The 120,398-nt window shown below is 39.6% G+C and overlaps 12 protein-coding genes and 2 long non-coding RNA genes across 42 annotated transcripts; 10 read left to right on the top strand and 4 right to left on the bottom strand.

Annotated features, from left to right (window-relative positions):
* The first annotated feature begins 832 nt into the window (after positions 1 to 832).
* On the top strand, positions 833 to 4,486 carry LOC309708835 (ecto-ADP-ribosyltransferase 5-like). Of its 4 annotated transcripts, XM_082537149.1 has the most exons (9): positions 833 to 970; positions 1,760 to 1,836; positions 1,930 to 2,648; positions 2,926 to 2,973; positions 3,056 to 3,103; positions 3,186 to 3,233; positions 3,334 to 3,381; positions 3,470 to 3,517; positions 3,634 to 4,486. In XM_082537149.1, the coding sequence occupies exons 2-9, from the start codon at positions 1,777 to 1,779 to the stop codon at positions 3,710 to 3,712; spliced, it is 1,098 nt and encodes a 365-aa protein (XP_082393275.1). In that variant the 5' UTR covers positions 833 to 970; positions 1,760 to 1,776; the 3' UTR covers positions 3,713 to 4,486. The 4 variants fall into 4 exon arrangements, with proteins under 4 accessions (XP_082393275.1, XP_082393277.1, XP_082393276.1 ...); XM_082537151.1 differs by lacking the exon at positions 3,186 to 3,233; XM_082537150.1 differs by lacking the exon at positions 3,334 to 3,381.
* Positions 4,487 to 7,297: 2,811 nt separating this feature from the next.
* LOC309708838 (ecto-ADP-ribosyltransferase 5-like) lies at positions 7,298 to 12,314 on the top strand. Of its 2 annotated transcripts, none has more exons than XM_082537159.1 (4): positions 7,298 to 7,436; positions 10,412 to 10,497; positions 10,591 to 11,315; positions 11,597 to 12,314. In XM_082537159.1, the coding sequence occupies exons 1-4, from the start codon at positions 7,337 to 7,339 to the stop codon at positions 11,676 to 11,678; spliced, it is 993 nt and encodes a 330-aa protein (XP_082393285.1). In that variant the 5' UTR covers positions 7,298 to 7,336; the 3' UTR covers positions 11,679 to 12,314. The 2 variants fall into 2 exon arrangements, with proteins under 2 accessions (XP_082393285.1, XP_082393286.1); XM_082537160.1 differs by having other exon boundaries at positions 7,328 to 7,436; positions 10,399 to 10,497.
* An 89-nt stretch (positions 12,315 to 12,403) lies between these two features.
* LOC309708843 (ecto-ADP-ribosyltransferase 5-like) lies at positions 12,404 to 17,373 on the top strand. Its single transcript, XM_082537164.1, has 5 exons — positions 12,404 to 14,758; positions 14,922 to 15,007; positions 15,102 to 15,820; positions 16,371 to 16,418; positions 16,534 to 17,373. The coding sequence occupies exons 2-5, from the start codon at positions 14,948 to 14,950 to the stop codon at positions 16,610 to 16,612; spliced, it is 906 nt and encodes a 301-aa protein (XP_082393290.1). The 5' UTR covers positions 12,404 to 14,758; positions 14,922 to 14,947; the 3' UTR covers positions 16,613 to 17,373.
* A 475-nt stretch (positions 17,374 to 17,848) lies between these two features.
* On the top strand, positions 17,849 to 19,518 carry LOC309708841 (ecto-ADP-ribosyltransferase 5-like). The gene is made up of 4 exons (XM_082537162.1): positions 17,849 to 17,926; positions 18,029 to 18,124; positions 18,213 to 18,931; positions 19,169 to 19,518. The coding sequence occupies exons 1-4, from the start codon at positions 17,897 to 17,899 to the stop codon at positions 19,236 to 19,238; spliced, it is 915 nt and encodes a 304-aa protein (XP_082393288.1). The 5' UTR covers positions 17,849 to 17,896; the 3' UTR covers positions 19,239 to 19,518.
* A 2,244-nt stretch (positions 19,519 to 21,762) lies between these two features.
* cldnd1b (claudin domain containing 1b) lies at positions 21,763 to 26,416 on the top strand. The gene is made up of 5 exons (XM_082537168.1): positions 21,763 to 21,886; positions 22,204 to 22,658; positions 22,971 to 23,072; positions 23,298 to 23,435; positions 25,027 to 26,416. Exons 2-5 carry the CDS (start codon positions 22,433 to 22,435, stop codon positions 25,245 to 25,247), a joined length of 687 nt encoding a protein of 228 aa, XP_082393294.1. The 5' UTR covers positions 21,763 to 21,886; positions 22,204 to 22,432; the 3' UTR covers positions 25,248 to 26,416.
* An 89-nt stretch (positions 26,417 to 26,505) lies between these two features.
* Positions 26,506 to 37,716, bottom strand: LOC309708836 (N-acyl-aromatic-L-amino acid amidohydrolase (carboxylate-forming) B-like). 5 transcript variants are annotated; one of them, XM_082537156.1, is made up of 10 exons: positions 37,463 to 37,716; positions 32,864 to 33,653; positions 32,336 to 32,478; positions 32,101 to 32,202; positions 31,239 to 31,465; positions 30,894 to 31,086; positions 29,665 to 29,758; positions 29,479 to 29,586; positions 28,550 to 28,662; positions 26,506 to 28,174 (listed from the first exon to the last, which is right to left on the bottom strand). In XM_082537156.1, exons 5-10 carry the CDS (start codon positions 31,463 to 31,465, stop codon positions 27,983 to 27,985), a joined length of 927 nt encoding a protein of 308 aa, XP_082393282.1. In that variant the 5' UTR covers positions 32,101 to 32,202; positions 32,336 to 32,478; positions 32,864 to 33,653; positions 37,463 to 37,716; the 3' UTR covers positions 26,506 to 27,982. The 5 variants fall into 5 exon arrangements, with proteins under 5 accessions (XP_082393282.1, XP_082393281.1, XP_082393283.1 ...); XM_082537155.1 differs by having other exon boundaries at positions 32,101 to 32,478; XM_082537157.1 differs by lacking the exon at positions 32,101 to 32,202 and having other exon boundaries at positions 32,276 to 32,478.
* Positions 36,792 to 42,905, top strand: LOC309708849 (inositol polyphosphate-4-phosphatase type I A-like). Of its 3 annotated transcripts, none has more exons than XR_014277337.1 (3): positions 36,792 to 37,202; positions 39,529 to 39,988; positions 41,046 to 42,905. XR_014277337.1 is itself a non-coding variant. In XM_082537171.1 (3 exons), exons 1-2 carry the CDS (start codon positions 39,500 to 39,502, stop codon positions 39,829 to 39,831), a joined length of 267 nt encoding a protein of 88 aa, XP_082393297.1. In that variant the 5' UTR covers positions 38,079 to 39,499; the 3' UTR covers positions 39,832 to 39,988; positions 41,046 to 42,905. The 3 variants fall into 3 exon arrangements, 1 of the variants encoding a protein (XP_082393297.1); XR_014277338.1 differs by lacking the exon at positions 36,792 to 37,202 and adding an exon at positions 38,079 to 39,177; XM_082537171.1 differs by lacking the exon at positions 36,792 to 37,202 and having other exon boundaries at positions 38,079 to 39,712; positions 39,778 to 39,988.
* Positions 42,906 to 44,101: 1,196 nt separating this feature from the next.
* Positions 44,102 to 60,383, top strand: LOC309708631 (uncharacterized protein). 13 transcript variants are annotated; one of them, XR_014277300.1, is made up of 9 exons: positions 44,102 to 45,624; positions 46,832 to 46,931; positions 48,031 to 48,075; positions 53,811 to 53,900; positions 54,121 to 54,347; positions 56,041 to 56,136; positions 56,393 to 56,488; positions 56,565 to 56,593; positions 59,094 to 60,383. XR_014277300.1 is itself a non-coding variant. In XM_082536846.1 (9 exons), the coding sequence occupies exons 5-9, from the start codon at positions 54,287 to 54,289 to the stop codon at positions 60,141 to 60,143; spliced, it is 357 nt and encodes a 118-aa protein (XP_082392972.1). In that variant the 5' UTR covers positions 45,635 to 46,112; positions 46,832 to 46,931; positions 48,031 to 48,075; positions 53,811 to 53,900; positions 54,121 to 54,286; the 3' UTR covers positions 60,144 to 60,383. The 13 variants fall into 13 exon arrangements, 6 of the variants coding, with proteins under 6 accessions (XP_082392972.1, XP_082392970.1, XP_082392974.1 ...); XM_082536846.1 differs by lacking the exon at positions 44,102 to 45,624 and adding an exon at positions 45,635 to 46,112 and having other exon boundaries at positions 60,069 to 60,383; XM_082536847.1 differs by lacking the exon at positions 44,102 to 45,624 and adding an exon at positions 46,603 to 46,709 and having other exon boundaries at positions 60,069 to 60,383.
* A 2,505-nt stretch (positions 60,384 to 62,888) lies between these two features.
* LOC309709328 lies at positions 62,889 to 65,055 on the top strand. Of its 2 annotated transcripts, none has more exons than XR_014277474.1 (4): positions 62,889 to 62,990; positions 63,184 to 63,489; positions 64,344 to 64,616; positions 64,779 to 65,055. It is a non-coding gene; the product is annotated as an uncharacterized lncRNA (long non-coding RNA). The 2 variants fall into 2 exon arrangements; XR_014277475.1 differs by having other exon boundaries at positions 64,344 to 64,628.
* A 2,566-nt stretch (positions 65,056 to 67,621) lies between these two features.
* Positions 67,622 to 69,718, top strand: LOC309708909 (uncharacterized protein; the record flags this gene model as incomplete). Its single annotated transcript, XM_082537260.1, has 3 exons — positions 67,622 to 67,650; positions 68,121 to 68,175; positions 68,943 to 69,718. The coding sequence occupies exons 2-3, from the start codon at positions 68,133 to 68,135 to the stop codon at positions 69,716 to 69,718; spliced, it is 819 nt and encodes a 272-aa protein (XP_082393386.1). The 5' UTR covers positions 67,622 to 67,650; positions 68,121 to 68,132.
* A 10,119-nt stretch (positions 69,719 to 79,837) lies between these two features.
* On the bottom strand, positions 79,838 to 83,028 carry LOC309709121. Its single transcript, XR_014277433.1, has 4 exons — positions 82,551 to 83,028; positions 81,734 to 81,833; positions 80,592 to 80,636; positions 79,838 to 80,033 (listed from the first exon to the last, which is right to left on the bottom strand). It is a non-coding gene; the product is annotated as an uncharacterized lncRNA (long non-coding RNA).
* Positions 83,029 to 85,982: 2,954 nt separating this feature from the next.
* Positions 85,983 to 90,048, bottom strand: LOC309708233 (inositol polyphosphate-4-phosphatase type I A-like). Of its 2 annotated transcripts, none has more exons than XR_014277216.1 (3): positions 89,795 to 90,048; positions 88,984 to 89,443; positions 85,983 to 87,931 (listed from the first exon to the last, which is right to left on the bottom strand). XR_014277216.1 is itself a non-coding variant. In XM_082536052.1 (3 exons), the coding sequence occupies exons 1-2, from the start codon at positions 89,470 to 89,472 to the stop codon at positions 89,141 to 89,143; spliced, it is 267 nt and encodes an 88-aa protein (XP_082392178.1). In that variant the 5' UTR covers positions 89,473 to 90,048; the 3' UTR covers positions 85,983 to 87,931; positions 88,984 to 89,140. The 2 variants fall into 2 exon arrangements, 1 of the variants encoding a protein (XP_082392178.1); XM_082536052.1 differs by having other exon boundaries at positions 88,984 to 89,194; positions 89,260 to 90,048.
* An 11,896-nt stretch (positions 90,049 to 101,944) lies between these two features.
* Positions 101,945 to 107,854, top strand: LOC309708757 (neuromedin-K receptor-like). Its single transcript, XM_082537047.1, has 5 exons — positions 101,945 to 102,375; positions 102,844 to 103,032; positions 103,212 to 103,362; positions 106,615 to 106,811; positions 106,887 to 107,854. Exons 1-5 carry the CDS (start codon positions 102,026 to 102,028, stop codon positions 107,083 to 107,085), a joined length of 1,086 nt encoding a protein of 361 aa, XP_082393173.1. The 5' UTR covers positions 101,945 to 102,025; the 3' UTR covers positions 107,086 to 107,854.
* A 7,908-nt stretch (positions 107,855 to 115,762) lies between these two features.
* Positions 115,763 to 118,818, bottom strand: LOC309709222 (ecto-ADP-ribosyltransferase 4-like). 5 transcript variants are annotated; one of them, XM_082537780.1, is made up of 6 exons: positions 118,622 to 118,818; positions 118,274 to 118,329; positions 117,939 to 118,002; positions 117,747 to 117,824; positions 116,938 to 117,656; positions 115,763 to 116,639 (listed from the first exon to the last, which is right to left on the bottom strand). In XM_082537780.1, the coding sequence occupies exons 4-6, from the start codon at positions 117,804 to 117,806 to the stop codon at positions 116,561 to 116,563; spliced, it is 858 nt and encodes a 285-aa protein (XP_082393906.1). In that variant the 5' UTR covers positions 117,807 to 117,824; positions 117,939 to 118,002; positions 118,274 to 118,329; positions 118,622 to 118,818; the 3' UTR covers positions 115,763 to 116,560. The 5 variants fall into 5 exon arrangements, with proteins under 5 accessions (XP_082393906.1, XP_082393904.1, XP_082393905.1 ...); XM_082537778.1 differs by having other exon boundaries at positions 117,747 to 117,837; positions 118,622 to 118,816; XM_082537779.1 differs by lacking the exon at positions 118,274 to 118,329.
* Positions 118,819 to 120,398: the final 1,580 nt, after the last annotated feature.

Genomic DNA, 120,398 nt, shown 5'->3' with positions numbered 1-120,398 from the left:
TTTTTTACGAATGCCTTGAATCTGCCCAGTAGTACCCACTTCCTCATACTCAAGCTGAAAAGTTTTGAAATAAAAAGTACCGTCACACAAGTTCACTGGAAACCTACGTTAGGAGGCACGTTTCCTCCAAGCTGAATCAGGGCATGATTCAACATTTCCAAGTTTCCCAAAAATGAGAACTTCAAAAGTGGATAGATCATGACATCTCTCAATATGAAAGTGTTGTCAGCTGAGTTAATTTGTTACTGCCTAGTGTGGTGAACTGTTCTGTGAGACCAGATTATTCACATTGTTTGGTGACTTTTCATTCCTTAAATTTTAAGATACCCAGATTTTCCAACTACGATGCGTCCGGTTAACTTTAGTAAAGAGAAGCACTGAGGTATTTGAAATGGTAAATGGCCTATATTTGTATAGCGCTTTTACTAGTCCCCCCTAGAGACCCCAAAGCGCTTTACACATCTAGTCATCCACCCATTCACACACACATTCACACACTGGTGGAGGCAGCTACAGTTGTAGCCAGAGCTGCCCTGGGGCAGACTGACAGAAGCGAGGCTGCCATATCGCACCATCGGCCCTTCTGGCCAACACCAGGCGGTAGGTGAAGTGTCTTGCCAAGGACACAACGACTGATACTGTCCAAGCTGGGGCTCGAACCGGCAACCTTCTGACTCCCAACTCTTGAGCCACGATCATACTAAATAAATACATGCATAAATCATGTTAGAACAGAGATACAAGGATAAGTTATCTCTGGGCTGGGCTTAAAATGGGCTTAATGATGTAAGTATTACTCATCATTGTGCAACAAATCTGAGCAAGCTTTCGAGAACTAGACTAAGACTAAGGAGTTCATTGTAAAATATCTTGTTTCACTTCCCAGAGACTGTTGTTCTCATTGCTTCCCAGCAGTTTAATCGACTCTTTTCGCTAAGTTGTTAATACAAGTTCAATCTCCTTGCTTCAGGTATGTACCTTTTGGTCTTTTCAACATTTAAATTTTTTAACTTGCCAAATTCCAAGAAGTAGAAAAGATAATTGTTATTTTAAATCTTGCCAGATTCAAATTTCAATGTCAATGTTAATTTTAATGTTATTTATATGGCATATTTCTATAGCAAAATCAATAAAGACAATACAATATATTATATATGCAAACAATTACAATATTATGTGACTAAAAACAAACTGAAATAAAGAGACCACAACATAAAAAACCCTTGATAAGACTCAACATGAACTTAGATTCAAAGCCAAGGTAAAAAAATGTGGTTTTAAGACAGGATTTAAAGACTACATAGACTCTGCAGTAGGAATATCAAATGACCTGTTATATGAGAGTCTAGTGGATTCAACTCTCTATGCTTAAATCGAGATCTCGGCTGCACTAAAACATCTGGGCAGATGATCTTGGTGCTCTTCTCGGATCATGTAAGTTTAGCAGTTTGGTTTAAAAGTTGGCACCATAACATTTGAAGATTTGAAAGCAAGTAAAAGAATCTTCAAATCAATATAAAAATGGACAAGCATCCAATGTAAACTTGCTAAAAACTGGAGTGACGTAATCGTCCCTTTAATATCGGTTAAATGACTTGCAGCAACATTTTGAATTTTGAATGCAATGGAGAGATGAGTGTTCAAGACCCAAATACAGAGAACTGTAGTATCCAGTCCAGACTTAGTGTATGTCCTTCGTATGTAAAATGTCACAGAGCTGTTTTTTGACTACATTTGATTCTGCACTGCTTTCTTTCAGCCTGTAGAAGACAAAAAATGGAGTGCAGAAGAAAAGTCCTTCTTGTTGCAATAATTTTCACAGTTGCCTGCAACAAAGTAAGAATTAAGTTTTGTACAAACAAATATTAGAAGGTTAAAACATTCTTCACTTAAAAATGTGTTTTTAAATGTGATAAATCTCAATTAAAGGTGACCGCACAGGAAACAAGGCTACTGGATTTTCTAAATAGCACAGATGTTGTAGATGACCAGTACAAAGGATGCCGTGAAGAGGCCATGAAGACGTTCATCGAGTCAGACTTGTTAAAACAAGAACTAAGCAGCAATGAAGGATTTCAGAAAGCGTGGAATAAAAGCATCGAGTGTTCAAAGAAGATTCCTGGAGGAAGAAAAGAGCATAGTGCTGCACTTTCAGCCTATTTTAGAGGAGACCGGCCTTTCATACTAACACTGAACAAAGCAATAGAGACAATGGGTGGAAATGTTAGCATCTATGAAAACCGCTTCAACTTCAAGTCTCTTCATTTCCTGCTGATGGACTCCATGAGGCTGCTGAAGCCAAAGGAGTGCAAGAACTTTTATGTTTTTCAAGATGGTCAAAACCAACCACAGAAAGGCTCCACAGTGAGATTTACAAGTTTCACTTTAGCTTATTCAGACTATGAAGAGCTAAAGAGTCTTGAAGATGTCAATGAGAATACTATTTTAAATCTCACTTCTTGCTTCTTTGTCAACCTGAAAGACTATGTGTGCGGTCAAGAACAGGATGAAATACTCTTATCTCCAGCAGAAGTTTTCACTGTGGAACAAGTGGAAACAAAAACTACATCGGATGGTGACGAATACCTTGAGATAGATTTAAGCCACTCAGGACTGAACAGCTCACACAACTGTTACATCTTTCCACGGTAAGATTCATATTGTCTCAATTAAAGTGAAATTTTTTTTTATCTTACAAATATTAAACTTGAAACTGCAAAGTTAACTTTCAATGTAATGTTAAATATATAAATATGTTTTTTATGTTGGTTTTTATGGAGTAAGTACACAGTAATAACTGGGGGAAAAGTGGCAAAAACAGGGACGATACTTCTCCAGTGGAGTTGGGTGTGGTTTGAATAGTTTGGCCTGATAATGTGTCAGCACATTTTACTTAAAGTATTTTCTTCTGCTTATCCAATTCAGGAGGTCAGGAGGGCAAGAGACTACCACAGCTGTCACAGAGCAATTCAGGTAAACTACTATTATTATTGTTGTTGTTATTATTATGATTGCTGTTATTATCCGTTGATTTATTTCTTCTTTTCCAATGTAGTCTTCCAGGAGGGCAGAAAACTACCACAACTGTCACACAGCAAGTCAGGTAAATTATTATTATTATTATTATTATTATTATTATTATTATTATTATCATCAGTTGATTTATTTCGTCTTTTCTAATTCAGTGTTCCAGGAGTGCATGAGACTACCACAGTTGCCACAGACCAAAACAGGTAAATTATTATTATTATTATTATTATTATTATTATTATTATTATTATTATTATTATTATTATCATCATCAGTTGATTTATTTCGTCTTTTCTAATTCAGTGTTCCAGGAGTGCATGAGACTACCACAGTTGCCACAGACCAAAACAGGTAAATTATTATTATTATTATTATTATTATTATTATTATTATTATTATCATCATCATCAGTTGATTTATTTCGTCTTTTCTAATTCAGTGTTCCAGGAGTGCATGAGACTACCACAGTTGTCACAGACCAAAACAGGTAAATTATTATTATTATTATTATTATTATTATTATTATTATTATTATTATTATTACAACAAACAACAACAACAGTAATCTCTTCCTGTCTCTCTGCGTTGTTTCCATGTCTTCAGGTCTCCTCCAGCTGTTGTCTCCACCCTGTGGCTTGTATCAGTGCTTGCGGCCTTATCTTTGTTTTCTTTAGCTGTTTAGCAAAAACAGTTTTCATTCAGAGTTTCAGAGTTTTATCATCTACAATATTGCTGTGATTCTTCATACAATTGTTTTACATGTTATCTGACACACTGTGTTGAATTAGTTGTCTTAGCAGCAATTTTCTGCTTCTGTCATATGTTATGAATTATAGACTCCATGACTTCAGAATATTTGATAAAGATTTTAAAGGGATGCAGAATGTTAGTAAATGGCCTGTATTTGTATAGCGCTTTTTCTAGTCCCTAAGGACCCCAAAGCGCTTTACACGTTTAGTAATCCACCCATCCACACAAACATTCACACACTGGTGATGGCAAGCTACATTGTAGCCAAAGCCGCCCTGCGCCCTGGGGCGCACTGACAGAGGCGAGGCTGCCGAACACTGGCGCCACCGGGCCCTCTGACCACCACCAGTAGGCAACGGGTGAAGTGTCTTGCCCACGGACACAACGACCGAGACTGTCCGAGCTGGTTAGTGTGAAATACACTGCGTTTCAGGCTCACGTGCAGCTACAGTCTTTAGTGTACAATTCAAAAACGAAAATACTATAGAAAAGTATTTTTTACTATATATGGTTTTTATTTTGCCTGTTTTTTTTTTACTATATATGTTGCTACAGTAAACTACACTTGACTGACAGTTTGACTGATTTGAAGGACCTACAACAGCGCTCTGTCCTAAACAGTCGCTGATGCTCTTCCTGCCAAACTGCTTCTGTTTCCCTGTCAAATAAACAACATGCAAAATATAAAAGGCTTTGCAATGAATTTAATCTGATCACACAAACATTTTACCCACAAATATGTTTTTTTTTTTCCTTTTTCTAATGTTACATTTAAAAATTCCAACAGATTCTCCAAACTAAATAACAGAATACATCACTGGTCCCGTAGCAGGGCGATAATTACTAACACTCATCACTAGACTTCACATTATTGGTATTAAAGATGATCTCACACACACACACACACACACACGCACACACACACACACACACACACACACACACACACACACACACACACACAACATTCACTGTAAAGGCTAAATGACATTTGTATTTGTCTGCGAGACAGCAACAAATTTTTTAAATATAATACCTAAATACTGTTAATACACAAATATACAGAAAAAAAATCACACAGTTCACACGGTACATGCAGCTAACAGTAACTACATCAGCAAGCACACTTGAATTTACATGTACAAACATGAAACACAGGTAACATATTAACACCTTCAACAACAGTGTCACTAAAATGTCATTTAAAGACATTAAAATCAGTAAATTACTTTTGACACTGAAGTTAATCACAGCCCCTGAGAAACAGTGAACCTCACTACATATAGAGCGTGTTTGTGTGAGTAAACAAAGACATGAACATTTTAGTCCTGTCAATAGATTAAAAGAATAACTAATTAATCGCACAATTTTCTGTAATTAATTTTGATTAATCACAATTACTTGATCAATATCCTGGTTGCAATTACTTTTTTTTTCAACTTTATATTTAAGCTTGTAACTGACATTCATGCAATATAATGGAGTAAATGCAGAATAAACACAAAGAATGTATGCTTACATTCAAAGAGAATTTGAATAGTTTTCTTCAGTCTTTTAACACAGGTTCTTTCCAGTGAAATAAAACATAAAAAAACCTATATACTAATAGGTAAGTATATCATATATATTAGTGCTGTCAAACAATTAAAGTGTTTAATCAGGTTCATCACAGGGTTACTGTGGATTAATTTTGATTAATCACGATTAAATACCATTAATTTCTATTCTACATTAATCGCATTTCATTTTGCATGAGCAAACAGACTCGAGAAAAAGGGAAAATATACACACTTAACATGTTTATTGAACATCTTGAACATTCATGTTAACAAAAAAACTGAAACATTTATCGACTCTCTCTCTGTCATTCTTGGGGAGGCACTTCAAGTCCTTGAAAAGAGGAACCAAAGCTGCGTCAAGCGCGTGTTCTCAACGATATTAATAGCATTGCAGTTTGTTGCAATCCACTTGACAATTGTGTCAGTCAACGTGTTGCAGCATCCCCGACTAACGTATGCTTCGCGGCAATGTGATATTTTCAGCTGAAAGTGCTTCAGTGAAAAGGAAAATCCTTCTTGCACAATGTGCATAATACTTTGTCTGTCGACTGTTCCGCCTTGTTATTGTTTTTAACACACAAATTTCCCATCAAGAGGGCCAATGTGCGTTTATCATCTTCCATATTGAGTTGATTTGTTCAGCTGCCCGTCACTACCAGATCAACTGCCCATTTGCGCATGTGCGAAGGTAACTCTACTTGGACAAACTGCCCGAAATGCGTTGAAAGAGAAATTTCAGGGATTTTGAGTCATTCTTCACTCCAGATGCGTTAATTGCGTTAAAAATCTTAATCGCGTTTACTGCGATGGTGGCTTAATTTGCGTTAACGCATTCATTTTGACAGCACTACAAAATTTACAAGTAGAGCCAGAATAAACTGATGAAATTTAATATCCCTGATGCTTTGTGCAAGAGCTGCCTGTTTACTTTATTCAATACTGCAAATATGTGTATAATCTTTTATATACAATTCTGAAAAATCTATTGTACTCACAACAGTTGGGAAAAGACAGTCTTCACAAAACAACTGCTTTCTTTTTACTACCAAGATGGGAGAGAGCACAGGAGATTAATAGTGCAGACTAGAATTAAGAGTGAGACACCAAACATGAGGAAAGATGAAGGACAGGTGAGCATCCAAAAGACAAAAACACAGTTTATTACAGTTTAAAAAGAAGCTACGAGTCCACAGTTCGAAAAGTTTAACAGTAGAGCTAAATGCTGTCAGCATACGATCTTGCATATGACTTCAAGGTTTTATTCCTTATGGTTAAAGTAAAAATAATAATGAATGTTTATAGGATACTTTTGTGACAGACAGACACACCTGACAATGTGCAACAATTCTCCTATAAAATACAGTAAACACCTTTTAAAACATTTATGCAAAGACATTTTTTCCATTAGACTGTGACTATTGTAATGAAGTCTTTAACAAAGTCCCATTTTAAAGCACCATATATGCTGCGTAATAAAAGCCCACTACCTATGTGTTACTAAAAAAAGACAACTTATAACGCTTGCACAATTTCTTACAAATATTCAGACTTATGACCAGAAACATCCTTATCTTGATCTAATGATAAACAAATAAAACTCTACAAAATAGCATTTAATGTCTAAATATAAAGTATCAAATGTCTTCAAATGTGTTGGTAAGGCTGTAGGATAGACTGGTTTGTAACTGAGCCAGCAGATGATGATATTGCCAACAACAGCACTGTCGGGGAAGTCTTCTTATTGATTTATTGTTTGTTTGTTTTTTGTATTGCATGAGTTCATCTTTAACTGTTGTGAATTTTATTGGATGCTTTCATTGCAAATTTGTTGATTTTTTAGTGCTCACACCTGTGTGAGCTCATGGCCTTGAAGGACACTGGCATCAACCAATCAGGACAGACGTCTATCAGCCAGAGGACTAAAAAGGGTTTAGTGGGCGGGATGAGAGACACTGGGAGACACCGGAGAGTGAGTGGAGAGGCAGAGTAGGATTTGAATGTGTACCAGCCTTTGTAATGCTACAGACAGAAGTGTGAAACAACTGGTAGTTCCAGAAAATCAGCTGCAATCGGAGTATAGACCTCTGCTGGATGTCTGTGAGTTAGTGATGGCCAAATGAAGCTTTCCGAAGCACTGAAGCTTGTATTGAAAAATGGTTCATTACTCGAAGCTTTTCAACACAGTCCTCTCCGGTGACATCTGGTGGCGAATATTTTGAAGAGCAGCTTGAATCTGCAAAATAAAACGGACTGCTCAATCATCACTGCTCACTCAAGAGTGGAGTTCTCTCTGATATTGGGCCACCGTTCCGTTGCTTGTAATGCGTATTTGCGTAATACCTTTCGATCAATAAACTTTCCCTATTTAAACATGCACTATGGTGTGGCCTTTCTTTGCTCATAACTCCTTTATGTTGGTAAATACAATAAGTGAGCAATATATACAATATACATATGATAACGCACAGCACATTATGGAGTATGCCCCTGCTGTCCTGCCTCCATCTACTTGTCATTTAATCACTGGACAGCTGGACAGGTTCATACAAAATATTAGATAAGGCCAATTGTCCTATACATATTTTTGACCTAGGGGTAGGATTGATTGTGAACTGGAAAGGGAAAATGCTTAGGGGGCTGAGTACGGCTGCATCGTCACTGATTTGTAGAATCATTTTGATTCGATACAGGATCCGATTCAATTTGATTGGAATCTTGAAAGTTTTGCCTCAGTCGGAAATATTACAATTCTGGTCATGTATCAGTATATATCCATAATTTCGTATATATTAAAAGAAAGCTGACACATGTGAGACTTAATTAGAGATGTAAACAGAGAGTTATGAAACCTGCAGCTGCAGAAGCCAGCGGAAAAAAAGAGGCAAACACAGCGCGGACCCGACGACACATCAAAATCTGACTCTGACGCGTCGGGTCCGCGCTCTGTGTTCACGTTTGTATGCAGAATCCGTAAACCTGCTCCCAGTTACTGTTTTAGCTGCATGGTGTTTGACGACATGTTGTGAGGTTTAAGCTGAGATGCTGGCGTTTCAGGCATAATGACGTTAATTTACAAATCGACACAGGATTGTAATGAATCAATATCACTTCATTCAATTTAGCATGGATTGTAATCAGAAAAGCGATAATCAAAACCCACCCCTAATCAAGAACTTGCAAAGTAAAAACATGCTCTATGTCAGGTAGCCCTTTTGTTATTTACAGTTAAAAAGAGGATTAGTGTTACTGTGCGCTGGCTGAGTCTGTTTCTTTTCTTAGAAATAGTTTCTCCTGCCTTGGAGAAAATCCACTTGCATGGAACAGAAGAGGCTGTGGAGTGCAGGAACTACACTGCAAGCTGGTAGATATGCAGGTATTCCTGGGTCCTGCAGACTATCACCTAAAAACAATAAACAAAATGATTTTCTAAACTGTAGCAATGTAATGTACGTATAGTGTCAAATACATTTTTGTAGTCTTCATTAGCTTTAATTCACATGGAAGTGTTCCTAAAGTCATATGCTGTAATGATATTTACATTATGAAAACATGATTTTGGACATTTCAGGTTTTTCACTTCGGCAGATAAAATGAATTGAGCAAAATCAACTCAAAATATTCCCACACGCCAGAACGTCCTCTCTTCCTCGCTGGCTCCATATCTGTCAGTGGAATGATCACCTCCTCGCTCTCTGTCACCATCAACACACTCCACGAATCCCGTGGATGATTCACTTCCTTATATCTGTTTGAATCAGGTACCGAAGCAGTTACGTGCGTAATGAAGCTTCGGACGTCACTGGTCACGTGACCTTTGCCAAACGAAGCAAGCCTCGACACAGTGCTTCTGAACCAGTGTGTTGTTTTTTTCGACACACGCTCCGGAGCGTCAGCTTCAAGCGGGCCATCACTACTGTGAGTACTCTCCACTAAAGAAATTAAATCAAGATTTGGTGCTTGACTGTCAGTCATTTTTCAAGGTCAGGGTGGAGCAGGGTGAAATATAAAGTGCACTGAAAAAGTGTCAGTGGGCATGTTTCATCCAAGCTGAATCAGGGCATGTTTCAACATTTCCAAGTTTCTAGTTTAGCTCTTCAGGTGGGCAAAACAGAAAAATGTAGAAGTGGACAGATATTTCAACATCAGAGTGTTTTCAGTTAAGTTAATTTGTTACTGCCCAGTGGGGTGAACAGTTCTGTGAGACCAGATTATTCACATTGTTTGGTGCATTTTCATTCCTTCAATTTCAAGATACTCAGATTTTCCAACTATGATTGCTGGTGCCTCCTGTTTACTTTAGGCAAAAACTGCACTGAAGAAGCACTGAGGTATTTAAAATCATGTTAGAACAGAGATACAAAGATATGCTATCACTGGGCTGGGCTTAAAGTGGCTAAATTATCTAAGTGTTACTCTGGTTATAAATCATTGTGCAACAAATCTGAACAAGCTTTTGGGAACTAGACTGAGACTAAGGAATTCATTGTAAAATAACTTGTCTCACTTCCCAGGCTGTTGTTCTTATTGGTTCCCAGCAGTTGCTAATATGAGTTCAATCTCCTTGCTTCAAGTATGTACCCAGTCTTTTCAACATTTAAATTTTTTAACTTGCTGAATTCCAGGAGGTAGAAAAGAAATTGCTAATTTAAATCTTGCCAGATTCAAATTTACTGGACTGTGTCAATGTCAATTTTAATATTATTTGGATGGCACATTTCAATAGTAAAACCAATAAAATGAAGACAATGAATTAAAACTCAAAACAAAGTAAAACTAAGGCATCACAACATAAAATAACCCCCGATGGGACTCAAACTGAACTTAAAAGCCAAGGTAAAAAATTAAGCTATGTAATCAAGACTACGTACATGAGTGACGTAATCGTCCCTTTAATACCTGTTAAATGACTTGCAGCAACATTTTGAATTTTGAATGCAATGGAGAGATGAGTGTTCAAGACCCAAATACAGAGAACTGTAGTATCCAGTCCAGACTTGGTGTATGTCCTTCGTATGTAAAATGTCACAGAGCTGTTTTTTGACCACATTTGATCCTGCAGTGCTTTCTTTCAGTTGGTAGAAGAACAAGAAGACAAAAAATGGAGAACAGAAGAAAAGTGCTTGTTGTTGCAATAATTTTCACAGTTGCCTGCAACAAAGTAAGAATTAAGTTTTGTACAAACAAATATTAGAAGGTTAAAACATTCTTCACTTAAAGATGTGTTTTTAAATGTGATAAATCTCAATTAAAGGTGACCGCACAGGAAACAAGGCTACTGGATTTTCTAAATAGCACAGATGTTGTAGATGACCAGTACAAAGGATGTGGTGAAGAGGCCATGAAGAGGTTCATCGAGGCAGATGTGTTAAAACGAGAGCTAAATAACAGTGAAGGATTTCAGAAAGCGTGGAATAAAAGTAACGAGTGTTCAAAGAGGATTCCTGGAGGAAGAAAAGAGCATAGTGCTGCACTTTCACTCTATGTTAATGGGGATCACAATTTATTACAAAGACTGAACAAAGCAATAGAGACAATGGGTGGAAATGTTAGCATCTATGAAAACCACTTCCACTTCAAGTCTCTTCATTTCCTGCTGATGGACTCCATGAGGCTGCTGAAGCCAAAGGAGTGCAAGAACTTTTATGTTCTGCTAAGTGGTCAAAACCAACCACAGAAAGGCTCCACAGTGAGATTTCCAAGTTTCACCTCAGCTTATTCAGATTATGAAGAGCTAAAAAGTGAAACTGATCTGTATGAGGAGGTCGTTTTAAATCTCACTTCTTGCTTCTTTGTCAACCTGAAAGACTATGTGTGCGGTCTAGAACAGGATGAAATACTCTTATCTCCAGCAGAAGTTTTCACTGTGGAGGACATAAATAGCAAAGTTGTGGAGGCAGATGATGATTCTCAATATGTAGAAATTGTTTTGAAACATTCGGGGCTTAAAAGCTCTCACAACTGCTACATCTTTTCACGGTAAGAGTCACAGTCTCTCAATTAAAGTGGAAAAAGTTTGACAATTTCCATGTTAGTTTTACAAATGTTTAGTATCGAAATGCAAAGTCAAACTTCAAAATATTTTTAAAGATATGAATATTTTTTAAAAAAAATTAATTTTAGATGTAAGTGCATATAATAAAATGTTTGTCGCATCTGTTATAACTTGTGCTTGTAATATTCATACATACACACAGAAAATGTGTGCATGTATGAATATTACAATAATTCCCCTCTCTGCTTTGTTTCCATGTCCTTAGGTCTCCTCCGGCTGTTGTCTCCACCCTGTGGCTTGTATCAGTGCTTTTGGCCTTATCTTTGTTTTGTTTTTTAGCTGTTTAGCAAAAACAGTTATCATTCAGAGTTTTCTGGGTTTTATCATCTATAATATTGCTGCAATTATTCATACAATGTCAAAATGATTCACGTCATACTTATCTGAAAGATCTTTTACTGTTTGTATGACTCAAGTGATCCAAATCAACAGTTTTGTTTTGTGGGGTGCCTCAGGGATCTGTCCTGGGTCCAATTCTCTTTTTGCTTTATATCTATTCCACCTAGGCCAAATTAAATTGGAGCTGCAATAATATGTCCTATCATCTCTACGCAGATTACATTCAGTTATACTGTTCTTTTAAAGTCTCTGAGCTTTATAATTTGTCTAGTTTAAGTAATTGCCTGACAGAAATCAAGCAATGGTTAAACGACAACTTACTCCGGCTAAACTGTGATAAAACAAACTTTAATTATTGCTCCAAACAATATGATTTCAGAAATTAGGCAGCATATCAGCTTAGAGCCTTCTGCTAAATTGAGCCTTAGAAACCTTGGTGCCATATTTGACAGCTCCATTTCCCTTGAGCAACATTCCAAACAGCGGGTCCAGAACTGTTTTTATCATCCAAGGAATGTTTCAAAACTCAGACTAATGGTGTCAAAGGCTGAACTTGAGATGATTATTCATGCTTTTTTTCCCCTTCCCATGGGAAGGGGAAAAAAAGCATGAAAAGACCACTGCAATAATAAAAAAAACCCAAAAGACCACTGCAATAATCCAAATGCATTTGGATTATTGCAGTGGTCTTTTTACTTGTTTTAAGAAATCAGCTTTAAATAGTCTTCAGACTGTGAAGAATGCTGCAGGAAGACTCTTAACAGGCACCAACAAAAGATCTCATATTACTCCAGTTTTAGCCTCCCTTCACTGATTGCCTGTAAGGTTTACATTTCTTTTAAAAATTTTAGTTCTAACCTTTAGGGCCCTACATGTTCAAGAGCCCCAGTACATATTTGACCTGCTGAAACCACATTCCGGTTCCCGATCTCTAAGGTCATCAGGTCAGAGACTGGATGTGGAGGTCCTGGGCTGGTGTGGTTACACGAGGTCTGCGGTTGTGAGGCCGGTTGGATGTGCTGCCATATTCTCTGAAACGCCTGTGGAGACGGCTTATGGTTGAGAAATGAACATTCAATGCACGGGCGACAGATCTGGTTGACATTCCTGCTGTCAGCATGCCAATTGCACGCTCCCTCATTGCTTGTGGCATTTTGCTGTGAGACAAAACTGCACATTCCAGGGTGGCCTTTTGTTGTGGGCAGTCTGAGGTACATCTGTGCACTACTCATGATGTCAGATCAGCATCCTGATGTGGCACACCTGTGAGGTGGGATGGATTATCTCAATATAGCAGATGTGCCCACTACCACACATTTGGACTGATTTGTGACCACTGTTTGGGAGGGATGGTTATATTGTGTATCTGGAATGAATTTTAGGTCTCTACGTCCATCCCATGGGGAATGGGAGCAGTAACAAAGGTGTTGCGTTTATATTTTTGTTGAGTGTATTTACAATTCTACTTTGATTATTCATATAATTGTTTGGCACTTTATTTGCCAAATTGTGGTATGTGCCAAATATGGTGTTACAACAGGCTGCCAAAGTATTGTGCAATTTTGTTTTTTGCTTCTATCATATGTTATGAATTATAGACTCAATTTACATCTTGTTTTTATGCATGTTAGAAAAATATATTGCAAACTTTATTTCTTGTCAAGTATTGTGCGCCTTTAAAAGGATGATAAGAAATGAGAGATGGGAATAACTTGCAGCAAATGTTCCTGCTTCTAAAGACACCAGGAATTTCTGTTTCCCGGTCAAATAAACAACATGGAAAATTGAAATAGCTTTGCAATTAATATAATCTGATCACACAAATAGACAAATACATTTGTTTTTCCTTGTGTTACATTTACAAAGTCCAACAGGTTTGTAGCAGGGCAGTAATGACTGCCTAAATGTAACACTTATAATTAAGTGATACAAAAGCCTCTCTCTCACAGACACACAACACACACAGACAGACACAGGTTTCCACCTCATGCGGGGAGCAACTGTTTGATTATCACTTGTTGGGACCTTTTTAAAAGCTCTGGAGGCATGTTAAATCGAGTACACCAAACATGTCTTTGTTTGCTTATTCACAACTTTAAACATCTGAATTGAAGTCCTGTCTGGACCACCAATCCTGAAATCACTTTACTTTGTTTTATTATAGCTATAGAAACAGCTTTTTTTTTTTTTTAATTTTTTTTTTTTAGCTTTAGTCTAATTTTAGTTTACTAAGATTACAGTAGGTTTAGTCAGCTGAACCTCCCTCCCCACCCTGGGTGGATCAAAATGTTTTTGTCTAAATTTACTACACAAGGACTTCCAAACTCATCCTGCCTTTCTACACAACTTCATTAGTTATAATAGGATCTTATCTCTCCAGAACAATTTTATTTAATTTTTAAGTGTCATTACATTTCATCATAGTTTTTGTCCTCGTGAATTAGTTTTAATTTAGTTATCATCTTTTCATCATTACTAATACTATTATTCAACAAAATTACCATTCACTGACTGTCTTCTAAACCTGACATTGCGTGAATCTACCTAATAGTAGCCCAAATTGTAGAGTTTAGTAATAAAAAGTGCTGTCAAAGTGCTCTGCCAACCTGAGCTTTAGCTTTAGCAAACAGTAACAAATGCAATTTTGTAGTTAACCCCTTTCTTTGGGAAAAAGTACAAAATTTAAAAGTGGGCATGGAACTGCTTGAGTTTTTTTTTTTCAATTTTAGAAAAAGTCTACATTGAAGAAGTACTGTGGGACTTGGCCTCACCAGTTATGCCAAAAAAAAAAGAAAAAAAAAAAAAAGGAGCTTACAGGAACTCAGTATCTGAGGCAGAGCCAATAAGGGGACACCATTTCCCACAGTGACAAGTTACAATCTTCTACAGGAAAAACTGTAGAGCTGCATTGTAGGATAACTTATTTTACTCCCCAGAGTGTGTTGTGCTCATCGCTGCTCAGAAATTGGATAGACTCTTTTCTGTGAGTTGCTAAGACAAGTTTTTTTTTATTTGGTTCTTGCTCCAGGTATGTGATTTTCTGTCTTTTCAACATTTACATTTTTAAGTTGACATATTCCAAGAAAACCAAACAAATATTAGATTATTTACATCTTTCCAAATCCAAGTTGACTGTGAAAAGTGTTGAACTCTTTTCTACCCACATTTCATCCTGCAATGCTTTCTTTTAGTCTCTAGAAAAAGAAGTGGATAAAAAATGGAGTACAGAAGAAAAGTGCTTCTTGCTACAATAATTTTCAGAGCTGTCTGCTACAAAGTAAGAAATGTGTTTCATACAAATTTTTTTTTAGAAGGTTAGAAAAATTATTCACTAAATAATGAGTTTTTAATGTGATACACCTCAATTAAAGGTGACCGCACAGGATACAAGAGTACTGGATGTCCAAAAGACCATAGATGTTGTGGATGACCAGTACAAAGGATGCCGTGATGAGGCCATGAAGAAGTTCATTGAGTCAGATGTGTTAAAACAAGAACTAAACAACAGTGAAGGATTTCAGAAAGCGTGGAATAAAAGTATTGAGTGTTCAAAACCGATTCCAGGAGGAAGAAAAGAGCATAGTGCTGCACTTTCAGTCTATCTTAAAGGAGATCGGCCTTTCATAAACACACTGAACAAAGCAATAGAGACAATGGGTGGAAATGTTAGCATCTATGAAAACCACTTCAACTTCAAGTCTCTTCATTTCCTGCTGATGGACTCCATGAGGCTGCTGAAGCCAAAGGAGTGCAAGAACTTTTATGTTCTGCTAAGTGGTCAAAACCAACCACAGAAAGGCTCCACAGTGAGATTTCCAAGTTTCACCTTAGCTCATTCAAACTATGAAGAGCCAAACAATTATTATGATCTGTTTGAGGACATCATTTTAAATATCAAATCTTGTTTCTTTGTCAGTCTGGAAGAACACACTTGCACTAAAGCAGGGGATACATTTCTCTTATCTCCAGCAGAGGTTTTCACTGTGGATGGTGTAAATAGCAAAACTGTGGAGGATGGTGAAGAATATGTTGAGATTGTTTTGAAACATTCAGGACTGAAAAGCTCACACAACTGTTTTATCTTTCCGAGGTAAGACACATATTATCTCAATTAAAGTGAAATATTTTGTAGGTTCATTTCCCAAACATTAAACTTTGAAGCGCTTAAATAATTTTCATTGTGGTGTTAAACACACAAAGGAGATACAAACATTTAACTTGTCCAAAGTACATATAAGAAAAATACTTCACAAGACACACAAGAAAATTGTAAAATATACCTATTTGTCTCAATAGGTATTTAATTTTTTTTTTTTTAAATGTAGCTGAACACTTCTAACAAGCGGGGAAAATAATTGGTGTTGTATAAAACAGCCTGTTGCTCCGTTACAGGATGTAACAAATGCTGGAAATACAAAGAAATGACTGGATTATACTCGAGGTTTTGATAAACTTAAAGATTTCCCAGCTGGAAAGCATGAGGTGACATAAAAAGTGAAAAAACCCAAACAGGATTATGAAACCCTGGTAGGGTTTTGGATGTGGTTTGAATAGTTTGGCCTGATAATGCTGACAGCATTAGTAAACGAACGCACACATCAGCACATCGCTTAAAGTATTATATTCTGCTTATAATTCAGGGTCTCAGGAGAACTGGAACCTTTCATAACTGTCACAGAGAGAGATAGGTAAATTATTATTATTACAGTTTTATTTCCATATCTACAGGCCGGACAAGTGGCAGAAAATGGATGGATGGCTGTTACAATAATCTCTTTCTCTACTTTGTTTCCATGTCTTCAGGTCTCCTCCAGCTGTTGTCTCCACCCTGTGGCTTGCGTCAGTGCTTGCGGCCTTATCTTTGTTTTCTTTAACTGTTTAGCAAAAACAGTTATCATTCAGAATTTTATCATCTACAATGCTGCTTGGTTTATTCTTCCAGTTTGTTGGTACTTTGTCTGGCAGATTGTGCTATCTGCCAAATAAGGTGTTGCATTAGGCTACCAAAATATAATCAAATATTGTTTTCTTTTTCTGTCATATGTTAAAATTATAGGCTGAATTCATGGATAATATGCGTTATAATTTCAATGATTCTTGTTAAGCATTGTGTGCCTTTAAAAGGATGATAAGAAACGAGAGATGGGAATAACTTGCAGCTTTTCCCAGCTGGATTCAGACTGGGTATTCTGGAGTTTATGGTGGCACCTTTAACTCCCACAGCCGGAGTGTTTCCAGGATTTTGTCAATGGGCTGGCACTAGAAGACCAAGAACAAGGCAGAGTGGCACATAGAAAATCAGAACGTTTATTAAAAATTTATAAAGGGGTGCAGAAAATTGGCATAAAATACACTGGGTTCAATTTTCAGGCTCCTGAGCATAGCCAATGCCGCCTATCAATGAACTGTGACTGTGATAGAAAAACTGAAATTTTCTATCCATAAAACTAAATTCAACATCAATTTCTTTATTGAACTTTCTCTCAACATTAGTGAACTTCTTCACTTTTTACATTTTCCTCAGTGACGATTTTTCAGGGAGCGGATTTTTACGATAAACATGCCGTCAGTGTGTTTCCTGAGTTAGTGATTATCTTCCTGCTTCTAAAGAAACCACACCTTGATGTATCTTTCAATTTCTCTGACAAATAAAGAGCATATAAAATGTAAAATGCTTTGCAATGAATTTAATCTTATCACACAGACATTTCAGACATCAGTAAGTTTTTTTTCTTATGTTACATTTGAAAACATATTACATCGCTGGTCCAGCAGCAGGGCGATAACTACTGTCTAAATGTAAGACTCATCATTAAGCTACACATCAATGAAATAAAAGCTGATTGCGTACACACACACACATTCGCTGTAAAGGCTAAATGTTATTTATATTCATCTGTGAGGCTCCAGTTCATTTTTTATAAAGTCTGCATTGAAGAGGTACTGAGGTATTTGCCCCCATGAGCTATACTGAAGCCATGCTAGATCAGAGCTATAAAGGTAATTTATGGTCGAGCTTAAAGGGGCTAAACCTGAACCAGCTTACAGGAACACAGTAATGTTCCTCACTAAAGTTACTTTCTTACACAGGAAAGACTAAAGGGCTGCGCTGTATGATAACTTGTTCCATTTCCTCAAACCCTCGCTTTCGCTTTCCTGCAGTTTGATGGGCCCCTTGCTGTTCTCCCTGCTTCAGGTAAGTTTTTAGTCTTTTCAGTCTTTTAGATTTTGTCACTTCCAAGTTTCTGGACCATGTAAAGTGTTACCGAACTTTCTCTATCCATATTTGATGTTTCAGGGCTTTCTTGCACTCTGTAGAAGACAAAGAGGCCAAAAAATGGAGAACAGAAGAAAAGTGCTTGCTGCAATAATTTTCACAGCTGCCTGCAGCAAAGTAAGAATCATGATTCAAACAAATATTAGAAAGTAAGAAAAATTATAAATTTAAAAATGGGTTTTTAAATGTGATATATCAATTAAAGGTGGCCGCAAAGGATACAAGATTACTGGATGTCCAAGAGACCACAGATGTTGTAGATGATCAGTACAAAGGATGTCGTGAAGAGGCCATGAAGAAGTTCATCGAGTCAGACGTGTTAAAACAAGAACTAAGCAACAGTGAAGGATTTCAGAAAGCGTGGAATAAAAGTAACGAGTGTTCAAAGCAGATCCCTGGAGGAAGAAAAGAGCATAGTGCTGCACTTTCAGTCTATCTTAAAGGAGACCAGCCTTTCATACTAACACTGAACAAAGCAATAGAGACAATGGGTGGAAATGTTAGCATCTATGAAAACCGCTTCCACTTCAAGTCTCTTCATTTCCTGCTGATGGACTCCATGAGGCTGCTGAAGCCAAAGGAGTGCAAGAACTTTTATGTTTTTCAAGATGGTAAAAACAAACCACAGAAAGGCTCCACAGTGAGATTTCCAAGTTTCACTTTAGCTTATTCAGACTATGAAGAGCTAAAGAGACTTGAAGATGTCAATGAGAATACTATTTTACATCTCACTTCTTGTTTCTTTGTCAACCTGAAAGACTATGTGTGCGGTCAAGAACAGGATGAAATACTCTTATCTCCAGCAGAAGTTTTCACTGTGCAACGAGTAGAGACAAAAACTACATGGGATGATGACGAATACCTTGAGATTGTTTTAAACCACTCAGGACTGAACAGCTCACACAACTGTTACATGTTTTCACGGTAAGATTCATATTCTCTCAATTAAAGTGAGTTTTTTTGTATATTCATTCTTCAAATATTAAGCTTAGAACTGCTAGTTCAACTAGTATTTAAATATTTAAAGGAGATACAAACATGTCACATGTGCCAATTCGATATAATAAAAATATAATAAAAATACTTCACACACAAAAAAGTAAATTATTATTATTAGTAGTAGTAATAATCTGTCTCTCTGCTTTGCTTCCATGTCTTCAGGTCTCCTCAAGCTGTTGTCTCCACCTTGTGGCTTGTATTAGTGTTTGCAGCCTTATCCTTATCTGTTTAGTAAAAACAGTTATTGTTTTCTACAATACTGCTTTGCTTATTTGTGTAATTGTTTTGCATAGTTTATATGGCAGAATGTGGTATCTGTGAAATATAATCAAATATTGTTTCCTGGTTCTGTTGTATTATGAAGTCATGTGATTGTATGTCAACAATGGTGATTGGATGTCTAAAGATAAAAGTGAAAGAGGGGAGATGCAAATGGGTAAATGAGTATGAAAAGCGAGCTTTTCTCCTGTTAAATTGCTCTAATAAAATATCCAGCATTCAAAAAGTCTAAATTGTGGACATTCTTTTTTTTTTTTTTTAAAAAAGTAAAGATAAGTAAAGTAGGATACCGGACCTGCAAGGCTACCTAGCGCCAGATACTTTATCAGGTGAATACTTTCACCCTTTGGCTCCATCCTAGCTCTGCACTGCCTTCTGGGTAGTATCGATGGGATCAGAGACTAGACTTTTTAAACAGAGAGCCAGTCCAGATTTTAAGTACTGGGTTCCACAGATCAACACAATGATGTGACAGACAGATAACATCATACAGAAAATAATTACTTCAAGTTATTACTGCTAAAGGTGGCTTATTTGTTTTTGCATGTAATTGTGCCCAAATATCAGTAAAATAAATACCATTGGTAAAGTTCCACATATACTGAGTATTAAAGAATCTGCTCTCACTGGTTAGTTGAAATAATTTTTAGTTCAAACCTCTCACAGGATCACATCGTTTTTTTGTTTACACAAATAAGCGCACTAGTTTCAAGTTACTAAACAAAACAACTAGGATATAAACTTTGTACAATTTGTTGCAAATATTCAGACTTTTGGTGTTTTAAGAAAACATTTAAAACTCTCAGAAAGCATTAATGTAAAAATATAATGTGTTAGATATAACCCGATAAAAAATGATGCCTTTTATTGGGTCTCTGTGCAGCTTGATGTGAAGGGTCACGTTTAATCTTTAGGAGAAGGCATTATGCGTCATTCCTGTTAGAAGTTCATAAAGACACCACCACTACATGTTAGAGTGCAAACTTAATCTTCAACCAGGTAACTTAAAGCAGTTTGGTAAAGCAGGAAAAATATCTCCCATGAGGCTCCTTGCTTGTTATCAGGCCGCTTGTCCCAGGCTGCACGCATGTGTTTTGATGTAGCCTGTTTTAAATGATAGCCCTCCTTGAGACAAGCACCTTGGACTTTTTGACTGATTTTACCTCTTTTGCCACCAGGGATCTGGAGTCCCATGAAAAATATATCACTTTCGACCCCGCCACTTTAATACTGCAAACATGGATCAATTTTCTGTTTAGAAAGAAGATGAGAAGATGTTTAGAAGATTGATGAGATATGTGTTATCCATTTATAGTGTTATTAGATTTTCTTTTTACATTGACTGGTACATATGTGTATACTTTTTGGTAAGTAAATTTAAATTCTCATCTATTAAATGGTGTAAAAGAAAAGAAAAACTTGTATTTTTATATAAAGTATTGGTAAATATAACTTAAATAATCATTTGGATATTAATTTTCTAACAAAGTCTAGCAAAATAAAATATGTTTCTGATTTGAGACCTAGTGAAGCTCAAATAGCTTTTAAACTGATTTAGCTTACTGAAAGATCTCACCACCTGCAACAGTCACAGTGTGCAAAATATATGCAGTTGCACTTACACTGCTCTTTTTATGTGGCTTATAATGACAATGTATTATTATTACAAAAGACAACTCCCCTACTTTAGGTATCAGTGGGGCTGGCTCATGTCAGGACTATGGGATTAGGAACAGCTAAGACTGAGCCAGTGGTTTGGTCTGGCAGCAGGTCAGATGATGGAGGAAAAAGTGATTTACTATTCATATGTACAAAGGGTCTGCCAGCACCAGTTACATGTTGGGTTAAATAACACACAAACACACTATTTTCTGTTCAGCATGTTGAAGCAAGACTAGAAAAGGTTTTGTGTGTGTGTTAAAGTTTTTTAGGAGTAAAATTGAGGTTTTACCAACTGCATACATATCTGTGACTATTCCTGAACCTAAACAGTTTGTGTCAAGGCAGTGTTGGTTGGGAGCACCTTGAGATGACTGTTCTTGTGACTTGGTGCCATACAAATCACATTTAATTGAACTAAGCATAAATTGAATAATGTCTGGTCTCCTATATGTGATGCAATATCTACCATAACCACGACAATTAAAAGATTACATTTATAAATAAGTGTAGTTTCAAATGTATTATGTAATATTTATAATTGTTATAGTTTGTAGGCACTTCGCTTGGTTATGGTTTCTACATTCAGTTTCCAACGCTCTATCTTGCGTTAGTCAGATTCATTCATAATTAAAACATATTTTATACTATGAATTATGATTTTTTTTTAAATTATGACGGAATCTGGCTGATTACTATTAAAGCGTCACCCTTTCCACAGATATCGCGACAATACTGTTATTGCGAACTCTCTTACCTGGGATTATCATCAGATTTCGCGACACCTCTCCTCCGAAGCAGAAGGTGGCCATAATGCACAAACTCATTCCATCAAACGAAGAAGAAAAAACAGGCGAAGAAGAAGGCGGTGGTCAGCTACAAATTGATAGAGCAGAGAAGATAAGATAAGGCTATAACTGGAAGGTTTTGGCCAATAATGAGGTAAAAAAAAAAAAAAAAAAAAAAAGAGCTCGAGTGAAATCTGTAACGTTCAGGTGTCTGTTAAATAACTCGATAATGTCGCACTCTGCTGCAAGAAGCTATGTTTAGCGTTAGCTGGCAAGTAGGATGCTAACTTCCTGACAATAACACTTTGTTATTGTTAGCAATGTGAAGCAGAGTTAACGTTAATAACATTAATTATGGGTACAAAGCAGTTATGATCACTAATTACTGGCTAATTAAGCTACAAACGACGCTAACCACCTCGTATTGCGTACTTGTTGCTTATGTATTTTTTATGTTGGATTCCTCGGCAGGCTGTGAACGCTTCTGTGGACCTAATCGAAACTGCAGCAAACATGCAGCTTAACTGAAGAAAGCACAATGCTCGGATACTGTGACACTTCCAGTGCCTACTGACCACATGCCGTGGAGCCAAAGCAACAAGCCGACAACTAATTGTTAGCCTTCCATCTCAGGAAGCCAAACCTCATTTGACACTGCAGACTGTGTTTGTTCTCCTAAGGAGCTGTCTTCTTCTGTACCATGGTGGATAACCGGTACGCCACAGCTCTGGTTATCGGCTCCGTGCTGAGCCTGCTGGCCACAGTGTACCTCTCCGTGGCTGTGGGGACTCAGCACTGGTATGAGTACAATACCCCAGAAGTTAATAATACAACGCACAGCGAACCCGTATACCCCAACGGCACTCGGGCACTATGGTGGAGGTGTATCCTGGTAGCCAGCCCCTCATACTGGTTCAAATCTCCAGGTATTACTCACAGTGGCACACCTGTTCAGCGTCCTCACTGACCAATACTTTGTTTGATGATAGTGCTGCCTTCTAAATTTAAGAAGAAAATCTGGAACAAGATTTGTCTGTTAAACTCTATTTTTAACTTTAAGGAATTTTATTTAGATTAATTCTGCACATTGATTTACGTCACTGACTGTTCTGCACTCAGCATTGGTTTAACCAGTGCACTTGATTGTTATAATGCCCAGTCCCATGTTAAATGCTTTACATTGTTAATTAATGAGAAGACTTAGTTGGATTTGTGTTCTCTGACTTTTTTGGCTTTAGATCGGAAGATGGAAACCCGCTGTTCAAGCTTTAGTCTTTCTGATCAGTTAGGTACAAAGTATAAACCTGGAAATGAGGAAGAAGAAGACCTGCTAAGAACATGTGAGTGTATCCTTACTCTCCCTCAATCTATCCAGGGAGACCTGTAGTTCATAAAATATGTTTTGTTTTGTTTTTGTTTTTTCATTTTACTAAACGATTCTTACATTTTTTTTAACCCATCTTGGTCACATCTGCTCCCTTCACTGTCTTTACTCGCACATCATTTGTTAAACATTAGAAATTATTGACAGAGTTTGAGTTTAACCTGCAATGATTGTTGTGCAGACTTGTGGAGGTGCCAGTTTCTGCTGCCCTTGGTGTCTCTGGCACTGGTGTTCCTCAGTGTCCTCGTTGGGGTCTGTGCCTGCTTGTGCCGCAGCTTTACCCCGACCTTCTGTGTGGGAGTGCTCCATCTTCTTGCAGGTGAAAGAAACACACACATTTATGAGCATAAAAACTATAATATCTTGCATTTTTCTGAACTGACAGTTTAATTTCTTACTATTTTTACTGCATGAGTAATGTTGACAAAAACGAGTGGCACAATCAGTTCTAGGTCAAGCAGACTGAATGGTTGGTCCTTATCTGCTGCTGAATGTCATTTACACAGCTGGACTTGCAGCTACTGGCATGCAGTTTTGAACTTACAAGTTACAGGTGCATTCAATACAATTAGTGTCTCTTTGATCAGGCAACAAAAAGTGATTAAAAGGTGATTTCCAAATGCCCTTTATACACATGACTCCACATGACTTTGAGACAGTGTTTTAACTGACCATAGTGAGAAACCTTTAATGTTTCACTGCATCCAGTTTAAAGTTTTAGAGTTGGAGCTATAAGGTAGAAATAAACACAGAGCAGCAAGTGTTAATATCCTCTTTTCCCCACCATATTGTTACATTTACGTCCCTGTTATCCGTTTCTCTGATAACATCTCCGATTGATTCAGCCAATCCATTTTGAAGAGGAGTCCAATGATGTGTCAAATGACCTTTTTTATGTGAGAACCTGAAGCACAAAGCCCGGTTGAACAAAGATGGTCAATGCCCACCAGTGTGATACCTATTATCTCTGAGTGGACCTTTAACTTTTGTGAAGCTAGCTTACACAAAGTAATCCTGGCTATGAACATACTTGGTAGTACACCCCTCTGTAGTGACTTTCGGCTTCAGCTGTGCATGGCTTACTAGGGCTATAGATACCCAGAACCCTATAAAATCCTACACCATAACGTACAGCTTAACCTGATGTGCACCTTCCTAGAAATGTAACTACACGCCTGGTTCACACAGCCTGCAACCACTGTGATTGTCCTGTTTAGTGCCATCGATTCCTCCTGTGAATTTCCAGCTACTTATTTACTTAATTTATCAGTGAGAGAAAACAATCATAGCATCGGTATGATTGTCACCAAGTTCCTGGAGGGAGTTTGTTGAAACTATTGGAATTGACATGAGGGGAGAAGTGGAAAAAGTTGAGGGACAAATATGTTTGCCCCATAAAAAACTGACCATAACAACGAGTGGGGACCCAGGAGGGGAAAAAAAGTCTCAGAATTCTGTTTGTTTTGATCTTGGCTGGCAGTGCGTGTAAAACCCTCGGACACGACCACACGGCAATTAACAAATAATGCACTTGCCCCGAGATAAATGTCAGCACCAATGTCAGCCAGGTTACATCGCAGTCTCTACAAAGATTCACAACAGAAGTCAAAATGTATGCAAATCATCCAAAACCAGCGGTGCTTATTCCTGAGGCTTTGAGACTGACGACCTTTGAGGGTCCCCAGAACCCACTTTGAAAACCACTGCACAGAACATTTGTTCAACAAAAAACTTCCCTCTGCTTTCATTCATTTACTTTGGTCTTAGCCAGAGTACAACGAAGGTGGAGTTCATCTGCTAGATTTGTTTCTGCTTTGCATTAGAAGCTTAGTCCTTTTTCCAAATGACCACAAACATAAACGTTTACATGATCTCATCCCGTTCCTTCATCACTGCTTTTGACTCCTCAGGTCTGTGTTCTCTGGGCACCGTCTGCTGTTTCCTGGCCGGGGTGGATTTGGTCCACCAGAATTTCCCTCTGCCTGATGGGGTGGAGGGCACTTTGGGCTGGTCTCTTTACCTTGCCCTCATATCCTTCCCTCTGCAGATGATGGCAGCTGCTCTGTTCCTGTGGGCGGCCAAAAGTCACCGCAAAAATTACACTCGCATGACCGCTTACAGGGTAGCGTAAAAGAGAGACTGACAATCATACAGTTTAAGACAGCTTACGGGTTTCATTACATCCTCAGAAAATGGTTTCCTGTTAGGAGAGGATGTAACTAGGATAAAGGGTGCTTTTCACTTCATCTGTAACAGAATTTTCATACTTAAAAAAAGGAAAAAAAAAATTTACAGTATCTCAGACCTGTAGAAAGGAGTGTTGGTTTAATACCATTTGAGTTATTTAACCAGTGCTTTTTCTTGCATTTCTAACCTGTGTTTTACCCAAAGCATGTTCTTAATGGTTTTAATCTTTAAGGGTTGCAGATCACTTACTATTTCTGGTGTAAACCATGTTTTTTTGTGCATTATTTTATTGCCTTCTTTTTGGTTGCCATTTTCTTCTGAAGCTGCTCACCACATTGCCCTTAACTTCACACCTGGAGTTATCCAGGACATGGTAGCTTTCTCTGTGCATGAAAAAATATTAAACAAGAGTTTATTTTATTTTATTTGTTTTACTTTTTTTTTTTTTCTGCAGTTCTGTTTTTACATAATTTAAAATATCCAGCCTGTGCATGCCTTTTCATCATCGTCTGTGGTGATTGTTCATTTCAGCCTGTGGTATTTTCTAAGTGTCATCACAAATGTGACCACTCATCTGTCGCCTGTGTTTGTAGATGTATTAATTTAGTTAGTTTGAATATTTAAAAAGACAAACAAAAAAGCTAAAGTGATGCCACACAAACCTGTGACCTTAAGCCCCAAATGATCTGCTATACTGCCATTTTACACAGGGTTTGCTGCTCAACACCACCTAAATGTTTGCAGGCTGGAGTTTAAGTCGGTTCTCCCATCCTTTCAAACAGTTACTTGTCTGACGGCTTTGGTAAGCTTTCAGATGTTTACTGTTGATACAGTATGTCAGCGTTTCAGTGTGACTTTTTAAAATAACAATCAAATTTTCCAAAAAGTTCAAATCCTCTTGAATCTGTGACCACTTACACATTTTTGTGTGTACAAAAGTCCAAAATGAGTAATATGTCAGCACTGAACAAAACAAACTGTAATGTTTTGTGTCAGAATGATTTGTTACATGTCTGACGTGTATACACTCTGGCTTTTTGTAAATGTTTTTATGTATCCAGAAGCACACTGTACTGATTATGTCTTAATAAATTTGGCATTTGCTGACTTTTATCTTTGTTTCATGTAATCCCTTTTAACCTCCTAGGACCTGGCGTTCACATATGTGGTCATCACATTTTGGGTTGTCTAGACCAAAATACTAAATTTTGCTCTACAAGGGCCTGATATCCACTTACGAGGACATACTGCCACTGTTCTATCGAAATTTAAAATGAATGACCTCTTATGTGGATCTAATTTTTCTCAAACAAAAATCAGGTAAAAGAAAAAAAAAAAAGATCAGGTAATTCTGTTTTTACATTCATCAGATCCCAATCAGCAAACAGAAATTAAAAATGCATGCCATGAAAGAGTTTGGGTCTTAGGAAGTTAAAGGAGACGAGTAAAGATGATGAGTTCTTACTTACAAGCTTACAATGTCTTGTCTTGTCTTACACATCTTCAGGAAGAACAATGGCAATTTGATATATTTTGTGAAAACAACAAAAGAAAATTTGAAAAAGAAAAATGCACTCCTATAGAGTGTGAAAAAGAAGGGTTTTTCAAGATCCAATTGATCTCAGGTCAGCAGGCAGCTTGCTCCAAAGAACAGGACCTACAGCTAATCCTGCAGTGTCAGATTTTAGTGTAAGTAGTTAAAAAAGTGTTTGCACATTTGGAACTGATTGTAGAAATATTTAAGATATTGCTGATGATCTGAGAGGTGTCGGTCATCTGTTTCGTCCACAGTTGACAAGAATCACTTCTCATCCCAGAGTTTTAGTCAGATTTCACTCAAAGTTGTACACCGTGACCACTTAATGGGTCTTCATCTGAACTGTGCTCAAGGTCAAAGTAAAATTCTTTGTTTTATGGGCTTTTTTGATCATTACTTTAAAACAAAGGCTTCTCAATTGCAGCTGTGCACTGTGTTAAGAACCACTTACTACATGCTTGTATTATACAATTAACTTTATTTATAACAAATTTTCATTAACACAGTTATAAAGTGTCTGTTGAAAGATTTAAAAACGTGTGTAAGGTATACAGAGACAACTGAAATCATCAAAGTCTTTTTTAAGCACAGTAGATAAATATGATAGATTTCTTTTGCATCTTTCATTGATCATTTCATCACTCACAGTGTAACGTTAGGACAAACCAATGTTGTAAAGTGTACTTGATAAACACACTGGAGCATGTAGTTGCTCTGACCGATGAGCATATTCCTGCTGATAATTGAGCTGATCCATTTATTTTATGTAAACCCAAATCAAATACACAATGCTAAGAAGATTATAGTTAAAATTCATTCATGTTCATTTATTCAGTCATTCATTCAAAAAGGATTTCTGCACGTTAAATTTAGCTTTAAAAAACATAAAATGCGTGGACTCCAACTCTAGAGCCTGTGCAACACACCACTCAGATAAAGCTCGAATAAGCTTCATTTTACATATTAACAGAGGGACTAGCAGAGCTCCTGTACTGCACTGGAGGATGGAGTTATGTTTTAGACACCTTATATTTGTCAGTCATGACATCACGTTTGTTCATTTGCATATTTCAAATGATCAGAATAATTCTCATTTCCTACTTTATTATAATTTAAAATTGGGATATTTAAATTTAGCACTCTCAGCCTGTCACTTTTATGGGTGGGAGTGTCAACTTTATCTTTCGAGCTAAATGAAAAGCGATCTTCTTCTCGTAGTAGGCGCACTCATTGACAAAGAAAGGGTAGAGGTCCTCGCCATCATACTTCACTGTCTCCCCGGAAAATGACATGAATATCGGATTGCCCCGCTGCAGAAGCTTGAAGTCATTATCCTGGAGAAAGACATGCAAATACGACATTTACTGCTTGACAGTCTTTGAATTCATGAATGTAAATGTTCAGATGAAACCAGGTTAGGAAGGCTTGTTTAAGGCCAAACCTTTAGACAACCTCTCAAGGATACTTGAGGGTGTGAGGGATTCTGCCAAAGGACTCAGTATTTATTTTGTGGACACTGGACATGTCTAATGGGCAGGAGACCCGAGGATAAGGATAAGCTAGACGGATAGACTGGAGAGGTTTTAAGTCTCTCAGCTAGCTTGGAAGCACCTAGGTGCTTCTAAAACTGCTGCAACTGTGACCTAGACTCAGATAATGAAAAGTGTGAAAGCTTAGACTATAAAACGTGCACCGATCTTGTACTGTACCTGTAACTGGGAGTGTATGGCAGCAGTGATTTCCCCAGTAACTGGATTCCTCGGGTAATCTATGCTTTTCACCAAGGTGTATGCTTCCACTTCACCCCCTTCAAATGTGCTTCCTGATGAGGATAAAAGTTGCAGAGTTAATGGAGTCATTTCACAAAGAGCTATGGTTTGATTTTGCCACTGTAGGTCCACCTGATGTTGTTGTTTGCCATTGCATAATTGTTCACGGTTAACCCCACTGTCTGATTTACTGATTTGTGATGACTTAAAGCTTCTCCAGTGAAGCTACCCCTCTGAAAATGAGGGAACTGTGTTGAAAAACGACTGTAATACCTCAAAAGTTAATGCAATGCTTTTGATAAACTTCTTCAATAAAAGTAAAAAGTCTGCACTTTATTCATGTGATGACTGTTTGAACCAACTGTTGTAGCATACAGCAGCAAAATGACAAAAAACATGTGCCATTAACCAAATATTTATATATAGCAAATTGCAGAGGCCACTTTAGGCCCTGCTCCCATTGAAACATCAGGTGAGGTGAAGCTCCAGCCACAGGATGTATTCTATAATTAATTGGTTAATTACACAGTACATTACACATGTGGGGAAGCATATGCATCCGATATGTTTCACCTTGTTATTTTGTTTGTTTGTGTAATGGGAAACATTCTTGTTTATTCTCATATTTAGATTTGTGACCTGGTGTAGCCTGCTCAACTATGTTATCTGCTGACTATATGAATCTCTGTGTGATACGTGATAGCTCTCCTGCATGCAGCAATTAAAAGCTTGGCCACAGCTGAAGATATTGCCATGGCAATTGTAAAAAAATGCAGCTAACTGAACAACTGCAGACTACAAAATTATTTAAATAAATATTTCAACCAAAGCTTATAAGAAGGGGCATTTTAAAAGCGGTAGCATCTTACCAGAATTAAATTCCTGAAGCCAACTGAATATATGATCCACTGCCTCTTTCACCATGTTATGGATATCTGCTCTGACCACACCATTGGGCTGTGGGCCGGCCTCTATTGCTGCAAAGAACAAGGGGAACAATCATCTAAATATTTAATAAGCTCAGCTTTGCAAAAGATGCACACAGACACACTTACCAAAGCCATGCTTGCCGACCGATTCTAAAGAATAAGCCTCAGCGATCGGTATGTCCAGCTGGATTGCTCTAACTTCCACAGAAGCCATTTTACTCTGAAAATCAAATATGTTTACTGTCGACTGCACACTGTGCTTAGGTACGATAGGCTGAGCTTTAAAATAAACTACATGTTTATCCCGGATTTTGATTATAGCTTTATAACCTGATTTTATTGAGTTAAGAACATAATTGCATGAGTGATGTACAAGCAACACAGACATACTTTTAATTTTTTTGATTGGAAAATACTACTACCCAGTAGAAACATTAAAACAAAGACTAAGAAAAATTCCTCAGACAGTTTAGTTAAAATTGGTGCTTGAAGACAACACATTATACAGCTTAATGGGGTTAACTTTGGTGTTTGGGAGGATTACTGACAGGATTGTATTTGTATCTGTTATTGTCTGTGCTATTAATGACATGATAACACATGGCAACAATACACATTTAGGCACGTAGAGATGTCAAGTTCAAATTGAGCATCAGAATAGGGTAATGACTTTGAATATATTATGGTTGTTGGCGCCAGACAGGCTTATCTGAATATTTCAGAAACTGCTGATCTAGTGAGAATTTCTCATACAGTCATCTCTAAGGTTTACAGAGAATGGCCTGAATGAGAGAAAATATCCAGTGAGCAGCATTTTACTGGATGGAAATGTCTTGTTGATGCTAGAGGTCAGCAGAGAATAACCAGACTTCTTCAATTTGACAAGATGGCTACAGTTACCCAAATAACTATGTGTTACAACCAAGGTATGCAGAACAGCATCTCTGCAGTGTGGTCTTCTGCTGCCATCAGCTAAGACTGGAAAACTGCGGCTACAATTCATATGGGTTTACCAAAATTGCACAACAGAAGATTTAAAAAAATGTTGTCTGGTCTGATGAGTCTTGATTTCTGATGCAACATATTGATAGTAGGGTCAGACTTTGGTTCAAACAACATAAAGGCATGGATCCACCTTGCCTTGTGCATTCTTGCTTTTGAAAACAGCTGCTGCTATCTCACCATACCATCACTGCGAAGATTAACCTGACTTTTAGCAAAATTTAAGTTATTTGAACTTGAAGATATGAGACCTCTAGTAGTTCACAGTTTATGCATATTTTCTTTATCAGAAACATTATAGGTGCAAATTCCAAGTGCATGACTCGAAATATCTGTTTGTAGTACTCTTGTACCTGTAGGTACTTGAGAATGTGCAGGGTGAACCAGTCTATGGAGTAAAAGATGAAGCAGAGGCCCATGTTGGAAGTGGTGTTGTGGATGTCTATGATCAGGTCCATGGCCTCTTTGCTTCCTTTGGGCCCAATTTGAGCGTTCAGCTCCTGAGCTCGCCTCAGTTCATAGGGTGATGAATCTGTTACAGGGGAACTAGAATCGGGAAAATAAAACAAAGACGTCTCTCACACATGGCAGATTTGAAAAGTTTTACTTTGCTCTCACAGTGTAGCGCAGTTAGCCAAAACCTTTAAAACTTCATTACCTACATAAAGCTTTGGCATCAGTTTCGTTTTTGAACTTACTTTAGCAAGGCTTCTGTGAAACAGCGGTTAAGGTCGGTTTCTACGTATCTCCTGCAAATCTCCACAGCCCGTGGGTTTGTCAGGACAGTGGAGACAGAAACAGATCCAATTTTATCTATCTTCTCTTTCTGCAAATGTCTCACCATGTAAACCCCTGTCATCTCATTTCCATGAGTGCCACCACAAACGGCAACCCTGGACAGCGGTGGGAAAGACACAGACTCCATCTGTTTCCACGAGAAAAAAAAGAGGGTGCTAGGTTAATGTTGGATTCTCTTTTTCTGTTGTATAAACAAACAAACAAACCAAAAAAAAGTACCGATGATGTCCTGGCAGTCATTCATTGACTAAAGGGAGTGTAACCTTTGAGCTTTTTTAGGTGCAGCTTAAGGAAAGCTAGAACAGAATCAAGGTGTTCCTAGTGGAACAAATGATGAATTCAGGTTCACCTCCAACAAAAAAATAAATAAATAACAGCAGAAATATACATGTAAAGATTGAAACTCAAACACACACACACACACACACCATCTCAATGCTGCAGTGTCATTATACTCATTATACTCCAGGTTTTGGATCACAGATATGATCCCAGCTGAAGAACTGGATCTGCTATTTACAATGTAAGTGATGGCAGAAATATAAATAGGAGCACACTGTGCTGTCATACAATCATATTACAATGTGACTGTAAGCACTAGTAAGTGCATAGTTACATCTACTACAACAGCAGCAGCAGTAAATGAGAAAAATAAAGTAGTAAAATCTGAGAAACTGGTTTTTAAGACTTTGGCAGCTTGCCTCTGTCAATACAGCCAATAAAATAAGCATAAAACTACATTAAATTGACTCCACGTCTTACCTTTCACGTCAAAATTCAACCTTGTTTAGCATTCACTGGATTCATCAACCTTTGAACCCAGAGGGGAAGTTGTGTCGGGGCAGAAGTGTGCTATTTCATAACCTAAAAAAAAACACTTTTCAGCCCACAGCAGCTGCTTAGCTATTCACAATTCACACAGTACAAACCAACCCACATGCAAGTACAGACTGCTTCGATTGACTGCGCCCGCCTTCAAGCTTCCTTATGTTTGTACCTTCTTACAGCTGCCCTCCTCTATCTGTTTCTTCAGCTCAAATTTCATTTTTGTGATGTAACAGGAAGTCACTCGGTTGTTTTCTGCTAAACCAGCAGGAGCCGCTCTCATTGCTCTTTGGCCTGTGGTGCAACTTTGAGGTGCTGCAACAACAACAACAACAAGTAAATGGCACATAAGATGTTTCACTTCAGAGGAACCCAAACCTCGGCAGATGCTTTATTGCAGCTGTATCAAAACACTCCAAGCATTTCCACCACCACTGCTAACTATAAATAAATATATATATCTGATAATTTATTAGTAAACAAACAGTAAAAGCATGGGTGCTTTTGGGAAAAAGTCTGCTTAATTTTTTAGTTTATTGCCTAAAGAAAGGTGAAGCAGTCTAAAGTGATATAGGTAGGATTTAATTACAGTAGTTTTCTAGCAGCAGCAGTTCTTGGACATCTATTTCATCAATATCATACGAATCATTCAAATGAATGAATCTAGTTGATGAATCTGTAGTCTAAAAATGTTAATTACCTCACAACTTTGCAATCTTTCTTCTCCATACCACCATACGTTTTCTCACACCCTGCAACTCTCGAAAGAAGACCTAAGCTCCATTTAGACATGTAATCCTCTTTGATCCGTCGCTTGATGATAAGCTGCTTCCTCTCACTCGTTCACTCTGTCGCTCTCTCTTTCTCGTTCTCCGCCTCTGTCTGTCAGTTCAATTCAATTCACTTGATTTTATCTTTTGCTTTTACCCCGCAGGCTTTGCTGGCTAATGGTGCTCTGATTTCCTGTATTTCTTCCTTTTTTCCTTGTTTTTATGTTGTTGGTTGTTTTTGGTTGTGTGAATGTGTGCTTTCTTTTTTAATTTTTATATCTATTTGTCAGGAAGTAGCTCACAAAGTGGCTCCATTGAATAGTGGTTTACTCATTTTTCTAATATTGTGGCTCAAGAGTTGAGAGTTCGCCTTGTAATCGGAAGGTTGACGGTTCGAGCCCCGGCTTGGACAGTCTCGGTCGTTGTGTCCTTGGGCAAGACGCTTCACCCGTTGCCTACTGGTGGTGGTCAGAGGGCCCGGTGTCCGGCAGCCTCGCCTCTGTCAGTGCGCCCCAGGGTGGCTGTGGCTACAATGTAGCTTGCCATCACCAGTGTGTGAATGGGTGGATGACTGGATGTGAAGCGCTTTGGGGTCCTTAGGGACTAGAAAAGCGCTATACAAATACTGTACATATATGTATACAAATACATTTAATAAGTGAAAGATCCCTGGTTTGATTCCAGGAGCAGACACAAGTCTCTTTGGGTCAGGAAGGGCATCTGGAAAACAAATAAATAAATAAATAAAATATGCAGAACTACCTGTCTTGTTGATAAGAAAACAGCTGAAAGAAGATCTATATGTCTGAATTAGACACACCATATTAAGGTATGTTCTGTGGTAAAACTGTGCATCTGTGTATACTGTGAAATCTGGCAAACACAACCTGTACTTTGGTGTCTGCAACTGTCCCATCACATGACATTTTGTGGAGACGCAAACTAAAACTAAAGCTGGAGAGTCACCCTACATGTAGATGAGCAAATGCAAGTCAATATGGGAGTGATCTAAACATGGCTGGAAGTGTTGCCAGAAGTACAAAATGTATATTTAAATCAGCTAAGTGAATAAATAGTAATGTTGCTCTTGTTGCTACCAATGAGGCCTTGCCCTTTAGGACCCTGTGTATGGTGCAGGTCCTTTGAGCTCTAGCCTCTGTGAAGTGCATGCTGACAATGCTTCAACAATAATAAACCAGGCATTGTGTAGATATGCATAGATATTAAAGCAAAAGCTTTTCAAATGTTGTACAGTGTGTTTGCTGTTTTAAAGTAAAGGAGATATAGGCCAAATTCATGCTGTGTCAGTGTCTCTGAAAAAGGAGACACTTCAGATTTGGTCCAAAGGGCAAAAGTTAATCTCTGATGAACGAGGTCAGAATAAAAATTAACAATATTACTTTCCAAGAACACTAAAAGTTTTTTCTCTTAACTTAAAGTAAATAATTAAACTCTCTTCTAAACTAGGGTATTTTCAACAACAAACATGGGTAACATTGTTCACAGTGACAAAAAACTAGGCTGGAATAGTGTGGTTTGGAAAAAAATGCACATGTGCTGCCCGACTCATTGTTAGCTATATTAGCATAAAGTTAAAAAACAAAACAAAAAACAAACACGAACGACTGAGCAATATTCATCCATTAATTAACAGAGTCAAACACAGATCTTGGGTTCACCCTCTCACACAGCATTACCATACTCAGTCACCTTTGTAGTTACCTAACTTATATAACAGATGTTTTAAATCTTTTTTAACATACTGCGGTGCTAAATGAGGCCTGTACGTTGGCCTGTCAGTAGTTTACACGCGCTACGTTGCTGAATCTTTCAGTTACTAGTTTCGCGCTTCTGACGTGGCAAGGGTGGAGTACACTGAGGCCTAACAAAAGGACCAGACCAGATCAATATGTGTGACAGCCAGTGGCGTGTCTAGAAAATTTTTGTTGGGGGGGCCAGGTAGGGGCACAGATTTGGAGAAGGGTGGCAGATTTAATTGGCAGATAATGTTTAAAAAAAAATTCTACCAACCCTTAACCATAATTCAATAATCCTATAAACCTAATAACCAAATGCACTTTTAACTCTTATTAGAATGAGATTTTAACCACTACGGTGCAAAGTTTTTAGATACTGCGTTGATAAAGTACAAGAGATACAATCAGTGCTTTGTCAGTGTTTACTCAGCATTCAAGAACATCAATATTTGCATAGTATTTTTACTGACATATAGTGCACATATGTTTTGGGCAAAAACATTTTTGAAAATTAAAATACGAACATTTGTAACAAACAATTGACAAATTAGCCAATGCCAATGCAAAACTTTATCTGCCTGTTAAAAAAAGAAGATAATCTTCTCACAAACTGGTGTTTGATTTTGAAACAGGAAAAAAGTGGGGAAACAACTGAAAAGACTAACATTTGAATAAAACCTGAAAGCAAGTAAATACTTTCTATGCTGCCTTATCGTAAACTTTGGTAATATTGATAAAGAACAACACTGGCTGATGATAAAATACAGTCAGCTGGCATGGTGACACTGCCAGTATTAACCTGCAGGGCTGGACTGGGACAAAAAAATTGGGCATTTTTACTACAGACCGACCCACCAGGTAGTAAAGCCATAAAGACTTTGACTGAAAACAAACCCTGTTGTGACAGTGATGTACAGTCTTGTTGGTATATGTATGATTTCTATACATTTTACGTCAGATAAAAACTTTGGTTGTAAGATTTAGATAATTATTTAATAAGAACTAGGTATTTTAAATGAGAATAAGAAAGAAAAGTATTTCTTTGTGCCCACCTTTCCCTGTTAATGCCCTACCTGGCCCCCTGGCAAAACTTTGCTAGACCCGCCCCTGCACAGTTACCAGCTGTCTGCTACATAAAAAAGGATCCTGGTGTTATTTGTCTCTCAGAAACAGTTCATAACTTCCCTTCAACTCATTCATGTCACCTAAAAGGTAAACCTGTTTCTCCATCACCTGTTCAGCTCTGATGGTTCAGTAAGGACATCTCCTGGTTTCATCTTCATGTTTCCCTCTCACCACATATCTAAACAGACATCATGACCAGCAGCTTTACAGCTGTGGCTCCAGCAAACATCAGCTGATACTAGAAATTAATATTAAATACATTCTAACAACAGCTGATCAAGCTTAAACGTGCTGCTGTTGTTTAGCGCAACATCTGCTGGTTTCCTCTTTCTGGCGCAAAGTGGGCGATAAACAAGAGAGAAAAGCCGATCAGCTGATCATTGATCAGTTTCATGATTGAAGTAGCAACAGGAGAGGGAGGGGGAGAGAATGAGAGAAGAGGCAGCTGTGCAGCATAAAGACAGAATAAATCCAGCTTTGTGTCTTTTTTCCATTCTAGCTAAAGTTCGGGACAAACTGCGTCTCTTCTCAGCTCAATACGAAACGCGTAATATTTTCTCTGAATGAGGGACCATTCCATTTTTTTAAGGAGCCGTTGGCAACTCTACTAACCTTATGAATAAAATAAAGTTCACTATCAGTAACATCATAGCACCCACCCAGCTGTATAAAAACTCCGTCAAACTGGCTAGAACGCAGTATGAGTTATTGCAACTGACAGTAAAAAGTCAGCAACATGAAAATAAACTCCACCTAAACTTGGTTTATATCTGACCCAGATAGACTGCAGGTCATAACTTCTTACCTGAAGTTCAGTTCACCTGACACTCGGACTGGTGGCTGCTTCGGGTCTCTCCTCCTGCCTCCCCTTCCCTCATCCACCTGTTGCCTCTGTGGAAGCCCCGTCATAGTCACCACCAAACAACGGAGTTATTTCTACACATCGACCTGCATCTGGCCAATCCACCACCTCTCATTGTTCATGCCATTACAAAAAAAATAAAAAATAAGTCACTGGGGATATGCCCGGTATGCCCGATGGCCAGTCCAGCTATGTTAACCTGCAACCAAATCTGCAGCTTGTAACAGCCACTATGGTGTGGTGTCCCTTTAAGACACCCAAGTCGAGGGTTGATGGTGTCATCAGTTTGTGCCACTGCTCTCTCTCTCTGTGATTGTGGGGACACGTGCCTTCACGCTCGTGCTTAACGAGAGAGGGACTTATGTTTTCTTTTCCAGACCCTTTTTTTTGTTTTGTTTGCAGCGCTTGGGTTGTATGAACGCTGGGCATTTTTGTTGTTGAGCCGCAGCCGTTCAGCCGGGCTTTTATACGGTTGCTGAAGAGTGCGTATTAAAGAACCACCGTGGATTACTGATACCAGCGTGGGTGTGTATTCTTCCGCCTAGCCAGCTAGGCGTTTTCCGCCTCTTCTCAACCACACAACACAACCCAACGTTACAAGCTCCATACAGCAATGTTACGACTTAGATTATATCTTATAACGCATAACTCTTATGTTAGCTGCCCTCAGTAGCCTACTGTCTGAAATATTCAACGGCTGCAATAATTCTTTAAGTGTTATTTTTTTCCTTGGTATTCTAATTTCACCGAAGTTTACTAAACTCAACAAACTTGATATTACTTACCGGGACATTTATTCTGTCCTCATTTTCTTTCACCGAAAAATTGTTTCCTGCAGTGCCATCTTTCGCGCTTGGCTCTCCTACCTTTGCTAACGTGATGCGCATAGCGCAGAAGCGATGCTGCATTCACTTACACTCGGATATCTGAGCGTCACCGTGAAAACATAATCGGACATTTGATATTTGATTGAATTTTATTGTTTTGCCTTTGGGGTGGCACCTGGGGTGGCCAGTCTGGTTTGGGGGGTGGCCTGTGCCCCCCCCAGGCCACCCCGCTGGACACGCCATTGTTACCGGGGCACGATCACCGGGGACCCGTTTTTCCAGCACACACGCTCGATACCACGTGACAACAAATACGTCATTTCCTGTTGACTAAAAAAAAAAAAAAAAAAGCACCCTCTCACGGTCCTAGGGACCAAAAAATTGTCCCGCCCGATCAGCGGGCGAAGCCGCTGCTGCACGCCGGAAATGAGGCTTCATTTCCCGCAGGTCTATCTAAGCAGCCCGCTGTTTTCCAGCCCGGGGTCAAATGTGGAGCAGGGGCGCCACCCGGTGGACAAATAAAAAAATTACAACTCTAAGGCCCGTCCTGCAAAATGAAAATGAACGCTAAACATCAACGATCCCTTTGACCGTAATTAATTTGCAGTGAAAAATAGCGTTTATAATGGGTTTCAATGGGGCACAAATCGACCACTAAGCACAATAGTGTAAGTTTGTCTGTAGCTTAGCCACTGAAGCTAATTGAAGGAAGTCAGACTTGAATTTTGAAATAAAATCATATCAAACTTTTTTTTTGGAGAATTTGGCTATAGTCCATTCAACACTGTGCAAATGGCATGTAATCAAAATTTGAAAATAGCCACAAATCGACCCAAGACCCTCCAGGGGTTTTAAGTACACGCAATATTTTCACTCTCACATTTTACTCTGTACTGGAAGACTTGTTCATTTTCAAGATTCATTCATCCATCCATTTTCTTCCACTTTATCCGGAGCCGGGTCGCGGGGGCAGCAGCCCAAGCAGAGAAGCCCAGACCTCTCTCTCCCCAGCCACCTCCTCCAGCTTATCCGGGGGAACACCAAGGCGTTCCCAGGCCAGCCGAGAGATATAATCTCTCCAGCGTGTCCTGGGTCTGCCCGGAAAACCTCGCCCAGGAGGTATCCAGGGGGCATCCTTGTCAGTTGCCCGAACCACCTCATCTGGCTCCTTTCGATGTGGAGGAGCAGCAGCTCTTCAAGATTCTCTCAAATAATTTTTCACCATATAAACTAAGGTTTTTTTATTTAGGCGTCATAGTTCTGAAGAGAGATATGTGTTTTTTAATAGGTGGACATTTCTGCCAGCAGGTTGGGGATTAAAAAGGTCGATCATGCTTGGCTAATTTGAGCAACTGTGCCAACTTTACAAAACTATACGTTTTTATACCACAACTCCCCGTTCAGCCTTAAATGCCAGAAGAAGAAGACTAGTCTCCCTAAATCTGACTCTGTTTATTACCGGAATCTGGAAAATACTGTAAGAAAGCTACATAAAGTATCAGCATTGAGTAACAATTTAAATTCACGTCCTCAGCAACAGCATTTAACAGTATTTCCATGTACTTCTTACCTTTGCAATTAACTGCAGGTTAAACGGCCCGGTGACTTGCAGCCACGATTAGGCTCATTGAGAGCAGGCATGTGCATGCAGACAGTGTTTGTTTTTACATCTGGTGGGTAACGTCCCTCCCTATATTTTTGGAACAGTACCTCTGAAGCTTGATTTAGATTTCTGCAGGAAATTTACGTTCTAACTTCAGATGTAACACCTCTTAACACTAAACCGGTCCATCATGCTGTTGTTTCCAGTTACAGCGTATATTTCCTGCTGAAGCATATTTCAGGCATAAGACAGAAACATTACAAAAATATACACCTGCAGGCCACTCTATTGTCTTTATTTGACTAAATGCACTAAATTGCTGCCACAAGCTTTTGAACACATGTACCTAATAAAGTGGCTGGTGAGTGTCCTCAGTCCCAGCTCGGATACAGATGTGTCGGTGTGTCTTTGTTCCCTGCAGTAGTGCCCTCTCCAGCTCAGTCATCATCCACATACCCCAGGACACTGTCCGAGCCAAAGAGATCATCGCCTACGTCAACACGCTGAAGACTCAGGTCAGCTATTACGCAGAGAGGCTGTCTCAAGCTGCCAAAGACCAATCGGCCAGCGGACTGGAGTGGACGCTCGCCAGTCTGGTTGACAAGGTACTAAAAGTGTTTGACGTTACGTGGGGACGCTTCATATTTCATTCATACCCTCTTCCTTTCAGACCCGTCAGCTGGTGGCAGTGTGCGGCTGCAAGCTGCTAGCTTCAGCTATTTAGGCCCTGAACGCAGTACGAGTACATCGCAACCAAAGCTTCTCCTTCCGCTGAGTCTGAACAAGTAGTGCTCCGCAATGACCAGGATACGCTGAGAGCAAAGTACAGCGATCACAACAGCCAGTCGTCACTGCACGTGGACTGGCACGAAGAGGAGTGGGTGAGTTGATCAGCAGTTATTGGCTGTTTTCTGATTCCAGATTTTTTATTTCTTTAGCATGACAACAGACAAGCTTAGTTTCTTGGCACACATTGTGGATACAGCTTGATATCTTAACTACACTCTGAACTCTGTTTTTCTTTTCTTGTTGCTTCTTCTTCTTCTTGAGTCATCCCTCTCATGTTGATTTCCAGCTCAGGTCACTCCTTACTTTTAAGAAGTTGGAGGATTCGTGAGCAGATTTTTCCTTCACCATATCAGCCGACTTTATTCTATGAGAAAATACTCTTAAATGACTCGTCTTTAAAAAGTGTTCAGTGTTTTATGTCTGGTCTGTGTGTCATCTTTGTCTTTACAATGTTGCAGCAATACTTTAGTAATGATATGATATGATATGATATGATATGATATGATATACCTTTATTAGTCCCACAAGGGGAAATTTAAATGTTGGTTTAGTGTAAGCTCAGCTTTTTAACTAATGTAAGAAGTGTTATGACTGACTCGTTTTTAATACCTAAATCTGGCCTCAGTGCACAAACCTAAATGAATCGGTACATATGAAAGCGCCCAAGTCACGAGCTGTGTTCAAGGACATGGATAAAACAAAAAGGTTCAAATTTGTGCCCAAAAACCCCACAAATCAGTGTCACTGTTTTAAAATCTGCTGCGAGACCGCTCTAAATGTCAGCTTTTTCTTTACGTAAAGACTGGGGTCTGTAACATATCAGCTCGTTTCTTATTTATTAAAGAACATGCCTGACACCAGGCTTTTGAGTTAACGGCTCCATTCGATCTCTGCAAGTATTTTTAAGTATTTTTAGGTTCTTTCCAGCAGGATTTGTGGCTAGTTCTGGAGCTTGACCCTAAAAGATTTCAGTGTGTCGGTGCTTCTGCTTTCCCTGTTGTCCTTCTCTTCCGTCTTTATTTCTGTTTCTGTCAAATTTAAAAACAACTGCACTCTGAAATACACACTCTTTGCAAGATGTTGTCTAAACTAGTGGTTGGAAGGCATAATTGTGTTTGGTCTCTGATGGTTTATTTACACTTTTTGCAGGCCACGCCCACAGACTACAGCGCCATGATGAGCAACAAAGCCAAGAAGTCTATTGACTTCCTTCTGATGCAGGACACCGCCCCGACGATAGCCACGGACGTGTCACTGCAGTACCGCCTCGACATCGTCTTCTGCCAAACGGTCACCTACACATATTTTAATTATTGTATGTCTGAGCTGATGCGTTTATCCTGGAGTGACTCAGAGTGAAGGAGAAGGCCAAGAAGAAGTGTAAATATCATAGAAGCAAGGAGTTCAGAGCTCTACGACTTAGTGTCTTTATGGTATTTATGTGTGTAATGGAGACCAGGGGTTCCATTACCCTTACTTGTATTTTTATTAATTGACTGACTGATTTGTATTTAAAAACCGTAATGAAGAAAAACACACACTGGTTGATTGTGATTCTTTATTAGGCTTTTTGGGTTGTTATTTAAGTGACTCGTTAAAGGTGAAGAGACAGGGGGACTGGCCATCCTACCTGTGTCAGGAAAAGAACCTGTGTTAGAGCTGTTCACATTTAATCATTTGTCTGTAACCTAAATTAGTTGTATATGTAAAAAGAGAAGTGTTAACAGTACTCACTTTGTAAAGAGTAAAAGCAGCTCAATCACCTGCTTATGAGCTCCTGGAGAAAACCAATGTGCCAGGCTAGGGGAGTGTGTGTTGGAGTGATTTTGTTAAAAGTTGTCATTATTGTGCTTGGACCTTGTCTTGAACTGTATGTTCAGATATTTTCTGTTCCTCCCCCACATGTAGGATGTTGGGGATGTTACTAGCTATAGTTTTCAACTGCAGGCACAATCTATATAAGATTCTGGTTTCCTTATTTGGTAAGGAATGTTCACTTCCTGCCCTTTATGGGCTCACCATGTAAATGGTGGACTGTTAGAGAGGTTAAGCCATATACGAGGTTGAGGGGAGATGACCCTTTTATGACTAGAGATGCGGTTAAAACGTTTGTAAGCAGGAAGTCACGTATACAGACACACATACACTCTCTCTCACTCTCACACACACACACACACACACACACACAGTGCCTTAGCTTTTACCACACAACATATGGGGTTTACAATGGGCGGTTGTGTAACTGTTTTCATTCAATAAAAGGCTGCGAGTGGAGGCTGGAGTTGGAGTTGTCTGAGTTTGGGTGTAGAGCTTGCAACTCTGAGAATCCGACCAGGCTTCCCCTGCACAAGTAAAAACCAATCGAACTCTGATTGTCTTACTTTGTTCTGAGTCAGCGAGGGCTGAAACCTAACTGTGGTTAAGGTGTTTTAATGCAGCGGTCCCCAACCGCCGGGCCACGGACCGTCGTTTGGTCGAGAGATGAGGCTCGGGTGTGAAATGTATGGTTTTCAGAGTTTTTATCGTTTTTTATCGTTATTTTGTTATCGTTTTTATCGTTAACTCTGTTTTCCTGGGTCTTTCACGTGTGTTATGAATAAATCTTCTTTTTTTCCGGTACCGGTACTAGTTTTATTTTGTTGTATTTATCTGTGACACCTTAAAGGCTGGTCCGTGAAAATATTGTCGGGCATAAACCGGTCCGTGGCGCAAAAAAGGTTGGGGACCGCTGTTTTAATGTATATAGAAGAGACTGAAGTTTATATGTTATGGAGTTATTTATAGGACTTGTTACAAATCTTCATATGTCTATGATGTTGGTTATATTGTAGTGGTTTTCTTATGGGGAGGGTTTTGTTTCCCTTTGGTTTGCTGACCCCCAGACTTGGTCTATTCCAGATGCTCACCTGAATCAGGTAGAGTATAACAGGAAGCCATTTGCTTTTCAGAAGGGTTGGATTCTTTGCTGTATCACCATGTGTTCTCATTAATAAAGTACATTTTACTCCAGTCTCGTGCTATTTTAGTGGAAGTGACCCATGACCGTCGGCCAAAACTGACAATATGACTATTAAAAGTCTGAGTAATACTGTAATTTTCTGCTGCTCATTCCTGTGCAATATCCCATCTGACCTCCCGTCATATTTCTTTTCAAGATTTTCTTATTTAATCACTAGTGTACATATATTTATAGATACATATATATATATATTTTTAGTCATCTTTTCTCTTTTACCACGTCTTTCTAATATTTTGCTCTTTACTATTTTTCTATTTTTTATTTTATTTTATTATATTTTATTATATTTTCTTCTACTGTACCATGCTGCTGAGTGACTGCTGCTCGTCAAACACATTTCATTGCAATGTTGACCCTGTGCTAACTTGCATATGACAAATAAAACTGAAAACAGTAAAGGCAAAGGGAACACATCAAGTAAGGATTTCACACTCCCACTCACAACGGCACTTTCAAAGCATAAAGCCAAATATTTCAAAATTTCATTTTGAGGCATTTTAAAAATGAATGTGTTTGAGTTTCATTGCTCCAAAGTAATGTTTTCATATAAGCAAGATAACCAGTTTGCAACCATGTAAGTACAGTCCTCTATTGTGAACAGACGTGTTGGCAATCTGTCTGCGTTTATAAATTAGACAACAGTTATTTGCAGATCTTCATCAATCTGCCTGAGAGTGATTGCAGTCGGTCTGAGTTGGACTGCAACTGTTTTGAGTCAGGTTGCCTCCAAGGAGGCAGTTTATTATTTTCCTTTCCTAGTTGGACAGATGGCTGTTGTTTTGTTTTTACTGTAGTGTGCTGGGCCATTAATGGCTCAGGGGCTGCAGCGTATCTGCGCCAACACCTAAGGCCAACGTGGAATCACCGGTCAGACTAACATAAAGAAAGAATCTGTTAAATTACACATTTGTATTCATTAAGTCACAGACAATGAAAACAAGCAGAAATCAAGATGTAATATTTTTATAATTTTATTGATGTTAAATTAAAGTCCCAGCTTAGTTATGTTATCAGTGCAAGTCACTTCAATCTGTATAGCACCAAAGGAAACAATGGTGTTTTCAAGGTGCTTCACACTGTAAGGTAACAACTTACAGTATTAAAAAGAAAACCCCAAAAGAACAAACCCCTCTGAGCAAGCACGAGGCAACAGTGGGAAGGAAAAACTCCCTTTTAAGAGGAAGAAACCTTCGACAGAACCAGGCTCAGGGCGGGGTGGCCATCTGCCGCGACCATTCCTGGGGATTTCAAAAATGACTTGATCTGATCTAAATGTAAAACTAGCTCATTTAAAGTGTCCAGTGAGTTTTAGAAAATATTTTGCTGTTGATATCACGATGTCACTATAAAGTGGAAACTTTGTTTCTTCCCTTACACCTCCCAAAAAATGCCCGCACCGATGAGAAGCACTTAGATATGCAACTTGGTTCTGTGAATATCTTTCTTTTGAAAGTTTTAACAATATCTTCATCAAGATTTTGGAAGTTTAATTGCCAGAATGTCACCAAAGATGCATGCTTCCATCTTTTACAGAGGGATTTGAAAACCCTCTCGCTGAGTTTCTTGAACTTCTCTGGTGGGATTTTGTCGTATCTGGCCCTGATTTCAGTCCAGATTTTCATGGTAAGCCGGTTGGAGATAGCTTCAGCACTTTCAATGCTCAAGACTGTGCCTGATTTTTTTGAAACCTGGGAAATCAGTCCTTCCACAAAGATTTCCACTGAAAATCTGCATCTTTCTTTCTTTTCATATGATTCCAGTCTATCAGTAACTGTTACTGCCAACAGGTGTTCTTGGAATACTGAAGTAGTTATGATATTAAATATTGGTTGTTCCATTAAATTCATTGAATCCTCCTCCCCACTCCTCCCCATTTCCAATGATATTAGTGACAATTTATGTAATTTGTCACAAATATCAGTGAAAATCGCATTAGCAATGCAGTCAAAATAATTCTGCACTTTTCGGTCTAAATGCAAATCCATCCCCTTGAATTTGTCCAAGAGTAGATCCAACAAACGTTTTTGGTGAGAATGAGGGCACTTTAAAAGTTTACCAAGCTTTGAAAGCACAGCCTGAATTAATGTCTCTAACCATCTTTCAAAGTCTGTTTTTTCAGGTGGCTCACAGTCTACAGAAGATCTGTGATGCTGTATCTTTTTATATGACTCCGTTTGACTTACGTTTGTTAACGGTGGGATGCTGGCTTCATGTTCAACACAGGATTTCTGCTGCTGGGGATCTGGAATTGGATTGTTTTCTGGTTTTGCAGCACTGTGTTGGTCAGCATTTTGACAGCTTTCTTCTGTGTTAGCTGTTTCTTGGCTGTTAGCATCTATATTCTGTGCTGTATCAAACTCCTGCTCAGCAGAATCGTCCAAAAATTTCACACGTGACAAAACCGTTTTGGGTTTTGCAGCACTGTGTTGGTCAGCATTTTGACAGCTTTCTTCTGTGTTAGCTGTTTCTTGGCTGTTAGCATCTATATTCTGTGCTGTATCAAACTCCTGCTCAGCAGAATCGTCCAAAAATTTCACACGTGACAAAACCGTTTTGCCAGTAGTGGTGTGGACAGAACAGTTTTCATGTACAGGGGAGTTCTGGGAAGACCTCAGCGGTGATACTGCTAGTGACTGTTCACACAGGTCCATTACGTCCTCTACAAAACCTACAAGCCGCTTAGCGGTGACGCAATCCGGATAGCCTGCGGTAAGCTCTAACAACTGCTTGTTCGAAAAACTACTGACCAAGTTATCCAAGAGGGATACCAAAGCATGTACTGTAGAATTATCCCCATTGGTCTGAACTGTTTCATCATTTGTCATTGTGTTACAGTTCGAGCTTGCCATTTCACTTTTTTGTTTTTTATGTCTAAAATGTTGTTTTGTGTTAAACTCCGTGTTTGAACGTTTAAAGCGCTGCTGTCCCGCTGTGTGAATGCGTTTCAACTGAACAGCCAGGTCTATATATAAGGTCGGTTTAAGGTTTCTTTGTAACGTCACCTGACGTTTCTTTGTAACGTCACCAGTCAAAGGACTGGCCCGCCCCGTCATAACGAAAGGGGCGGGACAAATCTGTTGCTTAGCAACTGAAAAAAAGGCACACCGCGCTGAATGCTACATCCGGCCTGCGACGGTACACCGCCTCCGCACCACCGTTTAAACATGAAGTGTGGATGTTAGAAGATCCCAAATATGGTGAGCTACTGGGAAATTACTCACGTTTTTGTTCTTGAGAGTGAGCGATAATAAGCGACATTTTATTGAGAAATTACAGTAGTCTGTCTACAAAAACTACAAAAATGACCTAAATAAGACAGAAGTACACATTCATTTTTATCGTTTTGTCAACAACAGGGCGCATGAGGTTTGTTCAGTATTTGTTGTGTCTACAAGGCTCAGGCGCCCCCATGAAGTGTCTTATTTGTATAGTTGAAAGCATTATAAAGGAACGCAAAACTAAATTACATATAATTATAATTCTTGGCACTTTCTGGTGTGTGTGAGTTAGTGTTTCTCTTTTATGATTTGTGGGTCCAGCATCAAATTTAGAATCCTTCCCATCACACATGAGGTCTTGAATAATCATCTTATTTTAAAGACCTCGTAGTTTGATAGTTTGCTCTCAGACTGTGGGCTTCCTTGTGGTTTTTAGAATATTTAGAAGTAGAAGGGGATCATCCTTCTGTGGAACCAGCTCCCAGTTTGAATGCAGGAGACGGACACTATCTCTACTTTTAAGATTAAGTTTCAAAGTTACCTTTTTGCCAACGCATATAGCTAGGGCTGAATCAGGTGACCATGAATCCTCCCTTAGTTACCCTGGGACTACCCTGCTGGGGGATTCCCACCATGTGTTTATACACCTCTCTGCATTCAATAATTAGTTCTTGTTCATCTCTGGCTCTCGTCCACAGTGTGTCTTTTGTCCCCTTTTTCGTCTCCTCATCCCCAAAGGGTCGCAGCGGGCTGCCCCTCCCTGACCGTGGTTCTGCCAGAGGGTGCTTCCTGTTAAAAGTGAGTTGTTCCTTCCCACTGTATTGAGGTTTTTTCTTTTTAATTGTAGACTTTCTACCTTACAATCTATACCACCTCGAGGAGACTGTTGTTGTGATTCAGCTCTGCATAAATACAATTAAATCGAATTAAGTGGGTTCAGCTGTTTTGTGAAATAAATGTGAGTGACATGGTAAGTAATAGCCTGCATGTAACTCATGGTAAGAAGAGCAATATCGCCCCCTCCTGGTTCAACCTTTTTTTCTTTGCAGTAATCTTTCCAATAATAATACATATGCACTAACCTCATGCTTGCTGTTAACAATAGCCTAAAGACACAAAATCAAGTTTAGTTTTTTCCTTAAGTTTATGTTTTTTTTTTATATGGTTGGCATTTATTTTGTTTCTTTTTAATAATTATATTGATTCTATTGATTGTTTGCCAAGCACTGAGGTCTCTGCTTAGACTGTGCTACTGGGATCACTGATTTAAAAATGAGGCAAAAGCACCAAAGTTGTGCTCAAAAATAGTACAGTGAGCTACAACCTGTTGCTGTAGTAATTCTAACACACTTATTGTTTTTAAATACATACATGTTTAGTTCTTTTAAACCTAATTATATATATATATATTTTTGCAAAAGTGTCACCTAAACACCCAAATATACGTAATTCAAAACTTACTTTAATTATTACCCATTTGGCTGGTAACATGGACCCAGTCTGATGGATAGTTACTGAACAGATAGTCTTTTCTTTAAAGGCTGCATTCAGAGCAAATCATTGTAAAAACAAGACAAGTCAATAAAAAACAAGTAATAACTATAATACTAAACTACAATAGAGAGAAAATCCAGTAAATATAATTATATTATGTAAAAAATATACAAATATTTACCTCTAATTTAAAAAGACATTACAAGGGTACTAGTTTCATTTTAATCTAAACATAATCTAAATTGACACTAAATCAGTTTAAATATTACAGCTGAAGGTGATTTTAATAAATGTACTGCTGCTTGACTTTGTTTTACTACTGCAGTATAATTTATCATGTACAAAAGCTCCAAATGTTGTTTCTCTGACTTAATGTTCTGATGACGTTTGTGTTACTTTGCAGGAAATAGTCAGGACCCAGATGAACCTGTGCTGGAATTCAGTGTGGGTGAGTAATATGAGCATTTATGAAGGCTGTCCATGACCTGTAATTAAATTTAGCGTCATTAGTGCCACTCATTGCAAGTGACAGTGCACATGCTTTCAGCATGGAGTCTGCTCTTATGGTAGCAAAATAAATTCAGAAAATCTCCATCAAAAAGCAGCTCAGCAGCAGAAATATATATGGTCAGCTGGTTGTGAGTTAATGAGCATGTGAAATCAGTGTGAACATTTTGAAACAACAACTCTCCAACCTCGTAATTGTAAGACTGCCTGTGCAGCCACAGGAGCCTTCAGAGAGTCTTCCTGCTTGTCTCTTGGGTTGATTTGCTCATGTTTTCTCACCCAGTCAATGACTGTAAAAGGGCTGGACTAATTGGAGGCAGGTGTAATTGATTGCACTGATATGCTAGTCTACTTATAGCCCACATTACAAACACTGCTGTGTTATTTTGTCGCTCTGTGCAGGCTTTCTACTTACAGGGTGGTGGGTCTCAGAGGACAATTGCTACCCCTGTTGAAGTGAACAACGTGTGGAGTGCAACTGGCTTTGTGGCATAGCTGGCTCTGGCCTTGGACTGTGTGTTTTTACTTTGTACCTAAATGGGACACTGGACTTTTAACTACTATTCATTGTGTTTATAAATAAAATTTTAGAATTTTATTGACTGTCATCTTTTTGCCCACGGTGGAGACGGTTGGTCAGACCTAGAATCTGTGTGTGTGTGTGTGTCATCAGCAGGGTTTTGCATAAAAGAGTGTGAGCAGGTCAAAAGGTCAATTCATTTATTGTCGTTTTATGGCAGCACCCTCTAGTGGCCTTGAAGCAAACAGTCTCCTAACTAAGCCATGGCATCTCTGGTCTCTCCTACTTTTGTGTGCTCTGCTGGAGGAGCAGCATTGGATCTAGTGATACTGAGTAAGCTGATTAGGACAGGCCTGGAGAAATGTGGTTTGCATGAAGTATCAGGAAAAAAACAACCTTGTATTGTAAAATAATAATACACGAATAATAAATACTTTTCATGACATTCAGATTTCTGGACTCACGAGTTCATAGAACATTAATGTTACGAAACATTGAGAAGTCTTAAAACTACATTGTATACTTATTATTTATTTACTTTAATCAGATTTGACTGGTATTTTTAAACATTACGTTTTTGTTCCTTCAACTATTGTATTTAAGCTTATGACTCACTCACAGTATGTTTATATAACTGCCTAAAAAACGGTGAGGATGTGGCCGCAGTGGCTGAGAAGCAAGAACTTTGCTTTGTCTTTTTTTTTTTTTTTTTTTTTTTAAATTGGGAAGCATAAATGAACATACCAGAAAACCCTGCACGAAGGAGCCATATTTGTTTTTTGTGTGTGCATAAGATGAAGCTTTAGTATTATTACACATATGATAAGGATGTTAGCATGCAACACACAAACTCAAGTGGTGTTGCCAAGATAGTTGCTGACTGGCAAGAAACTTCTAGAAGAAATCTGGTGACAGTCCAAAGCACAAATGAACATGTTTAATACTCGTGCAAGACCCTGTGGGAAGGTGCCAGATTGCTGTATTTTGTGTGAATCAGGAAAAGTGCACGGTGATGACTAAAGCTTATAAAACATCTCTCTCCTTATGTGTGCATATATGAGAAAGAAAATTCTGCCAAAGCAACTTTAGCTTCTTGCAAGCATCAGTACACAAAGGATGCTAACACAAAGCTAGCCAAGAACCAAGAGTGATTTTAAAGTTGAACGTATGCCGACCCCAGCAGCCAAAGGGAGCTCCGGGGAGAGCTTCTTGGGGTCCAGTGATGTGTCCTGAAGAGACGACATGAGCTCTCCCTCCTGTAGGCCCACCCCAGCAGTAGGTGCTGTCTGTCTCATTCCGAGTTAACTGCTACTCCTCTACATCTAAACGAGCCAGTTGAGGAGGTTCAGGCATCTGACAAGGGTGCCTCTTGAACGCCTCCTGGGTGAGATGTTCCAGGCATGTCCCACCAGGACAGACAGGACACACCCAGGACATGTTGGGGAGATCACAGCACTCAGCAGAGAATGCCTCAGTGTCCCCCAAATAATGGAGGAGCTGGCTCGGGAGAGTAAGGTCTGGGTCTTCTCTGCTTATGCTACTGCCACCGAAACTGGACACCAGATAAGCTCAGAAAAATGAACAACCTGTTTAAATAAAGGTTAATTTAAAAAAAAATGTTTGTCATTAGCTAGTCTGTGTACATGTACTTCTTCTCCAGTGTTGAAATTGTTAAACTCACAACCTGCACATTTTCTGGTTGCATCATCAAATAAATACCCCCAAAAGTAGTCTGAGTACTTTTACACTGGTTTTATGCTGCGATATTTTCAAAGTCTTTCACTGAACACATTCAGTCACACATTGTTCATAATTTATTGGAAGTTTATTGTTTAATGTCCTGTCTAAATAACTTCAGTCACCATTTGTATTCATTAATGAATAACTGACTTCCAATATTAAAAGAAATAGAAACTGTTGTGCTGTTGTTCACGTAGAAGGGCCTGCTGCTGGATGTCCAGACTTTGTGCGTCAGCAGGAGGGTCAGGGTACAGGGTTCGAACCTCCTCATGAGATGTCGTATCTGCTGGATAAAAGCAAGCTACATCACATCAGGGATTGTCCTAGAGCTGCCCTACAGTAACAATCAACTGATTAATATATGAAATACTTGCAGTAGCACAATAATAAACACAAAGCAAAAAAGTGTTTAGTGAAGATAAAAAACCTCATCAAAGTTTTAGTTTGGATAAAGGGAGACAGAGCACCAATCTAAACAAGTCTAAACCATCTGGCACCTCCACACTTGTAAGAACAGCATGACCAAAGTGATTGTAGGAGGAAACAACCTTGACTTCCTTTACATAGCTTAGTACTGAGAATAAAAGAAAAGCATGATTAGAATTATTTGTGCTTCTTCTTCTTTCGGCTGCTCCCTTTAGAGGTCGCTACAGTGGATCATCCGCCTCCATCTCTCTATTTCTAGCATCCTCCTCAGTCACACCAACCCCCTGCATGTCCACCTTCACTACATCCACAAATCCTTTCTGTGGTTGTCTGAAAACATCATCCACGGAGACTCTTGCCTGATCTCATCTGTCAGCCTCTCCATCACCAGTGCAAACAAGAAGGGGCTCAGAGCCTCTCTCTGATGTAATCTCAACCCATCACATACTTCTCTGCCCCTCAGGACTTTCTTATGCAGCACCACAGTTACTCTCTTCGCACCTTATCATAGCCTTCACTCCTACCCTCTCTATGCCTCCCGTCTCCATCCTCTTCAGAGTTGCCTCACTTCCTTCTCTAATTCAATTTTCGTCCAAAGTACTCCTTCTCCCTTCTCAACACACTTTCTTCACATTAGCACATTTCCATCTCTATACTTGGTTACTCTCTTCCAGCACAATTTATGTGCCTTGCCATTCATTAAAAATCATTTTCTCCTTAGTGTCCAGCCTCACATACAACTCACTACAAGCCTTTTCCTGTGCCAGTGACACCTCTCTCTTTGCTGTGCACCTAGCCTTTTAGTACTCCTTCCTTCAGCTCCCTGACTATCCCACTCTTTCTTTGCCAGTCTCTTCCTTGAATACATTCCTGAATCTGTTATTATTTGTGCAATGAAAATTAAATCAAGAAAGATTTTGCTTTTACAGTCTCACTGCAGGTTGATACATTATAAGCACGCCTGTGGTTCACATAAGCATTAAAAGCTTGTATTACTCCCTGATGTTTTGCCTGTTAGCATGTGCAGCAGCTGGAGAAGGACTCCTAGCTGAAGACAGGACAGCTTCTCGATGTGCAGATTGGTCGTCTTCTACGAAGAAGCAAAGGAGAAAAACCCCAAATTAAACAGAACAACTACTTCTAATAACAAACAGACGTCTCTCTAAAACCGTGGCAGCAGTTCACCATGTCAAATGCTTTCTTGTCGTGCACAGTGACTATAACAATCAGCCCCACTGGCTGCACTGTCCTGCAGTGACATAAGTTAATTCAGCATTGCTATAAAACAATGAGGCTATTACGTTTGACCTGTACTTGCAGAATACATTCCAAAGCTTTTGTTTCCTAAAGCATTCGTCCTTCTTTGTGAGCAGTTTGTGACAAAAGAAAAGCCCAGAAACAGGCACCAGTTCAAATGCATTTCTCAGATGATTTGCTGTAAACTTGAATACAAGCACAGATGAATAAATGTCTTGTAAAACATTGTACTGAATACATTCTTCACTACGAATATCAAATTAAGATCACACGTTAACAGCCCAGAGTTAGTATCGTGTCTTTGCCTCACCACATCTGGGGGTTAACTGGGTTAAATTCAACATAGCAGCGTCTCTAAATGACTGATTCTAAGCCTGGCACAAAAGATAGAAATCCCTGTTGTTCTGGCATCTTATTCCTGCACACATTACCCTGCTGTTCAGTGGTGCCTGACTGCAATACCTGTTTACCAGATTGTAGTGGGTCTCGTGTGAATCTGTGCAACCCATCTGAACCTCCAGTTGTCACCGCTCTTTCCTCAGACACCAACGTAAGGCTGACAGCAAACTGAACACTTCCTGTTGATCATCTGAAGCACGACAGGGGACTGAAGGCAGGGCAGGGATCAGGAAAATAAAGGTTTATAATTTGCACAAATCTTACCCTGCTGGCTGGGAATTTCATTGGGTGGTGGGTGGTTTGGTGCTGACACTGAGCAATTCTGTGAATGCATTTTTATTTATTTATAGAGTTGTCATACAGGGCAAAATGTGAAAAAATTTGCAGTCTTTGCAATGAGTTACTCAGAGTTCTAGACGAGCGCTGGCTAAAAACAGAGGAGGGCCTAGATGGCGCAAGATTTGCCAGCTTTTTCTGCAAGGTTGGGATGGGCGGAGAGGGCTGCCTCTGCAGGACGACAACTAGATTCTTTCTTTGTCATTCTTTGACAACGACACAGCGAGCTGAAGCACTCCTGTCTTTTCAGGCTTACTGTACCTCATAATTCAACCGTGAGTCTCTCTCCACCCTGGTGGCCTGAGGTACCTTCTTAGTCTCTTTTTCCTGCCTCACCACCTTTTCCTCCTTCTGCTGACGTGTTTCAGCTTCATGGATCCTGCCTTGGTTTTTCAGCTTATGCTGCAGAGTAGATAAAACTATCTCTCAAAGTCCACTCCATTGTGATACATATATATTTAACATTACTGTTTCTCATTTTCTAAAGCTTAAAACAACACTAATTTGCTTTAAGACCAAGAGTGCAGCAGGTCAACTATCACAGTAAATATAAGGACTTTTTGTTAATAGGTTGTTGCATTTGCTTTGTAATGCTGACTTCACACAAACTGGACGGCAACACGTTTTTCAACTCGAGCAATCTAAACATCACCACAGTTAAATCAAACCAGTCGTCGTCTGATTTTTGTTATGTTTAAAAACTATAGTGTCACCGTCTGCCTGAGAAATATTCTGCTACAAGTGGGCTTTGGTATTGTTTTTCTCTCCCTCTATCGCCTGGGCGGAGGCCATTGTGGGCTCCCGCCTTTGGCCTACATACCTGGGAGATGGTGAACACCTGCGTCTCATTAACCAGCCTCTACTTACGGGAAGAAGTTAGACTGCTCTTTGCTGGATTGTTGCTTGACTCATGTTAGTGAAGTCCTGGCTAGGACACTAGTAATCTAGTTCTCTTGGATTTTGAATCTTGTGCTAACACGTCGTTTCCCTGTGTACAGACACCCTGGACCTGCCCTTGTTCCTTACAGAAATTCTGGTACGAGAGAGGAGTGAGAGACTGGTGAGACGCCAAGAGAGACAGAAGGAGAGTGAGTGTGTTCCCCTTGCTTTTCCCTGCAGATTCCCTGGAGACCTGATCCCTGCATCCTTGTCTATAGCACTTTGACACTGTCGCACATTTAACTTGGTCTAACACAGGGCCATATAGGTTTTTCCCCTCTTAATAATAAACAACTTAATTTAGGAATTGCATTTTGTGTTTATTTGTGTCATCTTTGTTTAATATTTAAATGTATTCATCAATGTCAGAGAAAGCTCACATACTCAATACCAACAAGAAGAAAGAACTACAAATGACTAAAGTTGCAGTGAGGAAGTGAGATCTGACTAATGACAGGAAGTAAAAAGAGTCATCAGTTCAGAGACTGTGACGGTTGAGATCGACAACAAGAAAGACGTGAGGCAGAGAAGCACGATGGATGAATTCAGATGGATTCAAATGTTTTTATCTCTGATGCTGATGATTCTGATTCCAGGTAAGGATACAGGAAACATTTTATTAGCAACAAAACTAAATATTATCAGTATTACTATGGTCAATAAACTTTACAGTAAATAAGAAAGCTGAGCATGTACTGTTGTTTTAGGGAAATATGGGACATGTTTACAGACCCGAGTCTAAAATCTTCGCTCTGATTGTAAAACTGCTGCATTCTAATTTATCTTTCATATTTCTCATCAATCTTCTCAACAGTATCTGAAACTGAAATATCCATTTTTATGAAAGTTGGAGATGACGTCACTCTGCCTTGTCTAAATGTGATAGATGAGCAGAATAACTGTGACAGTACTGAATGGACCTTTGTTTCAAGACACAAAACAACAGTAGAGCTGATCACACTTGGACAGACAAAGTCAAATCAGACAGACTGAGTGTTACAGCGAACTGTTCTCTGGTTATTAAGAAGCTCACATTTGAGGAAGTTGGTCTTTATTCATGCCTACAGTACAAATTAGGAGAAATACAAACTCTAAACGCTCTGGTTCATCTGTCTCAGGTTAATCTTTTTATTATTAGTCATTGGGAAGCACCTACAAAGAAATCCGTCACAATGAGAACCTGTTCAAACCATTTGATTTTGTGACCAAAGGTGCTGGTGTAATGACTTGTAATTGTGACAGCCCTGACACTTTGATATAAGTACTTGCTTTTGATGAATATATTATCTGTTTTGATTAAGGGACTTGCTTTTGAAGCATTGACTACTTATTTTGAGCAACTGACTTTTCTTTTTGATGAGGTGACTCACTTTTGCGAGTTATCCACCATGTTTTGCAGTTTGCACCAATTGTTTTGAGAAGAGCCTTAGTAGTGGTGCAGAGATCAATTTTGTTGTGAGAAATGCACCAAAGCAACTGATAAAAACTGTAAACTGCTCTGTGGTGACATATGGACAGTGTCATCACACCGTGAATTGGCTGATTAAACGTCAAGATATGAACAAAGATGACAAAGAAATACTGACCTCACAGACTGACTGCTCCACTACTGTGACCCTTTGGAAGTCTCACTATATCTATCCATCAAGATATGAGAAAATGAAGTGTGACGTGACTGATGCTAACACAGGAAGTGTGCAGCTGTTTACCTTTAGCTGTCAGACCTCAGATGAGGAAACAGGTGAGCTCACGATCAGCTGTTTAAAACAACTAAAAATAGCTAAAATATTAATTAGATGTATTTCAGGTGTTTGGGCAAAATAGCTTTTGTTGTGTTTATAATTTTGGGGCGATCATGGCTCAAGAGTTGGCAGTTTGTCTTGTAATCGGAAGGTTGCCGGTTCGAGCCCCGGCTCCGTCAGTCTCGGTCGTTGTGTCCTTGGGCAAGACACTTCACCTGTTGCCTACTGGTGGTGGTCAGAGGGCCCGGTGGTGCCAGTGTCCGGCAGCCTCGCCTCTGTCAGCTTGTGGGGATAGGTTAATCCAAAGTGCCCATAGGTGTGAATGCGGGAGTGAATGTGAGCGCGAATGATGTCTTTGTGTGTTGGCCCTGCGACAGACTGGCAACCTGTCCAGGGTGTACCCCGCCTCTCGCCCTATGACAGCTGGGAGAGGCTCCAGCACCCCCCGCGACCCTAAGAAGGATAAGCGGAAGCGAATGGATGGATGTATTTCTAACACGCGAACAATGTGAAAAAACTTTTGATTGTTCTTTTTTCATTTATTCAGATGACAAAAAAACAACACAGAAACCAACAAGAAAAACCAAGAGATACACAACTGAAGCAGAAGCAACCACAACAACAATGAAGGATGATTCACAAGGTACTTACATAACACATCCTTATGTCATGTAAACTCTTGTAATCCTTTTTAATGATAATATTTAGTGGAACATAATAATTTCGATTTAAATGTGCCCGATTAAATAAATGAAGAACTTAAATAAGGACGACATAAGAAGAAAAAATGAAAATGTTTCATGAGATATAATCACATTTATTTTAAAATATTTGTTTGATATAAAGTTATTGATTTTTTTATTATGTAATGCCAAGTTTGGATGTTTTCTTTTATTCAGATGTTTCTGTATCTTCGAGGTTCATTATTGTCTCAGTGGGTTTAGCAGCACTTTTAATCACTGCTGTGACAGTCAACACATGGAGCAGAACTAAAGGTAAATTTAATATTGAGGAATTTGAATGATTTTTAAGTTTGATTTGAAACAGAAAAAATGTCTTATCTCATTTTAGGTCAGAAAACACAGATGGATCAAACCACAGTAAGTAACTCAGCAAGTTAAAAGTCTTTTGGTTGTTTTTCTCATCCTTGTTATTTTCTAATAACTGCAGATGATGTTCATGAGATTATTTTGGATTTCCTGAGTTTAAGTGGTTCAGCAGATAATCGAGAGTCAGATGTCTACAACTGGGAGGATATGAAAAACCATACGTGAGAGTTTTGGAAAATTAAATTAACACTGCTTATAAATTAACGGTGAAGTTATGTTTATCTCGCATGCAAACACAGAGAAAAGTAAAAAACACAGACACAATACAAAATCCAGTAAATCCAGCAGGAGAAAGGGACAAGGAAAACTCTGGAATATTTACAAAACAGGGAGAAAGATGAAAAGCACAGATAAGGTCAGTTAAAGTAGGAAGCAATAACACAAAAAGCCATGTGACAAACCTTCAAAATAAAAGTGAAAATAACTGCATAAAAAACCTCAGATTATATCGTTTGTTTTGTTGGACGTCATTGTGGTGCATTTTCTCCTCTCAGTAAAATAAAGAGAGAAAAGAAACACTCAATGTTGGGTCTGCGCTTCAGCAGGCCCGCTAGTTCAGACTTGTTCCCGTGAACAAAGCAAGACGAACAGCTTTAACCGGGTTTTTACTTGCTAGGAAGGGGAGACCTTGGCAGTACAATAATGGTAACATTTAACAATTTCAACCTAACACTCAAAAACACAAAAGAAAAGAAAACTAAGAACTAATGGAAAGAATATAACTGAAACCACAGGTAATAATAAACACAATGCCAATTTATTTGTCTCACAATCTGATACATTTGGTTTTGGGTTTTTTGCTTGTTTTTCACAGGTACATTATGATAAAGTTGATGTTTCAATAAAGTATGAAAGCACTGGAGGCTCTGGTGTTTCTGTCAGATACCACTGATCCACAACATCAGCTCAGCAGAAAAAAACTGCTGTTGTATTATCAGTATAATCTTATCTAGTTTAATAGATTTAATCCTATTGTTACGGCTCTGGCCATCTTTTGAATCACAGTGGCTGGATTTTGCTGGCAGCTGCTGATTGGTTCCATCATCAAGTGGCTGTTTTAAAAATCCTCTCCAGCAGTCTCCCCGGCAGTAGCTGACAGCAGCAGCAGGCCCGTCCTTGGCCTCCAAACCATCTATGACAGATCTGGGTGTGTGATTTCAGAGAACTGCCAAGTTTTGTATTTAGTGTGTTGATACTTTGACTTTTAACTAAGCACTGAAGCAGAAAGAGAGAACTGCCTTATTATTTTCTATCATTTTTTTCTTGTTTATTCAATTAGTGAGTTGGGGGTAGCGCTCGGCTTTTGTTTGTTTTAGATTTCTAAATGACCGTTATGGGTTTTGTAGCATGAGTTTATTGACCGTTAAATACCATTAAATCTGTATCAGTTTCTTCCTTTTTATTGCTTACAATAATGTCATCTGGAGATAAAATGTTTTTCTATTCATTTGTTATCTGCCCACAACTAGTTTTGCTCTAAATGAATGCCTGAAAAAACTGAAAAAGCCAAGTTTGAAAACTGTAAAAAGCATCCAAAAGATAAGAAAGTTAGGCCAAAAATAAAATCAGTAGACCACACCATGAATCGTAAAACCTGAAGTAAGAGGTCAAAACACAAATGCAATATCTTGAGACATCATTTCTGAGAAATTAAAGTGATGAATGAAGAGTTGTTTATGTTGCATTACAGTGAGACATATTTTCAAGGATAGCTGTTGGCAAAGTAGGATCCAAGTGCAGAACTCAAATCCATGTTAAACTCAAAAAGCAGCTTTATTGCTGACCTTAGCAGGCCAAAATGCAAAACACAAAATAATTCAGGCAACACTAAAAACCTGGAAGTCACAAACTAGCCTCTAAGGAACATAGAACATAACAAAGAACAGAAGCAAACTGGGGCTTTAAATACACATGAGGAGATTAGGCCATAGTGGAGACTAGCAACTCAGTTGTACGGTGGCCCTGAGAGGCCACTGCAACTTAAGAAAACACCAGCAATAAGAAAAATGCTGCAAAAGCACACAAAACACAACGAAAAGAGGAAAAACGACAACGGAAATAGGAAAAAACTGATTTCCAAAAGCACAACGTGTTTCTGGGGAGACAATAACCCGACGGACCAGTTGCAGGAACCAAATATGCTAAGAATTGCGCTGGGAGACACTTAAAAGAAGTGGAGGATTTATCGGTTTTGTGAGGAAAGAAAAGATGAGTGGTATATGTGTTAGCCTAACTATTAGCCTAAAAATCCATCATCAGTATTATATGAATCATGATAAAACACACCTAGCATGTTTTGCGTTGTGAGTGCGAATGGTTGTCTGTCTCTGTGTGTTGGCCCTGCGACAGACTGGCGACCTGTCCAGGGTGAACCCCACCTCTCGCCTTATGACAGCTGGGATAGGCTCCAGCAACCCCGCGACACTAAAAAGGATAAGTGGATGGATGGATATTACTGAGGAGTCAGCATGTTTTTCTCTTCATTGTTTAGGTGGATCCTGAAGTTTCCTATGTCACCATCAGCAACACCTAGAAAACCAAGATAAGGTGTTTTGTTTAGTGATATGTTTGTTTGTTTGTTATTATTTTATCTATATATCAGACAGCTTTTTTCAGGTCGTGTTGATGATGAAATGATGCAGTGACTTCTGCTCTAGTGTCAATTTTAAAATAACATAGTTCAAGCTGTTGAAAAAAATGAATTTGCATTTAATGGAAAGACAATTCTTGAATATTGTTTATGGGTCCAACAGATTTAAAGAAACACCAGTTTTTGGGACAGTGCCCAGCTACATTATAATACACTTATTTTTCCTTTTTTTAAATGAAAATATAATTGGTACCAGGAGTTCTTTGCTATGGATATGAGCAGTTGCTCTAAGAGAAGGCTGGATAGAAAACATACAACTAAAACTATTGCTATTGCTAGACTATTGAACAGCACACAGGATTCAGTGCCATGGTCCTAGAGTTTTGAGTTGTATTTGAGTTTCAAATTTGTGTTCTGAAGATCTTCCTTAGCTTCTATTTTTATTATTTATTACCTGTTTTTACTGTTCATCTTATTTTGAATTTTTCCTCTGTCAAAAGAAAAGAAATCCAAAGTATTGAAAGGAATCTATGCTCTTTATTTTGTTCTCATTTTTATGATGATGGGTAGGTTGACAGTTGAGGTCAGGCAGGAGTCTCTGGTCTATTATGTTTGTGGACAACATTAAGAAACAGGTGAAAGACGGCCTGTAGCGGTGGAGGAGTGTTCTGGAGAGAAGTTGTGTGAATGAGAGGGAGACAGGTTTAACAGAGATGCTGCAGGGAGTAGAGGTAATATAGGTGGAGAAATTCAAATACCTGAGGTCAATGAGCCAAAGCAACATTTATGATGTTATTATCATTGTGTAACCACATCATTTCTTTAGGGATTAATACATTTTTCTGATTCTGATTATGTTTTGTTTTTGTCATCCAGCCACTGATCAGCAACATCAACTCAGCAGAGAAAACTGCTGTTATATTATCAATGTCATCTCATCTGGTTTTATAGGTAAATATAAACTAGATGAGAACTTTAAAGCAATGTTAATAGTTTTTGTGTTTCACGCTGTTGTTATTTTAATCTGATAGAAGATGTGTATTCAAGTCTTAATCCTCTCTTATAATATGACTGTTGTTAAATGCCTTTAATGCCTTTATAGTTTGTGTAAGTGAAATATGTGCAGTGTCAAAAGTCCAGTATGAGTTTTATAACATGTCTTTCATGATGATTAAATAGAATCTGAATCAATATCTTGAATATTCTTTTTTATAGTAATGTAATCTGGAAAATATGCATTTCTATTAATTTGGTGAAATTCTATTTTTGCAGAACAAATTTTAAACTCTCACAGTTTATGTCTGAGCACTTTTTTGTGTATTATTCCTTTTATCCGCCAGAGGTCCTCAGTTTTCCAGTATTTGCACAGTCACCTGTTAGAGACTTAGAAACTTAGACTTAGAGCTTTTTATTGTCATTGTGCAGTTTCTTGCACAGCGAAATTGGGTAGCTGAACCACAAAGGTGCTAAAGTAAGAAGAGAAACCAATATACAACGAAGGCGGAAAATAAATAAATAATTAAATAAATAGAATAAAATAAAAAACAGTGTATATGTATACATATGTGAGTGGAACTATATACATGGTGTATGTGTAGGAAACATTGAAACAGACTGGGACCAAAATAATTGCACATGAGCCAAAAATATTGCACAGAACATGGAAAGACTGAGATATTGCACATAGATGATCAACAGCAGTGTCAGGGTGGATGATCGCTGGTTGCCAACCTTGACTGACTGTGAACGGTCTGTGAGGAAGTTTTTGATCCATGCACATGTGGAGGGGGGGAGTCCAAGTTTACCAGCTTGTCTATAAGAATGTCTTGGATGATAGTATTGAGCTGAAATCAACGAAGAGCATCCTTACTGATGTCCCAGGATTCTCCAGGTGATGCAGAGCGGAGTGGAGAGCAGTGGAAATTGCATCCTCTGTGGACCTATTTGCCTTGTAGGCAAACTGGTGGGGGTCAAAGCTGGGTGGGAGGCAGTCCTTTATGTGTTTTAGGACGAGCTTCTCAAAGCACTTTGCAACCACTGGAGTCAGTGCGATGGGTCTGTAGTCACTGAGGCTACTGATGGTGGTGGACTTGGGGACTGGGACTATTGTTGACAATTTCAGGCAGTGAGGGACAGAGGCATGTGTCAGGGAGAGGTTGAATAGTCTGGTGAACACAGGAGCCAGCTGGTCGGCGCAGGCTTTGAGCACTCTACCAGCAGCTTTAATGACACCACTCCCAAGACTTGTCTCAATTTTCAATTTTGTGCCTCCTCATCTCCTGTGTCCTCCTGCTCATGAGCTGCAAATCATTTTCAGTAAACCAAGTAAACCATGTTAAAGGATGTTTTAACTCAGAGGAAAGAGAGGAGAGGAGACTTGCTGCAGGAGTTATAATCAAGGATGCACAGATGTGTCCAGAAACTTTTGCTTCACAACCCTGGTACACATCTTCTGCTTGCTTGGTCACAATTTCTGTTTTAAATATATCAATAAAACACCAACAGATAGTTTGAGTCTGTCCTGCCTCCTTCCTGCTCTCCTCACACAACTGTGAAAGACTGAACACAAACTCTCTAAACCCTTAAACCGATTTCATACTGTCAGCGTTCAACAATTGTGATAATAGTTTGTGTTTCTGATGTTTAACTGTCCGTTATTATAAAGTCAAACCTCATGAGCTCTGCTGCTGTTGTAGCCACACTCTCACCAAAACACTTTCAGTTCTCAGAAACGTCTTCAGTTCAACAATGAGGAAGAGGAGCGTCTCAGACCTGCTTTATGTTCTGTAGCTGCAGCTGTGTAATCAAATGATCTATTAGACATCAAAAGTCCAACTGTGGTGGCGGAGGTGTTTGACCCTTCAACAGAACCTTGTTATGTGCTTTCATTTTCTTACATTTTAAAGAAAGAGAAGCTGCATTAATAGAAACATTTATCTTAAACTTCACACACTCAACTTCCTCAGTCGTCTGTTTATTTTCAGGGAGTGAAACACATGAAGCTTAAGTTCAGCCTTCACGAGTACAATGAGGAAGACTTATAATCACACTTCTGTCTACTTCCTGGGTGTTTAGTGGCCAGAGCTTTTCATCACTTCCACTTTCGAACACTGTCCAGCTGATTGCTGACATCACTGGTCAAGTCCAATCGTCTTTCTCCCGGCCTTCTTCAAGACAATCAGCCTCCACTTCATGTACTTTAAATCTCCCTGCTCATCTTTCAATCTCCCTTCCAGACATGTTACTCAGCGCTCCATCCAATTCTCCATCTTAACCACCACCATGTCTGGACTGTGGGGGGTCCTGCCTAAATTCTTTCATCAGCTGGAATCCAATCAGCCGTGAAGGCCATCAGAGTCCAATCACCAAATAGCTTGACTGGATTCTGTTTATCAGTTAATCATCTTCAATTCATCCTAACAATCAGTATTTAAATCACTGTCAGTCTGTCACAAATGCTCTGTGGGAATAGACACAAAGTGCACCTGCTGAATGTGATTTCTCATTACAATAAATTATGTTTATAAAAATCATGAATTTCAGACACATGAAAAGCTGACATACTCAACCTATGAAACATTATCATCAGCAAAAATAACAACTGGATCCCTAAAGCTGTGATGAGGAAGTGACATCTCACTGATGACAGGAAGTACAAACAGTCTTACAGAGTCATCAGTTCAGAGGGTGTGACAGTCGAGATCAAGAACAAGAAAGAAGTGAGACAGAGAAGCACGATGGATGAATTCAGATGGATTCAAATGTTTTCATGTCTGATGCTCATGATTCAGATCGCAGGTAAGAATACAGGAAACACTTAAATAGCAGTCAAACTAAATATTGTTCATATTATTACAGTCAACAACCTTTACAGTAAATAAGAGAGCTGAGCATGCTCTGTTTATGAACTTGTGTCTAAAATATCTTCACTCTAACTGTAAAAGTGCTGTATTCTAATGTCTATCATATTTCTCTTCAATCTTCTCAACAGTATCTGTAACTGAAGCCTCCATGTTTATTAAAGTTGGAGATGACGTCACTCTGCCTTGTGTGAATGTGATAGATGAGCAGAATAACTGTGATGCGACTACGTAGAGCTGATCACACTTGGACAGATTGGTGAACAAGCTAAAACTAAATCAGACAGACTGAGTTACAGTGAACTGTTCTCTGCTCATAAAGAAGCTCACAGTCGGGGATGTTGGTTGTTATTATTGTCGACAATACAAATTAGACAAAATACAATCTACACATACTCTGGTTCATCAGTCTTTGGTTGATCTCCCTGTTATTACCTGTGAGTATTTACATCAAAATATTTTCAGTTCAAATCTTTTCTGTCATGGTCCTGGGCCATGAGGGCCCAGTATTCTTAGTTCCTTGTATTTTTGTATTTCGTTCCTTATTTAGGCCATGTTTTCTGAGTTGCCCTGTTGTGTTGTTCCCCAAGTGTTTTCCCTTCATGGCTTTTACCCCCTGTGTGCCCCTCTGTGTATCTGTGAGCCCTCGTCTCTCCTTATGTTTTATTCCATGTTTCCCCTGCCCATTATGTCTAAGTTCTCCCCGTGCTCTCTCTCCCCCCTGTGTGCCCTCTATGTATTTATGAGCCCTCGTCTCCCTTTGTGGTTGTTTCATGTTTCCCCAGCCCGTTATGTCTGTGTTTTCCCCGTGCTCTCTCTCCTCCTGTCTGAACCTCTGTGCCTGTACATGTCATGTTCAGTTCACCCCGCCCTGTCTCGTTATGATTATCAGTGTCACCTGTGTTCCCCGTGTGTGCCCACTTTCCTCGTTTACCCTCTGTGTATTTCTGTCTGAGTCTCCCTCTGTTCGGCGTCGCGTTCTCCCTCATGCCGTGTGTGGTTCTCCCCGTGTCTTCCGGTATATGTTACTTTAGCTTTTCCCAGTTTAGTGTAGTTTTGCATTGCTTTTGTATCATCGTTATTGTTTATCACCTGTCAGCAATAAAGCTGCATTTTGAGTTTATCCCCCGTGTCTGTGAGTTTGCAATTTGGGTCCTCATCCTGCCTGCCACACGGCCGAATCATGACATTTTCAGGACATAAAATGCTCAATAATCATACTGAAACTGATTAAGATAACTTGACTAATTTCCGCTCTGTTTGTCTCACTTTGTTACATTATGTTCACCAGTGACTGAACATAAGGACACTGATACGGTGACGTTAAGCTGCTCTGTGCTGACATATGAACAGTGTCATCACACAGTGAAGTGGCTGCTTGAAGGTCGAGATGTGGACAAAGAGAACAAAGAAATAGTGACTTCACAGACTCACTGCGCTGCCACTGTGTCTTTTCTGAAGAATAATTATTTATACTCATCACGTCATAAAATATTGAAATGTGAAGTGACTGACACTAACACAAGAAGAGTGCAGCTGTTTACTTTCGACCGTCAGCCATCAGGTGAGGAAACAGGTGAGATCAGGATCAGCTGTTAATATAAGTAAAATCACATCAAACATTTACTTAAATATTTCAAGTGTGAAAGTAGAATATTGTTTCTCATGTTTACATCAGATGAGAAACATGAAAAACTTTTGTGCTTTTACTTTTTCATTTATTCAGGTGACACAAAAACAACAAAGAATCCAGCCAGAAAAACTGAAATAAGCACAAAATCAGAAACAACCCCAACAATGAAGAGTCCTTCAAAAGCAGGACTGAAGATTAAGCTGGTTGCATAAATATCTGTTTATTTTAAATTTATTTGAGCTTTTGAAATGATATGCAAATGAAAACTCACTTTAACTTTGTATATAAATACTTTTAAATACAAATCATATCACAGAAATTTGCACATTTATTAATAAAATGCTGTTACATTTTTAAAAGAAAGGAATTTACACGGAACAGAAAACTGCAACCAAATAATTTTAATAATCACATTTTTTGTGTTTGACAGATTTTTTGTTTCTTTGAGGTTCATTGTTGTCTCTGTGGGATTAGCAGCGCTTTTAATAACTGCTGCAACAGTCAATATAAGGACAAGACATAAAGGTACATTTAAGATTGAATGATTTTGAATTTTAAAACAAAACTGAAATTGACTTTCTTCTCTCATTTTAGGGAACAAAACTCAGATGGATGAAACCACAGTAAGTACAAATCTCAATAATCCTAAGGTTGTTATTCTGATCTTGTTATTTGATATTGTCATTGACCCATAACTGTGGATGATGATGTAGAAGTGTCTTTGGATAATGGGATTAAATAAACATGAACCAGCTGTCCCTCTCTGAGGGAGTGTTAACAAAAACAAAACTGCCTTCACAGAGACAGTTTTCATCCAGATATAACTGGACTGTGTCTGTTTTCCAGGGACTGAGTTTAAACCCTGCAGAGACTCAGTCTGCTCCTCAAACCAGCTGGGACTCGGTGTGATCACACACTTCACCCAGAGTTTAGACTACTTGTCAAAGTGTGCTCTGTAAATACAAATGTGTGTGACTCACTGTGAGAGCAGACGAGAGATAAGAAAGTTGGACAATGCAAAAATGTGTTTTAGTGCAACTGCAATTTTGTATTTACAGCTCACTTGTTTCAAAATTCCATTTTTTGAATAAATTGTTTGGATGATTGATGTTTGTTTTTTTTAAATAGCCTCATATTTAAATTTGTTTATTGATCTGAAACTTTCACATGTGAAAAACATACAAAAAAAGGAAATAAGGAAGAAGCCAAAGACTTTTTCACTCCACTGTAAATCAAGTAGTTGTAATCTTGAAGGAAGATTTCATGAATGCTGTTTCAGGGTGAAGAGAGTGTCCGTCATTATCACGAGTTTGAAGCTGGAAATCAAATGGATTATGTTGAAAGTTGTCAGTTTGTCGGCCCCGAAGGAAAAGACTATTTGTGGAGTAAGATGGATAAAGATGGAAATGTGCTAAACAGTGAAAAGAGTGTGTTGGGAAGATGGAACGAGTACTCTGAGGACCTGATGAATGTAAAAAATGAGAGAAAGAGGAGGATGAATGGTCAGTTAAAAGTGTCCAATGTTGGGGAAGTCCTGACGTGAAGGGAGCTTAGGAGCAGTTACAGCAAAGGCAGCATTAATCTGTTTATCAAACATTAGATTAGAGTAAAAAAAAACACTCCTAGGTTCCTTGCAAAGGTTTTTATTATTATTATTATGAATTCCTAAAGGGCCAAAGTCACAGCGGTCACAGGGACCAAACACAATCACCTCTGTTTTCTGTTCATTTAGGTTAAGGAAGTTAAAAGCCATCCATGCCATCCTCAACATCCTCCAAACAATCTAGCAAACCCTTCAGACGACTCACAGATTCACGTTTCAGTGGCAGGTAAATCTGTGAGTTGTCTGCATAGCAATGGAATGAGATCCCATGTTTTTCAAAAAATTGAACCCATGGGGAGCATATAAATAGAAAAGAGAACTGGACCAAGATTGGACTCCTTGAGGACCCCACAAGAAAGTGAGGCTTCTGAGGACGATGTTTCCCCCAATCTAACAGAAAAACTTTGGTTGGACAGGTAAGATTTAAACCACTCCAAAGCAGTCCCTTTGATTCTGACACAGTGCTCAAGCCGAGCGATAAGAATCCCATCAAATGCAGCACTGAGGTCTAACAGTATTAAAATGGCAAAATCTCCCAAGTCAGAAAAGTTAAAAGGTCATTAAAAACTTTTACAAGAGCAGTTTCAGTGTTGTGGTGCGTTTTTAAAACCAGACTGAAATACTTCACTAATGCCATTTTTATCTAGAAAGGTCTGGAGCTGAAGAAGGACAACTTTCTTTAGGAATGTCTGGACTGACAACCAAACATATCAAGCTTCTGTGTTTGAGCCAGAGACTGCACTTGTGGGTGAACAATACAAACATTTTATATTTCTTATATCAGTAATGTAACTTGCAACAAAACGTTCTGGGAAGCTTAAACTTAGTTTCAGAATAATTAAATCTGAGACTTTGTTTTATTGAAAAGGTTAATAAAGTTTGAAATTGTATCAAAAATAAAACAAATTATTAAATAACACCGGCTACAATATTGGTAACATATGTGTGTTGTTCAACAGAACTTTTTCCCAGGCTTTTGTTTATATGCTCAGTCGAAAACCACTTTAACATAATTTTCAGCATAATTACTATTTTTTGTGACTATTCAGTACTTGAGTATAATTTATTGAATTATTTAGTAATAAATATGAAGTAAAAAGTTTTGATCACAAATGGGATTTTTCCAAAACTAAGCTTGCTTAATAGTTCTGAACTGTTACTGTAAAGTTTATAATAAAGTCATAATAACCTGATATTTAGAATCTCCATATATCATTTCCTTTATGCTTATATGTTGTCAAACAATGGCAGTAAGAAACATAGTGTTAAAATAGCTCTATATAGCATTATCTAATCTTGAGAAGAGGTCAAAGGTCAGTTATGGGGTCTTGCTATATGCTATGAGACAAACATAGCACAGTTGTAAGTATCATAGTTTCTAGGCTCTAAGGCGTTGTCAGTTTAATAGTGAGCTTTACAAGATTGATTTTCGTGCTAAAAGCTGGCACAGAACTAAGTTCGCTTATGACCACTAGAGCTGGAAACAACCTCAAGCAATCCTAAGGCTAATCAGCACGGCTAGCATTGTTAAATGTTGTCATTGCTAACATATAGCTGTTTAACAGCATAGTGAGTAGCGAGAACGCTAAGTTATTGTTAGCTTTTAAAAGAAAAATGTTGGCAACCGTAACCATGGCCTGCGGAGGGTATATAAATGCTGCACAAGGTTCCATTCGTCCCTTTACACTTGCTATTGGACTTGTTTTGACCTGCTCCAACCTCAGCCTGTGGAAAGTTAAGTTTTCGGGAAAATATTTACTGAAAGCGGATTTGACTTGCTCGCCACAACAAGTACTTCATCTTTGGATTGTTTGTACTTGTTTTTCATACAGCAAAGCCTGAAGATGGCTCGTCGTGGACTCGACAGCCCCCTGGACTTCGCTGCAGGTACTTTTAACATTTCTTCAGTTATTTTAAGAGCTACTAAATGACTGTAATAATTTAATAAGTTCCAGTGTGAATATCAAGTTTTAATGTTATCAAAATATGCTTATTCCAATATTTTTCCCCGTAAATTGTTTGTATGCTTTAAATTTTCCGGGAGAGGTGTAGAAATTATTAACGACTGGTGTATGAATTTGAAAAAAAAGGTGTTACTTTGATTTGAAGGCTTCAAATTTGACACTTTTTTAATGATTTGGTTAAAAATAGCTTAACGGACTAAAATTTGTAAAATGCCCCAAAATCAGTCTCTGTGGTAACAGCATCTTCAGCATGTCATGACGTCAGAACACACAGGTGTAAACACACCAGATCCCGGTCCCCTCCTAACATCCTGTTCTTCTTGGATCAAAGGCTTTATTGAAATAAACTATAACTTTTCCCCTGCTACAAAACATGATAATAAAAAATAACAAAAATAAATGAATATAAAAAAGAATATGAAAACAGTAATCATAGTACAGTAGTAATAATGGTATCCTTATGTTATGCCACTACTATATCTTATTATATAGCAGTTAATGATGTGAACTTAGTTGACTTAGCTGTTTTTTGCTTGCATGAACAAGTAGAAGTGTCATTCAGTCTGACATAAATGTAGCCTAAAATGCTTTTCTCTCATCGTCTGCTCAAACTAACAGATGTAGCTCTGTTCCTTTAGCACTTGATGTTTATTACATTCTTAATGTTATTTTAAACTTGTTTCCTCACAGGTCGTCTCGACTACGTGGTTGAGCGTCCTGCAGAAGAAGGCCTTCCAGAGGTCATCAGGATCCTGGATGACTCTGATACCGAGCGTGTCAGTGAAGGTGAGTATGGTGAGTATATCCCTCTCCCATCCTCACCCTCTTCTCCTGAAGCACAGGATCCTGATGACAGTGAAGAGGAAGGTGAGTACCCTCCCTACATACCTGAGGACGTCGAAGAGGTGAGTGAAGACACTGACAATTCCTCTGACTGGAACAACTCAGAAGAGTGGGCCGATTGGCCTAGTGACGACTCGGGGTATGACACCATGGATGAGAGAGCTGATTCCCCTCTCATCCAGGAGCTCCCTCCAGAGCCGTTTTGGCACGATTGGCAACATCCTATTGCTCCAGGTGCTGCCCCGTTCGCCATGCCGCCTTTCGGCCAGGCCAACGCCCCACTCTTCCCGGTTGGTGATCCTTTAGCTTCTCCTGCTTCCTCTGCTCCTCCCTCAGCTGCTTCCTCTCCTGCTCCCTTAGCTGCTTCCTCCCCTGCTCCCTCAGCTCCTTCCTCTCCTGCTCCTTCTTCCGCTACTCTCTCAGCTTCTCCTTCAACCTCAGCTCTCACCTCCTCAGCAAAGAGAAGCGGAGACGACACCTGCACTGATGAGGTAAGTGCAAAGAGGTGCAAGGTAAGTGATGACACGTTTTATGGCCCTTCAACATCCTCGGGTTCTGTTGGTGTCAGACGCTTCTGGGAAAGGCCTTTTAACCTTTCACTTGATGACAGCGACTCTGACTAGATTATGTTAGAACTTGTTTTTAAGCTTTAAATGTTTAAGTTGGCCTTTGCAGTGTTTGTAAATGACTAACATTTTTTTCTCAAGCTCTAGCTCACCATGCAGGACAAAGGTAAGTCCGTACTTAATGTCAACACAAATAAGTAGAAAAGGTTTAAAATGATGTCGTGAACTGACTGTAGTCTCTTGTTTTTACATAAGGTATAGCCTGTGGCTCAGGGATCAGAGGTAAGGTAAAAACACATAACAGAAGAAAAGTAAAGTGAACAACTCTGTGATCTGTGAATTCATGCTTTTCTCTTTGTCTTTTTGTCTTCAGGTGCTTTACACTTGTCCTCTCCCAGCATTCAGCACTTCAGACACTCAACGCCCAGGACCGAGCTAACACAGAGAGATACTCCACCCAGAAGACAGCCTTACCCCAACCCGATGAGAAGGATGGATGACCAAATGACAAACTGGAGAGTGGTGCTGTGTTCCAGCTATGTAAGTTATCACCTCACATTGGCTACAAACTGTCTTGAAGACTAAATCCTTCCAATAGCTGGTGTAAATCATCGTCCTACAGTACTGTAGGTTTAAGTTTAGTTATAGTTATTGTGTGTATATGTTGAGTTTAAAATTGCATTTTAACAACATGCTGCAGCTACCAACAATGGAAATGCTGTTTTGTGTTAAAATGACGTCTTTCTCGTGTTATTGCTTTGCAGGGCAGCTGAGAGTGGACAGAGCTGCACAGAGGACCAAAGATCCACTCTCAGCACTTCATACCTGACTGGCCACAGCACCACCCCTCTTCACCCAGGGTGAGGAGGGCCCTGACCCCACCTGCACAGAGGGAGTTGTGAACATGCACTTCTGTGTCGGTGGGTTTAGGAGCCTCCTCACACTCACACGGATGAAGACTGTCACTGGAAGATGTCTCCATTGCATCAGCAGGACGTAAGCATTTGTATAATATTACAGTTTGTGATGTTTTATACATGTTTTTATTGCTTCACTTCAAACTAGGAGATGTAAAATAAACCAGTTTTCATAATATTTTCTGTGTATTTAGTTGTTTTCTTAATAAGTTATTTGGAACATCATTGCAACCTGTCAGCTTTTTATTGGGGATTTATAAAGTTGCTGGTGGCTCAAGTGTGTACAGTGGGGTGTTGTTTTTGTCACATGGTAAAAGTGACCTCATAGGGAGCAAAAAGAACAACTGAACAATTTGGGGATTCACAGACTTTGGTAATCATTAAAAGATGAAGAAAAATAGTTTTATGTGATCAGTTTTAAGTAGTGAGCAGCAATTTAATCAAATGCTGGGATGAAATGGGACAAAAGGGTCATGTGACAGCCACATTAGTTCCCTTCCCTCGTTTAACAATGTGTAAGCAGACTGCTTTAACCTGCAATTTACTGCATGTTATTAGGCTGCATGGTACAACCACAGTCTGCTAACCACCTGTGGTGAGCGAAGGTTTTGAGGCATTGTTCGAACTACTGATGAAGCTTTATCAATGCTTGTTAAGTTTCCCAACCACATTTCATCCCGATGGTCCAAGGCTTACATCTTTATGCTCACAAACGTGCTTCTGTAATTAACCAGTAACAAATGTATTACTTTAAGTTACAGTGTGAGGGGCACTGATGAACATAAATTAGATTTAACTTGATTATGTGTTTAGGTCAAGAGACACAGACCTTCATCTGTAAGAGGCTTTTCTTAAATGTCTGATCACGATGTTTGTGTTTGTCTGCAGCATCACTGCAGCAGAGAGGGTATAACACAAGGCCACAGTCACGTGGTATTCTGTCCTGCTATTAAGTGAATAAAATACTGAAACTCTGGCAGTAGACTGGAGCGAGGCAAAGAGTATGTAAAGGGACAATAAGAGGAAATGATGGGAGAAAAAAAAAACAAAAAACATACATGTCTGAGAAACAAAGGAAGAAGAAGAAAAATAAAAAAAATGGTGGAAAAAAGGATTAGAGCCTAAATTCTAAAGCTGCAGCTTTGCATGCTGGCAGCTCCAAGATCTCACTGACATGTAATCATAGACTGAATAAACATAGGCCAGTGTGATGTCATTGATTTGTAGACTTTAATTTGTAACAAAGGGCAACCTCTGGGTACACACGACACAACACTGGGAAATATACCATTCACATCTGTGCCAAATTGAAACTCTCAAAACCTAAACTCTGCTGTCAAAACCTAACATTCCTTTGTCAAAATGTAACTGTTGACAAAATGACACATACTTGCATCATATGCAAACACTTACAGATCAGGGGGAGCACACTAGTCTACTTTATATAAAACACTGCAGTCTTTCATTGTTTATTCAGAAGGCATATTTTCAGGAGACACATTTTCAAACAACCAAAACAACAAATAGGCCTACTCAGTATTGTACATTGCAGTACCATGAGAATGGGTGAATGACTGAATGTAGTGTAAAGCACTTTGGGGTCCTTAGGGACTGAGTAAAGCGCTATACAAATGCAGGCCATTTACCATGAATTCAGAGAAAGCAAAAAAAAAACCAAAAAACACCATAATACAGTAATAGAAAAAACACCATACTGTAAACACAAAAAATCATGACAATTGTGCATACGTGGGCTCATGGATCCCGCCGTCTGTTGGGGTCTGGCCACAGGACCTCATCGACATCGCAAGCAATGTCTTCTCTCGCTAGGCACCGGGGAAAATATCCTCTTGCATGTCGAAACCATCCATGGATTGCTGTCACCTGAATGTCGCCGCAGGCCTGTTCCATTGCCTGCAGAAGAGGCATGCGGGCATGTGGTTGGCGGTCATATACACGCCATCTCCAAGCCGAAAAAAATTCCTGTATAGGGTTTAAAAATGGTGAGTAAGGGGCAAGTATACCACTTCAAGTTGGTTGTGGTTGGAGAACCAGGCCTGGACCAGAGCAGCCTGATGGAAACAAACCTGGGCTGATCTGGTCTGTTCTGTACAACTATGTTATGGAGAGCATCTAGAAATGTGAGTATATGTTGGCTATTGTATGGACCTAGTTTTGCATGATGATGCAGAAGCCCTCGAAGGCTTATGGCGGCACACAATGTGACATTTCCCCCGCGCTGCCCTGGGACGTGCACAATTGCCTTTGACCAATGACATTACGACCCCGTCGTCTTGTTTTGCACAGGTCGAATCCAGCTTCATCAATGAAAATGAATTCATGAGGCTGTGCAACTCCATCCATGGCCAAGAGAACATATTACTGTACTACAGTGCTACACATACAGAACCCCATCACACAGGTACCTGTGTAGCTCTCAGAATGGATCCATGTGGTACTGATATGGTACATATTCAGCTGCTACTGGATTTCACCAATACTGTATTGTACATTTAAAGGACAGTTACACTTACCCGTACATATTCAGCTCGAAGTCCTTTGACCCTGTCACTGTTCCTCTCGAATGGGACTCTGTAGAGCTGCTTCATGGTGATGCTGTGTTTTCCCAAGATGCGTCTGATGGTGGTGATGCTCACATGGTTTATGCTGTTGAACACTTGCCTGTCTGCAAGTATTTGCTTTCGTAGCTGGTGGAGACGGATGGCATTGTCTGCCCTCACTAGGTCCACAACGGCAAGTTCCTGCTGTTGTGTGAACAGGCGTTGGCGTCCTCCCCCAGAAGGTCTTCGAGTCAGTCTAGAGAAATACAACCACATATTGTCATCGCTTTGCTTATTTTTCTTACAGTACTTTACTGTATGTACTGTGTCATCCACTGTACTTCAATATAAGTAATCATGCTATGTTTCACAGAAACTACCACTTTGGCTGCAAAAGGAGCATTAGCACCCTGCAATACCCTGTACACTTGATATGGTAATGGTATATACTGTAGAACAGTGCTATAAAAACCATCTGAGTGGAGTAGAAGGTAGAGAGGTGAAGACAGACCTGTTTTCTAGTCGGAATGTTCTTATTACAGATGCCACTGTGAAGCGGCTTAGATGTGGGTGGACTCTCTGCCCAGCTTCCCTCATAGTCAGGCCATGGTTGATGACATGGTCCACCAAAGTTGCTCTTATATCATCAGAAATATGGGTCCGTGCATGGCCTCTTCGACTTCGACTTCGACCTCGACCTCCTCCTCCTCCTCTTCCTCATCATCCTCCTCCTCCTCCTCTTGCTCTCCCTCCATCCATGCTTGCAAAGTTCTTGAATTGGCTAAACTGAGGGCTTTTTGTAGTTGGCTAATTGGTGTTCATTTTTACAAGTAAGTGCCTTCAGGTGTGTATTTGAGTGGTTGCAATTACCCGATGTGTTTTGTATTTTGGGTACATGTGTTTTCCAAATGGCACCCTGAAATTTCACTTTGTGAACAAAGTGTCTTATGTATGAAATAGAGTGCAGGACCATGTGTGTTGCATAAAGGAGTAAGTGTGTTGCATAATTGCAACTAGGGTGCAAAGCAGCGCTTTTGTTTAAGGTAGGGGTACATGTGTTTGAGGTATGGTAACAAAAGCTTCAAGTTGTGTTACTTTAGTCTAAGCATGGGTTTGTAGTGTTCAAGCAACGGGCAAAAACTGTAATATCTCAAAAAGTATGAAAGGTATGACCACCAAAAGATACAGCTGGCATTAGCACAGGGAGCAGAACAGATTCAAGTTTAAATGGTGGAAATCAGCTGAAAACGGAGGGAGTAGTTAACCAGCAAAGGTCGGAGCAACTAGAATAAGGTAGAATAAAGTTTAAAGAGAAACAGGATCTCAATAGTGTGAATTCACATAATAAACAGAGGAGACAGTTTTCTGGTTGTATGAATCTCAAACATACTGGTTCCAGTCTGAGTACATATACTGGGTAAGTGACCTGGAAACTTACTGGAAGGTGACTCTAACGCATGATAGGTGGAGCAACATGTGAAACCACAGCCCCTAAATGTTTGTTTACACTGTCTTCTTGAAATATCTACTTGTGTGATTGTGTCTTAAAAATGTTCTGTGTCTTTAAAACAGAGAAACCTCTGCTTTTATATGAACTTTTCAGACGACTAAAAAGGACGATAACTAAAAGGTGTTTCTCGTAGTTCTGTCAGTCTGTGATAAATATCTTATAAAAATCATTGATGTGTCACAGCTGTGGCTGTCAAAAATGATCTTAAATAAATACAATGAACTTTGCAAATTCTTCTTTAAGCTGACTGTCCAGAGATAAGCTATCAAACCTGTGATCGATCAATATGCCAGATCTACAAGTTTTTTAACTGAAGGAAAAAAGTGTGTGACTGAGGAAAGTTAGTTTTGCAAAACACCCCAAAAACACATTTTCAAGAAAATGATAAAATGAATCTTGAGTCTATGTAAACCTGTTTAGAGCAGATGGTTTACTTTATTTTTACAAACATATAAACTTCATAGAAAAAGTAAGGAAACTTATATTTGGACAATCAGTTCTTTGCTGTCGCACTTCTTGGCAAAAAATCTTATGCTACTGGAAAGTGTTGGGTTTGCGCTTCCACAGGCCCCGCTGCTTTAGAGACTTATTCCCGTTAATGAAACAAGACGAACAGCTCAACCGGTTTTTCACATGCTAGCAAGGGAAGGATCTCAGAGCAGCCCCTCTGCCCTCGGTGTCAGACCACTACGAAGAACCATCACGCCACAGCAGCCTTTTATTTCCGTGACACACAGTTTACACAAACACCCATTATAAAAAAAAACCTGTGGTTATAAAAGATAAGGCACTTTCATGTATACTTTCAGTTATCTCCTAAAAGCAGGAAAAGTTGATTTCAATCAATAAGAGACCCTCTGACTGAACTGTGCTTTATTTTAGGTCCCCTTCAGATATGCGATAACATGCTAAATGAAATATAACTCTCCAAATGATGCTATAATTGACTCTTGCACACAGGATGTAGGGAAGAAAAGTATTTAAACTTCAGTTTCACGTGGTTATTGCTTCAAGAACGTAAAATATGATTTTGTGAGTTTGAAAACACATAACATTGTGTGCTAAAATCCTTCAATTCAGAGCCTGGAGACATGCTTACAGCTGAGTTTTACTAAAGACATTGCCCATATTAGGAAAGAGACATGTGTTTGGCTTCACTGATTATGTAATTTTCTGGCCCTCTTTCAATGTGACAAATCAAATACAGTCCACTCCGGAGCTGCAGACATTTCACAACTCAGAAACCACAACCGAAAAAAAATCTGCTTGATTTATTTATGCACTTTGTAAAAGACATGATCCACTTTGTCTGACTTTCATTATCTGTATCATTATTATATTATATGTAAACAAGGAAAGCTTTCCCCTCATAGACATAGAAGTACTCCTGATAATTTTATCACAGCTGTGGTAATGTAAGCCACAGCTAGCCAAACAACATGCTAACATGTGAAAAGGAGAATCCACGTCTTCATACACTGAACAAAAATATAAACGCAACACTTTTTTTTTTGCTCCTATTCCCCATGGGATGGACGTAGAGACCTAAAATTCATTCCAGATACACAATATAACCATCCCTCCCAAACAGTGGTCACAAATCAGTCCAAATGTGTGGTAGTGGGCACATCTGCTATATTGAGATAATCCATCCCACCTCACAGGTGTGCCACATCAGGATGCTGATCTGACATCATGAGTAGTGCACAGGTGTACCTCAGACTGCCCACAACAAAAGGCCACCCTGGAATGTGCAGTTTTGTCTCACAGCAAAATGCCACAGATGCCACAAGCAATGAGGGAGCGTGCAATTGGCATGCTGACAGCAGGAATGTCAACCAGATCTGTCGCCCGTGCATTGAATGTTCATTTCTCAACCATAAGCCGTCTCCACAGGCGTTTCAGAGAATATGGCAGCACATCCAACCGGCCTCACAACCGCAGACCTCGTGTAACCACACCAGCCCAGGACCTCCACATCCAGCAGGTTCACCTCGAAGATCGTCTGAGACCAGCCACCCAGACAGCTGCTGGAACAATTGGTTTGCACAACCAAACAATTTCTGCACAAACTGTCAGAAACCGTCTCAGGGACGCTCAACTGCATGCCCGTCGTCCTCATCGGGGTCTTGACCTGACTCCAGCTCGTCGCCGTAGCAGACTTGTGTGGGCAAATGCTCACATTCGATGGCGTCTGGCACGTTGGAGAGGTGTGCGCTTCACGGATGAATCATGGTTCACATTGTTCAGGGCAGATGGCAGCTGAGAATGTCCCAGTTCTTGCATGGCCAGCATACTCACCGGACATGTCACCCATTGAGCATGTTCGGGATGTGCTTGACCGGCGTATACGACAGCGTGTACCAGTTCCCACGAATATCCAACAACCTCGCACAGCCATTGAAGTGGAGTGGACCAACATTCCACAGGCCACAATTGACAATCTGATAGACTCCATGCGACGATGTGTTGCACTGCATGAGGCAAATGGTGGTCACACCAGATACTGACCGGTTCTGGGTCCCCAGACCCCCAATAGCGCAAAAAACTGCACATTCCAGGGTGGCCTTTTGTTGTGGGCAGTCTGAGGTACACCTGTGCACTACTCATGATGTCAGATCAGCATCCTGATGTGGCACACCTGCGAGGTGGGATGGATTATCTCAATATAGCAGATGTGCCCACTACCACACATTTGGACTGATTTGTGACCACTGTTTGGGAGGGATGGTTATATTGTGTATCTGGAATGAATTTTAGGTCTCTACGTCCATCCCATGGGGAATGGGAGCAGTAACAAAGGTGTTGCGTTTATATTTTTGTTGAGTGTATATAAATTAAAGTTGAAAATAAAATAACTGTACAACAAAATACACAATACACAATATAGAACTATATAAGAATGTATGAAGAAATCTAAATATAAATAAATATATACACAATAACAGCAGCTGTACAAGTATTAACCGGAAATGAAGAATATAGTGACCAGTGTTGTGCAAAACCAAAGTCCAGAAAGTCCAGTGTGTGTGTAAGAACTGTATGTGTGGGTCAGTACTGTGTGGTGGTGTGATTGAGAGACCGTATCGCCTGCGGGAAGAAGCTCCTCCTCAGTCTCTCTGTGTTGGTCTTCAGGGAGCGGAATCGCTTTCCTGACCTCAGCAGAGAGAACAGTCTGTTGTTGGGATGGCTGAGGTCCTTCACGATCTTCCTGGCCTTGGTCCAGCACCGCCTGCTGTAGATTGAGTGCAGGTCAGGGAGCTCGGAGCGGATGGTGCGCTCAGCTGACCGCACAACCCTCTGTAGAGCTCGTCTGTCCTGCATGGTGCTGTTCCCGAACCAGGTTAAGATGTTTCCCGCCAGGATGCTCTCTATGGTGCACGAGTAAAAGTTCCTGAGCACCTTGGAGGGCAGTTGGAAGTCTCTCAAGCGTCTGAGGTGGTAGAGACGCTGTCGGGCCTTTTTCACCACGGTGTTGATGTGACAGGACCATGACAGGTCCTGCGTGATGTGAACTCCGAGGTATTTGAAGCTGTCCACTCTCTCCACTGGGCACTCGTTGATGACGGGGGTCTGGTAGTTCCTCTCCTGCTTAGTGCTGAAGTCCACTATCAGCTCCTTTGTCTTACTGACGTTTAGAAGGAGGTTGTTCCTCTGGCACCAGTTCTCCAGATTCCTAATCTCCTTCAGGTAGGCCGTCTCGTTGTTATCAGAGATCAGGCCCACCACGACGGTGTCGTCAGCAAACTTGATGATGGTGGTGGAGCTGGTAGTGGCCACACAGTCATATGTGTACAAAGAGTACAGCAGGGGGCTCAGAACACACCCCTGGGGGGCTCCAGTGCTGAGAGTGGTGGAGGCTGAGACATGTCCGCCCATCCTTACTGCCTGTGGTCTGCCAGTTAGGAAGTTGGAGATCCACTGACACATAGATGAGCTGAGTCCCAGATGCTCCAGCTTGGTGGTGAGTGTGGAGGGAATTATGGTGTTAAATGCAGAGCTGTAGTCTATGAAGAGCATTTTAACATAATTCCCCTTCTAGTGTCCAAGTGAGTGAGTGATGTGTGGAGGAGATGAGAGATGGCATCGTCTGTGGAACGATTTGGACGGTAAGCGAACTGTAGTGGGTCCAGTGTGTCTGGTAGTGAAGAAATGATGAAGTCTCTGACCAGGCGTTCAAAGCACTTCATCACTACTGAGGTGAGGGCTACAGGGCGATAGTCATTGAGAGAAGCAGGGTGGGGTTTCTTCGGGACAGGAACAATGATGGACTCTTTGAAGCATGTGGGGATCACCGACTGAGATAAAGAGATGTTGAATATCTCAGTGAATATCTAATTTGTGCTTTGGACTGTCACCAGATTTCTTCTAGAAGTTTCTTGCCAGTCAGCAACTATCTTGGCAACACCACTTGAGTTTGTGTGTTGCATGCTAACATCCTTATCATATGTGTAATAATACTAAAGCGTCATCTTATGCACACACAAAAAACAAATATGGCTCCTTCGTGCAGGGTTTTCTGGTATGTTCATTTATGCTTCCCAATTTAAAAAAAAAAAAAAAAAAAAAAAAGACAAAGCAAAGTTCTTGCTTCTCAGCCACTGCGGCCACATCCTCACCGTTTTTTAGGCAGTTATATAAACATACTGTGAGTGAGTCATAAGCTTAAATACAATAGTTGAAGGAACAAAAACGTAATGTTTAAAAATACCAGTCAAATCTGATTAAAGTAAATAAATAATAAGTATACAATGTAGTTTTAAGACTTCTCAATGTTTCGTAACATTAATGTTCTATGAACTCGTGAGTCCAGAAATCTGAATGTCATGAAAAGTATTTATTATTCGTGTATTATTATTTTACAATACAAGGTTGTTTTTTTCCTGATACTTCATGCAAACCACATTTCTCCAGGCCTGTCCTAATCAGCTTACTCAGTATCACTAGATCCAATGCTGCTCCTCCAGCAGAGCACACAAAAGTAGGAGAGACCAGAGATGCCATGGCTTAGTTAGGAGACTGTTTGCTTCAAGGCCACTAGAGGGTGCTGCCATAAAACTACAATAAATGAATTGACCTTTTGACCTGCTCACACTCTTTTATGCAAAACCCTGCTGATGACACACACACACACACACACAAAGAGATTCTAGGTCTGACCAACCGTGGGCAAAAAGATGACAGTCAATAAAATTCTAAAATTTTATTTATAAACACAATGAATAGTAGTTAAAAGTCCAGTGTCCCATTTAGGTACAAAGTAAAAACACACAGTCCAAGGCCAGAGCCAGCTATGCCACAAAGCCAGTTGCACTCCACACGTTGTTCACTTCAACAGGGGTAGCAATTGTCCTCTGAGACCCACCACCCTGTAAGTAGAAAGCCTGCACAGAGCGACAAAATAAGACAATTCACTATATAATTCACAGCCCATCTATCCCAAACATATCAGATCATTAGAGGTTTTGTCACATTACATACCTGCACTGAGAGACAAAATAACACAGCAGTGTTTGTAATGTGGGCTATAAGTAGACTAGCATATCAGTGCAATCAATTACACCTGCCTCCAATTAGTCCAGCCCTTTTACAGTCATTGACTGGGTGAGAAAACATGAGCAAATCAACCCAAGAGACAAGCAGGAAGACTCTCTGAAGGCTCCTGTGGCTGCACAGGCAGTCTTACAATTACGAGGTTGGAGAGTTGTTGTTTCAAAATGTTCACACTGATTTCACATGCTCATTAACTCACAACCAGCTGACCATATATATTTCTGCTGCTGAGCTGCTTTTTGATGGAGATTTTCTGAATTTATTTTGCTACCATAAGAGCAGACTCCATGCTGCAAGCATGTGCACTGTCACTTGCAATGAGTGGCACTAATGACGCTAAATTTAATTACAGGTCATGGACAGCCTTCATAAATGCTCATATTACTCACCCACACTGAATTCCAGCACAGGTTCATCTGGGTCCTGACTATTTCCTGCAAAGTAACACAAACGTCATCAGAACATTAAGTCAGAGAAACAACATTTGGAGCTTTTGTACATGATAAATTATACTGCAGTAGTAAAACAAAGTCAAGCAGCAGTACATTTATTAAAATCACCTTCAGCTGTAATATTTAAACTGATTTAGTGTCAATTTAGATTATGTTTAGATTAAAATGAAACTAGTACCCTTGTAATGTCTTTTTAAATTAGAGGTAAATATTTGTATATTTTTTACATAATATAATTATATTTACTGGATTTTCTCTCTATTGTAGTTTAGTATTATAGTTATTACTTGTTTTTTATTGACTTGTCTTGTTTTTACAATGATTTGCTCTGAATGCAGCCTTTAAAGAAAAGACTATCTGTTCAGTAACTATCCATCAGACTGGGTCCATGTTACCAGCCAAATGGGTAATAATTAAAGTAAGTTTTGAATTACGTATATTTGGGTGTTTAGGTGACACTTTTGCAAAAAAATATATATATAATTAGGTTTAAAAGAACTAAACATGTATGTATTTAAAAACAATAAGTGTGTTAGAATTACTACAGCAACAGCTTGTAGCTCACTGTACTATTTTTGAGCACAACTTTGGTGCTTTTGCCTCATTTTTAAATCAGTGATCCCAGTAGCACAGTCTAAGCAGAGACCTCAGTGCTTGGCAAACAATCAATAGAATCAATATAATTATTAAAAAGAAACAAAATAAATGCCAACCATATAAAAAAAAAACATAAACTTAAGGAAAAAACTAAACTTGATTTTGTGTCTTTAGGCTATTGTTAACAGCAAGCATGAGGTTAGTGCATATGTATTATTATTGGAAAGATTACTGCAAAGAAAAAAAGGTTGAACCAGGAGGGGGCGATATTGCTCTTCTTACCATGAGTTACATGCAGGCTATTACTTACCATGTCACTCACATTTATTTCACAAAACAGCTGAACCCACTTAATTCGATTTAATTGTATTTATGCAGAGCTGAATCACAACAACAGTCTCCTCGAGGTGGTATAGATTGTAAGGTAGAAAGTCTACAATTAAAAAGAAAAAACCTCAATACAGTGGGAAGGAACAACTCACTTTTAACAGGAAGCACCCTCTGGCAGAACCACGGTCAGGGAGGGGCAGCCCGCTGCGACCCTTTGGGGATGAGGAGACGAAAAAGGGGACAAAAGACACACTGTGGACGAGAGCCAGAGATGAACAAGAACTAATTATTGAATGCAGAGAGGTGTATAAACACATGGTGGGAATCCCCAGCAGGGTAGTCCCAGGGTAACTAAGGGAGGATTCATGGTCACCTGATTCAGCCCTAGCTATATGCGTTGGCAAAAAGGTAACTTTGAAACTTAATCTTAAAAGTAGAGATAGTGTCCGTCTCCTGCATTCAAACTGGGAGCTGGTTCCACAGAAGGATGATCCCCTTCTACTTCTAAATATTCTAAAAACCACAAGGAAGCCCACAGTCTGAGAGCAAACTATCAAACTACGAGGTCTTTAAAATAAGATGATTATTCAAGACCTCATGTGTGATGGAAGGATTCTAAATTTGATGCTGGACCCACAAATCATAAAAGAGAAACACTAACTCACACACACCAGAAAGTGCCAAGAATTATAATTATATGTAATTTAGTTTTGCGTTCCTTTATAATGCTTTCAACTATACAAATAAGACACTTCATGGGGGCGCCTGAGCCTTGTAGACACAACAAATACTGAACAAACCTCATGCGCCCTGTTGTTGACAAAACGATAAAAATGAATGTGTACTTCTGTCTTATTTAGGTCATTTTTGTAGTTTTTGTAGACAGACTACTGTAATTTCTCAATAAAATGTCGCTTATTATCGCTCACTCTCAAGAACAAAAACGTGAGTAATTTCCCAGTAGCTCACCATATTTGGGATCTTCTAACATCCACACTTCATGTTTAAACGGTGGTGCGGAGGCGGTGTACCGTCGCAGGCCGGATGTAGCATTCAGCGCGGTGTGCCTTTTTTTCAGTTGCTAAGCAACAGATTTGTCCCGCCCCTTTCGTTATGACGGGGCGGGCCAGTCCTTTGACTGGTGACGTTACAAAGAAACGTCAGGTGACGTTACAAAGAAACCTTAAACCGACCTTATATATAGACCTGGCTGTTCAGTTGAAACGCATTCACACAGCGGGACAGCAGCGCTTTAAACGTTCAAACACGGAGTTTAACACAAAACAACATTTTAGACATAAAAAACAAAAAAGTGAAATGGCAAGCTCGAACTGTAACACAATGACAAATGATGAAACAGTTCAGACCAATGGGGATAATTCTACAGTACATGCTTTGGTATCCCTCTTGGATAACTTGGTCAGTAGTTTTTCGAACAAGCAGTTGTTAGAGCTTACCGCAGGCTATCCGGATTGCGTCACCGCTAAGCGGCTTGTAGGTTTTGTAGAGGACGTAATGGACCTGTGTGAACAGTCACTAGCAGTATCACCGCTGAGGTCTTCCCAGAACTCCCCTGTACATGAAAACTGTTCTGTCCACACCACTACTGGCAAAACGGTTTTGTCACGTGTGAAATTTTTGGACGATTCTGCTGAGCAGGAGTTTGATACAGCACAGAGTATAGATGCTAACAGCCAAGAAACAGCTAACACAGAAGAAAGCTGTCAAAATGCTGACCAACACAGTGCTGCAAAACCAGAAAACAATCCAATTCCAGTTCCCCAGCAGCAGAAATCCTGTGTTGAACATGAAGCCAGCATCCCACCGTTAACAAACGTAAGTCAAACGGAGTCATATAAAAAGATACAGCATCACAGATCTTCTGTAGACTGTGAGCCACCTGAAAAAACAGACTTTGAAAGATGGTTAGAGACATTAATTCAGGCTGTGCTTTCAAAGCTTGGTAAACTTTTAAAGTGCCCTCATTCTCACCAAAAACGTTTGTTGGATCTACTCTTGGACAAATTCAAGGGGATGGATTTGCATTTAGACCGAAAAGTGCAGAATTATTTTGACTGCATTGCTAATGCGATTTTCACTGATATTTGTGACAAATTACATAAATTGTCACTAATATCATTGAAAATGGGGAGGAGTGGGGAGGAGGATTCAATGAATTTAATGGAACAACCAATATTTAATATCATAACTACTTCAGTATTCCAAGAACACCTGTTGGCAGTAACAGTTACTGATAGACTGGAATCATATGAAAAGAAAGAAAGATGCAGATTTTCAGTGGAAATCTTTGTGGAAGGACTGATTTCCCAGGTTTCAAAAAAATCAGGCACAGTCTTCAGCATTGAAAGTGCTGAAGCTATCTCCAACCGGCTTACCATGAAAATCTGGACTGAAATCAGGGCCAGATACGACAAAATCCCACCAGAGAAGTTCAAGAAACTCAGCGAGAGGGTTTTCAAATCCCTCTGTAAAAGATGGAAGCATGCATCTTTGGTGACATTCTGGCAATTAAACTTCCAAGATCTTGATGAAGATATTGTTAAAACTTTCAAAAGAAAGATATTCACAGAACCAAGTTGCATATCTAAGTGCTTCTCATCGGTGCGGGCATTTTTTGGGAGGTGTAAGGGAAGAAACAAAGTTTCCACTTTATAGTGACATCGTGATATCAACAGCAAAATATTTTCTAAAACTCACTGGACACTTTAAATGAGCTAGTTTTACATTTAGATCAGATCAAGTCATTTTTGAAATCCCCAGGAATGGTCGCGGCAGATGGCCACCCCGCCCTGAGCCTGGTTCTGTCGAAGGTTTCTTCCTCTTAAAAGGGAGTTTTTCCTTCCCACTGTCGCCTCGTGCTTGCTCAGAGGGGTTTGTTCTTTTGGGGTTTTCTTTTTAATACTGTAAGTTGTTACCTTACAGTGTGAAGCACCTTGAAAACACCATTGTTTCCTTTGGTGCTATACAGATTGAAGTGACTTGCACTGATAACATAACTAAGCTGGGACTTTAATTTAACATCAATAAAATTATAAAAATATTACATCTTGATTTCTGCTTGTTTTCATTGTCTGTGACTTAATGAATACAAATGTGTAATTTAACAGATTCTTTCTTTATGTTAGTCTGACCGGTGATTCCACGTTGGCCTTAGGTGTTGGCGCGGATACGCTGCAGCCCCTGAGCCATTAATGGCCCAGCACACTACAGTAAAAACAAAACAACAGCCATCTGTCCAACTAGGAAAGGAAAATAATAAACTGCCTCCTTGGAGGCAACCTGACTCAAAACAGTTGCAGTCCAACTCAGACCGACTGCAATCACTCTCAGGCAGATTGATGAAGATCTGCAAATAACTGTTGTCTAATTTATAAACGCAGACAGATTGCCAACACGTCTGTTCACAATAGAGGACTGTACTTACATGGTTGCAAACTGGTTATCTTGCTTATATGAAAACATTACTTTGGAGCAATGAAACTCAAACACATTCATTTTTAAAATGCTTCAAAATGAAATTTTGAAGCATTTGGCTTTATGCTTTGAAAGTGCCGTTGTGAGTGGGAGTGTGAAATCCTTACTTGATGTGTTCCCTTTGCCTTTACTGTTTTCAGTTTTATTTGTCATATGCAAGTTAGCACAGGGTCAACATTGCAATGAAATGTGTTTGACGAGCAGCAGTCACTCAGCAGCATGGTACAGTAGAAGAAAATATAATAAAATATAATAAAATAAAATAAAAAATAGAAAAATAGTAAAGAGCAAAATATTAGAAAGACGTGGTAAAAGAGAAAAGATGACTAAATATATATATATATGTATCTATAAATATATGTACACTAGTGATTAAATAAGAAAATCTTGAAAAGAAATATGACGGGAGGTCAGATGGGATATTGCACAGGAATGAGCAGCAGAAAATTACAGTATTACTCAGACTTTTAATAGTCATATTGTCAGTTTTGGCCGACGGTCATGGTTCACTTCCACTAAAATAGCACGAGACTGGAGTAAAATGTACTTTATTAATGAGAACACATGGTGATACAGCAAAGAATCCAACCCTTCTGAAAAGCAAATGGCTTCCTGTTATACTCTACCTGATTCAGGTGAGCATCTGGAATAGACCAAGTCTGGGGGTCAGCAAACCAAAGGGAAACAAAACCCTCCCCATAAGAAAACCACTACAATATAACCAACACGTTCTCACTCCCAAAGCGTAACATTTTACGCTAGGTGACAAATCGTCACCATATTACGTTTTTGGCTACCCACCACGTTCCTGAATGACGACCTCGGAAAAAAGAGGAAATATGAGAACTGTCTGGACTGAATCTACACGTTTGCTCTTTTTCTTCAAATCGCTTAGAAACACGCTATTTAACATCATTAAAGTCCTGGTTAAGGTCAGGAATAAGGTTATGGTCAGGGCTAGGGATAAGGTTAGGTTTAGGGCTGGAATACAGGGCTGGAACGTCTATTACCGCGGGAGCGTCATTGAACTGGATTCCAGCCATAGCCCGCCGCGTACCATAAGAACGCCGAAGGTCTCCTTTCACGTTCCTCAGGAACGCCGCGGGACGTGACAAAACGTCGACATGTTACGCCTCGGGAGTGAGAACGGGCTGATATAACACATCATAGACATATGAAGATTTGTAACAAGTCCTATAAATAACTCCATAACATATAAACTTCAGTCTCTTCTATATACATTAAAACAGCGGTCCCCAACCTTTTTTGCGCCACGGACCGGTTTATGCCCGACAATATTTTCACGGACCGGCCTTTAAGGTGTCACAGATAAATACAACAAAATAAAACTAGTACCGGTACCGGAAAAAAAGAAGATTTATTCATAACACACGTGAAAGACCCAGGAAAACAGAGTTAACGATAAAAACGATAACAAAATAACGATAAAAAACGATAAAAACTCTGAAAACCATACATTTCACACCCGAGCCTCATCTCTCGACCAAACGACGGTCCGTGGCCCGGCGGTTGGGGACCGCTGCATTAAAACACCTTAACCACAGTTAGGTTTCAGCCCTCGCTGACTCAGAACAAAGTAAGACAATCAGAGTTCGATTGGTTTTTACTTGTGCAGGGGAAGCCTGGTCGGATTCTCAGAGTTGCAAGCTCTACACCCAAACTCAGACAACTCCAACTCCAGCCTCCACTCGCAGCCTTTTATTGAATGAAAACAGTTACACAACCGCCCATTGTAAACCCCATATGTTGTGTGGTAAAAGCTAAGGCACTGTGTGTGTGTGTGTGTGTGTGTGTGTGTGTGTGTGTGTGTGTGTGTGTGTGTGTGTGAGAGAGAGAGTGTATGTGTGTCTGTATACGTGACTTCCTGCTTACAAACGTTTTAACCGCATCTCTAGTCATAAAAGGGTCATCTCCCCTCAACCTCGTATATGGCTTAACCTCTCTAACAGTCCACCATTTACATGGTGAGCCCATAAAGGGCAGGAAGTGAACATTCCTTACCAAATAAGGAAACCAGAATCTTATATAGATTGTGCCTGCAGTTGAAAACTATAGCTAGTAACATCCCCAACATCCTACATGTGGGGGAGGAACAGAAAATATCTGAACATACAGTTCAAGACAAGGTCCAAGCACAATAATGACAACTTTTAACAAAATCACTCCAACACACACTCCCCTAGCCTGGCACATTGGTTTTCTCCAGGAGCTCATAAGCAGGTGATTGAGCTGCTTTTACTCTTTACAAAGTGAGTACTGTTAACACTTCTCTTTTTACATATACAACTAATTTAGGTTACAGACAAATGATTAAATGTGAACAGCTCTAACACAGGTTCTTTTCCTGACACAGGTAGGATGGCCAGTCCCCCTGTCTCTTCACCTTTAACGAGTCACTTAAATAACAACCCAAAAAGCCTAATAAAGAATCACAATCAACCAGTGTGTGTTTTTCTTCATTACGGTTTTTAAATACAAATCAGTCAGTCAATTAATAAAAATACAAGTAAGGGTAATGGAACCCCTGGTCTCCATTACACACATAAATACCATAAAGACACTAAGTCGTAGAGCTCTGAACTCCTTGCTTCTATGATATTTACACTTCTTCTTGGCCTTCTCCTTCACTCTGAGTCACTCCAGGATAAACGCATCAGCTCAGACATACAATAATTAAAATATGTGTAGGTGACCGTTTGGCAGAAGACGATGTCGAGGCGGTACTGCAGTGACACGTCCGTGGCTATCGTCGGGGCGGTGTCCTGCATCAGAAGGAAGTCAATAGACTTCTTGGCTTTGTTGCTCATCATGGCGCTGTAGTCCGTGGGCGTGGCCTGCAAAAAGTGTAAATAAACCATCAGAGACCAAACACAAATATGCCTTCCAACCACTAGTTTAGACAACATCTTGCAAAGAGTGTGTATTTCAGAGTGCAGTTGTTTTTAAATTTGACAGAAACAGAAATAAAGACGGAAGAGAAGGACAACAGGGAAAGCAGAAGCACCGACACACTGAAATCTTTTAGGGTCAAGCTCCAGAACTAGCCACAAATCCTGCTGGAAAGAACCTAAAAATACTTAAAAATACTTGCAGAGATCGAATGGAGCCGTTAACTCAAAAGCCTGGTGTCAGGCATGTTCTTTAATAAATAAGAAACGAGCTGATATGTTACAGACCCCAGTCTTTACGTAAAGAAAAAGCTGACATTTAGAGCGGTCTCGCAGCAGATTTTAAAACAGTGACACTGATTTGTGGGGTTTTTGGGCACAAATTTGAACCTTTTTGTTTTATCCATGTCCTTGAACACAGCTCGTGACTTGGGCGCTTTCATATGTACCGATTCATTTAGGTTTGTGCACTGAGGCCAGATTTAGGTATTAAAAACGAGTCAGTCATAACACTTCTTACATTAGTTAAAAAGCTGAGCTTACACTAAACCAACATTTAAATTTCCCCTTGTGGGACTAATAAAGGTATATCATATCATATCATATCATATCATATCATTACTAAAGTATTGCTGCAACATTGTAAAGACAAAGATGACACACAGACCAGACATAAAACACTGAACACTTTTTAAAGACGAGTCATTTAAGAGTATTTTCTCATAGAATAAAGTCGGCTGATATGGTGAAGGAAAAATCTGCTCACGAATCCTCCAACTTCTTAAAAGTAAGGAGTGACCTGAGCTGGAAATCAACATGAGAGGGATGACTCAAGAAGAAGAAGAAGCAACAAGAAAAGAAAAACAGAGTTCAGAGTGTAGTTAAGATATCAAGCTGTATCCACAATGTGTGCCAAGAAACTAAGCTTGTCTGTTGTCATGCTAAAGAAATAAAAAATCTGGAATCAGAAAACAGCCAATAACTGCTGATCAACTCACCCACTCCTCTTCGTGCCAGTCCACGTGCAGTGACGACTGGCTGTTGTGATCGCTGTACTTTGCTCTCAGCGTATCCTGGTCATTGCGGAGCACTACTTGTTCAGACTCAGCGGAAGGAGAAGCTTTGGTTGCGATGTACTCGTACTGCGTTCAGGGCCTAAATAGCTGAAGCTAGCAGCTTGCAGCCGCACACTGCCACCAGCTGACGGGTCTGAAAGGAAGAGGGTATGAATGAAATATGAAGCGTCCCCACGTAACGTCAAACACTTTTAGTACCTTGTCAACCAGACTGGCGAGCGTCCACTCCAGTCCGCTGGCCGATTGGTCTTTGGCAGCTTGAGACAGCCTCTCTGCGTAATAGCTGACCTGAGTCTTCAGCGTGTTGACGTAGGCGATGATCTCTTTGGCTCGGACAGTGTCCTGGGGTATGTGGATGATGACTGAGCTGGAGAGGGCACTACTGCAGGGAACAAAGACACACCGACACATCTGTATCCGAGCTGGGACTGAGGACACTCACCAGCCACTTTATTAGGTACATGTGTTCAAAAGCTTGTGGCAGCAATTTAGTGCATTTAGTCAAATAAAGACAATAGAGTGGCCTGCAGGTGTATATTTTTGTAATGTTTCTGTCTTATGCCTGAAATATGCTTCAGCAGGAAATATACGCTGTAACTGGAAACAACAGCATGATGGACCGGTTTAGTGTTAAGAGGTGTTACATCTGAAGTTAGAACGTAAATTTCCTGCAGAAATCTAAATCAAGCTTCAGAGGTACTGTTCCAAAAATATAGGGAGGGACGTTACCCACCAGATGTAAAAACAAACACTGTCTGCATGCACATGCCTGCTCTCAATGAGCCTAATCGTGGCTGCAAGTCACCGGGCCGTTTAACCTGCAGTTAATTGCAAAGGTAAGAAGTACATGGAAATACTGTTAAATGCTGTTGCTGAGGACGTGAATTTAAATTGTTACTCAATGCTGATACTTTATGTAGCTTTCTTACAGTATTTTCCAGATTCCGGTAATAAACAGAGTCAGATTTAGGGAGACTAGTCTTCTTCTTCTGGCATTTAACCCTTGTGTTGTCCATGGGTCATTTTTGTCCTCTAAAGAAATCTTTTGCTATCAAAAATGTATTTGTTATTCATCAAATGGGCTGAAAATAACAGAAGTTATTCATTACTATACTATGAATGATTGGAATAAGTTTCAAGTAATTTGATTTATTTATGTGGTTTTTATTGAATTTTATAACGTTGTTGGCCCTCGTGGACAAAAATGACCCCAAAGTACAAAGTGTTGCAAAGAGCCGTATTTTCACACCATACTGTTTTCAAACATCTTTGATCTTGGATCACTGATGTGTGGGGTCAAGCACTGGTCATAACAACCACAACAGGCAGCACAATAAGGAGGCAGGTGCTCTATATTCAATGAAATTTTATTTATACAGCGCCAAATCACAACAACAGCCGCATCAAAGTGTTTCGTATTGTAAGGTAGACTCTGCAATAATACATACACAGAAAGTATCCTCAAAAGCCTCCATTGCACTGGAGATTTGCATACTTTGATGAGCATACTTTTTTTTACCATGTTGTGCAAAGCAATGACCAGTAGGACAAAGCACATATTGTCCTCTAGTATAATGAGGAGGGAGAATCAATGTTCAGGAAGATCCAGGGTTAGAAGATATAGAAAATATTGTCAATATTTAGAGCACATGCTACCCTTTCTCTGAAAAAGCACATCAGCCACCTGCAGAAGTGGAAGAAGGCTATGAAGTGAAGAAAAGTGATGAAGAATCTGAACTATGTTCAAGTAGGTTCTCAGGCATCCAGGACATGGTAGTCTGAGGAGCTTGGAGAGAAAGTGACTGGGCTTCTTGAAGTTTCTTGAATTTTCAGAATGTGAAACTGAAATAGAAGATGTGTCAGAGGACTACACATCATCCATTTCAATTATGATGAAGACAAAGAATCAAGCAGGAAAGAGGAATCAGCTGAGACAGAGGAATATTTGCAGTAACGTGAGGAAACACTGATCTGGTCTTCTAACCTTCCCAGTGACAGACGATGCCTGACTCTCTCATGTGCCTCAGAGAAAGATGATCTACCACAGTCCAAGCACATGTGCCAGGTCCCATACTCCTTCAGTGGCTTTTCTACTCGAGTACTGAAAGCATTATACACAGTGTATTCTGCTTGTATTCTGCTTTTTAACGTTCACATGCCAATGGATGCATCAGAGACCAAGTTGGGGTTCAGTAACTTGCCCAAGGACACCTTGGTAAGAACTCCAGACTAGAGCACACAGAGATTGAACCAACAACCATCCAATTAGCAGATGACCTGCTCTACAGCCAACTCAATGATGAACAAGGAGGGACAACAAGAGAGGAAGAAAAATGGACCGAATGCAGCTGTAGGCATATGTGGGTGTGTTGATTCTTACTGCCGTGCATCCAGTAGAGTCGCTACGGCCAGTTTATGACATCCTGAGTCTGGTAGAGAAGTTTTCATGCTGACACAAGATTAATCATAGAAGCACAAAAAGGACATAATTTCTTGATAAAGACACAATAGATGATCGTCGTTCATGACACAAACGTGCTCCCATTTGAGGTGTATGATGTGTGTTGGTGTTGACTTGACTTGAAACACAAGTGGGTGTTCCTCCTGCTGTGATGTAAGATCCTGGTACTGATGTGACTGTATGAGCACCAAGTCCCCTTCAGAGGACTCTGTCCCCTCCAACAGAACATCCAAGTAAACCAGGGAACTTTGAGACAAAAACATGGGCAGCATGTGATGCAGGTCCAGCTGTACATGGAACATGCTCGTGTGCGATGGCAAACCGTCTGTCCTGCAGTCAGGACACGAGTTGTCCCTAACATTGCAGGTTTCCAAAAGAAAACAATCACCTGTAACAGCTTGTTTACTGTATATGCCCCTTGGCCTGCAACTGCAGAAAGAATGCTGTCCATGATGGGACCAGTGCAGAGGAATAAACCTGAGCTTCCTCCTGCACTTGGGTCAAATATGGACACGCCTTTGTCCTCATGAAAGTTTGCCTTCACTCAGACTCATGCCCTCCTACCATGCCAAAATATAGAAAACTGTCAGGCAATGAGTTGGAATAAAGTTGAATAAAACCTTGAAACACAGAGATGGATGATATTTTATACTTGTTGCTTCAAAGCAAACGGGGTCATTTTTGAGCCCTGAGGACCACAGGTGTGATTATGTGCTGCCATTTAAAATTTATAAATGGTTCAAAAAAAGAATCCTCACTAAAGTTCAACATACAGCACTCTGTATGTTGAACTTTAGTGAGAATTTAAAAAAAAAAATTTTTTTTTAAATATTTAATTTAATTAAATATTTAATTTTCTTGTTTTATTTTCGCTAAAAAACAGTCGTGTGCAAGAGGTCAAGTAAATAAGGCTACCTACTGCCTCTCTGTACATTCTGACATTGTTCATTTTCTCAGCATCATCATTGTAGTTCAACCTTTGTTCACAAGGAGTTGATCTTGGTTTACAGTCTTGCATTTGAAATCTTTCCAGTATGTTCTCTACATATCTCTCTTGTAACATTTTTACACAATCTTGGGTTTGCTCAAAATCAATACCAAGAAAATGTTTGAGTTTCCCCATATCTTTCATTTTGAATCTTGCAGTTAGCATTTCCTTCACAGTTTTCAAAACCCTTTCATCACTGGCTGCAATAATAATATCATCAACCCATATGATCATGATCACTTTTTCTTTTCCTGTTTTCCTTGTGTAAACACAATGATCTACAGGACTCTGCATGAAACCGTTCTCTATCAAATAGTCATGTAATGTCCTGTTCCAGTTTCGGCCTGACTGTTTAAGCCCATAAAGTGACTTTTCCAGCTTGTAGACCAGTTTCTCATCTGTTTTTCCTTTTACTTCATAGCCTTCTGGCTGCTCAACATACACTTCAAAATCTATTGGTGCATGCAAGTATGCGGTTTTTACATCCATCTGATGCAAAATCAGGTTTTCTTGTATTGCACACTGCATCAATACTCTTATGCTTGTCAGGTTAGCAGTCGGAGAAAAAGTTTCATCATAGTCTATCCCAAAACACTGGTTGTAACCTTTAGCTACGTACCGTGCTTTATATTTTTCTGATCCATCACCACTGTTTTTCTTCACATATACCCATCTACCCCCCACTGCTTTCTTTCCCCCAGGTAAGATTGTTAGGGTAAAGGTGTTGTTCTCTTTTAAGGATTGCATTTCTTCATCCATAGCTGCTTTCCACTCTCTAGAGTTGGGTGACCTTGCAGCTTCACTGAATGTCACGGGTGAGTTACTTATCAGTCTGTAACAGTAGTCTATGTTAGTCAGCACTTGATCATCAATGTCTTCTCCTGACTCATATTCATTTAGATAATCTGGTTTCTTTCTTGTTCTAGAAGGATACCTTCTGGAGTTTTCAGTCTCATCACTAAGTGGCATCTGACTGTTCACTTCTGGTTGGTTGTCAGTATCTGGTTCCTGTGAACTGGTACTGGGGCTTTCCCTGTCCATGTTTGGTCTCTCCCTCACCTGTATGTCTTCATCCTCAGATGTCGTATCAGTTTGTGTTTGCTTTTCCTCATTGTGTTTGGTTACAAACTTAACCAGCCTAAACTTTTGCACTTTGGCGCTGTCTGGGAAATAAACCTTGTATGCTGGACTGTTTTTGTCGTAGCCTACAAAAATCCCTTTTGTACACTTAGAATCCAGCTTACCCTTGTTTTGCTTGTAAGCATAACACTCACACCCAAACTTTCGCATTCTGGATAGATTGGGCTTCCGCCCAGTCAGCAAAAAGTAAGGTGTCTGCCCTGTCCGGTTGTTAAAGCATCTGTTTCTCACGATAGCCGCTGTTTGAACTGCATACGTCCATAATTCCTTTGGTATGGCACTCTCAATAAGCATGCACCTCCCCATATCAAAAAGTGTTCTCCAGCCACGTTCCGCTGTACCATTCTGGTGAGGGGAATATGGGGCTGAAGTTTCATGTCTTATTCCATGTTTGTTTAACAATACCTGGTAACTCTTTGCCATGAACTCTGTGCCGTTGTCTGACCTGATACACTTTACCTTCCCGAGTGGGGCTGTATCGGCCAAAAAGATTTCAGTTGCTTGCATTGTTTCACTTTTGTTTTTGAGAAAATATACAAATACTGCACCGGAAAAGTCATCGGTAAACAATAATGCATATCTGTGTCCATCTCGTGATTCTGGATCTATCGGCCCTGCTAGATCCGTATGTACCAGCTCGAGAGGTTTCTCAGCTCTCCTGTCAGGGTTTCTATTCCTAGTCTGGACAAATTTTCCCTGAATACACACCTCACAGTTCAAACTTTCTTTGTCAGTTTTCCCTTTGATTTTCATACCTTCAACCACATTTTGTAGCTTCAGAATGTCACTATGATTGCAATGTCCCAAAATTTCATGCCATGTCTGCACATCAAAACAATTATTACACTTATCATCGTACTCACTTACAGTCTCAAGGTAATAAAGTCTGTTGTGCTCATGGATGTGAAACTTTGTACCGTCTCTGTGTTGAAGGACGTTCCTTCCTTTCTTAAAGATGATAGTGGCTCCGTTCGTGGTGGCCGCTCTCACAGAGAAGATATTCTGTGGAAATGAGGGAATGCATAGGGCGTCTTTCAGTGTTGTTTTACACTGTCTCCCTCTGCTGTCTATCAAGCACACCTCTGCATCTCCTCTGCCTTCAGCCACTCCTTTACACCTGGTGCCATCAGCTAATTCCACACAGTGCGTTCCCGGCTGGAAGTCGTCATTAAATTTCTTGAACGCTGTTTTATCATTCAGGATGTGTGATGTTGCGCCAGTATCCACCATTAGGCCTTTGGTCCTGATGTCTTGTGGCTGTTGAGGTGGCGCGTAGTCATCGCTCATCCGGAAGACATAGGTGTCGTCGCTCTCTGCGTTGTCGCCCTCCTCCGAGGCTATGCGTGCTTCATCATTCCGTTGTCGTCTCCTGCAAGTCGACTCTCGATGGGTGTTGCTCCTACAGTGACTGCACCACTGTCTGTAGCGGCATGCTCTGGCCTTGTGTCCCCGTTGGCCACACTTAAAACAGACTATGTCTGACATGTCTCTCCTGTGGTCATTAGCAGCTGCTGCGGGTCTCACGCTGGGTTGCACTCTCGCCTTCATGATGTTATCCTCTTGTTCCATTAAGCGCATTTTCTCAGTGTCCTCATAGCTGCGGAGTTTCGTTTTAAATTCCGCAAACTTGATTTCTGATTCACTTTGCGTAATGTGAACGGAAAAAGGTTTAAATGTTTCTGGTAAACCTTTTAACACCATCGCTACAAGCAGACCATCACTAAGTGTCTCTCCAGCATTTCTCAGGGCTGTAATAAATGTCTCTGCGCGTATGATGTACTCCGTGACGCTCTCACTGCTTGCTTTCTTCAGAGAAGTCAGTTCGGTATAAAGGCTGATAATTCTTGGTTTACCTTTTCCTGCATAATAGTCTCTTAAAATTTTCAGTGCCTCGCGTCCATCATCGGCAGCTTCTCTCATCACGAGCGATAAACTCTTATCATCCAGGAACTGTATTAACTCTGCATAGGCCTGGGCATTCTTATCTTCGTCGTCATCGCTTTTCAATATTGTGTCTTTTAGACCTTGTAATCTAAGATGTCCCAAAAATTTTGTCTCCCACAGTTCATAATTCTTCTCATCTCCGTCAAAAACCAACCTTGCCCATCGGCCACTGGGTTCACCAGCACGCTTATTCATGGTGCTAACTTAGCACGCTAGCCCTCACCGAACACGCTGTACTTTGCGACTTTTCTGGTGGTAAACTTTCCCCTGGCGTAGCTTCAATGTTTTCCTGGGCCCATAACCTGTTAGCAGAGACGGGTCTTCCAGCGGAATCTGCATGAATATTGAAGATACTTATATTGTCTAGACGGAGGAATAATCACACGTGGGGCATCGGCTTTTCACCGGAACAACACTTAGTTTTTATTATTGAACTCTCGCGTGCACTCTGCAGCATAACAGGAAGCATCCTTTCAAAATAAAATCACAACAGATGACAACGAGGGCATACCTATTAACTAGCTCAACAGTGAGTATAATGTTGTGTCTCACTTAATTAGGTCAGTTTGTTCATACCTCGTTTTGACAGCTGTATTTTACCTCCAGGTCAGCTGGATACACTTATGCATTTGGAAATGCTTCCTTGACCTTGAGTAGTACATTCTTACTACTTACGGGCTCTTCTTTGCTCTTTTGTATTTCTGGCATGATTTTATGATTGAGGGAGGGCGAACTGAAACCATTTTTTAAATACTGAGCCTGTTCATAATATCAGCTGATATGAATATATAAAAATAAGAAAATCGTATTTTACGTTCTGACTCCTCCTTTTTCCTTGCAACTGTCCTCTAGTCCTCCACATTGTCTCACTGACTCTGGCTAAATAAAATCATGAATAAACTATTAAAAAAGACAAGTGTATCCGGAGGACTCTTGAAATCTGTGTTTGTAAAATCCTGCTTTGTGCTTTGCCAGTGCTGCGTGTTGCATTATTCACTTGAGGTTGTCTAATGTTAATAACAAATCAGTTATTTGATGTGTTGCCACGCAGACATCAGCGTCACAATTCTAATGCCCAGTAAGTGTTTTGTTTTTCTCCTGCTGTGTATGACTGCAATTACCTCAAAAAGCGCCTCGAGCAATCTTGCTTTTATGAGCTCTTCAGTGACGTGGGTTGTTTGATGTTTCCATATTCACTTGTTTTCAATATGTATTTATTGAAAGGCTGCACTCTGCTGGGTTTTATAATAGAGGCTGTGGGCCATTTTAAGCTGTGCACACTGTGAAAAGACCAAAAGAAGGTCAGAAAGTCTGTTTCCTCTCAGCAAGAACTCATTACCCAGAGGCCACCTCTTCTGGGCCACTCCCTCTTTAAAATGTCAGTGTTCGAAATTGTTGTAAACACGCCCTTACTCCCATACTAAAAAGGTCAGGAGCTATTTAGTAACAGCTGATAGTATCATTAGCTGTAACCTAAACTTTCACCCTCTTTTTGCTTTGAATAATTCAGGCATCAGTTATTTAGTAGGGGGTGGCAGTGGGGGGGGGTATGGATGTGTCTTCTTGTCAAGTGTCTGATCTCTGTGTGAAGTTTGATCAATGAAAAGCAAATCACGTCAGAATAGGCCGGAAGTCTGACCCTGTGAGAATGAGTAAACTTTTAGTACACAAAGTAAGTTTTTATTAACAAATGCAACGTTTGGGTTTAATAACAGTTTGACCTTAATCATTGCGATGTACCAAGGTAAAATTAAAACAATTGCTGTTTTAATCTACTGTCATGAAGAAGCTCAGAGACAGAAAATAGATCTTTTATAGAGGTGTTCATAAATTAGTCCTACATCCAAAAAAGATTGGATTTCACCTTAATCTGAAACAAGAAATACTCACAAAAATGAGTACAGCCGTCACATTTTTGTAAATATTTTGTTGTATCTTTTCATGGGACAACATTAAAGATATGACACTTTAATACAATGTAAAGTAGTCAGTGTACAGCTTGTATAACAGTGTAAATTCACTGCCCCCTCTAAATAACTCAACATACAGCCATCATTGCCTAAACCAAAGTGAGTACACTCCTAGGTGAAAACGTCCAATTTGTGCCCGATTAGCCATTTTCGATTCTAGTGTCATGTGACTCGTTAGTATTACAAGGTCTGAGGTGCAAATGGGGAGAAGGTGTGTTGTATTTGGTGTAATTGCTCTCACACTCTCTCATATTGGTCACTGGAAGTTTAACACAGCACATCATGGCAAAGAATTCTCAGAGGATCTGAAATTTTTTTTACTCTACATAAAGATGGTCTAGGCTTTAAGAAGATTGCCAACACCCTGAAACTGAGCTGCAGTACAGTAGTCAACACCATAACGCAGGTTAACAGGACAGGTTCCACTCAGAACAAACCTCACCATAGTTAATCAAAGAAGTTGAGTGCACATGCTCAGCGTCATATCCAGAGGTTGTCTTTTAAAAATAGATGTAGGGGTGCTGCAAGCATTGCTGAAAAGGTTGAAGGTGTGGAGGGTCGGCCTGTCAGTGCTCAGACCATGCGCCACACTACATCAAACTGGTCTGCATGGCTGTCATCCTAGAAGGAAGCCTCTTCTAAAGATAATGCACAAGAAATCCTGCAAACAGTTTGCTGAAGAGAAGCAGACTAAGGACATGGATTACCTGTGGCCTGATGAGACCAGGGCAAACTTATTTGGTTCAGATGGTGTTATGGGTGTGTGGCAGGTGAGGAGTACAAAGACAAGCATTTCTTGTCTATAGTCAAGCATGGTAGAGGGATGCCATTGTTTGGGGCTGCATGATTGCTGCTGGCACTGGGGAGCTACAGTTAATTGAGGGAACCATGAATGCCAACATGTACGGTGACATACTGAAGCAGAGCACAACCCCCTCCCTTCAGAAACTGGGTCGCAGGACAGTATTCCAACATGATAACAACCTCAAACACACCTCTAAAAAGACCAGTGCCTTGCTAAATAAACTGAGGGTAAAGGTACTTGACTGGCCAAGCATGTCTCCAGACTTAAACCCTATTGAGCATCTGTCGGGCATCCTCAAATGGAAGGTGAAGGAGGGCAAGGTCTCTAACATCCACTGGCTCCATGATATCATCATGGAGGAGTGGAAGAGGATTCCAGTGGCACCCTGTGAAGCTCCAGTGAACTCAATTTCCAACAGATGTAAGGCAGTGTTGGAAAAATAATGGTTGCCACACAAAATGTTGACACTTTGGGCACAGTTTGGACATTTTCACCTAGGGGTGTACTCACTTTTGTTGCTAGCAGCTTAGACATTAATGGCTGTATGTTGAGTTATTTTGAGGTGACACGAAATTTACACTGTTATACAAGCTGTACACTGACTACTTTACATTGTGTCAAAGTGTCATATCTTCAAAGTTGCCCCATGAAAAGATATAACAAAATATTTACAATAATGTGAGGAGTGTACTCACTTTTGTGAGATACTGTATGTAGCACCCTAAAGAGACTATATTCGACACTTACTGGTTTTACTGAGCTTTATTCTCTACAAACAGATTCTGTACATGAACCACTAAGTCAGGCTAACCTATTGGGCTCTCACATTGGCTAAACCTCTTACATAATACAGACAAACCCATAAAATCCTGACACCACGAGCTTTGCTTTGGATGAAACAGTTATTAAGGATTTAACAGTATCACCCTCAGGCTGATTTAAAGCTTCAGACAGATCTAATGCTACAGCAACATTTTTTATGTTTTACAATGAAATTTGATTTCTCCTGGAGTTATGACCAAAATTTTAGCAAAAAAAAGGAAAAAAATATACTTGTTTTAACATTTATTGTCACGTTTGACCAAGAATACTCCAACATCTTTAAGCAGATAAGCTTTCATCAACACAGTTCATCGAAATGCTGGATCTTCATGTTCCACCAGTGGTAAGCGTCCACCAGCGATGCTCCACCAATAGAAAGAACTTTCAAAACCTGGATGCAGGATACCAAAAGGGTGTCAACATGATATCCAAAATATTTATTACATTTAAACCAAATGTACATAAGCAACATACAATACCATCAACCACAGATAATACAAATGCATTTCTAGGGACAAACAAAATTTGAAAAGTAAAAACAAACAAAAACTGTAAAATCTCAATCGTCATTTAAACCAGTGTGATTAGCAGTCTGTAATTTATGAATGTAGAACATTTCCTTGTCTTTCAGATTCGTTGTCTGTCACTTTTTCCATATGAAATTAGGAATGTGATAAATTCCAAAGGCTTGTAATGTGGATGTGATGGTACTGCAGAAGTGCAAGTAGCCAATAACAGTTATACCTGTTACACCCCGGCCTAGGCAACCGGGGTGCAACGCAGGAAAATAAAAATAAAGAAAAAAAACACAAAAAAACCCCACAAAAATCATCCCAAAACGACCACCATTTTCTTTAAAGCAAAATGATATTTATTTACAACGCAAGGCGCCAAACTATTTACAACGGGGGGGGGGGGAAGAAGATCGCGACCATGACAACTGACACACAGGGCTTAAATACATGGAGGGAACAATCAGGGGATGGACAACAGGAGGGAAACACAGCTGGGGCAAATCAGAACTGACGAGACAAGGAAACGTAAACTGAACACACTAAGATGACACAGACTTTCAAAGTAAAGTAGGAAACACATAACAGTCACGCAAAAACAACACATTACCAACGCCAAATCGTCAATCCCGGAGGAGCACCTAGACACTCAAATCCACACACAATTACGGTCACAGCCGTAACACCCCCTTACCCAAGAATTAACATTAACCCCAAAATGTTTAATTCAAGGAAACACCCAAAAAAACAAACATTTAAAACATACAACCCCAACGAAAAATGTTTGTTCCATGTCCAGCCCATACGGCACCGGCCACCGTCCCGCAGGCGACGCTGATAACTGGACGGGTCCTCCAGTGGAAACGGAAAACCGGAGCGGGCCCTCGGATCCTCCAGCGAAGACAAACGAAGCTGATGAAGGCTGGAGCGGTCCCACGGACCCTCCAGCAGACGACGAAGGCTGGGGCGGTCCCTCGGATCCTCCAGCGACGGTGGATGAAGGCTGGAGCGGTCCCTCGGACCCTCCAGCGAAGGCAGATGAAACTGATGGAGGCTGGAGCGGTCCCCCTGACCCTCCAGCAGACGACGAAGGCTGAGGCGGTCCCTCGGACCCCCCAGCGAAGGCAAATGAAGACTGAAGCGGTCCCACGGACCCTCCAGCGGAGGCAGATGAAACTGATGGAGGCTGGAGCGGTCCCCCTGACCCTCCAGCAGACGACGAAGGCTGAGGCGGTCCCTCGGACCCCCCAGCGAAGGCAAATGAAGACTGAAGCGGTCCCACGGACCCTCCAGCGGAGGCAGATGAAACTGATGGAGGCTGGAGCGGTCCCCCTGACCCTCCAGCAGACGACGAAGGCTGGAGTGGTCCCACGGACCCTCCAGCGAAGGCGGATAAAGGCTGGAGCGGTCCCTCCCCGGACCCGCCAGCGACGGCGGACGGCTGAAGCGGTCCTCGGACCCCACAGTGATTGGACGAGCCCCCATAATGTTACACCCCGGCCTAGGCAACCGGGGTGCAACGCAGGAAAATAAAAATAAAGAAAAAAAACACAAAAAAAACCCACAAAAATCATCCCAAAACGACCACCATTTTCTTTAAAGCAAAATGATATTTATTTACAACGCAAGGCGCCAAACTATTTACAACGGGGGGGGGGAAAGAGATCGCGACCATGACAACTGACACACAGGGCTTAAATACATGGAGGGAACAATCAGGGGATGGACAACAGGAGGGAAACACAGCTGGGGCAAATCAGAACTGACGAGACAAGGAAACGTAAACTGAACACACTAAGATGACACAGACTTTCAAAGTAAAGTAGGAAACACATAACAGTCACGCAAAAACAACACATTACCAACGCCAAATCGTCAATCCCGGAGGAGCACCTAGACACTCAAATCCACACACAATTACGGTCACAGCCGTAACAATACCAAATAGCAACCCAGTTATTTATTAAATTAGTTGTTTATTTGCCTTTGAATTATGTGATTTAGCTTAAAGAGGTCCATGACTTCAACCAAAAACAATGTGTGTTTCTAATAACAGACACAGACAGAACAGAATAAAGTATCAATTTCTCATTAAAAATCTGTGTGCTTGTTTAATTGTGCAGACTAAAATGTGAAAACTACGATCAGAGAGTTTATATGTTTGTTTGATTTGTTGAACGATGGCAGACGCATGTGGAGAACTCTCTCTGCCTCACCGGTCACATGTCCTTTGAGCACGTCGCGCGTCTGTGGCGCATCTTTGTAGAGACCTCTGGCAGCAGCAGACTGAGCGAAACAGATCGGATCGAGCACACCTGAGGAATGGAAAACACAACCAGAGGTCTGACCAACCAGTTCGTGCAGCCTCCGTGGCGCGTCGCGCTGTGGTCGGTGGCTTACAGCACAGTACTGGCCGTGGCGGTCTTCGGGAACCTGATAGTGATTTGGATTATTCTGGCGCACAAGCGGATGAGGACTGTCACCAACTATTTCCTGCTGAACTTGGCTTTCTCTGACGTTTCCATGGCCGCTTTCAACACGCTCATCAACTTCATCTACGCGGCTCACGGAGAGTGGTACTTCGGCCAGGTGTACTGCAGGTTCCACAACTTCTTTCCAGTCACCGCCGTGTTTGCCAGCATCTACTCCATGACCGCGATCGCCATCGACAGGTACGGCCGTGTTATTATTAAGCTGGAGAGACGCAAGAGCCCTTTCAGTGACCTCTTTTTACGAACACTTTTTTTTTTTCAGTTTGGTTAGATTAGTTAGATTATTCCCCCCCGCTGTATATAAGTTGCAGCTGAACAGTGGTGTTCAGTGTTATTTTATTTACTGTTTCGTTTATTTTTTTTGTCTGAATTTGGTCTGAAAATACTTATTTTAAAATTGTTACAGTTTTATTTTTTCCCATCTTTAATCTGACTTTAAAAATAAACTACAGCTGATGAATTACACGCTTTAAATGCCTGAAAATGGGTCTTTGGGTCTAATGAGGTCTTGGGTAAATCATAGTATTCTGCCACAGTAACGGCCATTTCAGGGTTTGCATCCCACCTACCATGGAGAAACTCACACTTGTGGGCATCAACTGATAGCTGAGCTCACTCACTCACTAAGTTGTGGGCTCTCGGTTGTAGGTACATGGCGATCATCCACCCTATGAAGCCTCGTCTGCCTGCTAAAGCCACTCTGGGGGTCATTGTCTGTATCTGGAGCTTGGCTGTGGTTCTGGCCTTCCCGCTCTGCTACTTTTCCACCATCCGAACTCTGCCCCAAAGGACCGTCTGCTACGTGGCCTGGCCCCGCATGGCCGAAGACTCCTTCATGTGAGATCACACTGACACCCTCCTCTGTTTTTCTCTGAAAACTTAACCATCCTTATCAATTCAGATTTCAGCTGTCTTGTTTCTCTTAGCTTGCTATCACTCCCACTAAAGCTGCTTTGGTCAAGCAACGTCAGACAGCTTCCTTTAAAAGCTTGGCATCTGCTTCATTATTTGCACAGGTATCATATCATAGTTACAGTTCTGGTCTACATACTGCCCTTAGTGGTGATGGGCATCACCTATACCATTGTGGGGGTGACACTATGGGGAGGTGAGATCCCTGGAGATTCATCTGATAACTACCAAGGACAGCTACAGGCCAAAAGGAAGGTAATCACTGTGCTCATCCAATGCATTCATCCTCTCCTTAACGATTTACTTTTGATTAATAGTGTAAAATGTTTATGGGGAAAAACAAACTTGAATTTAACATAACTTGTAAATGGCTGTAATAAAAACACAGTTTTGCGTGAAGGAAAAAATATCACATTTTACAGAAAAGACAAATGTTAGGTCTTCTACGTTTACTGTAGCTAACCAAGAAAAATGGCAAAGTTATTTCTCCTATTTGAGAATATGTATATATATATATATATATTAAAAAAAACACTTACCTAAACCAGAGTGGAAAACTACCAGCTCTGTGACTGAAATGCAACATGCAAAGTCTTTCCATCTTAAATTTGATACAACAAGTAATGAAATGTTGAAATGCTTTAAGTTAATACTGTGTTAAAACATCCCCGGAGAAGCAATGATATGCTAGTGCACAACAACTATAAGAGTGCAGATGTTTGATAACACATCTGCAGGTTTAAAGGAAATCCTAACACAATGAACAATCAAACGAAATATATAACAAAATAAATACGAGCATGTCTGCTGACTGCCTCCAGCTTTGATCAGTAAAATGTGATAACACATCTGCAGGTTTAAAGGAAATCCTAACACAATGAACAATCAAACGAAATATATAAAAAAATAAATACGAGCATGTCTGCTGACTGCCTCCAGCTTTGATCAGTAAAATGTGACGCAGCAGAGGTTCAGCTTTTATCTGAAAACCATATACAGGACAAATGCACCGGCACAAGCTATCTCTTTATTGCCGGGCACTAATGTTGACCTTTGCAAACACAACACGTCGAAACAGCCTGATCACACAGAAGTAAAGAAACTGGCCACATCCTGATAGCAGAGGATGGGATCCGGAGGCAATCGATTCACTCCTCAGCCAGACGGCACAGTGTACTTTCCAGCAGCTACTGTGAGCGCTGGGTTGAGCAGGGATTAAGGTCATTGCAGATGTCATGACGAGCGTCTATCAAGATGGGCCTGGGATTAAAGTCAGTTCATTGATAAATGCTCCATGTAGGATTATTCAAAGAGGGACCCTAAGGGTCAGACACTGGAAGTATTCATTGATTAAGGGTGTTTTGGATGGAATTAAAAGGAATAAATCTGTGGTTTTGTTTGTCTTTGACCCAGCAACAGTTTCCCAGCTTGATTTTAATGATCTCATATATGGTTTTAGCCATATTTGGCACTTTTTTCCTGCAAACTGGGGACAGAAAACAAAACAACCACATACTTCTATAAAGTTAAAAAAAAAAGTCTGTTGCTTGCAGGAGTCTTTTAAGAATATTTCATGGCACTGCATCAGATAAGAAAGCATGCTGTTGCAGATGCACTTCTGCTCATGAATCGCTGCCTGCTTCTTTTTAACCCCCCACAGCTTTGCATTGTGCTGTAACTTGCTGATGCGTTCTGCGGTGCTCTCTCTTTCATCCTACCTGAAACCTCCTGGGTACTGGTGCGTCATCCCTGACCTTTCCCTCTCCTCATGACAGCCATCCTGGACTCAATGAATCGAAATTATAATTACAGAGAGATAAAAATGGTCAATAAACTCATTATTTCCTACGCTGTGCATTGAGCTACCACGGTGCCAGACATTGCATGCTCAAGTAGCATTTAGAGAAATGTTTGCACTCATAATTTGATATTTCTCCTGCTAAGAATGATGTTTAGGATGCAGGTATGGATAGTATGGAAGTTTGAATACGGAATAATTGCTCAGTGTGACAAAGTTGAATTAATCTAAAGTAGCAAAAATGTAGCTTTTGAATATGAAGATTTGCTGGATACGGTTTAAACTATATGTAGTGTGAAAGGTATAAAGTATAGTGACAAATCAATCATCCAACAGCGTTTCTCTGTATCTATCAGCTCAGATTCAGTTTTACATCCTCCACTTTTTTGTTTAGCTCAGTTTCAGCCCAGTGAGCAGCCAATAGGTAATTACAAACTCAACATCAGATTTTTATTCAGATATTCTGTGGTCTGACAACTCAGATGTAGATTTTTTTTGTTTCACTGTCTAGTGAGGAAGACAAATAAAGCAGCTTACTTCTTTCTTTAGTCTTTATTTTCATTCTCATTAGAGCCATTCTGGGGTAAAAGACAAGACATACACAAACAAGGCAGGAGGTCATACACACACCAGAACGAAAACAAAGAAAACAAATTACCCACATCCATTTGAGTTTCTGCTGCACGCTTACATCTTTAGAGTTATACAACTTAAATGGTCTCAATCTCTTCCCCAAGGCGTTCCCAAGCTACAGAGCTTACATAAAAAAAACACATTCAGCACTAGTGGAATTCCTCCTAATCAAAACCTCACTGACTGATACCAATTGGAACCATTTGGTATTAATAATAATAATAACTGGTAATTTTCCAGTTGAAGGGCTTGTGTCAGTGTTCTATCATTTATGCAAAGACTATTGTTAAAAAGATTCGATGTCTTGGTTTCCTTCAGCACATCAGATATTCTCAGCTCCAGTTTTCATGCATCTATCCTTCACTGCACTGGTACATCCCCATATATAATAAAATCCTGTGCAATCAAATATTTGCTTTAGATTTGCCAGACCACCGTGATTTAAAGACACCTTTACTGTACCTTTAAGAAACTAAAGCTGGAAAGAATAATTTATTCCTGTTTCTACTCATGGTTCGGATTATGATATATAGTCATTTGTACATATTTTTTTAAAACATTTTTTTGTAGTTTTTTTGTGATGCTACCAGCCTGCTGCAAAACTTCTGATTATTTTTTCCCATGTTGTATTGTCTCAGATGCCACATCTCAGTTTATCTCATAATTCCCCAGACAAGGATTTTGTGTTATTATGTTATACCAGCACATTTTCCCGCAGTTACTTATGTTACATTTGCCATTTTGCACACTGAAGAAGGCTGTCTGTCAAAAATCACTGTGCTGTAAAACAGACCCGTTTGCAGCACTTTGACAGCAGGAAAATCACGTGTCACTCCTGACACTAATGAAGGCTCTGTTCTTTTCAAGTGCCCCAGCGAGACATGACAGTGTGGCAGCGAGCCAGCATGCAAAATACCAGCACCCAAAAATAGAAGCAGCTGAACGGAATTAAGCCATCATTCATTTTATTACCGGTGCCTCTCCTTTTCCGCTTTCCTGTGAAATGTCAGAATGTCTTCTGGGGGCGGGGGCCCGCCTACTGATTTGCCCTCCTGCTGATGGCTTGTGTCCTGCAGGTGGTGAAGATGATGATTATTGTAGTGGTTACCTTCGCCCTCTGCTGGCTGCCGTATCATGTCTACTTCATCGCGACGGGTCTCAACAAGCGTCTGAGCAAGTGGAAGTACATCCAGCAGGTTTACCTGTCAGTGCTGTGGCTTGCAATGAGCTCCACCATGTACAATCCCATCATCTACTGCTGCCTCAATAGCAGGTGAGTCCAAGTCAGTCATCACCTCACCAACACTAATCAGAGCATAACTGCATGTCAGCGTTTCGTTGGCTGCAGGTTTCGAGCTGGTTTCAAGCAGGTTTTCCGCTGGTGTCCTTTTGTCCGGGTGTCGAGCTACGATGAGCTGGAGCTCCAAAGCACAAGACTTCGACCGTGTCACCAGAGCAGCGTGTGCACCAGCATCCTGAGCAAAGACAAGAGCACTCGTGGAAACAGGTCAAAACCCAACTCTGAGCTGAATAATAAAGATAGTTAGGGTATTTTTGATCCAATGAGCGCACTCCAGCTAAACGTGAATTATTTATTTGTGGATTATTTATTTCATTTACATTATTTTGAACTGATTGCTTCATTTTTTTTTCCTGTGGATTTTTTTTTTCAACCACAAACTCAAAGCAAGGCTGGACTGGGACAAAAAATCGGCCCAGGCATTTTGACTAGAGACCGGGCCACCAGGATAAAGATTGAAAATGTGACGTCATTCAGGGGTAAAACCGCAAAGGATTCTGGGAACTTGTGGCAAGAGGTACTAGCGCACGCAGGCTTTCAATTGAATTCAGTTACACAGCGATAAAAAGAAACACAAAAAATGTCAAGAAGCTGTTGTATTATTAACTGCAATAGCCGGTCGCATGACAGCCACGGGAAGCCGACGGGTAGAGAGATCGTTTTTTTTTTTTATCGGATTACGTTGTTGAAGAGAAATTTTTTAAGCCATGTTTCCGAAGTAAGAGCAGACGGATGGTCTGGATATGCCGAATATAACGTCCCAGAACACTCCAGCTCACATGTTAGTCTGCTCCAAGCATTCCCACAAAGGTCAGAGTTTTGTAGTATTTAATGCGTCATTTTTATAACATAATTGGTGATATAGGTTACAAGCAAGTCTGGCGCTGAACAGAAATTGTCGCGCTATGCTCCTTTGTTTATTGTGCATAAATAGTAAATTGTCCTGACACAATATTGCGCTTCGCTTCTGTTATTACCATGGTACATTGACAAAAACATATACTTTTATTCACAGGATAAAACAGGGTTTTTGTATCACTAATTGTCCAGTACGATTACAACATACAATATTATTGTCACTGCTACATTTCTGTGATGCTACCAGAGATTATTTCCACTACTAATTAATTACCGTTGAGCTCAAAGGTCCTATTAATAAACGGTTAACGAATGTGTATTTATGAAGACGATTTGTGAGACTGGTAAACTTATGATAGGTACGATGGTCTTTCGTTCTACACGGTGCATTTCAAGGTCCTGTACCCATCCGTCGGCAAACTGTACCTGGGCTTGTTGCTGTGACCTGAAGTTACTAAACTTCATGAGTGTATGCACTCACTCCAAGAACCGTATAATTATAAATATGAGCGTGGTGAAAGTTGGGCAGCACGCTGACGTCTTTTGTCCACTCTGTGTGCTCGTAAGGGTCTGACCCTTTCACTCCTTTGATTTTTCCTCGTATCTTTTCTTTGTCTTTTCGTCAAGTCTGTCTTTGTACGGACCGGCATTGTTCTCCTTTTGTTTTGTACATTCCTTTTTTGTGCGGCAAAGAAAAAAAAGAAGGTATTGGAACCGGAGAATGAACGTTTTGCGGTGCTGCAAATGCTTGCATTTGATGCGGTACTTGGATTGTTTTGCCACGAGTTCCCGGCATGCAATGCGTGAAAGCCACGTGATTGCTAAACAAGGGGGAGGGTCCATCCGGCCTCCTCGGCTGTAATTGGTCCAGCCCAAAGTCGATCATGACCAACTGGCCAATCCAACACCTTTCATTATATATACCCTTCCTATATATATATATAAAAAAAAAATCTATCGGCCCATTAAAAACAAAAAATCACCAGCGGCCCACCGGGCAAGTGCCCGGTATGCCCGATGGCCAGTCCAGCTATGACTCAAAGTCTGTTAGTTGCCCCTCGTACAAGAAAAGAGACCAGGGGGGAAGATAGCTTTTCAGTCTGTGGCACCAAGGGTCTCTGAAACAGTTTAACACTCTGGCTTTGTTTAGCAGACTCTGTGAGGTCTTTTTAAAAAGAAAAAAAAAACAACAAAATTGAAAAACATTTTTATTTAATCAGGCCTTCTGATGAATTTTTTTTATGTGTGTTTTTATTTATTTTGATTCTGTTTTAAAATGCTTCTCTTGTAATTAATTTTGTTTAATTGTTGTACATCGATTTGTGAATTTAATGCCTGTGAAAAGTGCTCTACAAATAATCTTTACTTACTTATTATGAAGGATTAAAATTGCGCGCAGAACGAGAAGAATGACAGCCTCTATGCTGGTGGTTAAAAACAAACCAACAAAAAGAAAAACAGGTATGTAGTTGTAAAGCCGTGGCTGTTGATTTGGGCCATTTATTGTGCCTGACAGCTGACAAAGGAAGCGATGGTGCATTAATCCTGAACACACATACATCATAGACATATATTTTTTTGATGAAGACTCTTGTGGATTATTCTTGACACGTTGAAATTAGTTCTTCAACAGAAAGTAATTGATCTAGATTGTGAATATAAGGAGCATAATATAATAGATCCAGAAATAGATTCTGAAAGTAACTTTCTCTCTTCTTTTGTTAAAAATTGTAATTATTTCACTCAGGAACAATATGAAAAAGAAATTAACCTAGACGGGAAGCTCTCATTAATTCACTTTAACAGCAGAAGTATGTACTCTAATTTTGATTTCATTAAGGACTATTTGCAACAATTTTCTCGCCCCTTTAGTATTATAGCCATCACTGAAACTTGGTTCAATGTCGATAAAGGAATAGATTTTTGTTTGAATGGATATGATTTAAAATACATGAATAGATTAAATAAGGCGGGCGGCAGGGTTGCTATATATGTTCATAACTCTATAAAATATAATGTTGTAACAACTATGTCTATGGCTATTGATGGAATTTTGGAATGTTTGACTATTGAGATTATGAATGAAAAAAAGAGAAATGTTATAAGTTGCATATATCGGACACCCAGTTCAAGTATTGACACTTTTAATGAATGGATAGAAAAAACGTTTGCTTCGGTGAACCAAAAATTACTATTTATCTGTGGTGATTTTAACATTGATTTGCTAAATCCAACAAGGTTAAAAGCCATTGATGACTTTACTGACACAATGTACAGCTTATCACTATATCCAACAATAACAAAGCCAAGCAGAATAACATCACATAGCGCCACTATTATTGACAACATTTTTACTAATGTCATGGATTTCCAAATTAATAGTGGTCTGCTTGTCTGTGATATAACTGACCACTTACCAGTTTTTACTTTGTGTGACTGTGATTTAAAAAAAATAGATACCAAGATCATGATAGCAAAGCGAACAATAAATGAAGAAGCAATTCATGCCTTCAATTTCGATTTAGCACAACAAGATTGGAGTTCGGTGTATGAAGAGTCAGATGTGGACAAGGCTTATGATAATTTTCTAGATATTTTTACTATGTGGTACAATAAACATTGTCCTGTAAACGAACACATGACAAAGAAAAAAAAGATAAAAAGTCCTTGGCTCACAAAAGGAATTATTAATGCTTGCAAAAAGAAAAACAATCTGTATAAACAGTTTATCAAAGTAAAAACAAAAGAAGTGGAACAAAGATATAAAGCATATAGAAATAAATTGACTGATATTATAAGAACGAGCAAACAACTTTATTATAGAAGAAGATTATATGAAAATAAAAACAATATAAAAGGAACTTGGGATGTGTTAAACAACTTAATTAAACAAGGATCTTCTGGAACATCATATCCTGAATATTTTACTGATGCAAATGGTGAAAATCACAACATGAGTAATATTGTCGATGGGTTCAATAAATTCTTCATAAATGTTGGCCCTGAACTAGCAGCGGACATCCCGTGTCATAAAAATGAAAATATCAGTAATATAAAATCAAATCCCTTTTCACTGTTCCTCTCAGCTACAAATGAGCAAGAAGTAATAAATATCACATTAAAATGTAAAAGTAAGTCTTCAATGGATTATCATGACATAAATATGTCTGTAGTTAAACAGGTTATTCTGAATATTGCTAGTCCCTTAACATATATCTGTAATTTATCATTTCAGTCCGGTTGTTTTCCAAAAAAAATGAAAATTGCGAAAGTAATACCACTATATAAAAGTAATGACAAACACAGTTTTACCAATTATAGGCCTATTTCTCTACTGCCTCAATTCTCAAAAATTCTAGAAAAACTTTTTAATTCAAGATTAGAAAAATTCCTTGAAAAACATCAAATAATAAATGTTGGTCAGTATGGTTTCAGAACGCAAAGAACCACTTCAATGAATGAATGAATGAATAATGAATGAATGAATGAATGAATATTCTTTATTGTCATTGTCACAGGTACAATGAAATTGAAAGATGTCTCTGGTCAGTGCAACATCACAAAAGATAAATACTTAAAAACTATAATTAAATACTTAAAAACTATAATGATAGGATATAAAAGATAGAAATACATATAAAATACAGTATTCTCATACCGTAGATACACCCAAGCAATCCAGGCCTAAGGCCCCATACAGACACTCAACATACGACCTAGTTGATATATCACTCAAACAATCAATCACTCAATCAATTTGTTAGCGCATCCAACAAAACATGTCTGAAAGCATTCCAACATCAAGGGCACAAATGACAACAGGGGCAATGAAAGTCATCTACTTTTAGTAGCATTGAGACATGATATTGCAATTGGGTAGAAACTGTGTTTGAGTCTGTTAGTCCTTGTGTATGTTGTTCTATACCGTTTACCTGAAGGCAGCAGTTCGAACATGGAGTGTCCAGGGTGTGAGGTGTCCTTTATGATGTTATGGGCTCTTTTGAGGCAGCGGGAACTGTGTAGGTCTTTCAGTTTGAGGAGAGGGCAGCCGATTGTCCTTTGGGCAGCGTTGATTACTCCCTGGAGTGCTTTCCTCTGAGCCACTGTGCAGCTAGCGTACCATATGCCTATGCAGTACGTTAGTATGCTTTCGATGGAGGCTCTGTAGAAAGACACCAGCAGTCTCTGTGTGATGTTGTTCTTCCTAAGCACTCTCAGAAAGTACAGTCTCTGTTGTGTCTTTTTCAGTAGCTCAGAGGTATTCACACTCCAGGATAGGTTTCCCTCTATGCTGACTCCCAAGAAGCGGAAGTCTGCCACCCTCTCCACACAGTCGTCGCTGATGATTTGTGGTTGGATTTCTGTCTTGTGTCTTCTGTAGTCAATTATGAGTTCTTTGGTCTTTTTCGTGTTTAGGAGAAGGTTGTTATCCTTGCACCATGAAGACAGCCGCTCCACCTCATCTCTGTAGGCAGACTCATCTCCCCCAGATATGAGCCCCACCACAGTAGTGTCATCTGCGAACTTTACAATGGCGTTGCTCTGGTGGGCGGGGGTGCAGTCGTGTGTATAAAGCGAGTAGAGCAGTGGACTAAGCACGCAGCCCTGTGGCGACCCAGTGCTTAGATTTAGGGCTGGAGATGTGTAACGTCCCACTCTCACTCTCTGTCTGCGGTCGGTGAGGAAGCTATTGATCCACTTACAGGTGCTGTGAGGAAGCCCTAGGTCTTTTAGCTTGGCGTCCAGTTTGTATGGAAGAATGGTGTTAAATGCCGAGCTATAATCCACAAAGAGCATACGCACATAGCTTCCTTGCCTCTCCAGATGTGTTAATGCTACATTGAGTGCTGTTGCTATGGCGTCCTCTGTCGATCGGTTTGCTCTGTAGGCAAACTGGTGTGGGTCAAGGCTGCTGGGTAGGGCTGCTGTAATGTGGTAACGCACAAGTTTCTCAAAGCACTTCATCACCACCGGGGTTAGTGCCACTGGTCTATAGTCATTTAGGCTAGAGATATGAGATTTCTTGGGCAAGGGTATTATGGTGGAGGTCTTGAGGCAGGGTGGGACGTTTGACTGTTCAAGGGATTGGTTAAAAATCCTGGTGAAAATATAGGCAAGCTGGTCTGCGCAGTCTCTCAGCACACGTCCTGGTACACCATCTGGGCCGGCTGCCTTCCTCGGGTTAACAGCCCGCAGGGTGCGCCTCACTTCATGCTCCTCCAGAGTGATGATGGTACTGCTGCTGTGGGCTGTATGGTGTAGCTGTTCCTCTGAGGCATAGGGTGCAGTGACCTCAAAGCGTGTGAAGAAGATGTTCAGCTCCTCCGCCAATGCTGGGTCACCTTCAGCCATACCTGATTTGGACTTGTAGTTTGTCAGCTGCTGGACACCCTGCCACACCAGCCGGCTGTTCTTATGGCGATAATTGAGGCAGTAGAAGAAATTACTGATACACTGGATAAAAATAAATATGCAGTTGGTATTTTTGTTGACCTCAAAAAGGCCTTCGACACAATCAATCACTCAATTTTACTGGATAAATTGGAAAGATATGGTATTCGAGGGAAAGCTGGTAACTGGTTAAAAAGTTACCTAACAGGTCGGGAACAATATGTTAGCATAGGGCATTACCATTCAGAGAAACTTGGTATTACATGTGGTGTTCCCCAAGGGTCAGTGTTGGGACCAAAACTTTTCAATGTATACATAAATGATATTTTTGATGTTTCTCAAGTACTTAAACTCATACTGTTCGCAGATGACACCAACATATTTTTCAGTAGCGATGATTATACTGAACTTGTAATGACTGTAAACAGGGAGCTAAAATTAATAAAAAAAAATGGATGGACATAAATAAATTATCATTAAATATAAATAAAACTAAAGCAATGTTTTTTGGTAATTTAAAATATAATATAGAATTACCAATTATCATTGAAGGTGTACCAATTGATAATGTGAGTGAAAACAAATTTTTGGGAGTTATAATTGATAACAAAATTTCATGGAAACCCCACGTCAGACACATAAAAACCAAAATTTCTAGAAGCCTCGCAGTTTTGAACAAAGTGAAACAATTCCTTGATAAAGATGCACTTCGTACTCTGTACTGTACCCTGGTTCTTCCATATCTTACATATTGTGTGGAAGTGTGGGGAAATACATATAAAAATACAACTAATCCATTAGTCACAGTACAGAAACGAGCACTGCGTATTATTCACAAGGCTGGTTATCTAGATCATACTCACAAATTCTTTCTTCAGGCAAAGTTACTTAAATTCCAGGATCTGGTTAATTACAATACATCCATAATTTTGTATAAAGCTTTTACTAAACTTTTACCGGCAAATTTACAAACTAGATTTGAAATTCGAGAAAAGGTTTATAATGTGAGAGGCTTTGGAGAATTCAAATTACCCAGAACTCGAACAACCCGTAAAGGCTTTTGTGTGTCTGTATGTGGTGTGAAAATCTGGAACAGTCTGAGTTTACAATTGAAACAATGCAAAAATATTCATAGATTTAAATTTCTCTACAAACAGTTGGTCTGGTCACAGTATACTCAATGATGGGTTTTAGTGTGCTCTGTAATGTCTGTCCTCTTACCATTGCTGGTATGGATTCCAAAATAAAAAATAAAGTGTGCGTATGTATGTACATATATGTACTTGTGTGTGTAGATATATATGTATGTATATGTATGTGTGTCTGTTACTTGTAGTTATTACTGCCTGTTACCTGTGGTAATGCAATTTATAATTTATATATTCTGTATTCAGTTATGAAGGCTCTAATTGTTGGTTGCGAGCTGCCGCTTAGATGCTTGTATCTGCCCGGGGCTGTTGATGGGTCTGTATGCAATGATGGGCGTAGCTGCGGGAAGTTTATTGTTTTTTTTTGTTGATGAGTGAGTATAGGGGTGGGATTTAATAAGTTTTCTTCGTCCCACTCCTTTTTCAGGCAAGTTTTGTTTTTTGTTTTGTGTATTTTATGTTCAATATAGGTATTTGTTGTGCCTGAAAATGAATAAATAAATGAATGAATGAATGAATTCTAATTTTAGAATAAATATAACTATGAAATGTTTTGCTTTACTATTACTGCCTTCCAGTCATTAAAATGTTTAATAGTTTCATTTTTTTTATTATGACATGTTTCTGAATATATTTTTGTTAATAAAATGTCAAAACTTCATATTTTTCGTTGCTTTGTCTACATGAATGTTGTGGGCGTATGTGTATAAATTGAATTATGTGATCATGTGAGAAATTACAAATGTGGTGTTTTTTTTTTTTCTTTCCTTTTTTGGGGGGTGGGGGAAGGCACTAAATCACACCATACAACTGTGACTACATTTAATTTCTCATAAATGCATAACAAAGAATTTTAAATATTTCCATTACTGAGTACCCAGAGGTAAAAAGTGAGAACTTTTTATAAAAGGTCTAAAAAAAATTCATTTTCTCTTGTTGGTTTTGATTACATTAACACATTTGACATCATTGTAGATCTCAGTGGCTCTGATCAACTTCAGTATCAAAAGTAATGTTGCTTTACTGACTTTAATGTCTTTAAATCAGTTTTAGTGACACTGTTTTTGGAGGTGTTCAGATGTTACCTGTGTTTCATGTTTGTACATGTTAATTCACAAGTGCTTGCTGATGTAGTTGCAGGAAGCATGTGCCGTGTGAACTGTGTGGTTTTTCTGTATATAGGTGTTCTAACAGTATGTAGGTATTAATGTAAGTAATTTGTTAATAATAATAATATGTATTATAATATTTAAATATTTTGCTGCTGACTCACACATGAATACAAAAAAAAGACATATTTAGCCTTTACAGTGTGAATGTTTGTTTGTGTGTGTCATTAATGTGAAGTCTAATGATGAGTGTTACATTTAGACAGTAATTATTGTCCGGCTACTGGGTGAGTGACGTATTATGGTGTTTAATTTGGGGAAGTAGGACTTAATGTGTATATTTGTAAAAACAAAACAAAAAAAATCGTTAATTGTAGGTAAAATGTTTGTGTGATCACATTAAATTTGTTATAAAGCCTTTTGATTTTTGCATGTTGTTTATTTGATAGGGAAACAGAAGGAATCCTTGAGGCGTGGTGTCTTTACAAGCAGTTTGAGAGGGAGAGCATTGCTGACTGTAACGACTAAAAAAAGCATTCTAAAACTTGTGAGCTAGTAATTTACAGATATATACACACTGAAGGAAGTTGTAAACAATATTCAACTTAGAAAATGTTCACTGACAAAAATGTAAAAATGGATGAATTCACAGATTAATTAAAGAAAGAGAGAAAACTGATACCTAAGATTCTAAATTCTATTTTTTGGTTCAAAGATTCAGTTCATCCGTCAGACTCACAGGTTATTTACATGTGACAACCCAGCATGGTCTACACCAATTTTCTGAACCTAAAAACTAAATTTCTCAATTATTTGGATTTTCTATGTGCCACTCTGCCTTGTTTTTAGTCCTCTCATGACAGCCCATTAAAAAAATCCTGGAAACACTCCTGCTGTGAGGAGTTAAAGCTCCACAATACTCAGTCTCAATTTAGCCTGGAACAGCTGCAAGTAATTCCCATCTCTCATTTGTTTTCATTCTTTTAAAGTACACAAGTACAAGAAATAATAAACACATGCATAAATAATATATGTGAATTGGGTCTGTAATTCATAACATATGACAAGCAGAAAAGAATATTTGATAATATTTTGGCAGCCTACTTTAAAACTTTATTTGATAGATACTACAATCTGCCAAATAAAGTGCCAACAAATTGTAAAATGAATAAACAAAGCAGTACTGTAGATGATAACACTCAGGAAAATGTTCTTACTAAGCAGTTAAAGAAAACAAAGATGAGGCCGCAAGCACTGATACAAGCCACAGGGTGGAGACAGCAGCTGGAGGAGACCTGAAGACATGGAAACAAAGCAGAGAGGGGGATTACTGTAAAATCTTTTTTTTAGTTACTAAAACACGAACATGATACATTTCCAGATGGTAAAACCTCTGAGATTCAGAAAATGTTGAAATTTATAATTTATTTGAGATACATATGCATTTTTAAGTAGCTGGACATACGAAATGTTTTCATGTGCTTTAAATGGTAAACATTTATAGCTTTAACACCACACTGCAGTTCCAAGATCAAAATTTGTGAAATTAATATGAAAAATATTTCACTTTAATTGAGAGAATATGAATCTTACCGTGAAAACATGTAACAGTTGTGTGAGCTGTTCAGTCCTGAGTGGTTTAAAACAATCTCAAGGTATTCGTCATCATCCGATGTAGTTTTTGTTTTCACTCGTTGCACAGTGAAAACTTCTGCTGGAGATAAGAGTATTTCATCCTGTTCTTGACCGCACACATAGTCTTTCAGGTTGACAAAGAAGCAAGAAGTGAGATTTAAAATAGTATTCTCATTGACATCTTCAAGACTCTTTAGCTCTTCATAGTTTGAATAAGCTAAAGTGAAACTTGGAAATCTCACTGTGGAGCCTTTCTGTGGTTTGTTTTTACCATCTCGAAAAACATAAAAGTTCTTGCACTCCTTTGGCTTCAGCAGCCTCATGGAGTCCATCAGCAGGAAATGAAGAGACTTGAATTGGAAGCGGTTTTTATAGATGCTAACATTTCCACCCATTGTCTCTATTGCTTTGTTCAGTGTTAGTATGAAAGGCTGGTCTCCTTTAAGATAGACTGAAAGTGCAGCAGTATGCTCTTTTCTTCCTCCAGGGATCTGCTTTGAACACTCGTTACTTTTATTCCAAGCTTTCTGAAATCCTTCACTGTTGCTTAGTTCTTTTTTTAACACGTCTGACTCGATGAACTTCTTCATGGCCTCTTCACGACATCCTTTGTACTGGTCATCTACAACATCTGTGGTCTTTTGGACATCCAGTAATCTTGTATCCTTTGCGGCCACCTTTAATTGAGGTGTATCACATTTAAAAAGACATTTTTAAATGTATAATTTTTCTAACCTTCGAATATTTTTTTTAAACACAATTCTTACTTTATAGCAGACAAGCATGAAAATTATTGCAGCAAGAAGCACTTTTCTTCTGCACCCCATTTTTGTTCTCTTCTTCTTCTGAAAGAAAGCACTGCAGGATCAAATGTGGACAGAAAAAAATTCTTTAACACTTTACACAATCCAGAAACAAGTTTAAAATTTTAAATGTTGGAAAGATTGAAAAGCACATACCTGAAGCAAGAAGAGTAAACTTGTGTTAGCAACTCACAAAAAGGCTGTATTGTACTGTACTGTACTGCAGGGAACACAGGGTGTGGAGTAAAGAATCAAGATGTCATACAATAGAACTTCTTAGTCTTTCCTGTGGAAGGAAGTAAAAAGGCACTGGGGGACCAGTTGTCCAGTTATTTATCCTGAGTAAGCTACCCAGTTCCTCTAAGCTTGTTCAGGTTTGTTGTAAACTGCTTTACAGACCAAGTAATGGTTGCATAGTTTTGCCCCTTTAAACCAGCAATAATTTATTTGTGTTCTAACATAATTTCAGTACAGCTGATTGGGCCAGATACCTCAGTAATTCTTCTGTGCAGCCTTTATCCAAAGTAAACAGGAGACTCCAGCAGCCCTAGTTGGACATCTTAAAGTTACAGTGTGATGTTCTGAGCTCACAGTACTGTTGTCCACACTGAGCAGTAACTTAACACATTAACCTCACTACATGCTTTTGCTTTGTATCATGATCTACCCACTTATAAACATTTCACTGTGACATGTCAGCAATCAGCATGGAAGAAATGTAACAATACTTTTCTTAACATAAACTTATAAAGTACTAGTGAAGTAATCACTTGATACTCTTCATATGATATAGCTGGTAAATTAAGCACTAAACTAAACACTTTTTAGTGCACACATACCTGATGACTTTCCACTGTATGTAGAATTGTTTTCTCCACTGTTCTCTGGTGCTTGTTAAGAGTAAATTCCTGCTGAGCAAGATCATGTTCTGTTTCCTACTTTCCACTCACGCCCTCCCTTGCTTTGTAGTAAAACATGCATGCTAAAACTTGGGTTTGCAGAGCACTCTGACAGGATTTTGTATTGCAAAACTGTTCAGTTTGAGTAAGAGGAAGGAGGGAGTGCTGTGGATTCAAGCAGTACCAGGCGTAGAGATTAGATAGTTTCATATATTTCGCATATATTTCGACATGAATGTCCATGGAAGGACTTGTTTTCCAGCACATCCCACAGATGCTCAACTGTGGTGTTGACTAAAGAAATGAGTTTGAGTCAACACCTCAAACTCATTATTGTGAACCTCAAACCATTCCTGGACCATTTTTAGTTTGTAGCAAGATGCATTACTCTGCTGAAATTAGTGTCAGATTACTTTATTAATCCCTAAGGAAATTATGTGGTTACAGTTGCTCCAAGACAACAACAGTAACAGACTGAACTAAATTAAATAATACAATATATTACAAAGTTTACAAAATATAAGAAATAGCTCTAATATATACAAAAAGCTCCAATTATCAATATCCAGAATATTACAGAGGTGAAATATAAATGATTGGAATTTTACTCTAAACTGTAAAACATGTTATTTGTTATTTTCACTGTCGAGGATGTGCAAAAGGGTGTAACTACTGCAGTGTTTACAGTGCATTTGATGGAGGAGTTGTACAGAGAGATGGCCATAGATAGGAATGATTTCCTGTGTCATTCAGTTGTGCCTTTCTGTAATCTCAGTGTCACACTGAACGTGCTGCTGTGACTAGCAAGCATGTCATGGAGTGGGTGGAAGGTTTTGTCCAGCATTTTCATTATCTTGGACAACATCCTGCTCTTAGACACTACCCTAAGAGATTCCAGCTCCATCTCCACAACATTACTGGCCTTGCTGATCAGTTTATTGAGTCTGTTGGAATCTGCATCCCTCAAGCTGCTGCCCCAGCATGCAACAGCATAGAGGATGGCACTGGCCACAGCAGACCCATAGAAAGTCCTGAGCATTGTCTGACAGATGTTAAAAGACCTAAGCCGCCTAAGAAAATAGAGATGACTCTGGCCCTTCCTGTAAAGTGCAGATGTGTTTTAACCCAGTCCAGTTTATTATCTATGCATACTCCAAGGTTTTTACAGTCCTACAAACGTCCACATCGACTCCCTGGACTGAAACAGGGGTCACAGGTATCCTGGTCTTCCTAAAGTCCACAATCAGTTCTTTGGTCTTTGTCAAATTGAGCTGCAGATGATTCTGCTTGCACCATGTGACAAAAGAGTCAACCACACTCTATTACTGCATCTCATCACCCTCACTGATGCATCCAACTACCGCAGAGTCATCAGTAAACCTCTGAAGATGGCAGGTCTTTGTGCATTGGCTCAAATCTGTGGTGTAGAGGATGAAGAAGAAAAGGGAGAGGACGGTCCATTGTGGTATAGAGACCATAGCTGTTCCCATCAAAGTACATGATCCGCAGGAGTAGGGGGTACATGTCAAAGTAACACCCACATGAATGGCAGGACCGATGGTTTCCAGCAAAACACTGCAATACACGCAGTTAGGAGAGAGACAACTTTTTTTAAAGTTTGATTTTGATACATTACCACAATGAATTTTAAATTAAAAAACTTAGATCAAGTTGAAGTGCAGACTTTCAGCTTCAATTCAGTGGGGTGAATAAAAAG

The sequence above is a fragment of the Aulonocara stuartgranti genome (genome assembly GCF_965226115.1).
Source record: "Aulonocara stuartgranti genome assembly, chromosome: 6".
NCBI lineage: Eukaryota > Metazoa > Chordata > Actinopteri > Cichliformes > Cichlidae > Aulonocara > Aulonocara stuartgranti.
This window is presented reverse-complemented; position numbering and strand designations above follow the sequence as displayed.

What these genes read in the sequence shown, in the direction of transcription:
- LOC309708757 (XM_082537047.1), top strand. Translation starts at nt 102,026, where the DNA reads ATGGAAAACACAACCAGAGGTCTGACCAACCAGTTCGTGCAGCCTCCG. An exon ending in ACCGCGATCGCCATCGACAG is followed by an intron (nt 102,376 to 102,843) that starts GTACGGCCGTGT and finishes TCTCGGTTGTAG; the next exon opens with GTACATGGCGATCATCCACC. An exon ending in TACTGCTGCCTCAATAGCAG is followed by an intron (nt 106,812 to 106,886) that starts GTGAGTCCAAGT and finishes CGTTGGCTGCAG; the next exon opens with GTTTCGAGCTGGTTTCAAGC.
- LOC309708849 (XM_082537171.1), top strand. Translation starts at nt 39,500, where the DNA reads ATGTGTCGGTGTGTCTTTGTTCCCTGCAGTAGTGCCCTCTCCAGCTCA. An exon ending in TCGCCAGTCTGGTTGACAAG is followed by an intron (nt 39,713 to 39,777) that starts GTACTAAAAGTG and finishes TCTTCCTTTCAG; the next exon opens with ACCCGTCAGCTGGTGGCAGT.
- cldnd1b (XM_082537168.1), top strand. Translation starts at nt 22,433, where the DNA reads ATGGTGGATAACCGGTACGCCACAGCTCTGGTTATCGGCTCCGTGCTG. An exon ending in AGAAGACCTGCTAAGAACAT is followed by an intron (nt 23,073 to 23,297) that starts GTGAGTGTATCC and finishes ATTGTTGTGCAG; the next exon opens with ACTTGTGGAGGTGCCAGTTT. An exon ending in AGTGCTCCATCTTCTTGCAG is followed by an intron (nt 23,436 to 25,026) that starts GTGAAAGAAACA and finishes TTGACTCCTCAG; the next exon opens with GTCTGTGTTCTCTGGGCACC.
- LOC309709222 (XM_082537780.1), bottom strand. Translation starts at nt 117,806, where the DNA reads ATGGGGTGCAGAAGAAAAGTGCTTCTTGCTGCAATAATTTTCATGCTT. An exon ending in TCATGCTTGTCTGCTATAAA is followed by an intron (nt 117,657 to 117,746) that starts GTAAGAATTGTG and finishes CCTCAATTAAAG; the next exon opens with GTGGCCGCAAAGGATACAAG. An exon ending in AACTGTTACATGTTTTCACG is followed by an intron (nt 116,640 to 116,937) that starts GTAAGATTCATA and finishes CCATGTCTTCAG; the next exon opens with GTCTCCTCCAGCTGCTGTCT.
- LOC309708233 (XM_082536052.1), bottom strand. Translation starts at nt 89,472, where the DNA reads ATGTGTCGGTGTGTCTTTGTTCCCTGCAGTAGTGCCCTCTCCAGCTCA. An exon ending in TCGCCAGTCTGGTTGACAAG is followed by an intron (nt 89,195 to 89,259) that starts GTACTAAAAGTG and finishes TCTTCCTTTCAG; the next exon opens with ACCCGTCAGCTGGTGGCAGT.
- LOC309708838 (XM_082537159.1), top strand. Translation starts at nt 7,337, where the DNA reads ATGTGTACCAGCCTTTGTAATGCTACAGACAGAAGTGTGAAACAACTG. An exon ending in TCACAGTTGCCTGCAACAAA is followed by an intron (nt 10,498 to 10,590) that starts GTAAGAATTAAG and finishes TCTCAATTAAAG; the next exon opens with GTGACCGCACAGGAAACAAG. An exon ending in AACTGCTACATCTTTTCACG is followed by an intron (nt 11,316 to 11,596) that starts GTAAGAGTCACA and finishes CCATGTCCTTAG; the next exon opens with GTCTCCTCCGGCTGTTGTCT.
- LOC309708843 (XM_082537164.1), top strand. Translation starts at nt 14,948, where the DNA reads ATGGAGTACAGAAGAAAAGTGCTTCTTGCTACAATAATTTTCAGAGCT. An exon ending in AACTGTTTTATCTTTCCGAG is followed by an intron (nt 15,821 to 16,370) that starts GTAAGACACATA and finishes CTTATAATTCAG; the next exon opens with GGTCTCAGGAGAACTGGAAC. An exon ending in ACTGTCACAGAGAGAGATAG is followed by an intron (nt 16,419 to 16,533) that starts GTAAATTATTAT and finishes CCATGTCTTCAG; the next exon opens with GTCTCCTCCAGCTGTTGTCT.
- LOC309708836 (XM_082537153.1), bottom strand. Translation starts at nt 37,585, where the DNA reads ATGCAGCATCGCTTCTGCGCTATGCGCATCACGTTAGCAAAGGTAGGA. An exon ending in ACATTCTCAAGTACCTACAG is followed by an intron (nt 29,759 to 30,893) that starts GTACAAGAGTAC and finishes TTTGATTTTCAG; the next exon opens with AGTAAAATGGCTTCTGTGGA. An exon ending in GCTTCAGGAATTTAATTCTG is followed by an intron (nt 28,663 to 29,478) that starts GTAAGATGCTAC and finishes TATCCTCATCAG; the next exon opens with GAAGCACATTTGAAGGGGGT.
- LOC309708841 (XM_082537162.1), top strand. Translation starts at nt 17,897, where the DNA reads ATGGGCCCCTTGCTGTTCTCCCTGCTTCAG. An exon ending in TGCTGTTCTCCCTGCTTCAG is followed by an intron (nt 17,927 to 18,028) that starts GTAAGTTTTTAG and finishes TTGATGTTTCAG; the next exon opens with GGCTTTCTTGCACTCTGTAG. An exon ending in TCACAGCTGCCTGCAGCAAA is followed by an intron (nt 18,125 to 18,212) that starts GTAAGAATCATG and finishes TATCAATTAAAG; the next exon opens with GTGGCCGCAAAGGATACAAG.
- LOC309708631 (XM_082536844.1), top strand. Translation starts at nt 46,091, where the DNA reads ATGTTAGAAGATCCCAAATATG. An exon ending in GTTAGAAGATCCCAAATATG is followed by an intron (nt 46,113 to 48,030) that starts GTGAGCTACTGG and finishes GTTACTTTGCAG; the next exon opens with GAAATAGTCAGGACCCAGAT. An exon ending in CACATGGAGCAGAACTAAAG is followed by an intron (nt 56,489 to 56,564) that starts GTAAATTTAATA and finishes ATCTCATTTTAG; the next exon opens with GTCAGAAAACACAGATGGAT.
- LOC309708835 (XM_082537149.1), top strand. Translation starts at nt 1,777, where the DNA reads ATGGAGTGCAGAAGAAAAGTCCTTCTTGTTGCAATAATTTTCACAGTT. An exon ending in AACTGTTACATCTTTCCACG is followed by an intron (nt 2,649 to 2,925) that starts GTAAGATTCATA and finishes TATCCAATTCAG; the next exon opens with GAGGTCAGGAGGGCAAGAGA. An exon ending in ACTGTCACACAGCAAGTCAG is followed by an intron (nt 3,104 to 3,185) that starts GTAAATTATTAT and finishes TTTCTAATTCAG; the next exon opens with TGTTCCAGGAGTGCATGAGA.